The sequence below is a fragment of the Xenopus laevis genome, chromosome 9_10S, assembly GCF_017654675.1.
Source record: "Xenopus laevis strain J_2021 chromosome 9_10S, Xenopus_laevis_v10.1, whole genome shotgun sequence".
Classification (NCBI taxonomy): Eukaryota; Metazoa; Chordata; class Amphibia; order Anura; family Pipidae; genus Xenopus; species Xenopus laevis.
The window spans coordinates 111,895,505-112,011,070 of record NC_054388.1 but is presented as its reverse complement, the minus strand read 5'-3'; the positions used below and the strand labels follow the sequence as shown (position 1 = coordinate 112,011,070).

The window sequence follows — 115,566 nt, the reverse complement described above, 5'->3', positions numbered from 1 at the left end:
AAAGAGCAGCTGAAGCTCCAACAAGGATTTGCAGAAAGGGAGTAGCTTCCCAGAGGCTCTGTGTGTTGCCTCCAGTCAGGGACCTCAGTGAAGAGGGACTGTAGGGTAGAAGCTGCTTGCCTGACAACTTCCAGGAGGGAAAGGTTGTACTGCATTTGCCTGTGTACACTCTGTGTGAGCCTGCCTTTGATCTGTGTGAACTCTCAATATGCTGTTTTCCTCAACTCCTGCGTGAGTACTGAAACCTGTGGTCATTTGCCCTTTTTGGCAATAGTTAAATAAACCGTTTTCTGTTTTACTGCAAGAACCTCCTGGCGCCCATCTTTTGTTGTATGCACAGTAGCCTGGGGGATGTAGTTGCACTACACCATAGAGGGAACACTTCCACATGGCGAAGGCCCTGACCCTGTTGTGTGAAGTCGCGTGTAACCCATGCTTCTACTGCTAGCTGGACAGTTTAACTATTTGTGCGCTATGCAGCCCAAATAGGTGTTACACAGTCATGCTAATTTAGAAAAATAAAATCTTATTTTTGATTGATTTGCTTTTTTTGTATCTGTAATAATAAGAAATTAACTGCACTTGATAGTAACTAAGCCACGTGGAGGTGAAGAGGTGAATATCTTAGTATTTAAATGTTTTTTGTGTATTGGCCAGATTATTATTCAGGTTTCATAAGGCTGAAAACCAAACAGAAAGCTCAGAACCGAACAGGCCTACAAAAAACGAACTGATAAAAAACCAATGTGGTGGCAACCCTAATCCACAAACCACAAGTCGCTGTCAAGCGCTGACCAAAAATTCAGGAGTCCAGGCACAGTTATCATCAAATATCGGCTTTTATTCGCACATTAAAAGGAGTTACAGTGGGGGGTGTGCAATTCTAACGCGTTTCATGCCGCATAGCTGGGCAGTCGGCACCCAACACCAGAACAAATGCCAAGCACCCTGGTCTCGGCTCGTGCTTCACCTGTAGTGTGACCACCTTTGGCCTCGGGAGGAGCCCTCAGCTACTTGGATGCCACCAGGACTTAAATGAGAGGTACAAGGCTAGAGGTTCTGGATAGGCAGAGGGGCAGGACTGTTAGCGAGAGTCTTTGGGCAGAAGGTCGTAGTACAAGGCGTTAGGCAATAGAGTAGTCAGATCAGGCCGGGTCGGGGCAGGCAGAGAATAAACGTAGTCAGGCAGGCAAGGGTCACACCAGGAAGTCAATCAGAAGGGTTAAGCATAAGAGGTAGTCAGTATTCAGGCAAGGGTCAGGATCCAGAGGTCAGAATAGTCAAAAGCGAGGCAGGGGTCACAACAGGAATCAAAACAGGTTCAAAACAGGATAGCAAACACTCAGAAAGCTCCAGGAACAAACTCCTATAATGGGCAATGAGAATCTGCATAATGGCCCTTTAAATATTTTCAAAATCCGCGCCACTGCGCGCTGACGTCAACACGCCAGCGCGCATGTGCCAATAAATACAGGAGAGACGTGCCGTGCGCGCCCTAACAGCACGCAAGGAAGAAGAGGATGCGGCTCGTGGCAGGCGTCCCCGCCGAGGGGTGGCAGGCGTCCCTGCGGACCCCCTCCCACTACACCGCCAGGGTAGGTTATTACAGTATATCTGAAATGTTTCAATATCTCATATTGAGTTAATCAGTGACTCTTAGTAAGCTCTGCCCAGTTCAAAGACTTACTGATAGAGATTGTGACCTGTCATTACTAATTGGTGTCCCTACCCCTTGGTTCCCCCTGGGAACTGTCCCTCCTGCTCCTACAACAATTGTTATTCCACCTTGTTAGCCAGTTAAACCTTTAAAGGTTAATTATAACATAGATAATATAAAGGAGATTCTTCGCTAACTAAGAAAACAATCAAAGATTGATCCAGTTAAAGGATAAGTAAACCTTTAAAATAAGTGAATGTAAAATTGATGAGGGGGCTATTCTAAGCACTTTTGTCATTATTTATTTATTTTTTATTCCACGATATTAAGGGATGCATGTACTGTTAATATGATTGAATTTTGTTCCAACAGCACCACCTGCTGGTCAGTTTCTGACCAGTCTGACCACCAAGTAGTCAAGGTAGTTCTAGTATAGGTCAATCTAAAAACAACTGGACTTGCTGAGTAATCATTGAAGACGTTTCACTACTCATCGGAGCAGCTTCTTCAATTCAACTGACGGTGTGGGAAATTCTCAGCATATAAACTCTTCCACTAATCCAATCACAATGGTACATTGTAACTCTTCGACACCACCTGTCTGCTACATACAATGCTGTTCTAACATCTGTACCCCGGCGGATTCAGAACACTTCACACATCCATTCATACAACTCTCACAAGTAACACCTGTATCTAGGAGTTGCATGACACATTGGATAATCCTATCACAACTACACAGAATCAACACCTCTGTGAGTTTCTTCAGATGTCACCTCTTTGAAGAGTTACAATGTGCCATTGTAAATGGATTAGTGGAAGAGTTTATATGCCGAGAATTTCCCACACCAGTCAGTTGTACTGAAGAAGCTGCTCGGATGAGTAGTGAAATGTCTTCAATGATTACTCAGCAAGTCCAGTTGTTTTTAGATTTACCTATACTAGATATACCATGACCTGGATGAATGAAAATCTTCATAGTCATAGTCAAGGAAGTTGTCAGGAGAAAGAAAGAGGCTGCTCTGATGTTCTTCTGCTTCAGAAAAAAAATTAGAAACCTTTCTCACATCTTTCCTAAGCAGAAGAACATCAGAGCAGCCTCTTTCTTTCTCCTGACAACTTCTTTGACTACTTACTGGTCAGACTGGTGGGAAACTGACCAGATGGTGGTGCCGTTTTAACAAAATTAATTCATATTAACAGTACATGTATCCCTTAATATCTTGGAATAAAAAATAAATAAACAGTGAATGTCAATTACAAAAGTTCTTAGAATAGCCTCCTCATCAATTTTATATTCATTATTTTAAAGTTTTACTTCTCCTTTAAGAGAACGCAGAGGAACGAAAAAGCTTAACATAAATAAATAAATAGAGTTAATTAGAAGAAGAGCCACATAGATCCCAGTGATTAAATGATTCTGATACAATTTATAGATAATTAATATTATTTTGCAATTAATTGGTCCCAATTAAACTGGTTGGACACCATTCTTATAGCACCAATAAATATAAGGGGAGAATGAGACCGATTCAGTAATGACTGTGCTGTGCTCAGAAGGCAAAAATGAAAATATTATATTCATTCTGTGCTGTGCTCCTACTGAGCTTTGATAAGTGTCTCTTTAGCAAATGAAAGACCAACTCTTTTAAAAAATAGGATTGTGCTGAAAAAAGTTGTGTATCAGGCTGATTTATTGAAAATTTCTACATAAACCCTAACAGTCCCACCCATCAGTTCCATTTCCTGCTGCCTCCTTTCCCAGGCTGCGCAGTGGAGCCGGAGGTATTCAGTACTCTGCGCTGTAGGACAGGAACCAATCAGCAACTCGGCTGACCTAATAGAGAACTGAAGCCTGTCTTTGCTTGTGTGATTGCAGGGCTGTGATTGGCTGTAGCCATCCTACTGTGCTTCTGGGAGGGACCGTTAGGACATGCCCACCCCTCATTTAAACACAGACAAGGACCATAGGGGATTTATGGGGAGCTCCAATAAAGGGGCAATTTTTAAAGATAATATACATTTTTATCCCAAAGTGAAACCAGCATCAAATACTATCAAATACTATTTATTATTGCTTATTATTGCTTAAAAGATTGAAGAGATTTTTAGTAATATCATATTTCTCCTTTAGATTGGAGACTCCATTTTTTTTTAAAAAAAACCCTATCGAACAAAGAGAAATGGAGAAGGGCCTCCATCCTCAAAGTAAATGAATGAGGCAAGGAAAAGCCAAAATATGGAAATTTGGAGATATTGTCTAACCTCCTCCTGACTTTCTTATTAGACTGTATTCCTGAACCCCTTTCCTGAGTAGTCAAGACCCTTCCATAGACATGAAATCATTCTCAAACACACAATACTTTCTTCTTTCAGTGAGCAAAGCTACTGCTTTAATAGTAAAAAAGAAACACGGTCACCGCTACTGTTTTGGAAAGCCTCCAACATTTCCATTTGCCAAGAGTTTCGTTGTATGGATTTTCAGGTGGTTTCCTTAGGGAGTCAACCTTTTTACTTAGAATAAGACTAACTTGTATCATTAATAAAGCCTGGCAAGAGAGTACTACACCTAGTGGACAGCTATTTGAATTACCCGTTGTAATTCCTACTGATGATCTGGTAGATGAGGAGAAAAGGGAAGATGGGAAAATATGGAAGAAATGTACAGCACTTTTTAACTTCAAACCCTTTACACTCTTTGCGTCCTCTTTCAAACCAAACTCTCTACCCTTTTACTTACAGCCTGATCTAAACTTGTATTCTAAATACTCACCAATAATTATTAGGAGTTTGAGGAAGCAAATGGGAAGCTCGAGAAAGGACTAAACAAATATAGAATTGGGAAATAAAGAGAAATGTTATGTTAGAAGGTTTCACCACCAGCTTCATATATTTTTGAGAGACAAATTGAAACATGAGCGCGATACAAGAAGGAATCATAGAATAACAGCCTCTGTAGAGGACATAATCAATAAAAGCACACTGTAAAGTTTCACTATCCAGTGAAATGGAAGCATGGTGAACTGCAATTATTTCAAATGACTTGAGTTGTATCTCTATTGTAAATGACCCCCCCCAATGCATGGCCATTTTATACAGAAATGAGCCCGGACATGCCTTCTCATATTTCCTAAAAGCATGTGGACAACATCTGGCTTGCAGTCCAATAGTGGGAGGATAAAAGTCCCAGCCAGGCATGTGGCCTTGGCAGGTGTACCTTTGGCAGGTGGACTTGTGGATCTCTGATAACAAGTAAATTAGTCACCTCTGCGCTTACTGCTGTAACAGGTCAGTTGTCCATGATATGGGTGGGCAGATTTTCTAAAACTCAATATGGAGGAGAGGCCACAGAGTATTTGTATTATTTGTGGAAACAATCTTAGTCCCTCACTATTTGCTCTCTTAAATAGGGATGAAGCGAACGTCGGAAAAAAAGTTCGCGAACATATTCGCGAACTTGCGCAAAAATGCGAGCGGTTCGCGAACGGTTCGCGAACCCCATAGACTTCAATGGGAAGGCGAACTTTAACATCTAGAAAAGACATTTCTGGCCAGAAAAATGATTTTAAAGTTGTTTAAAGGGTGCAACGACCTGGACAGTGGCATGCCAGAGGGGGATCAAGGGCAAAAATGTAGCTGAAAAATCTGCCTGTGTGTGCTTGGAAGAGATAGTGTAGGGGGAGAGCTGGTAGTGATTTCAGGGACAGATGATAGTAAGCTTGCTGGCTAGTAATCTGCTTGATACTGCTCTGTATTGGAGGGACAGAAGTCTGCAGGGATTTGAGGGACATTTTAGCTTAGGTAGCTTTGCTGGCTAGTAATCTACTGTTCTCTTTAAACAACTGCCATACGTTGACCTTGTAGGCATTGTTTGCCCAGTTTTTTTGGACGCAGCCACTGAAGCACAGTTGCCATAAAAAATATGCCATATAAATGCTGAAAATAGTAATTTTTCGCCATACGTTGACCTTGTAGGCATTGTTTGCCCAGTTTTTTTGGCCGCAGCCACTGAAGCACAGAGGCCAGAAAAAATATGCCATATAAATGCTGAAAATAGTCATTTTTTTGGTCGCAGCCACTGAAGCACAGTTGCCAGAAAAATTATGCCATATAAATGCTGAAAATATAAATTTTTTTGGTTGCAGCCACTGAAGCACAGAGGCCAGAAAAATTATGCCATATAAATGCTGAAAATATAAATTTTTTGGTTGCAGCCACTGAAGCACAGAGGCCAGAAAAATTATGCCATATAAATGCAGAAAATATGCATTTTTTTGGTCGCAGCCACTGAAGCACAGTTGCCAGAAAAATTATGCCATATAAATGCTGAAAATATAAATTTTTTTGGTTGCAGCCACTGAAGCACAGAGGCCAGAAAAATTATGCCATATAAATGCTGAAAATATGCATTTTTTTGGTCGCAGCCACTGAAGCACAGTTGCCAGAAAAATTATGCCATATAAATGCTGAAAATATAAATTTTTTTGGTTGCAGCCACTGAAGCACAGAGGCCAGAAAAATTATGCCATATAAATGCTGAAAATATGCATTTTTTTGGTTGCAGCCACTGAAGCACAGAGGCCAGAAAAATTATGCCATATAAATGCAGAAAATATGCATTTTTTTGGACGCAGCCACTGAAGCACAGTTGCCAGAAAAAATATGCCATATAAATGCTGAAAATAGTCATTTTTTGCCATACGTTGACCTTGTAGACATTGTTTGCCCAGTTTTTTTGGTTGCAGCCACTGAAGCACAGAGGCCAGAAAAAATTAAACCAGTAGGGTTTGCACCCTAGTTTGTAACGGTGGCGGAGGGAGGAGGAGGACGCTAAAGGACAGCTGTGTGTGGAGTCATGAGGCTTGAAGAGAAGGACAGCTGCATAGAAGTCAGAACAAGTCTTCCGGCGTGCAGTAACCCTCCGAGATCCACCCCTCATTCATTTTAATAAAGGTCAGGTAATCTACACTTTTGTGACCTAGGCGAGTTCTCTTCTCAGTTACAATCCCTCCTGCTGCACTGAAGGTCCTTTCTGAGAGCACACTTGAGGCTGGGCAAGACAAGAGGTTCATGGCAAATTGTGACAGCTCTGGCCACAGATCAAGCCTGCGCACCCAGTAGTCCAGGGGTTCATCGCTCCTCAGAGTGTCGATATCTGCAGTTAATGCCAGGTAGTCCGCTACCTGCCGGTCGAGGCGTTCTTTGAGGGTGGATCCAGAAGGGTTGTGGCGCTGCCTTGGACAGAAAAACATTTGCATGTCTGACGTTACAGACTGGCCAAAGGGCTTTGTCCTTGCAGGTGTGCTCGTGGCAGGATTACTGGCACCTCTGCCCCTAGAATGTTGATGAGTTCCTGAAGTGACATCACCCTTAAAAGCATTGTACAACATGTTTTGCAGGCTGGTTTGTAAATGCCGCATCTTTTCGGACTTGTGGTATGTTGGTAACATTTCTGACACTTTATGCTTGTACCGAGGGTCTAGTAGCGTTGCGACCCAGTACAGGTCCTTCTCCTTAAGCCTCTTGATACGGGGGTCCTTCAACAGGCATGACAGCATGAAAGACCCCATTCTCACAAGGTTGGATGCAGAGCTATCCATCTCCGCTTCCTCATTATCAAGGACTGCATCATCCACGGTCTCCTCCCCCCAGCCACGTACAAGACCAGGGGTCCCCAAAAGGTCACCACTAGCCCCCTGGGAAGCCTGCTCCTGTTGGTCCTCCTCCTCCTCCTCCACAAAGCCACCTTCCTCCTCTGACTCCACTTCTGGCACCTCTCCCTGCGTTGCAGCAGGTGCCTGGGTTCGTTCTGGTGATTCCGACCAGAAATCGTGCGCTTCCAGCTCCTCGTCACGCTGGTCTACAGCCTCATCTGTCACTCGTCGCACGGCACGCTCCAGGAATAAAGCGAAGGGTATTAGGTCGCTGATGGTGCCTTCGGTGCGACTGACCATATTTGTCACCTCTTCAAAAGGTCGCATGAGCCTGCAGGCATCGCGCATAAGCACCCAGTAACGGGGGAAAAAAATCCCCAGCTGTGCAGATCCAGTCCTACCACCCAGTTCAAAAAGGTACTCGTTGACGGCCCTTTGTTGTTGCAGCAGACGTTCCAACATAAGGAGCGTTGAATTCCAGCGAGTCTGGCTGTCAGAAATCAAACGCCTGACTGGCATGTTGTAGCGCTGCTGAATGTCAGCAAGGCGTGCCATGGCTGTGTAGGAACGTCTGAAATGGGCCGACACCTTTCTGGACTGGGTGAGAACGTCCTGGAATCCTGGGTACTTGGAGACAAAACGTTGGACTATTAAATTTAACACATGTGCCATGCAGGGCACATGTGTTAAATTGCCTAGTCTCAACGCTGCCAACAGATTGCTTCCATTGTCACACACCACTTTTCCGATCTGCAGTTGGTGTGGGGTCAGCCACCGATCGGCCTGTGACTGCAGAGATGACAGGAGTACAGATCCGGTATGGTTTTTGCTTTCCAGGCACGTCATCCCCAAGACAGCGTGACAACGGCGTACCTGGCACGTCGAATAGCCTAGGGGGAGCTGGGGGTGCACAGGTGTGGAGGAGGAGAAGGAGGACCCAGCAGCAGAGTAAGAAGAAGAAGAAGACGAGGTAGAGAGCGATGGAGGAGTAGAGGTGGTGGCAGAACCGCGTGCAATCCGTGGCGGTGACACCAACTCCACTGTTGTTGTTGAGCTACCCATTCCCTGCTTCCCAGCCATTACCAAGTTCACCCAGTGGGCAGTGTAGGTGACATACCTGCCCTGACCATGCTTGGAGGACCATGCGTCAGTAGTCATATGGACCTTTGGCCCAACACTAAGTGACAGAGATGCGGTAACTTGGCTCTGCACATGTTGGTACAGGTGTGGTATTCCCTTTTTAGAAAAAAAATTGCGGCTGGGTACCTTCCACTGCGGTGTCCCAATTGCTACAAATTTGCGGAAGGCCTCAGAGTCCACCAGCTGGTATGGTAAAAGCTGGCGGGCTAAGAGTGCAGACAAGCCAGCTGTCAGACTCCGGGCAAGGGGGTGACAGTCAGACATTGGCTTCTTACGCTCAAACATGGCCTTCACAGAAACTTGGCTGGTGGCAGATGACTGGGAATGGGAACAGGTGGTCAAGGTGGAAGGCGGAGCGGAGGGTGGTTCAGACGGGTCAAGGAGAGCAGAGGTAGAGCAGTAAGATGCTGGACCAGAAGGAGTGTGGCTTTTAGTTTGCCTGTTGCCTTTGAGGTGTTGCTCCCAAAGTGCTTTGTGCTTGCCGCTCATGTGCCTTCGCATAGAAGTTGTACCTATGTGGCTGTTGGGCTTACCAAGGCTCAGTTTCTGACTGCACTCATTGCAAATTACAATGCTTTTGTCAGAGGCACACACATTAAAAAAATCCCACACTGCTGACTTTTTGGAAGTGTGCGATCTGGCGGTAACAGTAGAAGTTGGCGGCATTGGCGGCAATGGCGGGTGCGTTGGCCGGCTGAACACAGGTGCCGAAACATGTTGTTGCCCTACTGATCCCTGCGGGCTGTCCTCCCTGCTTCTTCTAAGTCTTATCCTCCTACTGCCTCTCTGACTCTCCGTCTCTCCATCTGAACTACCCTCCTCTTGCTCTCTTCTACTAGGCACCCACAAAACATCAATCTCCTCATCATCATTCTCCTCAGATGCATCAATTTCTTCTGACACATCACAGAAGGAAGCAGCAGCGGGGACCTCCTCCTCATCACTCATTATGTCCATCTCTATCGTGTTCTCTGCCAGAATTAAATCTGGTGTAAGGTCCTCATCTCCTTCATCTTCTTCTGGCAATAATGGTTGCGCATTACTCAGTTCAAGAAACTCATGGGAAAATAACTCCTCTGACCCCAGTGAAGAAGGGGCACCGGTGGTGGAGGAAGTGTTACGTGGGGTGGCCATAGCAGTGGAGGATGAGGAGGATGTTGTGGTAAAGTTAGAAACGGTAGAGGATGGGGTGTGCTGTGTAAGCCAGTCAACTACCTCTTCAGCATTTTGGGAGTTCAGGGTCATTGGCTTTTTAAAACTGGGCAATTTGCTAGGGCCACAGGATTGCATAGCAGCACGGCCCCTAGCACGGCCTCTGCGTGGCGGCCTGCCTTTGCCTGGCATTATTTTTAAAAAAACAACAACAACAACAAAAACTCAGTTGGTTTTTCTGGAAACGATAATACACACAGCTAGATGGCGGGTTGAAGAAAACAGTGTGCAAATAATGCCTACAAGGTCAACGTATACACTACTACAGCGGTGGATATGGATTACGTAAAATATATGAATGCTGCTTGAAAAAAAGTAACTCAAGTGGTTTTTCTAGAGACGATAATATTATCAATATTTAGACAAAATGTGAACAAGGTCACACAGCTAGATGGCGGGTTGAAGAAAACAGTGTGCAAATAATGCCTACAAGGTCAACGTATACACTACTACAGCGGTGGATACGGATTACGTAAAATATATGAATGCTGCTTGAAAAAAAGTAACTCAAGTGGTTTTTCTAGAGACGATAATATTATCAATATTTAGACAAAATGTGAACAAGCTCACACAGCTAGATGGCGGATTGGCGGGTTGAAGAAAACAGTGTGCAAATAATGCCTACAAGGTCAACGTATACACTACTACAGCGGTGGATACGGATTACGTAAAATATATGAATGCTGCTTGAAAAAAAGTAACTCAAGTGGTTTTTCTAGAGACGATAATATTATCAATATTTAGACAAAATGTGAACAAGCTCACACAGCTAGATGGCGGGTTGAAGAAAACACTGTGCAAATAATGCCTACAAGGTCAACGTATACACTACTACAGCGGTGGATACGGATTACGTAAAATATATGAATGCTGCTTGAAAAAAAGTAACTTAAGTGGTTTTTCTAGAGACGATAATATTATCAATATTTAGACAAAATGTGAACAAGCTCACACAGCTAGATGGCGGGTTGAAGAAAACAGTGTGCAAATAATGCCTACAAGGTCAACGTATACACTACTACAGCGATGGATACGGATTACGTAAAATATATTATGGCTGCTTGAAAAAAGTCACTCCGGTGTTTTTTCTGGAGACGGTAATATTATGGATATTTAGACAGAATGTGAACAAGGTCACACAGCTAGATGGCGGGTTGAAGAAAACAGTGTGCAAATAATGCCTACAAGGTCAACGTATACACTACTACAGCGGTGGATACGGATTACGTAAAATATATTATGGCTGCTTGAAAAAAGTCACTCCGGTGTTTTTTCTGGAGACGGTAATATTATGGATATTTAGACAGAATGTGAACAAGGTCACACAGCTAGATGGCGGGTTGAAGAAAACAGTGTGCAAATAATGCCTACAAGGTCAACGTATACACTACTACAGCGGTGGATACGGATTACGTAAAATATATGAATGCTGCTTGAAAAAAAGTAACTCAAGTGGTTTTTCTAGAGACGATAATATTATCAATATTTAGACAAAATGTGAACAAGCTCACACAGCTAGATGGCGGGTTGAAGAAAACACTGTGCAAATAATGCCTACAAGGTCAACGTATACACTACTACAGCGGTGGATACGGATTACGTAAAATATATTATGGCTGCTTGAAAAAAGTCACTCCGGTGTTTTTTCTGGAGACGGTAATATTATGGATATTTAGACAGAATGTGAACAAGGTCACACAGCTAGATGGCGGGTTGAAGAAAACAGTGTGCAAATAATGCCTACAGGGCAAATAATGCCTAAAAGGTCAACTTATACACTACTACAGCGGTAGTAAAATAAAAAAAAGTAAAATAAAAAAAAAATGAATATTAAAAAAAAAAATTAAAGTTGGTGCTGCTGAACTACTAGGAGCAGCAGATTAGCACACCAGTCCCACTCCCCAACACTGCTAGACTAATAGCACTGGGCTCTTATAGTAGTAGTAGTAGTAGTAGTAAAACAACAAAAAAATAAATAAAAGCAGTCCTTACAAGGACTACTGTTATTGCAGCAGTCAGCAGATGAGATCAGAAGCAGGACAGCTGCCCACTGCAGCTACATACAGAGCACTGCAGTAGAAGGTAGATTACTAGCCAGCAAAGCTACCTAAGCTTAAATGTCCCTCAAACCCCTGCAGACTTCTGTCCCTCCAATAACAGAGCAGTATCAAAACGATTACTAGCCAGCAAACTTTCAACTGTCCCTGAAATCACTAACAGGCAGCAGCTCTCTCCCTACACTATCTCTTCAGCACACACAGGCAGAGTGAAAAAACGCTGCAGGGCTTCGGTTTTTATAGGGAAGGGGAGTGGTCCAGGGGAGAGCTTCCTGATTGGCTGCCATGTACCTGCTGGTCTGGGGTGAGAGGGCAAAAAAAAGCGCCAACAATGGCGAACCCAAAATGGCGAACGTCGCGCGACGTTCGCGAACTTCCGGCGAGCGCGAACACCCGATGTTCGCGCGAACAAGTTCGCCGGCGAACAGTTCGCGACATCTCTACTCTTAAACTGAGTAATCCTTCCTTGAGCAGAAATTCCATCCCAAATTGTCTGCAGCTCTTCCCAGAGGTGCCACTTGTAGATCTTACATTAAAGTTCTCCCCACTAGAGCTTGAAGGGGGTAGCGATCTAGGCATTGTTCCACTCTAACATATTAGGGAAAATGCAAATTATGCAATTGAGGAGAATATAAAATCTACAGATCGGAAGTCTTTCCTCACATACAAAGGTTTTGGAGAGCACATGGTGTGGCACCATGATGGTGTTGCCAAGCACACAAGCAAATGCTAGATACAGGACATTGAACTCAGTTCATGGATTATGTGATTAAAATTTTAAGGATGTGAAAATTCTTGGCAAAGAAGAAAAGAGTGATAGACTGTCTATATCAGAAGTAGGGACAGAGGAACTTTGTTTTAATACATTAAGGAAAAGCAATGTCAATTAGAGTATTGTAGACATACAGATGACACTGCACATCCTCAGGCACCCCTGTTTGCTAACTGTATTACTAACTGTATTGTTCTTCTACATGGAGCAACTTCCTGAATAACGTTGTGTTTGGGGGCTGGAACACTGTTTACTTTTGTCATCCATCACAACATTGCCCACCCCCAATCACAATAACATTGGCAAAGCCTCTCCTGGTCAGAGATTGACACAGTTAGTAAATGGTGGGCTGGGGTGAAACAGTGGGGCACCTGCACTAGCTTTTGATATCTGTGTCTATCTTGAGGATTTTTGTTCCCGAAATAGAAATGATTTAAATATTTTATATGAATTATGAATGTACTGTATTTACAAAGTGATTACTGGTTTCTTAATGTATTATCAAATAAATTATCAATTAGTCAAATAAATGACCAATTAGTCAAATAAATGATCAATATTTAAAGTAATAAATCATGTTAATTAAGTATTATCATTTTAATTATTTGCTCATAATACATGCAGACAGATCATTCTTTCCCAATTAGAATCAGTAATGGACACTTGTCATGCTGGTAATGCTGGTAATGCTAACGCCATAATCCAGTTGGTAATTATAATTCATAAAAATGTGTTCTTAACTAAAAAAAAATACTTAATTTAATATTGTTTTGTGACCTTCTGGGGTGGTATTAATAATATAATGTGCATGTTGAGTTATATTTACACTTACAACCAGACTGTGGAGTGTAAAAATACATAACCTAAGTTATCTTATAACTATCCTTGTGTTTTAAGACACTGCATAATGACATTTTATAGACTTACAGTAGTCATTTCTCTGTGTTAAATTCTCTTTACCAAGCTGTCCAGACTCACGTTCTATAGACTCCAGCCACAAACAAGCAACAAGGAATGCGACCAATGAATTTAAGCTAAAATGGTGCTAAAAATATTTCAAAAATAATTTTGACTTAAAATTGCTATTAAATTTTTTTAATGTGTGTAACAAGAGAAGGGCATTAAAGAATAGGATAATAAATAGTGATGGGTGAATAAATTCATCTGGCATGAATTTGCGGTGATTTTCCACATTTCGTGTCAATTTTTTCGTGAAAACTTTAGAGTTTCTAGATTTTTCCATGAAAACGTTCAAATTGCTAAATTTTTTCCGTGAAAATGTTCGAATTGCTAGATTTTAGTGAAAACGTTGAATTGCTCGATTTTCCCGTGAAAACTTTCGAATTGCTCGATTTTATAGTGAAAACGTTTGAATTGCTCAATTTTTTTCGTGAAAATGTTAGTTTTTCTAGATTTTTTCGCGAAAACGTTTGAATTTCAGGATTTTTCCGTGAACTTTCTGATTTCACGAATTTTCTGGAATTTTTCACTGTTTCGCGAATTTTGTGGGAAATTCTTGAAACGGGAGAAATTCATCCATCTTTAGTAATAAATGATGCAATCCCTGGTCTGTACATGGTCACCACAGACATTTACAGTTGTTCTAAGCATGTCGTAAGTCAATTTCAGTAGGGTTGACCCTTAATACATCAGTGCAAACATACCACCTCCACTTTTAAACTACGATGTTAAGATTTTAGCAAAAGTGTTGGCTAGAAGACTCTAAAAGGTTATATAGGACCTCAGACCTTCTGACCAAATGTGCTTTATGCTGCACAAGAGCACTTCAATTAACCTTAGGAGACTATTTGCCAACTTAGCTACGGACCATGACAATATCGGAGACAGGGCCGTGGCGATGCTGGACATCGCCTTTGACACAGTAGTGTGGCACTTTCTATGGCAGGTGATGATAAAAATTAGTTTTGGCCCCCGTTTTCTGGCCTTTACTCAACTACTATACTCTAACCCCTCAGCCTCAGTGCTAGTCAATTGAATACCTTTTTCACATGCATTGACACAAGGAACAAGACAGGGTTGACCCTTATCCCTGTCCCTATTTGCAATTGCGAATGAGCCAATAGTAGCTATTATTTGAAGGGATTCATAGAAAGTGGTTGGAAAGTAGGTCTCATTCAGGAGAAAATACAGCTATATGCTGATGACTTCTTACTCTACCTTTCTGATTGCAATGCATCTCTGTATAAACTGGCCTCTACATTTTTGGGGACCACTCTGGTCTGAGGGTAAACCTCTCTAAATCCACCATGGGGCTGGTGAAGACAAAGTTCGAACAAAGGGTAGGCCTGCCTCTCAGCCCACAAGGGCACATTATCTTAATTAAAATTACAATACTCCCTAACATCCTTTACATACTTGCATGCAGCCATAATAATCCCCAAAACCTTCTTCCAAAAATTGAATAAGCTAATGAGTCCATTCATATGGGGAACAGGGAGGAAAAGACTATAATTAGATACCCTTAAAAAAGCCTGAGATAATGGGGGACCAGCCTTGCCAGATGTATCACCCAACTGTGGAAGAATGTAAATCCCCCAACCCACCAATTATGGATAGAGCAAATGCAGAAATATATAGATTGCATGTCCTACCTATATACCAAGAGAACTACCCCTGAAAAATTTGAGAAGGAATGGGGCTCATGGCCCTACCCCTAAGTCAAAACAGTAACCACAGCAACCCACCAATACTACACGATTACCACTGAGTAAGAGATGACAAATACACGTCTGGGTTTTAACTAAGTTTAGGTTTTTATTCTTCAGTTGTAATACTTTGTATCCATGTACAATGCTAATGCCTCTTACTGTGGTAGCAGCTATGTAAACATATCAAATACCTTTAATACTATTGTAATAACTGACATATAATGCATACTATTTAGTTATGACATTAAAAAACCAAAACAAAAAAATGTACCCACCTCTATAATTCCCTGATTGAGTAGCTGCCCTGCTGCCTGATATTATCTCTGTGTATGACATCATCACTTCTGCACTGTCATTAGGTGAGTTCCTGATTGAGCAGAAAGCAAAACCACAAGAGACGTGGCACCAAGCCCAAGAAAGATGGCCTGATATTGTGTTTGTTCCCAGATCTATTGTAGCAAAGAGATCATTTCATTTATCAAGCAGGTTATCTGTACATTTAATCCAGTTGGAATTTTAAGATATAATTTATTGGCACGTGTTCTTATTTATTGGAAGAAACATCACTGCATCCTGTGTCACTCACCAACTCTGATGCCTGAACACTAGTGATGGGCGAATTTATTCGGCAGGCACGAATTTGCGGCGAATTCCTGCCATTCACCGCGGGTGAATAAATTAGCGAAACCGCCGCGAAAATTCGCCGGTGTCCAAAAAAATGGGCGATGGCGTCCAAAAAATGGTCACAAGCGTCAAAAACGAGACGCCAGTGCCATTTTGCACATTTTTCACCATTTCACGAATTCGCCCATCACTACTGAACACAGGATCTAGTCCTAGTTCTAACCAAGAATCAGCATAAAAAACTAACCAATGCCGAGGCATGTTTTTAAGATGGACAAAATGTTTTTGTTGACCTTACACCATGCTAGGAAACACACACTTGTGCATTTTATCATGGTGCATGAATAGTGATGGGCGAATAAATTCGCCTGTCATGAATATGCGGCAAATTTCCGAATTTCGCCGCCGGTTAATACATTTGCGAATCTCCCCTGAAAATTCACCTGCGTCAAAATTTTTTGCTTCAACACTATTCAGACGCCCATTGAGTTTAACGCCAGGCACAGGCGTCAATTTCCACCATTTTTTTGCTAATTTTTCACCGTTTCGATACAAAAGAAATTCGCCCATCACTGCGCATGAACCAATTGTGGATATATATGTGCCATCAAAATCTTAGTTTAATGTCCAAACCCATCATTCTGCAATGGAAAACTCTTAAACACTTAGGGGCACATTTACTAAGGGTCGAATTTTGAAGTTAAAAAACGTCTAAATTCGACCATCAAATTTGATACTTCGATAGTCCAAGTATTTTTTCGGTCGAAAACGGGCATTTTCGATCGAAGTAAAAATCGTTCAATCGATTAAATTTTACAAAAAAATACTTTGACTACTGAAAACTTAGCCAAACACTCAGAAAGGTTATAGGAGGTCCCCCATAGGCTAAACAGGTGGCGAAGAGTCAAAGTTTTTTTAAGAGACAGTACTTTGATTTTCGAATGGTCGAATTTGTGAAGTATTTTCAATTCGAATCTAATTTTGGCCTATTCGATGGTCGAAGTCCCCAAAAATTACTAATTCGAAAATTCACTTCGACACTTAGCAACCATATTCTAATTCTTCAGGGTTGTACTATGGCTCAGTGTAGGATCTTCACTCTCCTATATACTCATCCTATATACCAAAGGTAATCAGTTATAAAATCTTAACCTCTTTTTATTGTTATGGACACGTGCCATATTATATTCATAGAGCCTCTGGAATGGAAATGTACATGAGTGTGCGGCATGAGATTATCTCTTCAACTCATGTGTCTGTTTATGATGATTAAAATATTCTTTAACAGGTAGAATATAGTTCATCATATCCTTTGTGGTTTCTCAGAATGATTAACCAGAACTTTAATGATGTCACAAGGATTTACAGAAACAGAGAGGAATGAGGGTTGAAATGACAGCTTAAAGCAAAACACAAGGTATATTTATATTCTTGCATCTCTTCACAATGAGTTTAGGTGTAAAGAACTTTAGGATAATGAAACACCAAAAGACTGAAACAGGAAAGTAACATGTCAGAGTAAGGCTGATTTAAAAATACATTAAAGGAAAACTACACCCCCGAACAATGTAGGTCTCTACATTGTCTTCTGTTGCTTAAAGGGATACTGTCATGGGGAAAAAAAAAGTTTTCAAAATGAATCAGTTAATAGAGCTGCTCCAGCAGAATTCTGCACTGAAATCCATTTCTCAAAAGAGCAAACAGATTTTTTTATATTCAATTTTGAAATCTGACATGGGGCTAGACATATTGTCAATTTCCCAGCTGCCCCCAGTCATGTGACTTGTGCTCTGATAAACTTCAATCACTCTTTACGGCTGTACTGCAAGTTGGAGTGATATCACCCCCCTCCCTTTTCCCCCCAGCAGCCAAACAACAGAAAAATGGGAAGGTAACCAGATAACAGCTCCCTTACACAAGATAACAGCTGCCAGGTAGATCTACGAACAACACTCAATAGTAAAAACCCATGTCCCACTGAGACACATTCAGTTACATTGAGAAGCAAAAACAGCAGCTTGCCAGAAAGCATTTCTCTCCTAAAGTGCAGGCACAAGTCACATGACCAGGGGCAGCTGGGAAATTGACAAAACGTCTAGCCCCATGTCAGATTTCAAAATTGAATATAAAAAAATCTGTTTGCTCTTTTGAGAAACGGATTTCAGTGCAGAATTCTGCTGGAGCAGCACTATTAACTGATGCGTTTTGAAAAAGACATGTTTTCCAATGGCAGGATCCCTTTAACTATTCATTTTGGGAGTAAAGATTTCCTTTAACAGATGGACTTTCACAGTACAAATATGGGATTTATTATTCAGAATTTGCTGGCCTGGGTTTTTTTCATAATTTGGATCACCATAACGCAAGTCTCCAAAAAATTCTTTAAACATTAAATAAACTCAATAGGAATGGTTTGCTCCCACTATGGATGCATGCATCTTAGTTAGAATCAAGTACACAGTACTGCTTTTCTATTACAGGGTGGAAAGGAAATCATTTTTAAAATTTAGATTTTATTGAAAAAGGACTTTATGGGAGATGGCCTTCATGTAATTCAAAGCTTCCTGGATAATGGGTTGCTGGATATGGGATCCCATACTTCATTTCAGAAGGAAAGCTGTGTTGCCCCTATAGATTGAAAAGAGGATGAAGAAGTGTTGAGGAGCTTTCAATACCAATGGCTCATGACTAATGTATTGCCAAGATTAGTTTGTTATGAATAAAACTAATTAGGAACTGGTTGACCCACATTCTAACAGCGCACTATATAAACTGGGAGATTTGGACTGCCAGTTGCCACTTCTGTATGAAGAAGAAGATGTTCCTATTAGCCCTTGCTCCTCTTCTGGCATTCTTGGGTAAGTAGGTCTATTCCATTTACTCATAATACAGTCTGGGGTATTATTTCAAGTGAATATGATCTCTGTTTCTTATGTGCAGCCTATTGATTCTGCCATTCTGAATGTCCATTGGCCACTATGCGACAAACCTGAAAGAGCATAAAAGGAACCATTGTTTTCATTGAGAATTCACATGCATTGAGTTAATAGTCCTGCAGTGCTGCATATGGATCTTACAAATTTTGTTTGTGTTATTGTTAATCATATATTTCCCCTAATTTTCTTTCATTAGGAATCTCTGGAATCGCTAAGGCAGCAACAGGTAATTATGAGTCCACAATTATAATAAAGAGCACTCTTGTTTGTAAGTAAAGGAAGTACAGTAGGCGGATCAGAAGAGTAGGAAGGTCAGTACAGTACAATACAGTATAGGATCCATTTTACTGAATAATATGCATGTGAATAAGAGCTTGAAGATAAAAATAAGAGCATTATTACTATAGCTATTAGCCTTAAAGCTTAAGAAGTGGAGTCTTTTCAAATAAAGGACCTTTTGTGCCATATAGCAATGTGGACCAATGCCCGTTTTGTGCTGCCTCAGAGATCACCTGACCAGAAACACTGGTCTAACTGTAACAGGAAGAGATCACCTGACCAGAAACACTGCAGCTCTAACTGTAACAGGAAGAGATCACCTGACAAGAAATACTGCAGCTCTAACTGTAACAGGAAGAGATCACCTGACCAGAAACACTGCAGCTCTAACTGTAACAGGAAGAGATCACCTGACCAGAAATACTGCAGCTCTAACTGTAACAGGAAGAAGTGTAGAAGCAAAAGACAGAACTCTGTCTGTTAATTGGCTCATGTGACCTAACATGTATGGTTTGTTTGGTATGTTTGTGTGCACCGTGAATCATTGGATCCCAGGGGGCAGCTCTTATTTTTTTTAAAATGGCGGTTTACTATTTAGGATTACCCAATGGCACATGCTACTTAAAAAGTGTATTATTATGAAAATGGTTTATTTACATGAAGCAGGGTTTTACATAAGAGCTGTTGTATGCAATATATTTTTATAGAGACCTACATTGTGCACCTGTAACCCCCATGTATTTTTTTGAGTTCACCACACTAAGGGGCATATTTAGCAAGGGTCGAATTTCAAATTGGAAAAACTTCAAAATTAAAAATAAAATAAAAAGTTATTTTTTTGGTCGAATAGGTCAGCTTTGAATCCAATAGGTTCGTATTTGGCCAAATTTGAATAGTTTGAATCAAAGTAATAGCGCATTTGATCGAATTCGATTCAAAGTTTTTCCCAAAATTTTTTTTCAAAGTCCACCAATGGACTCCAAATAGGTTCTAGGAGGTCCCCCATAGGCTAAAACAGCAATTTGGAAGGTTTTAGATGGCGAATGAATGGTCGAAGTCAAATTTTTTAAGAGACAGTACATGATAAATTTCGATATTCAAATTTTCACATTTTTTTCAAATTCGAACTGAATTTGGACTATTCCCTAGTCGAAGTAAACAAAAAATAGCTTAAAAATTCTAATTTTTTTCATTCAAAAATTCACGTTGATCTTTGATAAATCTGCCTCTTAGACTTAATGGATTGCTCTTTAAACCTAATGTGGATTACCATGCCTTGAAGCAACCAGAACATTGTGATGCAGTAGGATTGTTTATTTCAGTAATCCCACTGCACAATGTATTTTTTGCACAAAATAAAAATGCACAATGTTGTATTGCTTAAATATTGGGTTATGTAATGCTCTGTGGACAAATGTGTTACTTAGCCCTAATGTGGCTGCTTTGTTTTCCTATTTGGGTGTATTGTTATTTTTATTACACTGCTGTTAGGCTGACACAGGTCCAAACTACTTGTCACGTTGTAACTTCTATTATACAGTATTTTATTTCCGCTCTGACTAGTCTACTGTCATGCTGCATACATGCCCTGTGTGTGTGTGTGTGTGTGTATATATATATGTATATGTATGTAACATGTCTAAGGAATTGGATTGCTTACTGGTACCTTGTACCTGTGACTCTTCTTTTTGGTGGGCCCATGTATTGACTGTTAAACTATGGGTAATCTCTCTCTCACAAAATTTTTAAGACATATTAAGGGTCATTTATCAATACTGGGCAAATTGTAACCCATGGCAACCAATCAGATTGCTGCTTAAATTGTTCTACTTGCAGCTGGCTTTAAAAAGCTAATCAGTGATAGGTTGCTATAGGTAACTGCCCATAGGCAAATTTGCCCAGTGTTGATTAATGAGCCCCACTGTGTTTCTGGGTTTGGGTTTCACAGACTAATCTCTGTACTCTAGAAAGTTGTCTCACTGGAATGGAGTTTTAGGGGCACATTTACTAAGGATCGAAGCGAATTCTAAGTGAATTTTCTTTCAAATATGTTTTTATTTGCATTATAAGGGAAACAAACAGGGAAATGCTGTCAAACAAAATTACAATACAGAGTTATCACTTTTGCAGATTATTTACAAATCTTATCTGTTTACATACAAATACAGTGATAAGCATATCTTGCATAGGGTGATGGAGGGGGTAAAGGGGAACATGTGCATTGTTGGTAGCATTAGTATATGTTCACTTATAAAGTCATAACACACCGTATATTTTTATTCAGAGTACAAGCTGCTTATATTCATTTGTATCTTTAAATAGGATCCAGGTAATCCATTGAGCCGTATAGTCCCTTAACTGTTTCTCTGTGTATGCAGAGCGTTCTTCAAATTGTTGGATCTCGTCTACTTTCGCTAGCCATTCGCTGACCGTTGGAACACTTTGCGTGTTCCAGCGTCCAGGGATCAAAAGTTTGGCTGCATTAAGCAGATGAGGTAGTGCAGAGCTAATGAAGATTAGTCTATCTTCAGGGGACATATGGAATAATAAAGAAAATGAAGGGTCTTTAAGATCCCTTCCATTTGCCACGTGGGAACATACTTGAAGAATTTGTTTCCAGTACTGTTCGATTAATGGACATGTCCAAAAAATATGTAACATTGTGCCTTCCCCACCTCTGCACCTCCAGCATAAATGGGTAGCGTTAGGGAAAAGTCTATGTAGCCTAGAGGGGGTATAGTACCAATTTGTTAAAATTTTGTAGTTTAGTTCTTGGATTCTGCTGCATCTAGAACTCTTCATCAATGTGCGTACCATATCTAGAATTTCATTTTCGGATAATGTAAGGTTAAGTTCTCTATTCCATTTCTTTATAAACGGTAATTCCTCTATCTTGCCGGCCCCTATAATGTTTTTATAAATTGATGAAAGGGTATGTCTAGGGGGAGTAGAGTTACAACATAGCTTCTCAAAATTCGACAGCGACCTATTAAAAACTTTATCTCCCCCCAAAGAGTTGTAATAGTGTTTAAGTTGGCCATATTGGAGGTGCATAAGTGGGGTAAAGGCCCTTTGCTGTTCCAGTTTCTCTTTAGATATCATTTTGCCATCATCAAGTAAATGTAAAATTTGTAAATGATCTTCTACCAACCAATGCTTGAACTGGTCTTTTTCCAGTGCTGGAGGGAAAGCCGGATTATTTATAATGGGTATCAGAGGGGATGGGCGTTGGGCTACCTGTAAATTTATTGGGAGACTATCTAGGATCTCTAAAGTATTGTCCAGGAGAGGATGTTTATTAGTCAGGAGCCTCCTATCAGCTTTATTAATCCATGGGAGATGTATCAAATGTGTTGCTGTCGCTTGCTGTTCAATTTCAACCCATAGTTTATTATCTAAGTGGTGTGACCAGTCCAATATTCTATTCAAGACTGCTGCCTTATAATATTTACCTAAGTCGGGCAATGCCATACCTCCCATCTGTTTAGGTCTAGTCAAAACATTTTTGCTTATTCTAGGATGTTTGTCTAACCAGACAAATCTTGTTATGGATGCTTGAAATTTATTAATCCAATTTGCAGGATACTTTAAAGGTAATGCTTGAAATAAATATAGTAGTCTAGGAAGGATATTCATTTTAACCACATTTATACGACCGAACCAGGATAATGTGTTTAATCTCCATCTTTTCAGATCCTGTTCTATTTTTTTATATAGATTGGCACAATTCAATTCTCCCCACGTGTCGTATTGTTTTGTCAATGTAAGGCCCAGGTACGTGATATTGTTTGGGGCCCACTTATAGGGAAAGTTTTGAGATAAGCCTTGGATTGTTCTCGGTGAGAGTGATATATTGAGCGCCTGCGATTTGTTAAAATTTATCTTGAAGTTACTCACTGCACTAAATTGGGTCAGGGTATTGTTTAAATTTGGTATTGAGATGAGTGGGTTCGTAACCATAAACAGTAAATCATCCGCATAAGCGGCAGTTTTATGGTGTCTGCCTCCAACTTGAAGTCCTGTTATATCTGGGTTGTTTCGTATTGCCGTCAGAAGGGGTTCAAGGGCTAAAATGAAAAGCGTGGGTGAAAGGGGACATCCTTGACGTGTGCCATTTTTAATTTTAACTGGTTGGGAAAGAATATTATTAACTTTTACCCTTGCAGTCGGGTTATTATATAGTGCTTGTATCCACTTAAGTAGTCTAGGCCCGAAGCCAAATTGTGTTAAGGAGTCAAACATGAATCTCCAGTTGACCCGATCGAAAGCCTTCTCGGCATCTGTGGAAAGTAGAAGCAATTTTTTGGATCTCGTCTGTGCATAATAGAGTAGATTTATTATCCTGTTCATATTATCCCTGGCCTCTCGATTGGGGACAAAGCCCACTTGTTCTGGATGTATCAATTTGTCAAGTACACATTGCATACGTTTCATTATAATTTTGGCAAATAATTTGACATCATTGTTTATTAAAGAGATAGGCCTGTAATTACCTAGCTCTGTTGGGTCTTTGTTTGGTTTTAATAAGAGAGTTATTTGGGCCTCTAGTGACTGTGGTGAAAACTTTGCATCTCCTTGAAGGGCATTAAAAGAATTACATATATGTGGAGAGAGGATGTTTTGAAATTCTTTATAATAGCTCATCGGGAATCCGTCTGGGCCTGGGCTTTTCCCTGACGGTGTAGAAGAAATGGCCATTAAAACTTCTTCAGTAGAAATATTTGATTCTAACTGTTGACTTGTCTCTAAAGGTAGTTGAGGCATGGTCTTCTGTTTCAAGAAGGAGGAGGCTAAGGTGGAATAAGTACTCTCTTTGTCGTTAGGATTGGGGCTTATGTGGTCCACTTTTGTGAAAAAGGATTCGAATTCTTTTGCTATCTCCTCACTTATAAACACTGTCTTGCCTTTGGCCGTTTTTATCTTTGGTATATAATTTTTTGCCAATTTCTGCCGAAGGGCTGTCGCTAGCAGTTTACCGCATTTGTCCCCATGTTCATAGTATGTATGCTTAATCAATGTACGTATTCTATTAGTGTACAGACTTAGTTTCTCCCCTAATTCCTTCCGAGCATTTGTTAATTCTTGTGCAGTTTGTTGGGCCAAAGACTGTTTATGCTGAGTTTCTAAGAGTTTGATTTGGGATAACAGCTTCTCAATTTGTGTATTGTGTGCTTTTTTCAATCTCGTGCCTATTTCGATCAAAGAGCCTCTGATCACACATTTATGTGCTTCCCAACATATAACAGGCGAGGTCTCTTGTGTGGCGTTAGTTTTAAAATAATTCTGTAAGTTGGAGCTAATTTCTTTTATAAGTAGTGGGTCTTTTAGAAAGGATTCATTAAATCTCCATGTAGTATGTGGTTTATTTGAGTCGGGTATAGTTAACCTAATCGTGGTTGCCGCATGATCTGAGAATGTCCTAAGATGTATATGTGAGTTTTGAGCGTCTTTTAAAGCAAATTGTGAGACATAAATATAATCAATTCGGGTATAGGTATTATGCCTAGCCGAGTAGTATGTGTAATCTTTCTCATTGGCATGCTGGATTCGCCATAAATCTGCTAAAAGTAGATCATGGAGCTGTTTTTTAATTTTGAGTCGAATCGTGTGTGGTGTACTTGTCTTCCCAGATGAGCAGTCCAGATGGGGTTCCATTGGAACATTAAAGTCACCCCCTAAGACAAGTACTCCTTCCATAAAGTGTTGCAAAATTGACATGATTCTAATAAATTCTTTATCTTGATCTATATTCGGGAGATATATGTTGGCAAATGTGTACATTAGTTTTCCAATACGTCCTTTAATAAAAACAAATCTACCATTGGTGTCTCTTTTAGCATCCTCTATTGAGAGATTCACATTTTTTGAAATCAGAATTGCTACTCCCTTTGTTTTGGTTTCTTGTGGATGGCTCGCGTATATCTCTGGAAAATATTTGTTATTCCATTTGGGTTGGTGGCCTTTTTTAAAGTGAGTTTCTTGTATGAAAGCGATATGTGTTTTGTGTTTCCTCAATTCTGCTGACAAAAGTATTCTCTTCTGGGGAGAATTTAGTCCGTTAGTATTAATGGAGGTAACGTTGATGGCGTACCTCGTTTTGTTGGTGTTAGAGTCTGTCATTGCGCTACCTCACACTGTTCGCTAAGGGTAGGATAGGGGTATGAGGGAGTTAAACTGGGAGAAGGATGGAAACCAATAACCTAACAGTAAATTACAGTTTTAAATTAGGGCTAACAATAGCCCGTGGGAGGTTATACTCTGCCACCTGTTAGGGTTATAAGCCCTAAGGGTGGCCCACTCTCGAGTGTGAGTATCGTGGGGGGTGGGTGGCGGTTGCCGAGCCTCTGGTATGTGAAGGGCACCGCCCCGGGACCCGCGAAGAACTACTTATTGCAATTATCCGACCTTCAATTTACTCGATGGCATTTTCTGTATCTTTCTATCATTCATCGTACCAGTTATACACCATTATAAATTCCGCATTATAGTATAACTTCTATCATATTACATCATGTAACCATGTAGTGGTTCTAGTATGCTTTATTTACATTGGTGACCTCCCCAGCACATTCGTCCAGATTTTAACATTTCACAAAGGAGTCATTGAACTTGCTATCGATGCCAAGTTATTGAGACAGTACTATATATACTTGGGCTTAACGAGCAGTTCAAATAGTTATCTCTGCTGGCTATGCACAAGGAGGCAGAAGGGGGATGTTAAAAGAAATAAGGTAGCATAGATCTTGATATTTGGTAGATTTAGGCACATTTAAAAGCATTTGTATATATCAAAAAAGTTTCCAAACATTTAACATACAAACTAAGATTAATACACCAGTGATATTCCTAATTACTTAATGTCCAGGAATTAGGAGAAAAGTGTATTCATAGCCTTCATTATGGCTTTTGTTCAAAACTATCAGCATCTTATAAACAACAATTAGTGTAGCTCAATCCGTGCATTATAGCATTTCATGCAGGGCATTGATCTGTGGCTACTTGGAAAAAAAAAAAAAAAAAAAGGGGGGGGGTTATCAAATAGGTAACTTGCAATCACAAACTGATAGCCCGTTGAGGTCAATGGGTAAATTGCTTCTAAGATTTCGAGGGAGGTCTGGTCTTGCCTGGTATTATGACCTCTGATTATAGCTTCAGTATTATAAATCTGCAAAATCATATAAGTCAGTCCATATACTGTGATGTCGCATGCAGAATGTTTATTTTAAGTTATGTATATAGTAGCAAGAAGGGGACAAAGAATCGGGGAGATTAAGAAGGCCATCTCCCCCCGAACGTGACATGTAAGTGCCATCAGCAGAAAAATCTATGTGTTAAGCCAATTACAGAGGTTGGTTACCGTATAAAAAATGGTAAGTAATCCTGTAGTTGAGTCTCAGTTCCGGTAAAGAAGTGATAGCAGACCTCACTGTAGTCTTCACAACAAAGGTGATGCCGTTTAAAGGGAAAGATGCTAAGAAGGAATCACCATAGATATTGAATGTTGGTAATATCTGTATTCCATATATGTCCCGAAATCATATAAAGAATGATGAGTAATCCTGTAGTTGAGTCTCAGTTCCGGTAAAGAAGTGATATCAGACCTCGCTGTAGTCTTCACAATAAAGATGATGACGTTTAAAGAAAAAGATGCTGAGATGGATTCACCATAGATATTGAATGTTAATAGTACCTGTATTCCGTATATGTCCCGAAATCTGAGGAGAGAAAAAAAAAAAAAAAAAATAAGGGGGGGGGAGGAACTGAAAAAGATCTCGTAGTTATGTTGGCTCACTACTCCGTAGAGTCATAATTGGTATAATGTCTTCCTGTTTCAACCACATTTTGTGGCCTCTGTGTATGCTATCCCAGTGTACTAGGTGAATAGGTATTAACAAGGTTAAATGGGACTCAGTCTCCCTCTTTTGTTGTCCTGCGCCTCCTCTTGTCTATCTTCTGGCGGAGGCTGCTGATCCTGAGGTTGTGGACCATAGACATATCTAGCCCATTCAGTAAGATCCGACGGTGGTAGTTCCAAACTGCGGAAAAAGTTCTCCCCTTCATCTGGTTCCCTCATGATATGGTTTCTGCCGTTATGTCGAGCTATAAGGGAAAATGGGAATCCCCATTTATATGGGATATTCCTGTCTTTGAGGTGACTGGTTACTTCCTTGAGCAATCTTCTTTGGTTAACGGTCGTTGGAGCTAAATCTTGAAATAGTTCTATGTGGTCCTCTTCTATTCTGACATTTTTAATTTCCCGAGCCTTAGTAAGAATCTGGTCTTTAGTTGTGTAATTATGCAGGCAGCATAGGATATCTCTTGGTTTGCCTGTTCTTCCCCCAGCCACTCTATGAAAACGGTCTATGGGGATATCAGTGCCTTTGTCGCGGCCCAGTAGCTCGTTAAACAGCTCTATAAGTAATCGTTTAGCTTCAGGAATTTGAATGTCTTCATGTAAGCCTCTTATCCTAATATTGTGGCGCCTGCTTCTATTTTCAGCGTCCTCTAAGCCCCTGCGCAGGAGAAATATTTGCCTTGCCTGTACAGATAGGGCCGCGCTGTGCATATTGATTTTAGAGTCTGCTTCAGCCTGCTGCGCTTCTATTGTAAGAAGCCGTGTGGAAATAGCTATTAATTCAGTTTTAATAATTTCAGTTTCGCTACGCTGGGAGTTTTTAATGTCAGATAGTAGCTGTAACAAATCGTTTTTAGTAGGCAGATTGGCTAGTATATCAGTTAATCCAACATTTTCCGTAACTTGCCTGCGTGGCGAATCAGTGAGGGAAGACGCCTCATTTTCCTCCGCCATATTGGATTCCTGTTGCGCAGGTTCCTCCTGTTTCTCAAAGAAGTCGGCTATTTCTTTTGGTTTTCTGGGTGCCGACGATTTCTGAGTGGGGAGGGTAGTCGTTGTTCTTGTTAGCTTGCCCATATTGGTCGGTAAGGTCAGGTTATCAGCTGCTTCGTCGAGGTCCGGAGCGGAGAGCCCTTAATACGCGTCCAGTCAGTCCGACATCCGGCCACGCCCCCTAAGTGAATTTTCGAATTCAAAAACTTCAAACGTCGAAGTAATTTTTGTGTACTTCGACCATCGAATAGGCCAAATTCGACTTCGATTCGAATTTGAAAAACTTTGAATATTCAACCATTTGAAAATCGAAGTACTGTCTCTTTAAAACTTCGACTTCGCCACCTTAAACCTGCCGAAATTGCTGTGTTAGCCTATGGGGACCTCCTAGAACCTATAGCCAACATTTGGCTAAGTTTTTAGAAGTCAAAGTTTTTTTTATTTGAAATTGTTCGTTCGATCGATCGGTTAAATCGGTAGAACCGAAGGATTTAATTGATCGATCAAACAATTTTACTTCGAAATTCGACCCTTAGTAAATGTGCACCTTAGTGTGGGGTAGATGTTGACTATAGTGTATAATTTGATTACGACTTATAGATTTCATACAGTATATAGAGCGGTGTACAAATGACCATCATGGGCCTTATAAATCAAAACATCAAGAAAATGTATGCTTTGGAGATCAAATGAAAGTGATAGAGGGATGTACCTAATTCAGTCTACTGCGGAAGGGCAAAAGGGAGTCAGCGTCACCCCACCATAGTACAAAAACATCATCGATGTATCTCCACCATGCTAAACAATGTTTGGAGAAGTGTACATCACAGTATATGTGCAGTTCCTCAATTCTAACCATAAAGGCATTGGAATATGATGGGCCAACATTGGATCCCATTGCATTTCCACATAGCTGGAGATAAAACTGTTCCATAAAAGTGCAATAGTTCTTACTCAATATGATCTCCAATGCCTGTAAGAAAATGTGCATCTTCTGTTCAGAATAATGTGTCCTTTCATTAAGAATCTATGCACAGGCCTGTGTTGTATCTTGGTGTGGTAACAGAGTATACAAACTGGCAACATCTAGTGTAGCTATAGTTTTAGCATCCCCCAACCATACCATCAAAAGAATACAGTCACTGTAAAAATGCCCGTTATTTTTACTGTATGAAAGTACTGTTTGGGTCAAAGGACTGAGTATGCTGTCCAATACTGTTGCAAGAGGACAGAATACTGATCCCATCCAGGCCACTATGGGCCAACTAGGGGGATGTATGACATCCTTGTTCACATTTGGCAAGACATATACAGTAGAACCATTGTCACAGAATTTTTCACTTTTAGATAATTACACAATTTTAGTAAACATTTTCAGTTCTCACACCATCACAATACATACAGTCCAACCATCTTGATCCAAAAAATAATATTCAAGAAAGAATCAAAATGTAGAGACTTGTAAACCTTCCTATCTGTGTGTTGAGTTACTATTTCAACAATGAAAATGAAGTGTCCATAACTACTATTACGCTCTCTTTATCAACGGGCTTAATTATAATATCTGCATGTGTCTTATTGCCTGTAATTCAGTTTACAGCCTCTCATCTAGAACTTTAGCATTTTTTAAAAAATCTCCCTTGTAATATAACTAATTATAAATTATATAAAATGCTTATTCAAATTCAGGGAAAAAAATAATTTTACCTACACACTTTAATTGTAGCTCTCATAGATTCATTCTGGACCATGTTAGAAATGGGAAACACAGTAGATTATGGCAATCCAATCACAGTTCCCTCACAGGTCAGTCAAGTTGTTGGCCTGCAAAGTACCCAGCAGTAATGGCCTGGTTTTCACAGGTTTTTGGAAGGACAAGCAGACAAGTTTAAACCCATATTTAGAGGTGTATAATTAAATATAATTTAAACTGTAAATATTAGGGAGTCGATTAAAAAAAACACAAAAATAGGTCAATAAGAGAAATATACAGTATTGAAGATTCAAGCTATAGTAAATAGTAGAAGGTAGAAAGATGTTCTATAGCCTAATTAAATAAATATAAATAAAAATCCTCTATAATCTCATTAAATAAAGGTAGACTTTTGTTTTTTTTTAAACTGGCCATACACTTCTTTGATGAGATCACCTACTGTAGTACTTTCATTTTACGTTTTTCAGGGGACCCAAAAAAAATGGTGTGTAATCCAAGAAAATGTAAAATTAGGGAGGTGTATTATGGAAGTGGAAATGGTGAAGAATGCAGTTAAGCAGGTATGGGTCAAGCAGGCCCTCTATCCCATATACAAAACAATAAGCTGCTGATTCTGGAGCATACCCACGCATGTAGGTGTTAAGCAACAAAGAAGTCTAGAATAACTGGGCAGCCATTTTGTTGCTTTCAATAGACAATTGCCAAGGAACTGTTGAGATAGATTGTGAAATGATGTTCTCGTTTTCTTTCAGAATGTGGAATCTCCCAGGTGTCTGGGCGCATTATGGGAGGGCAGGATGCAGCACAAGGCAAGTGGCCCTGGCAAGTTAGCTTGAGAGATGTGAATGGACGGCACTTCTGTGGGGGAAGCCTTATCAGTAACAAGTGGGTTGTATCTGCAGCTCACTGCATCACTAATCCCAGGTAAATCTATGCTCATGCATCTGTTTGGATATGTTTATGGGGCAAATAGAATTGAAGATTTAGAATATCTGATCTGGCAACGATAGCTCACAGAGGACCATAATGTCCAGTGAGAGAACCTGCTCATTACAAATTTTGAACTCATTGTTTTTCTGTAGTGATATTTGGGTTTTATGGTTATGCAAAAAACTAGGTGAAAATCCTCATACTTCAAGTTTAAGTTGTACCTTGAACCTTAAATATGTTCATGTTGCTTGCGGAGCTCCTCAAAGACCTTTTAGAAGGGTCATGAATTTTGTTGGAATGAGAAGATACACCACAGTAGAAATGAAGAAGGATACATTATTCTGTCTTACTGAAACCAAGAAGCTTTGCTTTAGTTATTGCTAAGTGAATCCAATTGGGCTTCAAATCAAATCTAACTTGTGTGATTTTGTGCAATTGTTCATTCTTTCTTTCTGTAATAGCCTATAAAGGCCCTGTGGATTCTAAACTGTCAGCTAATATGCTTCTGTTATCTGTTCTGTTTCCCTCACGTCAAGGGGAGGCCAATACTTTACTGGGAGATATGCAGAAACATGAGCAGAGTCTGTGCCAGTCCAAAATTCCATTTCTATAGAAACTAAGCATCAGCAGAGTCATCTGATAATGACTCTCAAGATCCAAAGCTTTTCTACCTGTGAGTCATATTCAAAGGCTAGATATATTCTTAGGCCACTAAAGCGAAAACAAGATACTTTGGCAGTTGCCAAATAAGTGTTATGTTTGCATAATGCTTAGCTACTGTCCTTCTGATTGGATTCTGATTTCTGATTGGCTGAGATTTTGTATCTTCATGTGTTCCAACAAGATCATTTTCTGCTGTTTCTCGGATACTTCAAAACTTGTTGTGAGGTGGTGGCAGCAACATCAAGGGGGTATGGAACAACACGTTCTTATTCTGAAAGCATTTTAATGTGATACAAGAACTACATTCCTGGTGCATTTCTGACCTGATAGACTTGGAGTCCCCAACCTTTTTACCCATGAGCCTCATTCAAATGTAGAAAGAGTTGGAGAGCAACACAAACATCCTACTTTGAGGTCACTGGGAGCAAAATCCAAGGGGTTAGTGAGAAACATGTTGCTCGCTAGCCACTGGTTTGGGAACATAGATACCCCATTACACCATTGTCCCAGCCTATTATGTATATGCATTTCCACCAGTAGTGTGACAATTGCACATTAATGTTCTCCTGCTATTTATTCTTTAGTGACTTATCCTCAGTTGTGGTTTTCCTTGGCTCCTACAAGCTAAGTGAGACCAACCAGCAGGAAATCCGAGTTGCAGTGGTGAAGATGATCACACATCCCAGCTATGATAAGAATCTGGGTATCAACGACATCAGCCTCTTGGAGCTTGAAAAAGAGGTAGCCTCGACAAACTACATTAACCCTGTTTGCCTCCCTGCCCCTGCTGTTAATTTCTCAACAGGCCTGAAATGTTGGACAACAGGCTGGGGAGCCATCTTGCCTGGCGGTGAGTACCTCTGCTCATTGAGGGCTAATTTAATGAAGATCATATTTCTCCGACACTTCCAGCCTTCTTTGTATATAGTCACCAACATATCTAGTGAGCTATGCTGACCCCCCCTCCAAAACGGTTTCCCAATTCTTCTGCCACAGACTGACTAGTGGGGCCACCATACCCTTAGGTTCTCATGAAGCACTTCCTACAGGAGGGGGTGGAGGATGAAGCCACATCATTCACCTCAAGTAGCAATGATTTATATGAAACTGGTGTCAGGGCTATACTGATCATTAAATGAATAGATACTTTCTTTTGCATCTAATATCTAAGTGAACATTTCTTTCCACAGTTTCTTTGCCGAATCCCAAGACCTTGCAGGAAGTGGCACTGCCAATAATTGACATTCAGACATGTTCACAGTATTATAGCACCTCCTCCAATAAGGCAATACTCCAACCTGATCTCATGATATGTGCTGGCTATGTAAACGGGGGAAAAGACTCCTGCCAGGTTTGTCTTTATTGAAATAGGAACAAAAAATAAAAGCTAAAGATCTAAAATACCTTCCTATAATTCTCTAGGGCCATATGGGTCAAAACTGAGATTTAAAGCAGAGGTCTTCTCTCCTAATAAATAAGAATATTGAAAAAGTTTCAATTGATAAAATATTCATTCTTTTAGTAGTGTGGAACATTATTACATTGACTTATTTAGTGCTTTGTTCCACAATTATCCTCATTTGCAATTAGGAAGAGAAGGCAGTGAGGACAGTTCCTTCCTTGTTTAAAGAATTGCACAGGTCTGTGTGCTCCATGAGTGTTATATTCATGAGTGGCAGTTATGGGGAAGCATGTAGGCAATATTGTGCCCTTTAGTGCTCTTGCATTTTTCCCCTGGACTTTGTAAACTATCCATATCATTTTACGGTTAATATATTGTCTAGAGGAGTGCAACAGACTGAGATTTATGTTGCCCTGACATTCCCTGGGACTCTACTGATATTCTTATTCATAACGTCTATGATTTATTGAGGAAAGTGTTTTTTTGTTCATTGTGATGTTTCTCACAATAAGTTTTTTTTTTTTGCTTTTCAGGGTGATTCTGGTGGGCCCTTGGTTTGCAGTGAGAACAATCAATGGTTCTTAGGTGGGGTGGTGAGTTTTGGCGTAAGTTGCGGGAAGCCATACAGACCTGGCGTTTACACGCTCCTGACACCCTTTATTGGCTGGATTCAGTTAATTGTTCCCAATGTCTCTGCCAATGTGCGAAATGTGAATTTCACAGGTCCATTCATTTCCCTTTATAATACAGCAGAAACCCTCTTTATTTCCACCTTCTTCCTTCCTTGTGTGATCCTTCTGCTCATCAGCCAGTGAAGCCTTCTTCGCACATAGGGAACTGTGTTTGATTAATTTGGGCTGCATATTCATGTACATTGAAGGATATTTTGTAATGTGCTGTTGGCTTATAATCACATACCTGCAAATATTTTAATTTTGAAAATTCATACATTTAGGGCATGCTACCGTCTACCATGAGCATATCCAGAATGAACTTGACATTCCTCAAATCCTTGAAGAAAATAAATTGCATAAAATGTGTAATATGTAAATCCCCTGCTTTGTGTAAATAACCATTTTATAATAATATACTTTTTTAGTAGTATGTGCCATTGGGTAATCATAAATAGAAAATTACCATTTTAAGAATTATGATTCATGGTGCATGCAAACAAACCAAACCAACCACACATGTCCCATGAGCCAATTCAACTTGACGTTCCTCATATCCTGACATTTTTGTGGTTCTGCAAATCAAACAGTGCAACTTAAATCATTGGTTGGAATGTTTTTGTTGGTTGTACATGAAGTCCTCTGAACATTCTGCATCGATAATAAACCAATTATTATTTAATTAAGCTCATCTGTTGAACTGATCTATGGCCTAAACATAAGCCCAATACAACAGAGAGCAGGCAGTCATGTTTTTGAAACCAATTGATCATCTCATAAAGACTTCTTAGAAGGTCATTGGCTGTCTTTTTATTTTGGTTTGTAACCATTGATTGCAATCGAGGTCGGCTATTGACAGACTGTAAGGAAACACTTGATTGGGTGAACCGATTAGGAGTCAAATTTAATGCACAATGGTTCAATTTTAATATCTGACCTAAAAAATTCTTAATTCTGATATGTGGTAGTTTGGGATTTGTAGAGAGACCAACATAAGAGGTGGAGTGAGGCAGTTATGATTCATGGAACAGGTGTGTTTAGATCATTGATGTCCGTTTGAGAAGAAATCTAATAATCAAACACCTGTGACTGCCTCTCGTGATTCATGTAAATGTCTATAACAAAAGGTACTATTGGAAGGCAAGGATTGCTCAGGAATGCTGACTTACAGGTTCCCAAGCCTTATGCATTTCTATGCCAATTCATATAAATAAGAAGTGGCTGTCAGCAGACACAAGCAGTTTAAGTACATTAGTTACACCTGAGAAATATGCAACAATCATTAATAACCATCACTTTAAAGGTGTAAAAATCTACTGTTTAATTTTTAATTAAACCAACAGAGTCTCAAATGTAACCAGGTAATGGTTAAACAGAGAAATGCTCCAGGTAAAACAAGTTTGTGGAGCAATAAAAATGTCAGTAATTGTGATATCAGTGACCAGCATTGCAACTTTGTAGTGCTGGGGTCCCAGGTTTGATTCTGACCAGGGCAGCATCTGGAGTCATGGAGTCTGTATCTTCTCTCCAGTCTTCCTTGGGTTTCCTCCTGCATTCTAAAAACGTGTTGACTAAGGAGCTGGTTCCTACTGAAACTCATCCCAGGCATTATATTGCAAGCTCAACTGAGACAGGGACAGGGACTGATGACTGAAACATTTTCTGGAAAGGGCTACATCAGCACTATATGAACACTGGAAAATAAAGAAACATCAGCGTTGGGCATCTCATGGTTGAAAACTGCACCTAATGTAACAAGACTGGGATTAAAAATGTCCTTATTTTTATTGGCAAATCAGATACAAAATAAATCTTGAATCGTTTTGACTGTACTTTATTAAAATGTATATAATTATTGACATTTTGCTAAAAAAGAGAATACAAATGTCTTTTAACATACTGTATGCAGAACTGTGTGTGGGTCCTGCTGAGGCAAAGGGGGGGTTCTCTGTAGATTTTGTTTCTTTATTTTTTGACAGACTGTGGGGTGCAGGGGGGCAAAATATTGGCTTTGATGCTTGGCCTTACTATTAGCCCTTTTATTAGTAGGTGAGTGCCAAAATATTTCTGCACCTCTATCTCTATAAGACTTGTCCTTGTTCCTGGAAATCCAAATACTATATAGCCATACTTGGTGATGCAATTGAGGTCCAGCATTTACTCAATCAGAAAAATATATTGAATCCCTGATATGTAAGCAAGACTCCTTTCTGTGGAATAAAGAAGGTTGACTTTTGCATGCACAATGGGCATCAAGGAATACTAAGGATCTCGGCACATCATTTAACAAATGACAAAGAGCTAACAGGATACTGTTAGGTGCCTGAACCCACATTCATGGATAGAGGAGGGTGTCCCTCCATCACTTGTAGGAGTTCAAGGTTTCCACTTCACGCCTTAACTGCTCTACCTGCTCACATCTAAACTGGGTAACCAAAGGTGAAGGGCGAAGGCAATTCTTCTGAAGTTCCCTATAAAATACTCTAAGCCCAAGTTCTTTTTTATTGGAATAGTGATCGGCGAATTTATTCGCCACGCGCGAATTTGCAGCGAATTTCCGCATTTCGCCGCCGGGATATAAATTCACGAATTTGCCATAAAAATCGCCGGTATCAAAGCTTTATGACAGAATCAACACCTGGGGAAATTTAGACGCTGGCGACGATTAACGGACGCCCATTGACTTTAATGGGCGACAGCATTTCGCAAATTTTTCAGCACAAATTAGAGTAGCGAGTTATTATAGGGAAAGTTGTTTTTCAAGCTCTGATAAATACTGCCTGTTCCCTACACAGTCTCTATAGCACATCCCCTCACTTACAGGCATCTAATGTCAGGGTGTGCCCTGCAAAGTCAGCCCCTAAGTAAACATGGCTGGTTTTATGGCTGCAAGATGGAAACAAATCAAAGTATTTACTGGCCTGTCCAACAAAATGTATTATTTATACACCGGGCCCCCACACACAAACTTTGGACCCCCCCTTCTATCACCTCCATGGGCCCCATGCACCAGACGCAATCTCCCTGCCCCCCCAGCCGCTAGCACAAACCTGGGAGCACAAAGGTTCAGGAGGCCACGGGAAGCAGGTCTGGGCCGGCAGGGCCCACGAGGGCCGGGGGCCAATTGTATTTTTTCCCAGTTTCCCAGTCCGACCCTGGGCTGTACTGTACACGTTTACTCCTTCTATGACACATGACTGGACATCTTCTTAACACTTATCAGAGTTTTGTCTTTTACTCCCAGACTACTTCCTGTTACAGTTCGAGCTGCAGTATTTCTGGTCAGGTGATCTCCGAGGCAGCACACAGACCATCACAAAATGGGAGCTCAAGGGAAAAGATTTAAAAGGACAATAACTATTAAATATATATTCCAGTTTGGTAAGATTCTTTAATATGCCACTTATTATGTTATAAAATAAGTAATCCTTTAAAATAAGTAAATGTAAAATTGATGAGGGTGTCAGAAGAAAGAAAGAGGCTGCTCTGATGTTCTTCTGCTTAGGGAAACAATTATAAACCTCTCTCAAATCTTTCCTAAGCAGAAGAACATCAGCCTCTTTCTTTCTCCTGACAACTTCCTTGACTACTTGGTGGTCAGACTGGTGGGAAACTGACCAGCAGGTGGTGCTGTTGGAACACAATTAATTTCTATTAACAGTACATGTATCCCTTAATATCTTGGAATAAAAACAAAATAAATAATAAATATAAATTACAAAAGTGCTTAGAATATACCCCTCATCAATTTTACATTCACTTATTTTAAAGGTTTACTTTAAAGGTGGCCATAGACCAATAATATCATATGAAAAAATTTTCATACAATATTCAGTGGTTGTATGGTGGGAGACGAGGCGACTGATATCGGCAGAAGACTTGGATATCGGTCGGCTTTGAAGGCACCTGAACATCGGCCATTGTTAGTGTTAAATGGTCAGATACAGGTAGAATTCTATTGTTTCTCCCTGTATATCTAACAATTCAGCTCTACACAAGTGTATTGAAACTATCTTTTCCAGGAAAGATCATAATTGTTATGTATATGGGCACCTTTAGTGGCAGGAGTTGCACCAACAATTTCCTACAATGACCTACCCAGTCCTTCATATATCAAAACAACTTAAACCATTATATTGGATTTATGATATGATGTGCAGAAGAAGTACAGGGAGCCATTTTGAATTCATGAAAAAGACCCAGAAGGTAATTTTACATCATTCCTGGATAGATGGAGAATTAAATATATCACATTATAGCATTTAGCAGCATTTAATTTTGTAATATCTCAGTGGCGTGTAGAAAGCCTGCAAAAAGTACACGTTACTGACTAAATATGTCAATAAGACTTGTAAATCCTTAGCAAGCATGATATACTGGTTATTCCAGGCCATGTTCTGGATACTGGGAATGACTATGCACTAGTTCAGAGGAAACGTGTCACTAGACATGAAAGAGGAGGTGCTTGTATCTTTTTATGTGAAACCATAACTTTCTACAGCACAGCACCGGTTTTCTAAGTTGCCTTGTGTGAATTTAGGATGAACATTTTAGGTTATTTCAAAGTTAAGTATTGGGTGCTGAAGGCTTTGTAGAACTTTGAGTGGGAAGACGTCTCCATTCCTAGATCCACTAATGACTTTGCAATGAGTCCATAATACAGGTATGGGACCTGTTATCCAGAATGCTCAGAACCTGGATAACAGATCTTTCCGTAATTTGGATCATCATAAGGGGCATATTTATCAAGGGTCGAATTTCGAATTGAAAAAAATTCGAAACTCGAATTCAAAAATACCAACCAAAAGGAAGTCGAAGTTTTTTTTGGTCGAATAGGTCCATATTCAGCCAAATTTGAATCGTACGAATTGAAAGAATTTGATGCATTCGATCAAATTTGATTTGAAGTCCACCAATTGACTCCAAATAGGTTTTAAGAGGTCCCCCATAGGCTAAAACCGCAATTTGTCAGGTTTTAGATGGCGATTAGTCGAAGAGACAATACATGATAAATTTTGATATTAGAATTTTTGAATTTTTTTCAAATTCGAATCTAATTTGGACTATTCCCTAGTCGAAGTACACAAGAAATAGCTTGAAATTCGATTTATTCTCATTTGAAAATTCAATTCAACCTTTAATAAATCTGTCCCTACGTCTACTAGAAAATCATATAAACATTAAGAGGCCCATTTATCAAAGGTTGGATTTCAAATTCATGTGAGTTTTTTTAATAAATTCAAATATACTCAAAATTTGATTTGTAGGGGTTTTAAGAAAAAAATCTAATATCTAAAACTCAAATTCTGCCGACCCCAAAACTCAAATCAAATTCGACTAAATTCGAATCTAGTTTCGAGTAATGTCAGGAAGGCTAATAACATCTTCAAATTGGTCAATGGACCTCTCCCATTGATTTATACATGAATTCAACAGGTTTATGGTGGCAAATAGTCAAATTCAAATTATTCCCAGGGTATAGGTTTTAAAAATCTCGAAAATTCTAATTCAAATTCGAATTGAGTTTGGATAATTCACAATTCGAATTCGAGAGTTTTGACCAAAAAAAAATTTGAAAATTAAAATTTGAATTTGAATTTCCAAATCGACCCTTAACAGATCTGCCCCTAAATAAACTAAATAAAATCGGCTGGTTTTGCTTCCAATAAGGATTAATTATATCTTAGTTGGGATTAAGTTCAAGCTACTGTTTTATTATGACACAGAAAAAGGAAATCATTATTAAAAATTTGGATTTGGCTTGGATTTGGATTGGAGTCTATGGGAGGTAGTCTTTCTGTAATTTGGAGCTTTATAGATAACAGGTTTCCGGAAAATGCATCCCAGACCTGTATTGGCTTTAGCTGTCTTTATGGCTTGTCTGGAAACAAAGCTAAGCTGCAGCAGAACACAATTTTTAGAACTAGAACACAAGTGTGACACAACATGGTGGGATTTGTAGTCCAGCAACGAGCAGTGCAGCAGGGTTTAATAAAAGGAACAGAGAGTTTTGTTTCTTGGTGACATCCCAGGCTGAACAACCCCTTTAATGTTTAACAAGGGCTGAACAATTACTCCTGAAAACTGAAGTCTTCTCTTCTTTACAGATAAATGAAAACATAATCATTACTTTGTGGTCATAAAACAGCAGTTGACGTATTTCAGTTATCTTTAGACAAATGAAGACACTGGGAGAGGAGAGTCCAGCTCATTCTGGAAAGAGAGACTGAAAGGGAATCAGCTGAAACTACAAGTAAGTGTGTAAGTGTAAGTAACCCCAGACCCCTCTCCTATTCACAGTCCAGCCTCTCATTCAAATCAATGCTAGGGGAATTTGGACTCTACCAACCAGTTGGCTGAAATGACAAACTGGAGAGATGCTGAATAAAAAGCTAAATAACTAGAAAACCACACATGAAGAGATATATTTCAGTGCACAAAGGGCAGTAGTAGTTAAGGATGAGCAGCAAAGGGAACGATCCTGGAAGAAGAATTCAGCAGTGCCAGTGTTTCTAGTTTCACATTCCATTCTCTGGAAACCCAACTTCCAGGCACAGACCTCAGGAATCAGGATGAGATGTTATGGGTGAACAGTGTCCACTTTGGATCAAAGAGGAAGGTCGGGGAATCAGGAAAAGCTGCTTTGGGTTACTTGGTTTATCTCTCCACCTTTCCAGAAATGTCTTTATGGTCTTTTATCAATAAGTTTTGTGTTCACAGTTCGCAAGAGGGTCCTTCTTTATTATCTTGTACTCATTTTTATCCACCACAACAGGGTCTTCAAATCTCGCCAGCGCTTATTTGTGCCCTGGGAACCCCTGGAACTATAGCAGGGTGACTGTTACCCCAATGTTTCTATATATCTGTAACCTTGTTATGAGCTAAGGGGGCCCAGTCTGAAGGCCAGTTAGGGGAAGATTTGGGGTGAGTGATTATTTGTACCCTGGATACCCCTGGAACTATAGCAGGGTGACTGTTACCCCAATGTTTCTATATATCTGTAACCTTGTTATGAGCTAAGGGGGCCCAGTCTGAAGGTCAGTTAGGGGGGGATTTGGGGTGAGTGCTTATTTGTACCCTGGGTACCCCTGGAACTATAGCAGGGTGACTGTTACCCCAATGTTTCTATATATCTGTAACCTTGTTATGAGCTAAGGGGGCCCAGTCTGAAGGTCAGTTAGGGGGAGATTTGGGGTGAGTGTTTATTTGTACCCTGGGTACCCCTGGAACTATAGCAGGGTGACACCCCAATGTTTCTATATATCTGTAACCTTGTTATGAGCTAAGGGGGCCCAGTCTGAAGGCCAGTTAGGGGGAGATTTGGGGTGAGTGTTTATTTGTACCCTGGGTACCCCTGGAACTATAGCAGGGTGACTGAGAGTGAGCATTTAAAACCTAATTGTTGGTTTTGCCTTAACTAAGTTCTTAGCCTCTCCCAGCCATTTGAACATTTTGTGCTCTTTCTCTTAAGGTGCATTGTTGGGAAGGACTTTTAGTTTAGGGCAACTTAACCTTTTCAATTGACGCTGGAATTATTGAAGTAGAATTCCACTTCTGTAAAAAGATACGCCTAATAAATAAAAATGAATATGTTTCTTAATATAAGTTAGGGTTGAATCAAGGGTTGTCACCTGTACAGTTTTGACCCAGACAGTTCCATTTTTTCAAGTTAGGAATACAGGATTCCCTAAGATTGATGTGGTGATTGGCCAATCGCTGGTTGCCACATCATAACTCTGCCCCTGAAACATCATCAGCCCCCCCCCCCGCACAGAGTTAAGCATGGTGAAAGGTGGCAACCCTAAGATTTCAAGGCCAAAACTTTCACTAAAAGTTGGTTCACCCCTGAAAGCCATACTTTCTAAATGGATTAATATCCATTATGCACCAAAACTCCTTATGCACCAAGATCAAACAACCTAAAAATGAATGGCAGTGATCTAGTTAAAAGTTTTATACCCAAAGGACACACATTTATCCATACATAAGGTCAAGACCATTCAACCTTTACCCAATTAGATAAGAATCTTGTAGATCAGGATACTAATAAGTGTATTAATCAATGTGTTTTTATCTGCATGGCTATTTGTAGCACCTTAAACCAAAAAAAGTAAAATACCAGTTATATAGAGTAAAATGAGCCTTGGGTGGGAAATATATAAAACAAGGCTGATAAGTCCTTTCTTGCAGGAGAAATTCCAGAGTTGCAAGGAGAAGCTCATATGGATTCCAGGTAACTATTGCTTTGTGCCCAAGTGAATGTTTAAAGGAAAAGTAAACTTTTAAAATAAAGGGTGCTGTTCTAAGCACTTTTGTCCTTTACATTCATTATTTATTTATTTTTCATTCCAAGATATTAAGGGATACATGTACTGTTAATAGGAATGAATTTTGTTACAACAGCGCCACCTGCTGGTCAGTTTCCCACCAGTCTCCTGACAACTTCCTTGACTACTTGCTGGTCAGACTGGTATGAAACTGGTGGTGTTGTAACAAAATTCATTCATATTAACAGTACATGTGTCCCTTAATATCTCAGAATAGAAAATAAATAAATAATGAATGTAAATGACAAAAGTGCTTGGAATAGCCCCTCGTCAATTTTACATTCACTTATTTTAAAGGTTTATTTATCTTTTAAGGAATTAGTCTTGGTGAAGTTTCACTACCTGTGGTCAGGGAAGAGAGGATACAGGTGCAATTTCTGCTCCAAGTCAGGACTTGCTCCTCTGTCTGTTCTACAAGTTCATTTGTTCATGCCTTTCTAAAGCTTTCCATGATGCAATAAATAGGAGCCCCTACAAGGCCCTGACTGTTCTCCTTGCAGCAAGCTAAACTTGGACTTGGAAGCCTTCTGCAAACTGTATCATAGTGTTCTCAATCATCCAACCCACTAAAACATGTTTAAATTCCTATGAATGATTGCATATTAATGTTACTGATTTCTCATTCCTGTGCCAAGAAACCAACCCATCCAACTGGTACACACAGATGAATCTGGGCAACTGCAACTAAATGAATCTGCTGTACAGACCTGTTTTCTGGATGGAGAGATATCAGATTACCCTCTGTGTCTAATATGTGTGATCGGAGAGAAACGTCGGGGCAAATCCTTCCTCATGAACTACATACTCAGGGCTCTGTCCTGCCAGGTGAGAGGATCTTATAGGAAACAATAGACTGTAGGGTGAAATACACTTTGGCTATCTAGAACCAGCTGTCAGTTGTTCTTGTCAAACTGGATGGAGGTAAGAGAAGTCCATAGTGCAGTTAAATGGCATTTAGTTGCCCATTAACTTATGCTAATCTTTTCTATACTTTTGTGTTAGCACTTGCCATAAATATAGCTGGAGCTGTTTCAAAAACTCACAGAACAACAATTCCCAAATGTCGATCAACTGTCAGTGATCCTCCTGCAGCTATATAGAGAGCACTAGAGAGCCAGAAGTGGGATAGTGTTAAGGAAAAGCCCTAAATTAGCTGTCAGTTGTAACCGGATTAGACAATAGGAAAGCTCTTTTTTCCTTTGTAGTAGAGAATATATTTTATTTATATCATTTATTACTATTATTTAGTGTTTTATGCACCCAAAGGGTGATGTGTTGGAGACTGCCACAAAACAGCGACACCCTAAACTGTGTAAACAGGGTTTACACAGGGGTTTTATTGCACCAGGGTATAAAATTGTGAGAAACAGGAACAAGTGAGAGACCCACAAGTTGATCACTGAAATCCCATACAGAAAAAAGCTTGGCTAAAGATTCCCCTAGTGGCAAACCAGAGGTTACAAAACTAAGTCCTCCTTATTCAGTCCAAGGTCAAGTTCCTTCTATACAGGTAGAAGGTCAGAGTCTCATCAGTCCACACAATAAGGCACAGTCCAGCATACACATTTTCTCCAGGCAACTCCACAAATAAAGGCACAGGATTCCTTTAGGTACCTCTATAGCATAACGATACCTTTAGCTTGTTTTTATTTCCACCAATAAGGGGCAGGAGAAGCTTCACGTGTAACTTACTCAGATCCTACTGCTGCAACAACAACAACCCCTACTTCTCAAATGTAGAAAAGGGAATTTTTCCAGACCCCTGGGATTAACTAATATGTCCACTATGTAGCTTTAATCAGGGTGGGAGCTGGGTACTGTAATGTGCCTTTCACTGTCTTTTCTACACTGAAAAGGGGGGAATTATGGGAAAAAGGTGCAAGCACATTCCAATAGTCAAACCACATGCCCTTTTGTCACAATTTTTAGCATATTCATCTGGCCAGAGGGCAACTGCAATTTACAAAGAATATAGTATGTACACCAGAGACAATAAATGGCAACCTTCTTAGTGATAAAAAGAGATCTCAACTTAGAACTAGGGATGTAGCGAACTGCCGATTTGGTGTTCGCGAACGCCGTTCGCGAACACCGGCAAAAAATGCGAACGTTCGCGGACAGTTCGCGAACTTCGAACACCCGCTAAAATCGTTCGAATCGAACGATCGAAGGATTTTAATCGTTCGATCGAAGGATTTTCATTCGAATCGAACGATCGAAGCCATTCGATCGAAGGATTTTCATTCGATCGAAAGCTTACAATCGTTCGAACGAACGGAAATCGTTCAATTTTTAGCGGTTGAAGGAATTTGAATGGTCGAACGACTTGTATTCGAATCGAACGCGAACTCAAAATGCGAACGTTCCCAAACGTTCGCGAACATTCGGCGGACGCGAACGGTCGAAGTTCGCGCGAACTAGTTCGCGGGCGAACAGTTCGCTACATCCCTACTTAGAACAGGCTTCCAGTACTTTTTGGTTTGCTCTAACAAATCACAGCTAACACCACTGAACCTAGTGTTTCAAAAATATCAAAACACGTTTTTTGCATTACTGGATAAAATCATATGGGGATTTTTGCCCCAGCCCATTAGGCAAACAGGGCCAGAAGGTGTATAGGCAAAACATCATGCTCGAAGTTCAGAGTTTGTGCTGTCAATATAATAAAGACAACCCGGTCAACATCAAAGTACTACTTGTGTAGCAAAGCCCTTTACAGTTAAATTAAATCTGCAGCTCATACTCAGTAAACATTATAAACATTACAAGTCCTAGATCAGTGATCCCCAACCAGTGGCTCATGAGAAACATGTTGCTCGTCAACCCCTTAGATGTTGCTCCCAGTGTCCTTAAAGCAGGTGCTTATTCTTGAATTCCTGGCTTGGAAGCAAATTCGGGTGCATAAAAACCATGTGTACTAAAAACAGAGTCTCCCCAGGAATGTTGCTCAACATTTGAATATGGCTCACAGGTAGGGACCCCTGTCCTAGATGGATTTCAAACCTATTCTTTATTTACACTAAGTGTTGAACTGGGCCACCTACCTTGGTCCCTGTTCCCCGAACAGGAAAACAGTTACACACGAGAGGCCAGATGGGGGTTGTGGCTGGGGCAGGGGGGCCTGGGGTGTCTTTGCCGCAGGGGTGGGGAGCCCAGGGAGGGTTGTGGAGGTCCCTGAAGTAGAAGCTCCGGTGGGCCAGACCCTTTTTACAGTAGCTTGCTAGGTAATGATTGGAAATTGTGTACAAACTATGGCATGTTTGAACCTGCAGTCATAATCAATGGCTCATTGCAGTTGCATAGATAAGTTCAGCATATATTTGCTCTTTGCTGATCTTGGAATATCATTCCTCTCCCTGGCTTTGTGTATTGTCCAACCAGATTCAGGATAAAATTTGGAGGTCTCTCATCAGCACTTGAGGAATTGTTTGCTTTTGGGTGAGAAGTAGTAATTTACAAATATAATATCTCCAATTTGTCCCAGAATTTATGACCACTCAATTAAGTATTTATTTACTAGCTTCTTTAATTATTGAGTGTTGTGTGTTGCTACAATTGATTTGTTTTTTTTGGAGCTGAGTAGAGAGAGAGAGAGACAAGTTTTATTATTTTTTATATAGGAGAACGGTCATCCACTCAGTCTGGGGGAAGATGATGATCCTCTCAGTGGATTTGAGTGGAGACATGGAGACAGCAGCACAACCAAGGGGATCTGGATCTGGAGCAAGCCCTTCATTATAGAGCGTAACAAAGAAAAGGTGAGTGTGATTACCTGTATATATATATTGGTGATTTAAAATCCGGAGTGCTGGTCCCTCTTGAATGATTCCATATGTACTTTTGACCAAGCACCCACTACAAGGAAACTTTGGCGGGTACGAGTGCGGGTACTTTCTAAACAAATATATATATATACATCTCCAGAAGCACAGAAGCAATTTTCTTTATAATCTTCACTGAATTCAAATCTTTTGGTGTTTCCATTTTGTTTTCCATTTTTGATTTGGCGTTTCCATCTTTTAAATCTTGTCTCCTATTTCATCTGGTTAGACTAGGCAGAAACGTTTTTGTCAAGTTTTTAAAATTTATTTAACAAAAAAATACGTATCATGATGTAGATATTTGCAACCCAAGGCAATTTACCTTTGGTCTTTATTTTTTTATTCTTGCATTTTTTTAAGCCCTCAGGTTTTTAAGTTTTTTTTTTTAATCTGGTTGCAAGACTCCCATTAGCCTAGAGACAGGGGTTTGTACATGTCAGACTAGAAGATGAATAGGACAGGGCTTAAAAAGAAAGATAAGTAATACAAAATCAATAATAAAAAACACACAACAATATGAGAATGCCTAATTGTTTCAGAATATTTAGATCATACTAAGGGCCTGATTTATCAGTGTTTAGTAGTTAAATTAAAACTACATTAGAAACACAAGTAAGGGTTTCAATCTCAACAACTATGAGGTATATATTCAAATGTAATCAGTAAAATATATTAGAAGAATTTAGATTTTAGTGTATGCTTTGGGCACATACACTCTCCTCCATGTTTACAGAGCAAACATCTTTCTCAAACACACCCCAGACTCATATGTCCTCATTCAAAATCAAATAAGATCTTTAGGCATGGCATCTACCCTTGTTCCATGACTTGACCTTTGTTCTCAGATGGCCGTGTTTGTCCTGGATACAGAGGGATCCCTGGATATTCGAAGTCCAAGAGACATTTGCTTGAAGTTGTCTGCCTTATCCATGATCCTCAGTTCCTACCTGGTAGGTCACAACCCATGTAGCAAAAAAAATATATATATTTCAGATTTGTCTGCAATGAAATATAATTATTCCAGTTCTAAATGTTATGATATTGTTTTGTTGTTTAAATTTCCAGATTTTCAATGTGAACTCAAATTTGAAAACAACAGAAATGGACTATCTTGAGGTAATTAAAGGACTATGGAGTTAGTAGATGGAAATTAGTAGTGGAGAAAAGGGAATGAGGAGCTGACAGAGTAGACATGTGCTACATTTGTTCCACTGATGTTGTGTTGTCTGCACCAAGTGTGTCAAATGGGTCAAGAAAAACCTCCCCCTCTGCAGGAACATAAAACATAACTTGAAACATAACTTAGTTCCACACCCAGTAACAGATAGCAAGGCCTCATTGTTCTCTGTACTTGCTGCTGTGGGAAAGAAGGTGCAGGTATCACATGAATTGAATACGTTCTTGTGTTGGAAGCAGCTCATTCAACTGCTTCATATTTGCAATCTGAAATTACACTTTGCACACTGCACTTAAACTCATAAAAAAGCCCTATAGAATAATCAGAAAAATCAGCTCCCTAATCTATTGACCCTAGTCTATTGATTAACCTTTGTGCAAAGTAGAGTTCCATAAAATGATTTAAAATGAGTCATTTTAGACCAATGATCCCCAACCAGTAGCTTGTGAGCAACTTGTTACTCACCAACACCTTGGATGTTGCTCTCAGTGGCCTCAAAGCAAGAGTTTATTTTTGAATTCCAGGCTTGGAGGCAAGTTTTGGTTGGATAAAAACCAGGTGTACTGCCAAAAGACCCTCCTATATGGCAATTCACAGAGGTGCTGCCAAATAGTCAATCACAGCCCTAATAGGGCACCCCAGGAACATTTTGCATGCTTGTGTTGCTTCCCAACTCATCTTACATCTGAATGTTGCTCCCAGATAAAAAAAAGGTTGGAGACTCCTGATTTAGACCAACTCCTTAATAGCCTTATGACTATTATCTATTGGGATTACTATTAACTATTACTATTAACTATTGGGCCGGTCAATAGTTGGGGCAGATACATGGCTAGGGAGATCTGAGACCAAGGAAGAATGTTAGTTTACTTTCCTTGCTACTCTTGAAAGTCCAGCTTGATGGTTAATTAGGGGGAGATTTGGGAGATGTTTGCTGTTCTTGGGGCTCATGGGGCAGTGGCTGCTATGCTATCAGCTAAAGGGTTAAACTACAGAGAAATATCCACAAATGAAATAGCTAAACTATATGAAGTTAAGATTTTGCTCCAGTAATGCCTTGGGTTACAGGCGCCTATTCCTAGACCTTCAGCTAAAGGGACCATGGTAAAAAAAATAAGGAAAGGCTAACATATAATAATCACAGTTTATTCTTCTGCAAACAGGTCCAAGATAGCCTTATGCCAACCTTAAATTGTTCTTTGAACTGTAGACATCTTATAAATGAACTGCTGCGTGACTCATACCTACATCACTTTTATGCTTCTGTTTACAGATGTATCTAGATGTTGCTCAGTATATTGGAAGATCGTTTGATCTGCTGGCCTTACAGGTATGTGAACTATTGTGTCAGTCTGCTTCCATTACAAAAGTCCAAGGTAGGAAGCACCATTTTTGCCACCTTAAACCCACGATTTAAGCTTAAATGATACAGTTATTCCAAAAGAACGTTCTCCCAACACCCCATCAGATTCACTTGCATCTATCTCCATAGTCAATTGCCTATATGTATGTATATATTATATTATATTATGCCATGTTTTGTGTTATAGCACCTCGATATCCTGATACGTGACTGGCAGGATTTTAAGAACTGTGGAAAAGAAGACGCCCGAGCTTATATATTTCAAGAGACTGAGGTATAAGGTTATATATCAACACTGCATCATCAGTTGATGTCCAATAGTTGCAACATGCTGTGGGTGTAATAATCACATACACTGTAGCTGTGAGGGTTTAGAGATAATATTGTCAAATATTGCGAGAACTTACTGATTCATAAGAGTAGGACTGTGGCATGTCCAAGCATTTGTCCTACAACCCAGGTACCCACCAATGTGGTTGGATCTAAATGCAGAGCTGTACCTTAGGGTTGAATAATAAGTTCTGGGTTAAAACAATACACACATCAATGGGGGGGGGGGGATCAGGTTTGGAAAACAAAAGTCCAAGCAATGTGATGTGATTATTATAAATCCTCTTTAGAACGGTCCAAGTATAGACTGGAGATAAAACTCTTAGCTGTAAATAATAAAATGTTATAAAAGCAGTGACGAAAAGACCCCAACTCTGTGATATAACTCCTAAGGCACACATTTATTTATAGGGCTTAAAACATCAGGATATTCGAAAACAATAAGAATGATGAGTTTTATTGCATCTGTTGGAGAATGGCATTCATTGTTTACAGGCTGAGATAAGACCATGGAGGGAGAAAGGTTTTATTGACCAGAAGAAGAGCTACTGGGGCCAGCAAAAAAAAAATTATGATAAATTATGACTTTTTAAACTCATAATTACAACTTTTAGGGGCAGATTCACTAACTTCGAGTGAAGGATTCGAATGAAAAAAAATTCGAATTTCGAAGTATTTTTTGGGTACTTCGACCATCGAATTGGTTCGAATTCGATCGACCCCCTAGTTCGGCAGCTAAAAGCTACCGAACTCAATGTTAGCCTATGGGGAAGGTCCCCATAGGCTTGCCTGTGATTTTTTGATCGAAGGATTTTCCTTCGATCGTTGGATTAAAATCCTTCGAATCGTTCGATTCGAAGGATTTAATCGTTCGATCGAACGAAAAATCCTTCGATCGTTCGATCGCAGGATTTGCACAAAATCGTTCGACTTCGATATTCGAAGTCGAACGATTTTAGTTCACAGTCGAATATCGAGGGTTAATTAACCCTCGATATTCGACCCATAGTGAATCTGCCCCTTAATCTCATAATTATGACTTTTAAATTTATAATGTTAAAAGTCATAATTTTACATTTTTAAAGTCATAGTTATGAGATGTATTGGGTTATGTAATAAAAGGCACTAAGTTTGCCCAGGTGCAGTAACCTATAGCAAGCAATCAGCAGGTAATATTTACTGGTCACGTGTTTAAAAGCAAACATCTTATTGGTTGCTATTAGTTACTGCTCCTGGGCAAACGTAGTGCCTTATATTACATATGGGGGTAAATGTCATCATTATGAAATTAAAAAGTCAGAATTTATCAGAATTTATTTTTGTTTGCTGGCCCCAGTGCTCTTCCGTAGCTACACAATAAGTGAGCTGGAAAAGTTGATCTATATAAGGAAGAGATAACATTAGTTTGGTTTGTGAATTTACTGGAGCAGGAGACAAAATCAATCTGATCATTCTTTCATCTTCATGCCTTCAACTGCCCGACAGCCTGGCCCTTCCACTCTCCTCCAATCCATTTTGGGACCAGATGGAAAACATATAACACCCATACAAGGAAAAAGTGGAAAAAAGGAATGGATGTTCAAGGCATTAGAAGGGCACATTAAGCCATTGCCAATGATGCTCAGGTAGTGATGGATGAGAGAGGCCATCAGAATGCAGCATTGTTTGCTGACAAACTTTCTACACATTTGCTCAATAATTAATTACTATTCTGTCATTCCCTTAACTTCCACCTTACATTTTCTTGCTCTTGTTCAGAAGCTGCTAAATGGATCTTCGTACAGATTGGTGTCAGAGACCCTGAGAGGCCCATTAGCAGACTGCTCGCTCCTGCCCAACCCAGGGAGAGGTCTCCTGGTTGATAGTCAAGGGAAGTTATCAGGTAACATCCAACCCTTGAAACTGTTTTTTTTTTGTTTTTTTTCGTTCCATTAACCACAATCACAATTATCCACTATTTGTTTTAATGATTTCCTTCTTCTCTATGGCAGATATGGAAGAGGATTTCAGGAATCTTCTAACAACCTACATATTCACCCTGGTGGGAGACATTTGGTTGCACAAAAAAACCAACAGACAAAGGGAAAATGTGACGTGTGCTCAACTGGTAAAAATATTAAAGGTCTGTGACATTATATTTGTGTCTTTCAAAGCTTCTCATTGAAAAAAAAAATATTATGCATTCGAATTTTGCAAAAACACAACAGCTTGATCCACTGAGCATGTTCATTTCTTTACAGAGAGTTGTAAACGTTTTGCAGAGTGCACCATACAGCTTTGCCTCCCCATTGCAGGTAAGTATCTAAATGCCTTCCTATGCTTTAAAACCTCAGAACACAAGGCTGCAGGCTGAGTTATACAGGGAACTCTGAGTATCACTCATGTATTATAAGGGATAATGTACCCCCTACTGTAAATGATAAGAATATTAGAAGTCACTGAGGGGTTGTTCAGTGACCATATAAAGGCACAAGGCTGCAGGCTGAGTTATACAGGGAACTCTGAGTATCACTCATGTATTATAAGGGATAATGTACCCCCTACTGTAAATGATAAGGATATTAGAAGTCACTGAGGGGTTGTTCTGTGACCATATAAAGACACAAGGCTGCAGGCTGAGTTATACAGGGAACTCTGAGTATCACTCATGTATTATAAGGGATAATGTACCCCCTACTGTAAATGATAAGGATATTAGAAGTCACTGAGGGGTTGTTCTGTGACCATATAAAGGCACAAGGCTGCAGGCTGAGTTATACAGGGAACTCTGAGTATCACTCATGTATTATAAGGGATAATGTACCCCCTACTGTAAATGATAAGGATATTAGAAGTCACTGAGGGGTTGTTCTGTGACCATATAAAGGCACAAGGCTGCAGGCTGAGTTATACAGGGAACTCTGAGTATCACTCATGTATTATAAGGGATAATGTACCCCCTACTGTAAATGATAAGGATATTAGAAGTCACTGAGGGGTTGTTCTGTGACCATATAAAGGCACAAGGCTGCAGGCTGAGTTATACAGGGAACTCTAAGTATCACTCATGTATTATAAGGGATAATGTACCCCCTACTGTAAATGATAAGGGTATTAGAAGTCACTGAGGGGTTGTTCTGTGACCATATAAAGGCACAAGGCTGTAGGCTGAGTTATACAGGGAACTCTGAGTATCACTCATGTATTATAAGGGAAAATGTACCCCCTACTGTAAATGATAAGGATATTAGAAGTCACTGAGGGGTTGTTCTGTGACCATATAAAGGCACAAGGCTGCAGGCTGAGTTATACAGGGAACTCTGAGTATCACTCATGTATTATAAGGGATAATGTACCCCCTACTGTAAATGATAAGGATATTAGAAGTCACTGAGGGGTTGTTCTGTGACCATATAAAGGCACAAGGCTGCAGGCTGAGTTATACAGGGAACTCTGAGTATCACTCATGTATTATAAGGGATAATGTACCCCCTACTGTAAATGATAAGGATATTAGAAGTCACTGAGGGGTTGTTCTGTGACCATATAAAGACACAAGGCTGCAGGCTGAGTTATACAGGGAACTCTGAGTATCACTCATGTATTATAAGGGATAATGTACCCCCTACTGTAAATGATAAGGATATTAGAAGTCACTGAGGGGTTGTTCTGTGACCATATAAAGACACAAGGCTGCAGGCTGAGTTATACAGGGAACTCTGAGTATCACCCAAGTACCACTTATAAGGATATATTTTAAAATCTAAAGGGAGGCCTCTTGTGCATTGATATTTTCTATGGGAAAATGATCCTCTGATATGTTTAATGTCCTTGTACTTGAAAGTAATGTTTCTTCAGAGAAAACAACAGTTCTTTATTTGCTTTAGTAGCAACTGAGCGCCTAAACTGACAAAACTTGTTATCCACAAAAATCCCCAGATCCTCCTCAATAACAACTAATTCGCTACCATTTAATGTTTAACTTGTATTTATATTATTTCTACCAATAATAGAAAACAGTACTTGCAATGCCCAACACCAGGTCATTAAAGACACAGTAACACCAAAAAATGCAGTGTTTTACAGTAATGACAATATAATGTACTGTTACCTTGCACTGGTAAAAGCTGTGTGTTTGCTTCAGAAACTCTACTATAGTTTATATAAACAAGCGGCTGTGTGATCACGAGGGCAGCCATTCAAAGGAGAAAAAGGAGAAAAGGCACAGGATACACAGCAGATAGCAGATAAGTTCTGTAGTATACAATGGGATTCTTCAGAATCTGTATCTGTTATCTACTGTGTATCCTGTTGAATGGCACTAAGCAGCTAGTTTATATAAACTAGTTGTGTTCCTGAAGCAAAAACACCCGTTTTACCAGTGCAGGGTAACAGTACATTATATTATCATTCCTTTAACACTTTAATTTGTTGGTGTTACTGTTCCTTTAATAAACAAGTAGAAAAGCAAGGGACCTAGTACAGAGCCCTGCGGTACTCCACTAACAACACTGGTCCAATTAGAAAATGTTCCATTTACCACCACTCTTTCTAATCTATCCTTTGTTTCAATGTATAGTAGTGAAAGTTAATGTGTAAGTCAATCAGTAGTGACTAAAATAAGTGATGGTTGGAATCTTAACACCTTAACGTGATTGATAACCTTTAAAAGCAAAAGAAGTGATTAGTGGTCTTCCAAATGCAATTTTGGGTTCACTATCCTGATTGAATACTTCAGGCTGTGGTTTAGGGAATAAAAGTTTTTGGTAACTCTAGCCACCATCTATTCACACATGAAAGAATAACAGTCACAAGGGAGATCCTTTGATTGGCTTGGCTACTTTCAAATAGGCTTGCAATCCATTAAAGGATAAGTAAACCTTTAAAATAAGTGAATGTAAAATTGATGAGGGGGCTAGTCAAAGCACTTTTGTCATTTACATTTATTATTTCATTATTTTTAATTTCAAGATATTAAGGGATACATGTACTGTTAATATGAATGAATTTTATTCCAACAGCGCCACCTGCTGGTCAGTTTCCCACCAGTCTGACCACCAAGTAGTCAAGGAAGTTGTCAGGAGAAAGTTGTCATGCTTAGGAAAATAAAATAAATAATTAGAAACCTTTCTCAAATCTTTCCTAAGCAGAAGAACATCAGAGCAGCCTCTTTCTTTCTCCTGACAACTTCCTTGACTACTTGCTGGTCAGACTGGTGGGAAACTGACCAGCAGGTGGCGCTGTTGTAACAAAATTCATTCATATTAAAAGCACATGTATCCCTTAATATCTTGGAATAAAAAGAAAATAAATAATGAATGTAAATGAAAAAAGTGCTTAGAATAACACTCTCATCAATTTTACGTTCACTTATTTTAAAGGTTTACTTATCCTTTAAAGGATAGCTTAATAAATCTAATATTAAGATCTAATCATTTATCATGATTTATGACCATCAGAATTGTACTCACTAAGGCTTTTAGGACCGTCCCTCATTTTTCAGGCTGGTAAACCAGCAAATTCTGTGAACATGTTTTCAGAGAATTTCATTTTTATTTTACACAGATGTATCGTGCCTTTGAAAATCAAAAAAAAATTGAATCATTAAAGAAGAACTTCCGAACTTTTAAACAGGTGAGTTAATGTCTCTTAAATGCTTAGTTCTTGTAGTTCTTGTTTCTATTCACAGCATCTTGTTCATTTTTATGTTCTGTATTTCATGCACCTACTCCTGTGTGTAAAAACAAGGTGAGGTTCCAGGAGTATGCCCAAAAAAGCCAGGCAGATCCCACGCCCACTATGCATGTTTGCCCAATGTCAGTGTCCTTGACTTTTGATCTTTTGTATATCCATTTTTCTTATCAGAATTCATTTTCAGGTTGTTTTCACATTTTTAAATGTTTCCATGAGCCAAGTATTCGCCAAGCAGGCTGCCAGGCCCCTCAGGATCACTGCTAAAAGCCTGACTCAGTTAATTGAAGGTTAGAGGATTGTGTAGACTGGTGAATACTTGGGTCAAACTGTGTTCTTAAAGGACCAGTAACATCAAAAAACTTTTTTAAAACAAATTCTATAGTATACATTAAAAAAAAAACACCAAGTCAAATTAAACTTTTAAATCGCAAAGTCTTTGTTAAGAAATAACTTACTGAAACTCTGCTTGCGCTCCTCTTCAGAAACCAATTGGGCAATCCATTGTGTGGTGCTCGATTTCTCCTCCCTGCCTGCCTTATAGGAGATAGACAGGGACGAGAAATTGAGCGCCGCACGATGGGTTGTCGATGTGTCGCCTTTTCTGAAGAGGAGCGGCAGCGGAGTTTCGGTAAGTTATTTAATAAAGGCTTTGCGATTTTAACGTTTAATTTGTGTTGGTGTTTTTTTTTCAAGGTATACTAACAAATGTTTTTTAATGTTTTTTATGTTACTGGTCCTTTAAAGGATAAGCAAACCTTTAAAATAAGTGAATGTAAAATTGATGAGAGTGCTATTCTAAGAACTCTTGCAATATACATTCATTATTTATTTTGTTTTTATTCCAAGATATTAAGGGATACATGTACTGTTAATATGAATGGATTTTGTTCCAACAGCGCCACCTGCTGGTCAGTTTCCCACCAGTCTGACCAGCAAGTAGTCAAGGAAGTTGTCAGGAGAAAGAAAGAGGCTGCTCTGATGTTCTTCTGCTTAGGAAAATAATTAGAAACCTTTCTCACATCTTTCCTAAGCAGAAGAACATCAGAGCAGCCTCTTTCTTTCTCCTGACAACTTCCTTGACTACTTGGTGGTCAGACTGGTGGGAAACTGACCAGCAGTTGGCGCTGTTCTAACAAAATTCATTCATATTAACAGCACATGTATCCCTTAATATCTTGGAATAAAAACAAAATAAATAATGAATGTAAATGACAAAAGTGCTTAGAAAAGAACCGTCATCAATTTTACATTCACTTATTTTAAAGGTTAACTTTTCCTTTAACATTTATCATAAGTAAGGTAGCCCAGATCTAGCAGTCCAGCAATATACATGTTTTCTGTAATAATGAGGCCTCATTTTGAATGTGGTAGGTGCATTTACATTTTGGGGAACTCATGAAAGGCTTCAAGACTTTTGTATGTACAGAGAGAACAATTTGATCACTAACATCTAGGGAACTGAAAGAGTTAAGGATGGAAGAATTTTTTTGGCAGAAATATCCAGGACAGTACTACGTGACACAACATGAAGGGAACATATGACATGAGAACATACAGGATTAAAAGGAAGTTACCAGTGGGAGAGCATAGAGATATTTCTTGACAGCACAGAAAAACAAAGAACTGCTCTTATAGCCAAGCAGGGGATTCTGCCTTAAGGCCAGGGTACTAGTGACCAATGCTTCCTTGAGAACAGAAATCATTCATGTATACACAGAATTTTGTCCTCTTTCAGTGCCATGGAGTAACTTGACTTTTTATTGTTAACTACTTGCTTGTAGTACATAATAAAGATAATTCAGGAATGTTCTATGAGGTAATATGGTATATCTGTGAGTCTTTATTAGGAACAGCCATACAGTATTATTTTAATAAACTTGCCACTGAAATATTTGTATATACTTTATATATGCAACAAGAGAACAGAGATCCAGGTACATCACTGTCTCCTCACTCCACGTCTGAACTTTTCTAATAAGAATCTTATTATGATAACGACAAGGTAAGGGAACTCACTAACTAGAGTTAATTTAACATTAGAGCTTTACAATTTCAGTCAATAGAAGCAGATTCTCTAATCACGGAACAGAATGTGAGTCCAGCTCAAATGGAGACCAGCATCAGTGATAAGGCAGACGAACTCCTACAGAGATCTAGGCAATTCTTTAAAGGGGATGATGCCCAAGAAAAAGAAAGGCTTTTAAATGAACTGGAATCCTACTTACTAGAAGAGCAGCAAGAGTTTTGTGAAGCCTACTCCAAGGTACAACATTAAAATGGAGCAATGGTTAAGGGTGCAAAGTTGTGTGTGGTCTGGAACTGGTTTAAAGGTTGCCCCCCAGTGCCTAGTGAAGGGCTACAGACCTACTTAAGGTATAATGGAAAGTGATGAAATGTTGAAATAGGTGCCACTTATTTCAATTTAGTACTGGGTTCTGGGTTGCCTCAGAGGGTAGAGAAGTATTATCCTCCTCAGCAAAGGCCAGTGGGAAGCATGCCTCTGACAGATGTAGAGTGATGAGACTACCCTTGCCACTCTCCCTAAAATCCTCCCTTGCACTAGACGTGGTGTCAGTCTTCCTTCCACTAAGACTCGGAATTTTCCCCATGAGAATCAGGGGTAGTGCTCTGATCAACTTTGTCCTTTACAGGAGCTATTGGCTCAATGTCCAGACCAGCACTCACCTCCGGCTGGATAATGGGCACAGTAGCAGGGGTAGCCGCTCCTTCATCAGACACAGCCTGTGTCACTTTGGGCAGTTTTATTCCCCCTTCCGCCGCCGACTGAGTCAGTCTCTGCACCGGAACTTTACTTACAGTAGGCAAAGTGGGGTCAGGAGGTATTTGACCAGTGAATAATAACAGCTCTGGTTCCACGACCACTACAGGTGCTTGTTTCAAGCTCCAACTGCTTTACTATTTTGTCCATAACCTCAATGTCCAAAGGTAGCTGATCCAAATAAAATGGACCCATGTAACATTTGCGCTTACATGCGGCGCAGCTGCCTTCTATTTCCACACCTGCCACAGGTGGGGATCAGCAGTATCTTTCCCCGCTCTGTTAATTTCTGTGTGAAGTAGCCGGCCCACTGATACCTGAAGCCAGTATCAATTAGATGTGCCGTGGTGCTGGGTTGATCCATAGTCCCCGTTTGCCGTAGTTGCTTTCACTGGTACACCCACAACCACGCAACAAAATTGCACAGAGTCCATTTTCAGCCACGCCTAAGAACAGCAGTGCCAATGACCTTCTCAATATGGCTGCCTTTCTCTTTCTGCTTCCTGTTGTTCCATCCATCGACAGGCCTACTTCCAAAATGGCGGCCGTATGCTTTCCCCCGATTCCAAAAACTCCACCAACACAGACAGTGGCAGCAAACACAATTTCTACCCCCGTTAGCCGATCATAACCTAATCCTGCTCACAGCGCCTAATTCAAATTGTGGGTTCGAAAGATGGGTCCCATTCATTACCGATGCCTATATTCTTCCTTCACAGGGGCGTTCCTTCAGCGCATACACTTCCGGTAATGCTGACGACTGTTTAAAGACACAGTACACAAAGAAGGTTCAAGAAATTAAAAACTTTTAGTAGTATTGCAGCACATCGTTACTTACTCTCTTCTTCATACAGCTTAGTCCAATTGGTCCTTCTTTCAGGCTTTAAGTTTACCAGTACCACTCCAACACATCACTGGACTTGCAAACCCAGCCAAGGAATGTTTCTTGCACCATCTAATGGTCAAGTAGTCCATCATAAGACCTATGACTCTCACCTTTGCCCCAGCTAGGAATTTCTCTTGTGCCACTTTCCTCCTTCAGCCAGCTTGACACCCTGTCAATGCCCTCACTGCCCTTTCCAGGAAGGAATTTCTTCACCTTGTCCTGTGTTGTCCACACTGTCCCTTTTCTCACAGTTCACCCTGTCTATGGTAGAACCACAGCTACTAAGCTACTTCCTCCTTCTTGGGACACCAGCTACCCATACTAGCTACCCTTGTCTGGCTAAGGCACCTAGTGCCTGTACTTAGGAGACCTCACTTTCTACACCTGCAGGAACCTAATACCACACCCTGGGCAGAACCCCTACTTTTATACCTTCCACCACCTGTCTCTCTATTTCCCTCTAATGGTGAAGGGGAATACTACACCTAAACCCTGTCCCTTTGCTGCCAACTAATGGCAGTTTTACCAAATTACTTTAATTCACCTACATTTTCAAATTTAATTCAAAATTCCCATAAACACAAGTAATCACCATAGCATACATTACGGTTCACTCCCTTACAAGTATGATTCCAAAACCAGAGCAATGCTCCTGCTGGAAGCTTAATAGAAATGTACAGCCCAGAGCTAAATTCAGAAAAGCTGTTAAACTTGGCTTACAGATATTTACACAAACTTGTCAGTATAATGTTAACGAGCAATCAAAGATCTTTAGTTATTTACATGTGTCAGGAACAATGGGCTGACTGTTACCAGACAGGGTGGGTGCAGCAATGCAAGAAAAAATTACTTTATATACAGTATTTTTTTCATTAGTTAGCATGGCACTCACTGATATTAACTGACATCCATCAACTCTGACTTAAGGGCGATGGAGATCGATATTTTTACTTGTCCTCAGAGAACGGGCAAACCCATTTTAGAAAAGAAAAACCTATTGCGGCTCTATCCAAATGAATTCACCTATATGGCAAATATGAGCTTAATGGCCAAGAAAACTCACCCGGTGATTGAATTGACTTGGGTGCAATGCCCTAAGTCCGTCTCTTTGCGTGAGATGTAAAAAACGGTATAATCCAAATCACATATATCTCAATCAATGAAACTACTTGCACTCAACGATGATTGGTAGTGGCCCGGGTGCAGCACCCCGAACCCGTAGCTTGGGGTGAATGTCGAAGTGAATGTGTGGAAAAGCACTCACTTCTGCGACCACCAAGGAAAATTATTCCAAGGGTAAAAGCAAACGTCCTGACGCGTTTCGTATCCAAAGATACATAGTCATAGACACATGCCTACCTATGCCTATAACTACGTATCTTTGGATACAAAATGCATCAGGACGTTTGTTTTTACCCTTTTAATAAAAATGTATTTTTTACAAACTTGGTGGTCGCAGGAGTGAGTGCTTTTCCACAAACCCATTTTAGACACTTACTTTCAAAAATATTCTATAATTATAATTGTTTCTCTTCCATTCAGAGATTCTTTGATTTTAAAAATCGGAAAAGCATGCAGGACACTAAGAGAAGGTTCCTGAATTTTCTAGAGCATAAGGTAGGTGTGTCCTTCTAAGCAATGTACATGAAATATTTAACTTCTCTGCTCCATCCCATAGAGCTGCTGCCTACACCAGAGAGGAACAGGTAGGAGTCCAATTAACAGACACACATGTAGGGGATTATAATAATGAGACACTAACCATAGATGATAATTAGAATAAATAGATGGAGAAGGACAATATCATTGGTAAAGCCCAGGCATTTTACCCATCATTTGCTCTAATTTTAACATATGGCACTTCTGCCCAACCTGCCTTTTTCATTCCTACTTCCATTGACTACCGTAAACCTCTTCTGTTTATTTTAACTCTAACCACCATTGCACTACCAGTAGTTTTTAATTTCTAGTCCTGTTTCTGATTCCTGTTCCACATTAGTCACATTTTGTTGCCTCCAAAGTCACATTTTGTTGCCTCCAACAGTCCCTTCTACTCAGTAATACTGGATTTTGCAATGCTTTGTAGGAGCACTAGGAGGATATATGATGATCATTGGAGCCTCTAAAATGTACTGCTATGGCTCTGGGGGGATTGTACAGACTCTTTAGTATTTGGGTCGCTGGGCCTGTGCACTGGGTTGCTGCTGAATGCATCACATGGTCATTTGTGGGTTGTTATCATGAAACAGTGTCTTTATGTTCAATACATGTTCAATACATGTATAATCTAATTGGGTCTGGAGTTGTCACCAGTTGGTGTTCCAGAGACTCAAGCAATCACATTCATTTTAGGTACATCAATTTAGTATAACCCACTTACTGGAATTAATCTATTTCTGATTTTACTATTTTCCTCCATCACAGGAACCAGAAACTCGGCATTTCATTTTGAACAATTCAAGCCCTTCTACAATACAGAGCGAGATACTTGTGGAAGTCGATCAATTAATTGATATTTATAGAGAATCCCTTGAGGCCGTTGATGACCAACAGAAGCAACTGCTCGTCAATAAAATGGAATGTCACTGCTTGCAAGAGAAAAATGCCTTCTGGAAGGATTACTGCAAGGTAAAATTCTAAATAAACACTCAAATGGGATCTATTATTTATAAACCTGTGCAATGCTGCTGCTGCAACCTCCATAGAAATGTACAGTTTGGTGTTAAATTCAGAAAAGCTGTTTAGGTTGACATTTTCAGAGACTTGTCTCTATGTCTTCAGAAGACAATACTATAAAAACAGTGGCCACCCAGTTGGGTAAGAGAGAAAAAAAGTAATTATTTCAAAAGCCATAAGTTTCCAAATTTAAACTTTCTTCCGAAGATTTACACACATAAAATACCGGGCTCTGTTCTACTTAAAGAGGCATCGTGCTCTCTACCAAAATTTGCACCGTGCACCATTACACCATATTTTCTCCCTCACTATGTACAATCCAAACATCTCAATAAAACTTATAGCCACAGTAATCAATGCAATGAGTGCAGCGATGCAAGAAAAACATGACTTTATGTGCAGCATTTTGTCACATTGATTAGCATTGTACCCACTGATAGTATTAGTTGTCAATCAACGCTGCAAAAGGGGGGTGGAGATCAATGTTTTTAGTTGTCTTTAGAGAATGGGGCAAAGCAATTTTAGAAGCTTATTTCCAAACATTCAATAATTATAGATGTTTTTCTTCTATTCTATTATGCTTTCAAAAAATCAGAGAAGCATGGAGTATACAAAGGGAAGGTTCCTTATTTTTCTTGAGCAAAAGGTAAGTGTGCACAGAAATGTATGTCCTTCTTCTGAGCAATTTACATAAAATAAATATCTTCTCTGCTGCCTACACCAGAGATGCACATGTACTAGTTCAGACTGGGCTCCAATGGTAGGTCAAAAAGGTGACAGAGCTTTCAGGGATTGGCAGGATTTGGTTGGATGATGTATGTGTTTCTTTGTAATGGGTTGTGGAGGGGGGTGGATGATCAATTGATCAAGTAATTAACTCTGGGGCACCCTGGAATGACTGTGCATAATATCCAGTAGAATAAGGCCAAAATTAAAGAATAAAGCTCAGAAAAATTGTCACTTGGGGCAGCAGTGAGAAAATAACCACTGAGAAGGGGCAGTGGATGTGTAGTAGGGATAGATGGTGCCTATAGTAACAGTGGGATAATAGTCTCTGGAAAGAGAGTGTGACTGTGGGATAGCAGGTATAGTAGGGAGAGATGGTGTCTATAGTAACAGTGGATAATAGTCTCTGGGAAGGGAGTGTGACTGTGGGATAGTAGGTATAGTAGGGAGAGATGGTGTCTATAGTAACAGTGGGATAATAGTCTCTGGGAAGGGAGTGTGACTGTGGGATAGCAGGTATAGTAGGGAGAGATGGTGCCTATAGTAACAGTGGATAATAGTCTCTGGGAAGGGAGTGTGACTGTGGGATAGCAGGTATAGTAGGGAGAGATGGTGCCTATAGTAACAGTGGATAATAGTCTCTGGGAAGGGAGTGTGACTGTAGGATAGCAGGTATAGTAGGGAGAGATGGTGCCTATAGTAACAGTGGGATAATAGTCTCTGGGAAGGGAGTGTGACTGTGGGATAGCGGTTATAGTAGGGAGAGATGGTGCCTATAGTAACAGTGGATAATAGTCTCTGGGAAGGGAGTGTGACTGTGGGATAGCAGGTATAGTAGGGATAGATGGTGCCTATAGTAACAGTGGGATAATAGTCTCTGGGAAGGGAGTGTGACTGTGGGATAGCAGGTATAGTAGGGAGAGATGGTGCCTATAGTAACAGTGGATAATAGTCTCTGGGAAGGGAGTGTGACTGTGGGATAGCAGGTATAGTAGGGAGAGATGGTGCCTATAGTAACAGTGGGATAATAGTCTCTGGAAAGAGAGTGTGACTGTGGGATAGAAGGTATAGTAGGGAGAGATGGTGCCTATAGTAACAGTGGATACTCGTCTCTGGGAAGGGAGTGTGACTGTGGGATAGCAGGTATAGTAGGGAGAGATGGTGTCTATAGTAACAGTGGATAATAGTCTCTGGGAAGGGAGTGTGACGGTGGGATAGCAGATATAGTAGGGAGAGATGGTGTCTATAGTAACAGTGGATAATAGTCTCTGGGAAGGGAGTGTGACTGTGGGATAGCAGATATAGTAGGGAGAGATGGTGCCTATAGTAACAGTGGATAATAGTCTCTGGGAAGGGAGTGTGACGGTGGGATAGCAGGTATAGTAGGGAGAGATGGTGCCTATAGTAACAGTGGATAATAGTCTCTGGGAAGGGAGTGTGACGGTGGGATAGCTGGTATAGTAGGGAGAGATGGTTCCTATAGTAACAGTGGATAATAGTCTCTGGAAAGAGAGTGTGATTGTGGGATAGCAGGTATAGTAGGGAGAGATGTGCCTATAGTAACAGTGGGATAATAGTCTCTGGGAAAGGAGTGTGACTGTGGGATAGCAGGTATAGTAGGGAGAGATGGTACCTATAGTAACAGTGGGATAATAGTCTCTGGGATGGGAGTGTGACTGTCGGATAGCAGGTATAGTAGGGAGAGATGGTGCCTATAGTAACAATGGGATAATAGTCTCTGGGAAGGGAGTGTGACTGTGGGATAGCAGGTATAGTAGGGAGAGATGGTGCCTATAGTAACAGTGGGATAATAGTCTCTGGGAAGGGAGTGTGACTGTGGGATAGCAGGTATAGTAGGGAGAGATGGTGCCTATAGTAACAGTGGATAATAGTCTCTGGGAAGGGAGTGTGACTGTGGGATAGCAGGTATAGTAGGGAGAGATGGTGTCTATAGTAACAGTGGGATAATAGTCTCTGGGAAGGGAGTGTGACTGTGGGATAGCAGGTATAGTAGGGAGAGATGGTGCCTATAGTAACAGTGGATAATAGTCTCTGGGAAGGGAGTGTGACTGTGGGATAGCAGGTATAGTAGGGAGAGATGGTGCCTATAGTAACAGTGGATAATAGTCTCTGGGAAGGGAGTGTGGCTGTGGGATAGCAGGTATAGTAGGGAGAGATGGTGCCTATAGTAACAGTGGATAATAGTCTCTGGGAAGGGAGTGTGACTGTGGGATAGCAGGTATAGTAGGGAGAGATGGTGCCTATAGTAACAGTGGGATAATAGTCTCTGGGAAGGGAGTGTGACTGTGGGATAGCAGGTATAGTAGGGAGAGATGGTGCCTATAGTAACAGTGGATAATAGTCTCTGGGAAGGGAGTGTGACTGTGGGATAGCAGGTATAGTAGGGAGAGATGGTGCCTATAGTAACAGTGGATAATAGTCTCTGGGAAGGGAGTGTGGCTGTGGGATAGCAGGTATAGTAGGGAGAGATGGTGCCTATAGTAACAGTGGATAATAGTCTCTGGGAAGGGAGTGTGACTGTGGGATAGCAGGTATAGTAGGGAGAGATGGTGCCTATAGTAACAGTGGATAATAGTCTCCGGGAAGGGAGTGTGACTGTGGGATAGCAGGTATAGTAGGGAGAGATGGTGCCTATAGTAACAGTGGGATAATAGTCTCTGGGAAGGGAGTGTGACTGTGGGATAGCAGGTATAGTAGGGAGAGATGTGTCTATAGTAACAGTGGGATAATAGTCTCTGGGAAGGGAGTGTGACTGTGGGATAGCAGGTATAGTATGGAGAGAAATGCCTATAGTAACAGTGGGATAATAGTCTCTGGGAAGGGATATAAATAATTCAGTAGTAATTCAATTTATAAATACTTAACTCTAAACTCATTCAAAATATTAAGGGGTATGTTTACTAACATTGCAAATAAATATCTGGAGAGATTTCTGGAGATGTTGCCCATAGGAACCAATCTAACTTGTAGGTGGCTTTTTAAATCTCTCCAGTAAATGTTTATTGTAAGTCTGTATGTAATTTCAGTGCTGCAGTAGAAATATGCACATAAACCATTTGTATCTCAAAGACATTAAAATAAATATAAAACCTAATTTTTATTATGAATCATTGAGCTTTGATTCCTATTAATTAATGAATGATTTAATTAATTAGGGAATTAATTAACAGAGCTCAAAGCTCAATTATATTGGAGCTGCAAATGATTAATTAATTAATTAAAGTTTTTTCCCTTTAATATACAGTAGGTGTAATTTATTATTATTATTATTATTAACATGTATTTATATAGCGCCAACATATTGCGTAGCACTGTAAAGTAAATGTGATTATACAACTACATCACATGAATTACATACATAGAATATATGGAGTAACAAACATCACAATCAATACAGGTACAAAAAGGTGAGGAAGGCCCTATGCATAGGCATACAGTCTAAAGGGAAGGGAGTAATACACAAGGTGTGGGAGTGGGCAAGATCGAATTAAGTGGGTGAGAAATGTGGTATTGCGTTTGGTAGTTAAGCAGAGTGAGGGTAGGCTTCTCGAAAGAAGTGCGTTTTCAGAGATTTCTTGAAAGTAGAAAGGTTGGGAGAAAGTCGGACAGACCGTGGGAGAGCGTTCCAGAGGAGGGGTGCAGCCCTTGCAAAGTCTTGAATGCGAGCATGTGAGGAGGTAATGAGAGAAGAGTTGAGTAGCAGGTCAGTAGAGGAGCGTAGTAAGCGAGTGGGTGAGTATATAGAGATGAGTTTAGAGATGTAGGGTGGGGCAGAGTTATGAAGTGCTTTGAAAGTCAGTGTCATTAATTTGAATTTGATTCTGAAAGGTAACGGAAGCCAGTGCAGGGATTGACAGAATGGCGAGGCAGAGGAGGAGCGGTTGCTGAGGTGTATGAGCCTCGCAGCAGTGTTCATTATGGACTGGAGAGGTGACAGTCTCTGGAGGGGGAGGCCAATTAAAAGAGAGTTACAGTAGTCTAGACGCGATATGATGAGAGAGTGAATAAGAATTTTGGCAGCGTCTTGGGTGATAAATGATCGTATTTTGGATATGTTCCTTAGGTGGAAGTGACAAGATTTAATAAGTGACTGGATATGAGGAGTGAATGACAGGGCAGAATCTAGGATAACCCCAAGGCACCGGGCCTGGGGAGAGGGGGTGATAGTGGAATTGTTAACTATGATGGATACTTCGGGGATGCTACTGGTGTTAGTTGGAGGAAAGAGAACCATTTCAGTTTTAGAGAGGTTTAATTTAAGGTAGCGTTGTGACATCCAGGTAGAGATAGCGGACAGGCAGGAGGAGACGCGAGTTAGGAGTTCTGGGTTGAGATCAGGAGATGAGAGATAGATCTGAGTATCGTCAGCATAGAGGTGGTAGTGGAAACCATAAGAATTTATTAATTTGCCAAGGGAGGAAGTATAGAGGGAGAATAGTAATGATCCCAGGACAGAGCCTTGGGGAACTCCAACAGAAAGAGGTAGGGGAGAAGATGCTACTCCATTGTAGGAGACACTGAAGGAACGATTGGTGATGTAAGAAGAGAACCAAGACAGGGCTGTGTCACGAAGGCCAAGTGACTGGAGGGACTGGAGGAGGAGAGGGTGATCTACAGTGTCAAATGCGGCTGAGAGGTCAAGCAGTATTAGTAGTGAGAAGTGATTGTTGGCTTTAGCGGTTAAAAGGTCATTAGTCAGTCGAGTCAGGGCAGTTTCCGTGGAGTGTTGTGGCTTAAAACCAGATTGTAGGGGGTCCAGCAGGTTATTGTCAGAGAGGAATGAGGTAAGTCGGTTGTAGACTAGGCGCTCAAGTAGTTTAGAGATGAAAGGTAGCAGAGAGATAGGTCGGAGGTTGTCAAGATTGGAGGGATCAAGAGAGGGTTTTTTCAGGATGGGGGTGACAAGAGCATGTTTTAGTTGAGAAGGAAACAGTCCAGTTGAGAGGGAAAGATTAAATAGGTGAGTTAAGGCTTTGATTAGACACGGATTGGTATTGCGGAGAAGTTTTGAGGGAATTGGATCAAGCGGGCAGGTGGTAAGGTGAGAAGAGGCCAGAAGCTTTGAGACTTCCTCATCAGTGACAGGGGTGAAGGAGCACAGGAGGGACTGGGGAGTGTGGAGGGAGGGTGGTGGAAGTCTAGGGGGGTTGAGTAGTGTAATGTCCCTTCTGATAGTGTCAATTTTGTTTTTGAAGTGCTCAGCAATATCTTGAGCAGAGACAGATGTGCATGGAGGGGGTGGAGAAGGGGAAAGGAGAGTGTTAAAGGTGGAGAAAAGTTGTGCTGGTTTTTTGTACTCCATATTGACACTTCTACTGGTAGTGGGGATGGTGGTTGTTGGGGGGTATTAGAGAATTGACCCATGACATATTTGTCCTTCTAGAAAGAAGAAATTGTATCATCTCCGTTGAACATGTTGATGTTGATGCCATTTTTAATGGCGTCCCAGATAAAGAAAACTGCTGAAAAGCACCTGGATGAATTTAAATTGTCACTTGAGGACATTGATATCCAAGAGCAGGAGATTTTTGTGGATGAGCTGAAATCATACTTGAAGAATAAGGAGGAGGAGTTTTGTAGAGAGTACTCCAACATCTATACCAAAACATCAATGCAGTTGTTCGCTAGTGGAGCTCTCATAGGGTTCATAGGCAAGAGCACATTTGGAAAGGTATCACTTGTAGCAACAGCAGCTGCAGAAGCGCCAGTATTGGCAGCAGTCATTGGTGGAGCTGTGGTAATTGGCTACGTTATAGCTTGGGGAAGAACTTATACTATAACATGGAACAGTAGTAGTGCAGTAGCACTACGAGGATCAACTGTAACCACTACATAGTTATGACTAAAAGACAAGACCTCATATGTAATAAAAAGCACGAAGTTTGCCCAAGAACAGTAACCCATAGCACCAATAAGATGTTTGATTTTAAACATGTGTCCAGGAAATGCTACCTGCTGATTGGTTGCTATAGGTTACTGCCCCAGGTCAAACTTAGTGCCTTTCATTGCCAAAACCCCAAGAGGTCTAAACTCATAATTAGTGACAATTGTTTCTGAGATGCTTGAAAAATTATACATATTATACAAATTAACATAAATTGCTACTCATATGGTCTCACAAGTCCAAATGGCAAAAACTCAAAAAATTTGTGGGGGAGAAAACTGTCAATCAGAGGATAAGTAAGCCCTGCGGAACTATACTTGGATATGAATGCCAAATGATAGAGAAATCCGAATACTAGAAAACATAAGTATGCTCGCCTAAGCTATAGCCTAAGTTTTCTTTTTTTTTTTCTTTTTTTTCCCCTTCTTTTCTCTTTTTTCCTTTTTAACTCTTTTTTTCTTTTTTTTAAAAATTGGTTGGTTATGGATATAAGATTTCATTTTGTAATTTGTAAAATGCAATAAAAATAATTAAATATAAAAAGCGAAAACTAATTTTTCTGCATTTATTAAACCCCAAGGGTGTTAAAAGTCCGAAAAAAAAGTACTACAAATCAGACCTGCCGAGTAAATGTAGAAGTCAATGCGCTTGGTTTTGTTAAATAATCCAAAACTTTCTTGTTTTTTGGGCAATAATCCAAAGAAATCAGAGTTTTCAGGCATCAAATCCGAAAAAATTTGTACAATTCTAATTTTTTTCATGAATTTTTTGTGTTTTCCCTCGCGCAGTAATTTTCAGAAAATGTATTGCCTAATAAGGGGTAAAAATCAGTGCGGATTTGGTCTGAGTATTTTTCTAAAAATTATGAGAAAGTTTTGGATTCTGATAAATAACCCCCAAAGTGTTTCCTGCTCCACCTGACTGTAAAAATGGCATCTCAATGTTCCATTAAAATTCTATGTGCAGTATATTGTTCAATAACCCAGCGGCACTACAGTTAGTTTAAAGGAGAAACAAACCCATGACATAAAAAACCCCTACCCCCCTACCCTATGGAGACCCCTCCTCCCCCCCAGGCTAGGTGGTACCTCAGGCAAATGCCCCTAACTTTTTACTTACCCCTCAGTGCAGATTCTGTCCCCTGCAGTTCATGGCAGCCATCTTCTTTTCTTCATTAAATTTTTTTGGAAATTTTCGTGATTTTCGGCACATGCGCAGTTGTTTGGGACCAGAAAATTACTCCAACTGCGCATGTGCCAAAAACTAAGGTCTGCTTCCGAAATGTAACCAAGAAAAGAAGATGGCTGCCGGGAATTGCGGGGACAGAATCTGCACCGAGGGGTAAGTAAAAAGTTAGGGGCATTTGCCTAGGGTAGAGGGGTAGGGGTTTTTATGTTATGGGTTTGTTTCTCTTTTAAGCGTTCCTGAGTTCCTCAATAAGCCTCATAAGCTCTAACCAGGTTCTATGCAAGATCTGAGCAGTTTTACTTGGCCTTACCTTATTACACTACCTTATTACACTTATAATTACAAAAATACTAAAATCAGCATCCGTACTTCATAATCTCAGTGCCAGTAGATAAACCATGTGACTGGTGCTGGCCTGTAGGCTCTGCTTTTAGACCTTCTAAACTCAATGCAGATGGCTCTTAGTCAAAGAGGAGTGGCCTAATTATTTTTTAGGCATTTTAAGAGTGTCAATGAAATTGAGGTTCACATTGCACAGGGTCTCCAGAGATGTTCACCAAACTCCTCATGTTACTAATGTTGGACTGTCAATGTGCTTCTCTTGGTCAGTCTTGTCTTGTCTGCTGTAGGCGTCTAATGGGCAAGACAGATATCTGGTTAAAACAGAAGAGCACCCTAATATTGATGAACCCTTGAAAAGTAGGTGGCGGGAGGAAAGGAATGAATATGGACAGCTTCAGTATGTAAGATCGCTATTGCAAAGCATTGTGTTATATAAGTCGTATAATGTCCCGTTGCAACAAAATATAAATCAATCCATATAATTAGATCAGAAATCAATGATATAATTGTCCATATCTAATGATTCTGCTATTAGGGTGACATTCTCTATCTCGATTTTAGAGGAAGACGTGACCCAATATATAATTTCACATAGAACTGCCTAAAAAAATTGTTCATTATAAAATTTCCTCAATTAAAATGAGCATCAGTTCCAAGCTCTGAATATGTCCAATAAACAAGGTCACCTCTATAGCAAAGCCACCTTCTTAGTGTGATGCTCATTGTATTGTATTCTACAGTATTTCGGGTTTGGCCTATTGGTATAAATCAATCTAATCCTTCAACAAAGCCTTAAATACAAAGACCATGGAGCACTATAACCATTATAAACCAGGGCCTGGTGTTTACCTTCTTTTTTCTATTTTGCTTTAGCATTAAATAATCTGATAATCTTAATAGAATAATGTCATTTTTAACTGTTCTAATGAAATCTAGAGGTGTTGGGATTTAGTCTTTCCTTTACTGGAAGAGGATAACACCAGCCATGGTCTTGGTCTATAGAAAGTTGGGAGAGGGATGGCATTCTGTATCCATTGTTTGAGTCCTGTTGGGCCTGAGAGTTTCCTATTGGCTAGCATTGTCAGAAAGGTTCCCTTGGTCATTGAAGGGAGGGGTCAAATTTAGACACTTTGGACTACATTTGCTGGGTGGGGCATAGAGGTGCTGAAGGAGGAGGAGGTCACAGTAGGAGCAGAAGATCTGAATGTTGGTAGGACAGGTGTGAGGGCTACTTCCTGTTATAGCTCACATCAAGAGTAAGAGTTAGGACTAGGGTATCTAGTATAACCCTAGGGGGGTTATTTACTAAACTCTGAATGCAAAAATCAGGAAAAATTTGTGATTTTATTTTATAAAATCGGACTTTTAAAAAAATCATGAATTTTTCGGGAATTTATTAAACCCTGAGTTTTTGAGTCCAAATCTGAAAATCAGGTCTCCTGGACCTGTCGAGGTTGCATATAAGTCAATGGGAGAAGTCCCAATTTTTTGATGTGCGCTGGGTTTCGTGCAATACCCCAATGTATTCGGGTGGAAATTCTAAAAAAATTGTGAAAATCGGATGAAGAAAAATCTGAAAAAATCATGAAAATCAGATTTTTTGCCGCTAAGAAAATTTTCGGGAAAATAGAATAATAAATAAGTGTAAAAACCTGAGCAGATTTGATCTGAGTTTTCTGTAGCAGAAAATACTGAGATAAATTCAGACTTTGATAAATAACCATGCAATGAAAAATAGTCACTGACTGCGTTGATATTAATAGCAAATCGGCTTTATTATTTCACACAAAGTGAGGATAAAACAGTGGGTGTGCAAAGCTCCAAAACTTTTATCCTCACACTGTGTGAAATAATAAAGCCGATTTGCTATTAATATCAATGCCTCCTTACTCAGATCGTCAGCGCTGACAGTGAGTATTTTTAATTGCATTGTTCAATGTTTGGGTGAAGTAGCCGAAATCTCGCGACGGCTGCGGCCAGCCAGGAGACGCTGAGCAGCCGGGGAGAGCTCCACCATTGCTGCCTCTCTAATACATGCTTTGATAAATAATCCCCTAGGTGTTGTATATCAGGGACTCATGGATGGAGGGATGGCTGATGGATATGGAAATAGATATAGAAATCCTAAGGTAGAGAACCAAACTGTGAGGGCCTTGTAGTTTGGGTTTGGACAACTGTTGAGTGCGTATTGCCAATGACTGTATCTACAACCCTGCTAATGTCCATTGTATCAGTAGAAATATGCTAATAAATGAATTGGTGTACTTTCTGTAAAATCAGTAGAAATCTTGTAATCATTAGGGATGTAGCGAACGTCGGAAAAAAAGTTTGCGAACATATTCGCGAACTTGCGCAAAAATGCGAGCGGTTCGCGAACGGTTCGCGAACCCCATAGACTTCAATGGGAAGGCGAACTTTAACATCTAAAAAAGACATTTCTGGCCAGAAAAATGATTTTAAAGTTGTTTAAAGGGTGCAACGACCTGGACAGTGGCATGCCAGAGGGGGATCAAGGGCAAAAATGTATCTGAAAAATCTGCCTGTGTGTGCTTGGAAGAGATAGTGTAGGGGGAGAGCTGTTAGTGATTTCAGGGACAGATGATAGTAAGTTTGCTGGCTAGTAATCTGCTTGATACTGCTCTGTATTGGAGGGACAGAAGTCTGCAGGGATTTGAGGGACATTTTAGCTTAGGTAGCGATGGATACGGATTACGTAAAATATATTATGGCTGCTTGAAAAAAGTCACTCCGGTGTTTTTTCTGGAGACGGTAATATTATGGATATTTAGACAGAATGTGAACAAGGTCACACAGCTAGATGGCAGTTGGTTGAATAACACACTGGGCAAAAAAAACTGGGTAGTAAAATAAAAAAAAGTAAAATAAAAAAAAAATGAATATTAAAAAAAAAAAAATTAAAGTTGGTGCTGCTGAACTACTAGGAGCAGCAGATTAGCACACCAGTCCCACTCCCCAACACTGCTAGACTAATAGCACTGGGCTCTTATAGTAGTAGTAGTAGTAGTAGTAAAACAACAAAAAAATAAATAAAAGCAGTCCTTACAAGGACTACTGTTATTGCAGCAGTCAGCAGATGAGATCAGAAGCAGGACAGCTGCCCACTGCAGCTACATACAGAGCACTGCAGTAGAAGGTAGATTACTAGCCAGCAAAGCTACCTAAGCTTAAATGTCCCTCAAACCCCTGCAGACTTCTGTCCCTCCAATAACAGAGCAGTATCAAAACGATTACTAGCCAGCAAACTTTCAACTGTCCCTGAAATCACTAACAGGCAGCAGCTCTCTCCCTACACTATCTCTTCAGCACACACAGGCAGAGTGAAAAAACGCTGCAGGGCTTCGGTTTTTATAGGGAAGGGGAGTGGTCCAGGGGAGAGCTTCCTGATTGGCTGCCATGTACCTGCTGGTCTGGGGTGAGAGGGCAAAAAAAAGCGCCAACAATGGCGAACCCAAAATGGCGAACGTCGCGCGACGTTCGCGAACTTCCGGCGAGCGCGAACACCCGATGTTCGCGCGAACAAGTTCGCCGGCGAACAGTTCGCGACATCTCTAGTAATCATCAGTTGACATAATGTGTTGAAAGAATCTGATGTGAGGTTCTGACCAAAGCTGTTAATTGTGTATTTAACAACTGCTGGTGGCCAGTTTATTTTAGATCTACAATTCCTCCCAACATCTGAAAAATGGAAAGAAGGAGAAAAAGATCTTCCATGCATAGTGTGGCAACATGTTTTTGACCACGCTCGTTTTATGGCCACACCCACGACAACATTTGGCAGGTTATAAAAGTTTAAATACATTTCTGGGAGTTTTGGGGCCATGTTTTATATGTTATAAAATGTTTTGCTAATGAAGTTAAATTTCCCTTTAAGCTGTCAGTCACAGTCCTCCCAAGAGACTCGTTTACCTTAAATTGTTGCAATTGTATCTTTCCTTAGCTTTTATGAATAACTACCACCAAGTAGTCAAGGAAGTTGTCAGGAGAAAGAAAGAGGCTGATCTGATGTTCTTCTGCTTAGGAATAAAACTAGAAACCTTTCTCAAATCTTTCCTAAGCAGAAGAACATCAGAGCAGCCTCTTTCTTTCTCCTGACAACTTCCTTGACTACTTGGTGGTCAGACTGGTGGGAAACTGACCAGCAGGTGGTGCTGTTGTAACACAATTCATTCATATTAACAGTACATGTATCCCTTAATATCTTGGAATAAATAATAAATAAATTTGAATGTAAATGACAAAAGTGCTTAGAATCGCCCCCTCATCAATTTTACATTCACTTATTTTAAAGGTTTAATTATCCTTTTTATAAAAATTCCTTAGTGAATTAAAACATTGTTCATCATTTCCCTTTATAATCACATGTGCTATTATATAGATTATGTACAGTATGGTGTAAGTTCATTCCAGATTTATTTTGCATTAGACAAATCTTAATATAAAGTATATTTACATATGGACACATGGGGTTATGTAATAAAAAACACTAAGTTTGCCCAGGACCAGTATCTAATAGCAACCAATCAGCAGGTAGCCTTACTGGTCAGTTCTTAGTGATTGTTATAGGGTTACTGCTCCTTGGCAAACTTAGGGCCTTTAATTAAATTTAGGAGTAAGTTATGGAGTTATAAGCAAAAATACCTCCAATTAGCAAGATACTACTACTACTATGGACCCTTGGGAATAGATCACTGACACAATCTATCGCTCACAAAAGGAGGGTGAGGCAAATGCTTAGGAACCTATTTATTTTTCTGTATAAATGGAATCTGGATGAAAAATTGGTGTAAAAAGCTAAGTAAAATAAACTGCTAATTGATCAAGGTTTGTACCATTCCGAACACTGACTATGATACTGATTTTTTACACCATTTCAGACCTTGCATAGACCCTTATGGTGGGGAAATTCAAGCAGCAAGCAAGTTCCAGTGGAAGTCACTCTAAAAAAAAACCCTGCATAACCAGCACAGCATTTTCATGCAGTATCTTACAGTTATGCCAGATTTGTTTTTTTACATAGCACAATAAATCTGCCCCATAGTGTACAGAAGACAGATAGGGGCACAGATTGGGCTGGTTGCCCAATTATTCCTCCAGGCAAAGGCTCGGAAGCTACAAAACAAGTAGAGGCTGAGTTCCACTCACTGGGACTGATTACTCATGGACCTCTTTTAACAAACAATTGAGATATGTGTAACCCTAATTTGGTTACTGTCTCTTTCAATCACAATTAACCCTTGGCAATCCAGGGGCCCTGAGTCCCTTCTGCATATGAAAAGTACTGGGAACTGGGATTTACAGCAGTGCCTTCACCTAGGGAACACTGAGGAGCACACCTCAGGTAATTTCCACTAGGACAAATTTAACACACAGTTTGCAAATGAAACAGATATAAACTTTATATAAACAGTAAAGAAAGAACTTGGGCAATCTAATACACAATGCACTCCTGCACTGGGGACACGTGGGACTTACCTATCTCACTATTAGGTACCTTACTGTTTCTCCAACACAGTACTTTTTATTATCAAAGTACCAATCCTCTGGAAGGGGTTAATAACCACACAGTTCAGTTCAATTGCAATGTCCCTTCCCCAGAGCTCTTATACAGCAGATAGCGCTACCTTTTCCAAAAGTACCTCTCCCTTTGGAACTTAGCAGCCGCTCCCACGTAGCAGGTAAATGCACAAGACCTGTCCTCAAACCGGGGGCCCCACATTTGTATCTTTGCCAGTATCCTCCCTTGGGTGGCTCTCTCCCTGGTTTGCTCTCAGAGGCAGTCACACTGGAGATTACGGGCAGCTCAGCAGCAGGATCAATCACACCAGTGGCACCTTTCTCCTTCTGAGTCTCTAGCAGCTTGGCAGGGAACAGAATGGGCTCTCTCTGTACTTCTAGAGATGCAACAGCTTGGACAGTCTCACAAGACTTAGTTCTGGCTGTATCTTAAACCATAAAACTCCTGTTGATCTCTGTTGGAGACCCTGTACAAAAGGCCCCAGAGTCAGGCACTCCCTCTCTCCCAAGGATGCACTGGGGCGCCCAGCCAATCGTATGGCTCTCCAGCCTGTAACTGGGCTGGATGATGTCACAGACAGAAAAACAGGGGAAGGATTTCTCTGGTCCCCTACATATGCAACACTTGTGAGTAGTCATTTATATTTTGTACTAATTTTATAATAAAATAGAATTTCGTATGTATTTGGCTAAATGTGGTCTTGATCAATACTAGATTTTTTTAGGAAACTGATTCTTTTGAACATCTTGGCATCTCAGACCCTTCACCTTCTACTTAAGATTATGAAGTTGGTTCAACCCAGCAGAGCAAACATACTCAGAGGGTGGCAGTAAAAATTAGCAATATAAGTGCATTTGTAAGAATCATGGAAGCCAATAAGGGCTGGGCTAGGGTTGCCACCTGTCGGTATTTTGAAGGACTGCCCAGATCAAAACTTCCTGCCCGGTTTTCCAAATAAGGAAAACTGGGCAGGATTCCCTTGATTGACATGGCAATCCCAATTGGCCAGCCCCCTGACATCTCACCAACTCCCATCTGGTCTCAGCCGTACGGAAAGGTGGAAACCCTAGGCTGGGCTGAACCAACTGGGTGCCCCAGGCAACCCGGTCAGCTAACTCCACCCCTGAGCCATACGACATATGAGAGGGGAAGCAGGAGAGGGGATGATAGGGAATGTGGAAGGGCCAGGGTTGTTGAATGTGGAAGGGCAGGGGAGGGAGGGTGGAAGATGAGAGCGGCACAGGGGTGTGCAACCAGACTACGGGCAGGCATAAAACCCTTGCCCAGTGCCCCTACATTATTACACCCTAGGCAGGTGCCACTTCTGCCTACCCCTAGTTTCAGCCCTGAAGCAAACAACCAACACACATAAGAAGTTCTAGAAAACTCCAAACCAGATTTGACAACCTTAAATGAAATTGTATGCGGGTGTAGTGAATACTCAAGTGAGCTCTTATTTACGTTGGCCGCACATGTGTAACGGGCCCGAAGGCACAGTAATAGTGTAGACCAAAGAGGAGACCAGACCAGGTTCGAGGTACAAAAGGGTTTATCCAAAGAATCGTCAAAATACAGGCAAAAGGTCAGACCAGGCAGAAGACAAGCAAAATCGAAGAACAGGCAGGAATCGGTACACAGGAATCAAAATAGATAATAACACCCAGGAACACCGTAGCAGGAACCTATAGTTGGGCAAGGACTGGAAGGGGAAGTGAGTTTAAGTAGTCCCTGGGTTGGCGCCAAATTTTGACGCGCTTGCGTCAGACGCAGACGCCAGCGTCCCCACGCTGACGTTTTGACGCCGGCGCCCGATTTTGACGCCGGCGTCCATTCCGTCGCCGACGACCAATCCTGGACTGGGAAGGAGATGAGGTCATAGACCTGTGCCCGGCAGGAGCCATGTGGTGAGGCAGGCGGTCGCCATCTTGGACGCCATCTTGAAGACTTGGAGTAGATTCCATTACAGTACCCCCCTCCTTAGGGGGGGCCTCAGGACCACCGAGTCTAGGGGAAAGAGGGAATAATTTATGGAATCTACGAACCAAGATGGGCGCATGGACATCTGAGCTCCTGACCCAGGAGCACTCTTCGGGACCGAACCCCTTCCACTCGACGAGATATTGAAGAGTGCCCCTGGAAAAACGAGAGTCCAAAATCCTCTTCACTTCGAATTCCTGGTGATTGTCAACCAGGACTGGAGCTGGGGGAGAAGAAGAAGAAGAAAGAGACACAGCAGGCTTAAGGAGAGAGACATGGAAGACATTCGGGATCCGCATCTCTGGGGGGAGTTGAAGACGAACCGCCACTGGATTGATGATTTCAATGACAGGATAGGGACCGATGAATCTGGGACCAAGCTTTGGGGTAGGAATCTTCAGGCGGATGTTACGGGTGGAAAGCCAGACCTTATCACCAGGAGCATAGGGTGGAGCAGGAATCCTCTTCTTGTCGGCAAACCTCTTTTGGATCAGAGAGCTCTTCAGTAGATTAGAGGCAACAGCAGCCCAAATCGCCATCATGTGGGCAGCCTGGTCGTTGGCGGCAGGAACATTGGTGAGGAGAAGATCCTGGGGAAACGCCAATGGATTCTGACCATAGACACAGAAGAAAGGGGACTGATGTGATGAAGAATGCAAGGCGTTGTTATGGGCGAACTCAGCCCAGGGAAGGAGATCCGACCAATCGTCTTGGCACAGGGAAACATGGCAGCGAAGAAATTGTTCCAATGCCTGGTTCACTCTCTCAGCAGCTCCATTGGATTGCGGGTGATAGGCAGAAGAAAATTGTAAAGAAATGTTGAGAGCTTTGCATAAGGATCTCCAAAACCTAGAGACGAATTGTGAGCCACGGTCAGAGACGATCTCGGCAGGAAACCCATGGAGACGAAAAATATGATGGATGAAAAGCTTGGAAAGTTCAGGAGCAGAGGGAAGTTTGTGGAGGGGAATGAAATGAGCCATCTTGCTAAACCTGTCAACGACAACCCAGATGACAGTGTGACCGGAGGAGACAGGCAGTTCCACAATAAAATCCATGGCAAGATGAGTCCAAGGACGAGATGGAATAGGTAATGGAAGAAGGAGTCCTTTAGGGGGAGAATGTCCAGACTTGGAAATGGCACAGATGGTACAAGAAGAAACAAAGTCTTTGACGTCTTTCTTCATGGATGGCCACCACACCAGGCGAGAAAGGAGTTCGGTAGTCTTCTCTACTCCGGGATGACCAGCCTGTTTAGAACTGTGAGCCTGGGATAGAATAGACTGGCGACAATCAGGAGGAACAAAGGCAACCCCTAGAGGAATATTGTCCGGAGCAGAAGCCTGAGCGGAAAGGATTTGCGAGGCCAAGGAGGGAAATAGGGCAGCTACGATCTTGGAGGAAGGCACAATGGGTTCAGGATCTTCGGAACAGGGAACTTCAGGGATAAAACTTCTAGACAAAGCATCAGCCTTTCTATTTCTAGAGCCAGGACGAAAGGTGATGACGAAGTTAAAACGGGAGAAGAATAGTGACCATCTGGCTTGTCGAGGATTCAAACGTTTGAGGGACTGGATAAATTCGAGGTTCTTATGGTCTGTAAAGATGGTCACGGGAATGGAGGATCCTTCCAGTAAATGTCTCCACTCCTCCAGGGCGAGTTTCACTGCCAATAACTCACGATTCCCCACATCGTAGTTCTGCTCGGAGGAGGAAAACTTCTTAGAGAAGAATGCACAGGGATGCAATTTCCCGTCCAAGGATGATCTCTGTGACAAGACAGCTCCAGCTCCCACATCTGAGGCGTCGACTTCGAGGAAGAAGGGAAGAAGAAGATCAGGGTGTCTGAGAATAGGTGCAGAAGAAAAGGCAGTTTTCAGGGATTCAAAGGCTTCCAGGGCTGGAGGAGGCCAGTGCTGTGGCTTACCCCCTTTGCGGATGAGGGCCAGGATAGGAGAGATCTTGGAAGAGAAACCTTTAATAAATTGTCTGTAATAGTTGGCAAAGCCAATAAATCTCTGGATAGCCTTGACACTTGTGGGGAGGGGCCAATCAAGAATTGCTGAAACCTTGGCTGGATCCATCTTGAAACCCTGCTGGGAGATGATGTACCCAAGAAAAGGGATGGAGGACACTTCAAACAAACACTTTTCCAATTTAGCGAAGAGATTATTCTTTCTTAGACGAAGAAGAACTTCCTTCACTTGGGAGCGATGCTCGTGGATATTTTTGGAAAAGACAAGAATGTCATCCAGGTAGACAACAACACTTTGCCCCAACAGGTCTCTGAATATATCATTCACGAACTCTTGGAAGACCGCGGGGGCGTTACATAGTCCAAATGGCATGACTAGATATTCATAATGCCCATCTCGGGTATTGAAGGCAGTCTTCCATTCGTCCCCTTCACGAACTCTAATGAGGTTATAGGCACCCCGAAGATCCAGCTTGGTGAAGATCTTGGCCCTCTTAACTGATCGAAGAGTTCGGAGATTAGGGTGAGAGGGTAACGGTTTTTAATGGTGATTTTGTTTAACCCCCTATAGTCGATGCATGGTCGCAGACCTCCGTCCTTCTTTTCGACAAAGAAAAATCCAGCACCAGCAGGGGAGGAAGAAGGGCGGATGAAGCCTCTTTGGAGATTTTCCTGAATGTAGGTCTTCATGGCAGCCGTCTCAGAGGGGGAAAGAGGATAGGTGTGACCCCGGGGAGGCATGGAACCAGGAAGAAGTTCGACTGGACAGTCATAGGGTCGATGAGGAGGAAGAATCTCTGCAGAGCCCTTATTGAAGACATCAGCAAAATCTTGATAGATGGAAGGAAGGGTCAACTTGGGAGAAATAGAAGAAACCTTGATAAGGGGCACAGCAGGCAAACAGTTCTGTTGGCAATAGGGGCTCCAGCGGGAGACTTGAGCGGAGGTCCAGTCAATGACTGGATTATGGGTACACAACCAGGGGAGCCCCAAAACAAGTGGAGTTGAAGGGCAGTCGATGATTAGAAAGGCCAATCTCTCCAGATGCATGGTGCCCACTCTAAGAGAAAGTTCGACGGTGGTTTGAGAAATAATGGCCGAAGACAGAGGGCGGTCATCAATAGCCAAGACTCGCAGAGGAGAAGCCAAGGGTTGTAGAGGAACCGCATAGCGAGTAGCAAAAACTCTGTCCAAGAAATTTCCAGCAGCACCAGAGTCCAGGAAAGCTTGCACTGGGATCTTCTGGGAACCGAATTGGATCTGTGCCGGAAGAAGGAAGCGTTGAATAGAGGGTTGGGGAGAATGACAAACACCACCCAGATAGGTCTCCCCAAACCTACCTAGGTGCTGGCGTTTCCCGGCTTCACAGGACACTCATGGGCGAAGTGTGATTTGCCCCCACAATACAGGCATAGGCCGGCAGCCCTTCTCCGTAGCTTCTCCTGTTCGGAAAGACGAGCCCGTCCGATCTGCATAGGTTCCTCAGTAGATGGAGCAGAGGAAGCAGAAGCCGCAGGAGTAGGAGAGGGGGAAGCAGAAGCCGGATTGAAGAGTAGGGGTCTCTGAAAGCGAGGAGCCAGGGTGGATTGGAACCGGGGATACTTCTTCGAACGCTCTCTGTCGAGCTCGAGTTGAAATTCCCTCTGTCGGGTGTCAACCTTTATGGCCAACGCCACCAGATCCTCCCACCGAGAAGGAATTTCCCGGGAGACCAAATCGTTTTTGATCCGCATGGCTAGGCCGTTGTAAAAGGCGGCATGGTACCCATCATTGTTCCAGGTGGTCTCCGCCACTAGGGTGCGGAACTCAATAGCGTACTCCGGAACAGAGCGAGTGCCTTGCTGGATCTGGAACAGGCGAGCAGAGGATGCCGTAGCTCGGCCAGGGGCATCAAAGACAACCCGAAGTTCACGGATGAAGGCACTGGCATCGTCAATCAAATGATCCTTGACGCCGGCGCCCGATTTTGACGCCGGCGTCCATTCCGTCGCCGACGACCAATCCTGGACTGGGAAGGAGATGAGGTCATAGACCTGTGCCCGGCAGGAGCCATGTGGTGAGGCAGGCGGTCGCCATCTTGGACGCCATCTTGAAGACTTGGAGTAGATTCCATTACAACATGTTCCTTATGTTCCAAACTGGTGTAGCTGAGCAAAATGCCAAAGCACATCACAATTGGAGGGTGGTCCATGATGTCATTTCGATAAGTAAAAATGAGTAGTGATGGGCGGATTTGCACCGTTTAGATTCGCCGGAAAATTTGCGAATTTCCCATGAAATTCGCAAAACGGTGAAAAACGGAAAAAAAAAATTTTTGACGCCGGCGAATTTTTTCTGGCAAATTTTCGCGGGCGTTTTGCGAAATTTATAAATTCGCCCATCACTTAAAATGAGATTCGTAAAAATTGCACTTGATTCCTTATGAGTTCATGAGTGTCCATATTCTTCCACTGAAGTGGAGACAGTTGCCAATAAACCTGATGTAAACAATCATCTTATTTAATCATGAGCCCGTTGTATGGACAGTTTTAATGGAATCTGCACTGATTTGACTAACCCCCAAAATAATCCATGAACCTCTAAGCTACCAGTCCATGCCCCAGGCCAGCTACTCTAAAGGTTATATAACATGGCTAAAATTACATAAAGAGCCAATAACACTTTTGTAGAAACTAGAAGTTGGGGCAGCATATAACAGTGTAAATATTCAGACATTTTCATACGTTAGATGACTGTCAATTCTTACTTCATTCAATATAAATTAATCATCACCGCATGGAAAAGCTTCTTTCCAGAACAAAAGCTCAGAGACCTTGGGAAATCACTGTGTGGGTCACTACTACCCTGATTTTTTTTTTCATGCTCTCCTGTTTGCTGGGGCTCTGGCCCTGTTTTTATGTAAACATTCCACAATGTATTAGGAATAAAATTAGAAACCTTTCTCAAATCTTTCCTTAGCAGAAGAACATCAGAGCAGCCTCTTTCTTTCTCCTGACAACTTCCTTGACTACTTGCTGGTCAGACTGGTGGGAAACTGACCAGCAGGTGGCGCTGTTGTAACAACATTCATTCATATTAACAGCACATGTATCCCTTTATACAAAATAATTAAATAATAAATGAAAATGACAAAAGTGCTTAGAAAAGCCCCCTCAAAAATTTTACATTCACTTATTTTAAAGGTTTACTTATCCTTTAAGCCATGCAATTGTATGTTCATATAAGGTTTCTTAGTTTTTCTTTCTTTTCTTCAAGACCTTGGGCCTTGGGTTTGCAGTGAAAACAATCACTGGTTTTATAGGTGGAGTGGTGAGTTTGCAGATATTCGCAGGAAACTGTTTAGGCCTGGGGTTTACCCACGCCTGACACCCTTTATTGGCTTTATTCCCAATGTGCAAAATGTAACTTTTAAAGGTCCAGTCTGTCCTTCTTCCTTGTGTGCTCCTTCTGCTCATCAGCCAGTGAAGCCTCCCTTGGACTCAGAGAGCTGTGTTAGAACCTATTGATTTATTTGTGTACTTTGGGGATGATGGGTTACCAGGCACATTCTCTGGGGGAAGTGACATCACAAGCAAAGTTAGTGCCGTCACTCATACCAGAAGTGATTTCACATGCAGATGTATACATGACATCACTTCTGCAAGCTGGGGGCATCAGACCTAAATACAGCATTTATTTTAATGCAGCTGAACCCCACAAATGAATGGGCAGATTGATGGATCAATCCATGGCCAGATTGGTCAGAACACTACAACCCCTTTTTTCTGGACTAATTAGTAACTTCATACAGGCTTCTTAATGGGTCATTAGTCTAAAATTTTAAATGCTGTAAAGACTGATCTGTCATTTATTTTGGGGCCTTACACACACACACATAAGCATACATCATGGCTGAATATTGACCATACTGTAAAAAAAAGACTACTGGCAGTTGTAGACTGTTGTCACTTTAAAGATCCACTAGTTGTGAGATGTGTAGAGCGACCACTATAAGAAGGGACAGGGACTTGTTTAGACACTTGTTCTTCAATGATCTCGTGCCAACTGACTGCGCCGCCCGTCTTAGGCAGTTTATTGCCAATTTGCATAATTCACAAGGTTGGTGCAGTTTGATAAGTCACCCTGATAAGAGTGCAGATATCTGAAATAACCCATGTGATGTTAGTGAAACATATTGACATTTCATCAATGCTCTGTTGCATCAACTTAATTACCTCTGCCTTGCCGGGGCTACTATGTGTCAATTAAAATTATTAAGGTTTGAATTGTAGATTCAAATTTTCAACATTTTTTTGGGGTTAAAACTCACAAATTCGAATTTTAAGTCACCAACTCGAATTTGAATTCGAATATGACATTTATCGCACTTCAACCCTGAAAACAGTTCTAATTCGAATATTTACCACCTAAAACCTGCTAAATTCATGTAGTCAATGGTAGAGGTCCGTTGAACCTCACATTTGACGAAAACGATTCCTTTTTCGGGTCGTTTGTATTCAATCGAATATTAGACGTTCAAGTTTTTTTCATTCATAACCCCCCAGTCAAGTTGTGAATACATTCAAATTTATAAGAGTTAAAAAAAAGAATCACATGACTTCAAAATTCGACTTTTGATAAATCTGCCCCTTATAGTGAACAAGGTATCTCTAGAAGCTGCAGTTGTTTATGGATCCAACAGGGGTGCCAGTGTAAGAGCATTAGGGTTATGAAACAGGGAACCACACCAAAGGGCAGATTTATCGAATTAAAAATTCAAATTTCAAATTCAAATTTTTGAGCTTAGGTGAGTTATACCTGGTGACTGCAAAGCCCAACTAATTCTCCTGGTTTTGGCACAGAACTGCCCTTGCTCACTAAAACTCACTGGGGCTAATTTATAAACAGTGGACAAATTTGCACCTGGGCAGTAACCCATGACAACCAATCAGATGATTGCTTTCAGCGCTCAACCTGCAGCTGGCTTTAAAAAGTTACTGCCCAGGTGCAATTTTGTTAACTGTTTATAAATGAGCCCCATTGTCTCTATAATCTATACCAGCCAGGCAGGGGGTGGGTTTGTGATATAAGATGGTGGGACCATGGCATCACAGTGGCAGACAGAGTCTAAGGAGACCGAGCCACATCATCTCAATCTCAGGTAAAATAAACTCACTTAGGAACCAGTGTTTCTTTATTTAATCAGTTTTTATTTGCCGAAACATAAAGCAGTCTCACGGGAGGACATTGGATGAAGAAATTACTCACAAATAACTTCTCTGTCCTCAGACAGGATAATAATTAAAATAACAATCGTTTATAGTGCTCACTTGAATGTGCTCCAATGGAAATCAATCAGGCAGGTGGAGCAGACAGCTCTTTGACCGACTTCCTATTCAATTGAGAAGGCAGGATCTATACACTAAAGTGGGAGGAGCTCACACTAGATCAGGAGGCAGCAGTTTTCAGCTTCTATCTTAGAAAATACATCAGATTCAGTGTAAGGAGAGAGGTATGTCATTTGGGGGCTGTTAAGCACTTTTAAAATTTACATTCATTATTTATTTATTTATTTGTTATACCAAGATATAAGGGATACATGTGCTGTTAATATGAATGAATTTTGTTACAACAGCGCCACCTGCTGGTCAGTTTCCCACCAGTCTGACCACCAAGTAGTCAAGGAAGTTGTCAGGAGAAAGAAAGAGGTTGCTCTGATGTTCTTCTGCTTAGAAAAACAATTAGAAACCTTTCTCACATCTTTCCTAAGCAGAAGAACATCAGAGCAGCCTCTTTCTTTCTCATGACAATGTCCTTGACTACTTGCTGGTCAGACTGTGATTGGAACAAAATTCATTCATATTAACAGTACATGTATCCTTTGATATCTTGGAATAAAAAATAAATAAATAATGAATGTAAATGACAAAAGTGCTTAGAATAGCCCCTCATCAATTTTACATTCACTTATTTTAAATGTTTACTTATCCTTTACAGTGGACTGCATAGGAGCTGGTCTTCCTGTAAATTAAAAGATTTCTGGATATGAGATCTTCTATAGAGACTTGTGTGGGCAGAATGGCCTTGAATCTATGGGTCAGGTGGGTTCAGATCAATAAACACACAAACAGTCCCCACCCCTGCCGGCATTATGCCTTAATTGCACAAATTTTGACACAACTACAATTGCGGGATTTGCCCCTTATTGGCGCATATACATTGAAACTGTGGGGGAACCTGTTTTTTACTCATGATTGTAGTGTTCAATGCTGAGCCTTTAGTGTTCCTGCATTCATTATCCCTAATACTGTGTGCTCTTATTTGCATACATGCGCCTCAACGTTAAAATGGTACTGCCTATAACAACAACTCCAATGACTCCTGGCAGCATCACTCCACCAAATTTTATTGCTGCAGCAACTGTTTTGTTTTTAATAATCTCCTTGAACGCAAATAAACCATATGCTCCAACTGGTGCAACGCGCTTAATCCACTCGATTGTACTTCTGTAGTCACTGGAGTACTGTTTACAAAACTCATTCTCCATTTCCATCAAATGTGATATGAGCTCCTCCTTAATAATTGTCTGATCTTCACTATCGATGCCCTCAAGTGAATTTATAAAGTCAAGCAAGTGTATATTGATAGGTTCCTTGATCTTGGACTGCATTACAGATGGTGTATTCATCAAGTTCCATAGAGATGATGAAGACTCTTCTTTCTAGGATTGCAAAGGCATGATTAACCATGGTCATTAAGTTGTCCTATCCCATCAGCCCCACTACCAACACAAGTGTAAAGATGGAGCACATTTTATTTTGATACCATGAATGTTCCTCTCCACCTCCTTCATTTCACACAAAGGGGCACCTCTATTTCAACTAAAAGAAACTGACACATTTATACAAGTGACAGTTTGTTAAAGTCCGCTCCTCAATGTCAAGAATAAATATTCTTGAAATTGTTCTCACATTGCGTGTTACAATAAAGCCACATTATTATTAATACTAGTGACTCCAGTGTGGATATGAAGGTCAGCGCTCACTGCGAGTAACTGTTGTTGCATTTGTCTCCTGACCAATGTATAGAAGTTCTTCCTAACAATATAGTATGTACTGTATGCAATACATAAGGAGGATTTGTGTGTACATATGATGAACAAACTGATAGAGGGTGCAGTGAATCTGGAACAAGCTACACGAAAATGAGGTACTGAGATGGATCAGAGAAGAGAATTACTGTAGATATGTTTCTCGGAAGTATAAGGTATATGTTACTTACTATTTGGTCTAGAAGTTTCTTGATTTTTTTCTTGGAATCTTCCATCCTTTTCCAAGCATCAAATATCTGAATAGAATAAAAATGATTTATATTTAAATTGCTTATAGTTATATTTTCTTGCATGACTACACCAATACCTTTGGCTAAGGTAAAGGTGCAGCACAGAGCATACGGAACAGAGAACTCATTCACAAGATTACAAGACTTCCATTGGGCACTCTGTCCATAGAGGCTCATTTTTACACCAACAAAGTTGAGCACAATTACGGAACATACCCTGCTTTTATTAAGCCTATAACAATGTGAAAGCAACTTGAACACTCTTTACAAACATTGGGTATCCATGTATTCCTGACACAGAGAACTGAGGTTTAAGAATAGCCAGTACACCTTACAAAAATGAGTTTAAGTATAAGTAAACCTTTAAAATAAGTGAATGTAAAACAGATGAGAGTGTCATTCTAAGCACTTTTTTCATTTACATTCATTATTTATTTTCTTTTTATTCTAAGATATTAAGGGATACATGTACTGTTAATTCTGTTCCAACAGCGCCACCTACTGGTCAGTTTCCCACCAGTCTGACCAGCAAGTAGTCAAGGAAGTTGTCAGGAGAAAGAAAGAGGCTGATGTTCTTCTGCTTAGGAAATATTTGAGAAAGGTTTATAATTATTTATTTTATTTTCCTAAGCATGACAACTTTCTCCTGACAACTTCCTTGACTACTTGGTGGTCAGACTGGTGGGAAACTGACCAGCAGGTGGCGCTGTTGTAACAAAATCCATTCATATTAACAGTACATGTATCCCTTAATATCTTGAAATAAAAAATAATTAAATAATAAATGTAAATGACAAAAGTGCTTAGAATAGCCCCCTCATCAATTTTACATTCACTTATTTTAAAGGTTTACTTATCCTTTAACAGATTGGGACTTTTCAACTATCAGATAAGCTTTTCCCTGTAAAAACCTAATAATATAACTGTATATAGGTATTTTTTAGTGCAATGCATCCTAGAGGGGATATGGAGTCCCTGGGGCAGCAACCACATTGGGCCTTGAGCACCCCAGTCAAACCCTGGGTGCTCTAGCAGATTTGATTATTAAACCTGCCAAACCCTTGAACTGACCACTATCCATAGAAAAGGAATAACAGTTGGAATCTTAGTGTCACATATTAACATAGTAAGTTAGGTTGAAATCAGACACACATCGATCAAGTTCACCTTTTATGTCTATATATAACCTGCCTAACTGCCAGTTGATCCAGAGGAAGGCAAAAAAAACCTCTCCAATTTGCCTCAGAGGGGGAAATATTCCTTCCTGACTCCAAAATGGCAATGGGACCAGTCCCTGGATCAACTTGTACTATGAGTTATCTTCCATAACCCTGTATTCCGTCACTTCACTATACACAAGCCAAAAATCGTAGTAGACCTTGTTTAATTCCAATCTTGTATTCTACTGTTAATTTTTTTGTACAGACCACAAAAACTCCTGGTAAAAGCCTGGAAATAAAATATATTCTGTAGAGTAAGCATGTAATGCATATAGGTGCCAAACAGATGTTTGTGAAACATATAAAACCCAGAACTAAAACCAAGATCCTGGTTACAGTTCACATTTCCGCCTATAACAGCCCCCTTTTATTTCGGGAGGAGCCGGTGGATGCTGCCAGGTCTTAAAGTTAGAGGACCAAGGGGAGAGTTCTGGGCAGGAAAGGGAACTGAATGTGAACTGGAAGAATGGGGAACAGGAAGGGTAGTCGAGGGACAAGCCAAGGTCTTTACCAACCTAGGAGTGCAGTACAGAATCAGTATTCAAGGTCACAGGCCGAGGTCAAAACCAGAAAACGCAGTACCAAGTCAGGATCCGGAAGAATAGTCAATACAGATGAAGGTCAAACTTATAGGAATGCACCAGGAACTATGAGAATAGACTTATTTGAGCAGTATGTAATTGGCCGAGACCCCTTTAAATATTAGAATTTTGCTCCAAGTGTGATGACGTCAGACACGGCTCGCCAAATAGTCACAGAGGCACGAGCGGTGCGAACCCGGAAGCGTCAGAAAGAAGAGGGGGAGGCGGCTGATAATAACAGTGTAATAGGTATTATTACACTGCTATAATCAGCTTTAATATGGTTATACCCCGAGGGTACCTGCAGGAGCATTACACAGATTTCCTCTGGTGCACCAACAAGGTTTTTGACTTAATACTCTACCTTCCTGTACATTTTACAGAATTTTTCTATCTCTTGCGAAAGATCTGATTCCATTTCACTGAGAAGCAGAAGCTCCCGTTCCTCATCAATGCCTTCAAGGGATTCTTTATAATTATTCAGCAATTTGTTAACTTCATTGCGCAACTTATTCTGTATTCTTATTGGGTGACGACCCTTCTTGATGAGAGAGAACTTTTCATATTCCTAGGACAGAGAAATAATAGTGTCAATTTAGTCAGTGGCTTCAGCAAAAACGTATGAAAAACATAACTTCATTTGATCCAGTTGTGTTCATTTCACATATAAGTAAAACCTTTGGAAAGAGGTGGTTAGGAAATTTTAACCTTTGTATATAGAGAATCCCCAGGCCAGCCCTCATCTTGTGCTTTTATACAGGTATTGGACCCACTATCCAGAATACTTTTGACCTGGGGTTTAATGGATCTTTCTTTAATTTGGATCCTAATACCTCAAATCTACTAGAAAATCATGTAAACATTAAATAAACTGTAACAACTTTACCAGGTGGTCTAGCGGGAGGGGGTCTGCAGGGACGCCTGCAGCCCCCTCGGCGGGGACGCCCGCCACGTTGCTCCTCTGGGCCGCAAATGGGGAATGGTTAGGTCGCGCGCGGTGCGTCTCTTCCTGCTTTATGTGCGCATGCGCGCTGGCGTGTGACGTCAGCGCGCAGTGGCGCGAAATTTAAAAGTATTAAAGGCACAGTTTGGATTTTTCACATTGCCCGTGATAGGATTTTGTTCCTGGTGCTTCTGAGCTTTGTGCTATATTCTGAACCTGTTTGATTCCTGTTTTTGACCCCTGCCTGGCTATTTGACTATTCTGACTTCTGGATTCTGACCTTTGCCTGATTACCGACTACCTCCTCTGATTAACATTCTGATTGACTTCCTGGTTTGACCCTTGCCTGCCTGATAACGTTTATTCTCTGCCTGCCTCGACCCGGCCTGATCCGACTACTCTTTTGCATAACGCCTTGTACTACGATCTTCTGTCCAAAGACTTTGCTTTACTGTCGTGCCCCTCTGCTTATCCAGAACTCTCATCTTGCACCTCTCATTTAAGTCCAGGTGGCATCCAAGTAAGCCGAGGGCTCCTCCCGAGGCCCAAAGGTTGTCACACTACTGGTGAAGCACGAGCCGAGACCAGGGTGCCTGGTGTTTTGTTCTGGTGTTGGGTGCCGACCGTGACATAAACCTAATTGGCTGATTTTGCTTTCAATAAGGATTAATTATATCTTAGTTGGGATCAAGTACAAGCTACTGTTTTATTATTAAAGAGAAAAAGGAAATCATTTTTAAAAAATTGGTTTATGTGGATAAAATGGTCTATGGGCCTTTCCGTAATTTGGAGCTTCTGGATAATGGATCCCATACCTGTACCATGTATTTTCCCAGTTAATACATTACAGAAGATCTGAATGTCATTTAGTAATAGCATGGGTAAAAACATCAACTGCAGTGCCAATTCCAATTTAGAAGATTAAAGGGATACTGTCATGGGAAAAAAAAGTTAATAGTGCTCCTCCAGCAGAATTCTGCACTGAAATCCATTTCTCAAAAGAGCAAACAGATTTTTTTATATTCAATTTTGAAATCTGACATGGGGTTAGACATTTTGTCAATTTCCCAGCTGCCCCAAGTCATGTGACTGGTGCCTGCACTTTAGGAGAGAAATGCTTTCTGGCAGGCTGCTGTTTTTCCTTCTCAATGTAACTGAATGTGTCTCAGTGGGATCTGGATTTTACTATTGAGTGTTGTTCTTAGATCTACCAGGCAGCTGTTATCTTGTGTTAGGGAGCTGTTATCTGGTTACCTTCCCATTGTTCTTTTGTTTGGCTGCTGGGGGGGAAAAGGGTGGGTGGTGATATCAGTCCAACTTGCAGTACAGCAGTAAAGAGTGATTGAAGTTTATCAGAGCACAAGTCACATGACTGAGGGCAGCTGGGAAATTGACAAAATGTCTAGCCCCATGTCAGATTTCAAAATTAAATATAAAAAACATCTGTTTGCTCTTTTGAGAAATGGATTTCAGTGCAGAACTCTGCTGGAGCAGCACTATTAACTGATTCATTTTGAAAACATTTTTCCCATGACAGTATCCCTTTAATGAGGAAGAGGTCTGTTTATGGATTTTGCAGGATCACCATTGTGCTGATTTAAGGAAACTGAGAAGTGGGCCCTACCAAAGGACTACCTGACCAGATTAAAGATAACTCAAAGAGAGGACATCCATGCTGAATAAAGATGATTGAAGGTTTCACCATAAAACACCCATAGACTCCATTGAGTAAAAAAATTGTTTTGCATCAAAAAAACTTTCGCCCATACACATTGAGGTATTTGGCTCTTTCACAAATTTTCGGCAAAGCAAAATGGATCAGATTAAACCATCATTACTGCTGAGTTTCATTTGAGCATTTTAAAATGGAACCCCTTAATAGTTTCTCTTGCTGCTGGTAAAAAGCAGAGGACCACTACTGCTTGAATTAAAGTATTTTTGGCATAATGTAAGCAGGAGTCTCTAAATCACCCGTTGACGGATTACTCAAAACACAGTCCTTTTGAGAGGACAGGGAGCTGGAAACTAAAGTGCAGTATAACCTGGCAAATTCGAATAAGTATAAACATAGACAAATTAGTATACCGAGGGCTGAGAACATATCTAATATCTAAAATGTGTTCTCTCCTCACTTACCTTTATTGTTATTTTTGTCTGCAACTGATGTTTAGTAGCCTCCATCCTCTTTTGATTTTTAAATCCATAAAACTTCTATAGGAAATAAATATAAGGATTATAGAAAGAATGATCTTGGACCCTAGGTATAACTCTCTCTCTTACTGAACACTATTCAGACTTTTATGTTTTCAAGGGCACATGGACCATGCACAATATGACACCCCACTAGTCCACCTGTTTTATCTTTGTACCTGGGTGTAGTCTTTACAGAACTTTTGCTGCTGTTTTAATAAATAAGATTCCAGTTTGTGTTTAAGCCTTTTCTTTCCTTGGATATCATGACCTTGAAGTGATTGTTTAAAGTCACAAATACATTTTTTTGCCATATCTTTAACGATGACCTCCATTCTTGCCGGACTCAAACTTTTTTCCATGATCAGAGATTCTACTTCTTTTGACTGTAATTTAAAAAAAAAAACCAAAAACTATATATATATATATATATATATATATATATATATATATATATATATATATATATATATATATATATATATATATATATATATATATATATATCACCTAAAGATTATGGAAACCTCCTAAAATGAGTTCTCTACTCACTTACTTTTAGGGTTATTTGAGTCAGAAACTTCTCCTTAATATTCCTCATCCTCTTGTGATTCTGAAATCCATAGAAACTCTGAGGGGAATGAAAAATAAATACCAAGGTCATATTATAAGCAAAGGCTGCTGAACGATAAATTGTCTGGGGGCTTCCAGAAGAATAAATGATTGGCAATTTCACTTAATTACAAAACTATAGAGGCTAACTGACAATCCTGCATGCAACAGTTGAGGAACATGGTCAAAAAGAATTTGTTGGTGATTGGGGTGAGGGCTAGTGCTTGGCATTGTTCAGCTCTCATTTTCATCATGACATGGCCTTGCTACTGGGGGGATACAGCTACACCCTGGAAATGTGACCTATAGGGGCTTCCAGAAGAATAAATGATTAGTCTTTTCACCTTTTCACAAAAACTGTACTCTACAGAGGTCAACTCACAATGCCACATGCAGCAGTTAAGGGTCATGGTGGACAGAAATTGTCTGATACCACAGGAGAGCAATTACAAAATCCTCTCTCACTGGTACAGAGTATCCAGTAAATTGGAAAACATTTACTCAATGGTCCCAAGCTCCTGCTGAGGATGCAACCAACCAAATGGAAATCTATCATACATCTTCTGGCACAGCATTATTCTATGCCCTCGCTGGCTCAAAGTCCAACAATGCCTACACAAATTCACTGACATGGAAATTCAGCTACTTTCTTCCAGTTAAATACTGTACCTTTGAGTAGTCTTTACAGAAATGTTGCTGTTGTTTTAACAAAAAATATTGCAGTTCATTTACAAGCCTCTCCTTTTCTTGGGCATCAACCCCTTGAAATGATTCTTTAAAGTCACGCAGGAATTTGGTTGCCATATACTTGATACTGGATTCCATTTGAAATGGATTCACATTCCATCTACTCCTCAGAAAATCTGCTTCGTTTGACTGAAATTTTAAAACACTGATGTCAAATTAACTTTAGTTAATGAATTCACTACCATTTACAGTTAGTCGCCAGGCTCGAATTTGCGGCGAATTTGCACGATTCACCGCTAGTGAATAAATTTGCGAAACGCCCGCAAAAATTTGCGGCAAAAATGGGCGCCGGCGTCAAAAACGCTGGCGCAGTTTCGCAAATTTTTGGCCGTTTAGCAAATTTCGCACGAAATTCGCTAATTTTTCGGCGAAGCGAAACGGCGCAAATTCGCCCATCACTATTTACAGTATCAAAAGAAACACTGTTAGCTGATTAATATGTAGTACGTATGGCGTATATGTCAATATAAAGGTTCTTGCAAAAAGACAGTAACAAATACTCACAGTTATAACATATTACCTTAGAAAAGGCTGTCATATAGAAACATTTAAATAGGATTATAATCAGACAACTCCATAACTGGAATGAATCAATAAAGACTTCACATGCCATAAGAAAGATATACAAAGCATGGGTTTATAGTTTAATGCAGGGGCACAGCCAAAATATGAGGATTAAATGGAAAAAGTGAACACTACAATAAACTGGGAGTGGATACTGGGGAATAAAAAAAACCCATGGGTATAACCATAAATCCAATTTCAACAATAAAAATACTTTACATATACTAAGATATACCAATAGCAGGAGCATGAAATACAGTATGTAGTACAGGTATGAGATCTGTTATCCAGAAACCCATTGACAGAAAGCTCCGAATTACGAAAAGGCTCTCCCATAAACTCCATTTTAGACAAATAATCTTAATTTTTAAAAATGATTTCCTTTTTCTGTGTAATAATAAAACAGTCGCTTGTACTTGATCCCAACTAAGATATAATTAATCCTTATTGGAAGCAAAACCAGCCTATTGGGTTTATTTCATGTTTATATGATTTTCTAATAGACTTAAGGTATGAAGATCCAAATTATGGAAAGATCTGTTATTCGGAAAGCCCCAGGTCCTGAGCATTCTGGATAAAAGGTCCCATACCTGAACAGGGAAAATGAATAAGATACTAAGAAAAGAAACCAAAAAAAAAACTCACCATTCTGTTTATATACTTTTGGAATTGATTTTTCGTTTTTTCCATGTTCTTGTGATTTTCAAAGGTAAAAAACATCTGAGCAAATTAAAAATGAGAATATGGACCCGTTTTTGTGTATGTCATGTGGTAGAAGAATGAGATAAAATATAAAAAAACAGTTTACATTTACAAAGTATCAGTAATTCTGGTACATGATTGAAGTAGGTGGTACATTATCCTTTATAATACATACATATAACACAAATATAACACATACATATATGGACACATATACTCCAGTCTTGTGCCTTTATATGGTCACAACCCCTCAGTGACTTCTAATATCCTTATCATTTACAGTAGGGGGTACATTATCCCTTATAATACATGAGTGATACTCAGAGTTCCCTGTATAACTCAGCCTGCAGCCTTGTGCCTTTATATGGTCACAGAACAACCCCTCAGTGACTTCTAATATCCTTATCATTTACAGTAGGGGGTACATTATCCCTTATAATACATGAGTGATACTCAGAGTTCCCTGTATAACTCAGCCTGCAGCCTTGTGCCTTTATATGGTCACAGAACAACCCCTCAGTGACTTCTAATATCCTTATCATTTACAGTAGGGGGTACATTATGCCTTATAATACATGAGTGATACTCAGAGTTCCCTTTATAACTCAGCCTGCAGCCTTGTGTCTTTATATGGTCACAGAACAACCCCTCAGTGACTTCTAATATCCTTATCATTTACAGTAGGGGGTACATTATCCCTTATAATACATGAGTGATACTCAGAGTTCCCTGTATAACTCAGCCTGCAGCCTTGTGCCTTTATATGGTCACAGAACAACCCCTCAGTGATTTCTAATATCCTTATCATTTACAGTAGGGGGTACATTATCCCTTATAATACATGAGTGATACTCAGAGTTCTCTGTATAACTCAGCCTGCAGCCTTGTGCCTTTATATGGTCACAGAACAACCCCTCAGTGACTTCTAATATCCTTATCATTTACAGTAGGGGGTACATTATCCCTTATAATACATGAGTGATACTCAGAGTTCCCTGTATAACTCAGCCTGCAGCCTTGTGTCTTTATATGGTCACAGAACAACCACTCAGTGACTTCTAATATCCTTATAATTTACAGTAGGGGGTGCATTATCCCTTATAATACATGAGTGATACTCAGAGTTCCCTGTATAACTCAGCCTGCAGCCTTGTGCCTTTATATGGTCACAGAACAACCCCTCAGTGACTTCTAATATCCTTATCATTTACAGTAGGGGGTACATTATCCCTTATAATACATGAGTGATACTCAGAGTTCCCTGTATAACTCAGCCTGCAGCCTTGTGCCTTTATATGGTCACAGAACAACCCCTCAGTGACTTCTAATATCCTTATCATTTACAGTAGGGGGTACATTATCCCTTATAATACATGAGTGATACTCAGAGTTCCCTGTATAACTCAGCCTGCAGCCTTGTGCCTTTATATGGTCACAGAACAACCCCTCAGTGACTTCTAATATCATTTTAATTGACAAGAGCCATAACTATCCTGTAAATTATTTCTTTCTAAACAGTTAGTATCTGTACCATGAGTTATTGAAAGGTGTGTATTATAACAAATAATGTAGCTCCTGTTATAAAATACAAGAATATTAGATATCACCTTGGAATTCCACGGCCTTTGACTTCATGCTTTTATTTGGTGTTGGAACTCCTTAGTGACTAATAATATTCTTTTATTTTAAATAGGGGGTACTATATATCATTTGCATTCATGATTGCTTCTATGACCTACTGTATACTGTTTTCACCCTGAGCTTATAAAACAGCTAAATTTCGATCTTTACCTGTAATGGGGAGGCAAAGTGGTGCTGTGTACTCTGCAAAATGTTCACACCTCTCTGTAAAAATATATAAAGTTGACACCACAGTTTAGAGGACAACACTGGCATGCAGGAAAACACATCATTATACATTTAAACTAAAAAAGAATTAAAATGTGCCTTTCTCTGAATTAAGTTGTTGAGTGTGTTTGCATCAGAGTGTTGGGCCTGATGTCACATGTTTAATTAAATGTAATTTAACTTCTAAGAAGAATATTTCATTCAACTATAGGGTATGTAGGTGGAATAGAACTTGCAGCTTTCAACAGTTGTTTCCGAATTGTTCCCATGTGTACACAGACATAGGGAAAGACCCTTTAAACTCATGTGTCACATACATGCCCCTACCCCTATATTTTTTTATAGTGGATAAACCCACTAATTCCCTGGACATTATTAACCTGTAGTCCCTTTTCACTGTGAGGCCAAGCTATAGCAGATACAAAGTGATCAATCCGGAGGACAGTTGTCACCATTTATTACAATTACTTCTCTGTTTGAGAGGCATTGAAGAGTGCAAAACTAACAGACCTTTAATATACTTGCCAGCTGAGCACATGTCACCTTTTCCTCTTGTCTGTTGGTTTTTCTGTAGAGCCAAAGGTTTCCCACCAGGGTGAATATGTAGGTTGTTAGAAGGTTCCTAAAATCCACTTTCATATCTGCCACAGAGATGAGGGAAAGTAACAAAACAGAGAAAGAAAAATGTGTTTGTGGTTAATGGAGAGAGCGGAAACTAAAGTGTTGTGTGTTACCTGATAACTTCCCTTGACTATCAACCAGCAGACCTCTCCCTGGGTGGGGCAGGAGCGAGCAGTCTGCTAATGGGCCTCTCAGGGTCTCTGACACCGATTTGAACTGAGGTTCCTTTTGCAGCTTCTATTGAACAAAAAATGTAAGGTAGGGGTTATGGGAGAGACAGAATAATGATTCATTACTCAGCAAATCCCAGCAATATTGGCACAGTCCTACTGTATCTACTTCCTTCCTATTTCACTTCATCTACTTAAATCCCTTGAAACCACGTCTACAGCAGTGACCCCCAACCAGTGGCTTGTGAGCAAAATGTTTCTCACAAAACCCTTGAATATTGCTCCCAGTGGACTAAAAGCAGGTGCTTATTTTGGAACTCCAGGCAAGTTTTGGTTGCATAAAAACCAGGTATTCTGCCAAACAGAGTCTCCTGTAGGCTACCAGTCCATATAGGGGCTCTCAATAGCCAATCACAGCCCTTATTTGGCACCCCAGGAACTTTTTGTGCCTGTGTTGCTCCCCAATTCTTTGTACATTAGAATCTTGCTCAAGCATAAATAAAGGTTGGGGACCCCTGCTCTATAGTATCAGTCTTCTGTTTTATCTATGACTTCCTATCTATGCCATCTTTTCATCATTCCTTTATTTTTTCAAATTTTTTACCATACTTGCCTCTGTACCAACTCAATAATCCTGACCTTTATATGGATAGCCTTCTCAGATCCCCAAAATCCAAATTCAACTTGTATGACATTTACAAATCTGTGTTTGACTCATGGCTGTGCCCAGCAGCAGTCACAGAATCAATCGGAACCAGATCATCAGAATCAGTACCTGGTTTATTCATGTCAACCCACCAAAACCTAATATTGCCATTTCGCTACTGTCTCTGTGGCAGTTGCACAAAGTTGTGACCACTAGTGATGGGCGAATTTATTCGGCAGGCGCGAATTTGCGGCGAATTTGCGCGTTTCACCGCCAGCGAATAATTTTTTTTCGAAAAAACGGGCGCCGGCGTCGGAAAAACAGGCGCCGGCATCAAAAACGAGTTGCCGGCGTCGTTTCGCGTATTTTTCGCCGTTTTGTGAATTTCGCGCGAAATTCGCAAATTTTACGGCGAAGCGAAATTGCCCAAATTCGCCCATCACTAGTGACCACATCTTCTCTAGATCAATGAATATAATACACACTGTAATTGGATAGTGGATTATGCAGTGCTCATATACAGTAGATCCATATACCTCAGTCTCATGAATAAGATATTCCCAAGCATCTTTGTTTCCACATCTCTTAAAATCATGCCAGTCACGTATAAGGATATTGAGGTGCTATAATATCAAACAAGGCATAATATTGTGATAAAACATACAGACAATGGCATAGCAGTGCTGTCCAATTTACATGGTACAGAGGGCCGGAATTTTTCTAATCTACATGGTGGAGGGCCGATAATGGAAGCCAATGTTAGCCACTCCCTGTTTTTAGACTACACCCACTTTAAACCACACCCATGTTACCGCAAGTCCATATCCACATTAATAGCAAACCAAAAAACCAAATGGTTGGTGCTCACTGCAGGGATCAGGGCCGGAACTAAGGGTAGGCAGAGTAGGTGGCTGTCAAGGACGCCATCATTGGTGCACTTTTAATGTTTTTTTTTTTTTTCTTCAAGCGTTTATTTAATAATTTGTTTCAGTAATCATGGTCACTCAGTTGGGTGGAATCCCCCTCCATCACCTTCTCCCTCTTGCCGGCAAGTAATAGCTCCTTCTGTGCGGTGCAACGTGCGTATATGTGTCAATGACGTCACTGATTGGGCGGTTGGGTGACAGAGAGAGGCAGAGAGTTGGGGGGCTGCTTGGTGTGCCTCTCGCTGCTCTCAGACTTGCACAGTTACACTGAACTCAAGACTTTCTTTCTATTACTGTAAAGTGTGAAGCTTCCTGCTGGCACAGCCACGTACAGATTTGGGGGCCATATATTTGCTGTTGCTGCTGGGCGCTGGCACAGGTACATAAATACTTGGGGGCAATATAATGTGATCAGATTTATTTTTGGCTGCTGCTGACACAGGTAAAGATTGGGGGCAATATGATGGCTGCCAGAGGGCTGTATGATGGAGGGCTGCTGAGCTTGCTGGTACAGGTATGGGGGGCAGTATAATGGATGGCTACTGGCACAGGTACAGGGGGGCTGTATTATGGATGGCTGCTGGGCTTTCTGGTACAGGGGGCAGTAATATAAATGAAAATGTTTTGTACATTTTCTTGCTTTCTTTATTTAAAAACCATCATGATAAGGAGGTAAATGGTAATGCAGGACAGGCGGGCACTGATTGAAGCTCTTGTCTAGGGAGCCAAACTACCTTGGCCCGGCACCGGCAGGGATGTCACTCATATGTGAACAAAGTTAAGTCATATTAAGACATACCCTTAAATCCATATGCCTCCTCCTCCCCTGTGTATAATACAGTACCCCATCATATGCCAGTTGGACAGCCCTAGCATAAGGAATTTTGGCTTTTTTTGTCATAGAAGATTTCCTCATGGAATGATGGGCTTCATTTGAACAAAGATGCCGCTCGCTACATTAGCTCACTTACCTGTAAGGACTGCAGATCAAATGATTTTCCAACATTTTCAGCAACATCTAGATACATCTGTGAATAGAAACTACATGGTAACTGTCTGCGAAGGTTCTCATTGATCCAGATCATGGTATATGGTATATGGTATATCTATAGTAGTTGCCAAATGTGCTTGGTCAACCTCCCCCAAACCACACATAGACTTGGATGTTCAACATTTGGTCAGAGCCTTCAAGTCACAGTTTAAAATAGTTGTAGATATGAGAACAATGCTGTATCAGTCCTTCAGTCATAGTTATAATATTTTGTACAGCAAATAAGTGTCCCATCCTCCAGCCATACTACAGTACCTGACCCTCCTGGCTGCTCCAGCATGGCTTTCAATTGCATTATGGGAAGTAAGCTGGCATCCTCCACAAATCTCACCCTATATAAAATCTGGGCTGACTCCTCTTGGGCCAGTACCTAAGTTTTGGAAAAATCTGGTTGCTAACAATAATTCTGGCCATTTTACTAATTACTGTCTATGTAGACATGTGCAGGCTACCCTTGTGTGTTAAAAAAAGCCTTTTATAAGAAATGGTTGATGCCAGCTGGCATGGCACCCATAAAAGTATGTTTGCATGGACAACCAGTTTTATGAAGTCATATGCACAGATTTCTCCCAACAATAAAAGCTGCCATTAAATTAGTGCACACGTTAACGATTTTCCCACTGAGCTACAAATCTATCTTCAGTCATGAAGGATGGAGGAGGTTTTACTAACCACACCTGAGACATAGAACACATCATTTCAGTGGTGCACATCTACTGTGTCTGTATCTACAGGGAACTATTGGCTTAACTTATACACATTCTAGTTTTTATTCTCTTTGGCCATCTTTAGGTTATATGCCAACGCAACCATTGCCATTTTGCCTCAACAGATCTGGAGGCCTAAAATTACCTCAAGATAGTCCAAATCTGTGGTCTTCAAATTTGAGTTCACATTGAAGATCTGAAAATTTAAACAGCAAAACAATAGTAAACAAATGAATGTAGATCTGTAATAAATACATACCATTAATCATCCAAATGATATATTCAGATATTTTGTACTTTAACACCTAATACTTTCCTGCTATAAAGTGTAGATCTGGAGGTTGTGACCTACCAGGTAGGAGCTGAGGATCATGGATAATGCAGACAGCTTAAGGCAAATGTCTCTTGAACTCTGAATATCCAGGGAGCCCTCTGTGTCCAACACAAACACGGCCATCTGAGAACAAAGCACACAGCAACCAATCAGATGTTTGCTATCAAACAGGTGATCCGTAAATGCAGCCTCTTAATTGGTTGGTATGGGTTACTAGACCGGCATCAAACATAGTCACATTGTATAACATTACACTTACGGACTGGATTCCAATGTCTACTTCATACTAAAATGTTATTAAAAGGTGAACATATTTTTAAATAAAATATTCAAAAAAAAAATCATACTCCACTTTACTCTCACCTTTTCTCCATTGTTCTCTAGAATGAAGGGCTTGCTCCAGATCCAAATACCTTTTGTTGTACTCTCTATTCCATCTCTCCACTCAAACCCACTAAGGGGGTCATCATCTGCCCCCAGACTGAGTGGCTGGGCCTGCTCCTAAACAAACAAAGATGAATTTGTTTTTTTAAGAAGTGTTGCAACTCACCTGTCATGATTCCCAATCAATTAAAGGCAACAAAAACCTACAACAAATTTAGTTTTTTTTTAATGAAAATAGATATTGGTAGTATATCGTCTTAAATGCCCATGTGGACACACATCCAGGCAGGTGAAATTAAGAATAATAAAACACAAAAGATCTGTATCCTCTTATCATCTGGAAAATAAAAATACTTTCTGGGTATTTACAAATAAAGTACTCCTACTACTCCTGTATGAAGCAAAATAAATTCACATGTTAAAGAAACCCTGAACTCCAAATATCTACTATGTGATTAAAGAGTTGGTTCACCTTCAGGTTTGCAACTAGTTTTTGAATTATTTGTCTTCCTCTTAAGACTCTTTCCAGCTTTTAAATTGGGCTGCCAAAAATCTATTGCTCTGAGAGGTTCTTCTTTTTTTTTTTTTTATAAAAAAAAAAGTTCAGAAGCCATTTGCAAGACCATTTGCAAAATGTCAACATTTACGAACATCATACTAAAAGTTAATTTACCTGTAAAAACCCCTTTAACATATCGTGTTCCCATTTTTTAGCCACAAGAAATCTATCTGAGCCATCACTGTAAAAAAGAAATACCCCACCCTTCTATATGTGTTTCATGTATGTAAAATATTAAAATGATAAACTGTTTGGAGTCGGTTGTATCAGTAGTATTTCAATCTATGCAGAAGGTAATTGGTCCTCTGTTTGTGAAGATTAATGAAGTACTAGAACCTTGCTGAAACTTGTGTTTACTGTATATAATTAATGGTAATAATATTAATAATCACTTCCTTTGTTGAAAAGTCTTTTTCCATCAAAGTATTGTACCATCCACACAGTAGAGGTATATTAAAAAAAAGTCACCTCAACTTCCCACTGTAGGAAATGCACATCTTCTGGGATATCTCTAAAGAGCAATACATCTTTGAAACCGTAGATCACTTTGGTTGTAATTTTTTTGTTATTGTACTAGCACCTTTGAAGCCAAATAATGGAATCAAGGTGTTCATGGATAACATTTCCAACCAAGATAAATCTTAAATGCCATAGTCAGTAGATACTGCTCAGCAGGTTCAACACTTTAAGGGCTAGTCCACACGAGAAGATTCGCCCGCGACAAGTCGCCGCGGGTAGAAAATCAAGAGTAGCGGCGACAAAGCGCATGGAAAAACAGGCATGTAAAATACGAAGCGATTTGGCTCACGCGCGACTATGTTTCCCATGGTGCATCTCAGTACTTCCGCCCAAACTGTATTATGGGTAGAGGACGGAAGTACCAACAGTACAGTGTTGTTGTTGCCGGCGTGTTTACTTCGGCGTGTTTTCGCAGCGTCTTTTGAGAATGGAAGCAGATTTGGCTGCTGTTTTTTTTTTGGTTTACTTATATTTCTATTTGCTAGAGAAAGATAAACAGGAAAGGGCTGCTGCTAGAAAATATTGGGTTCATCCCTTAACTGATCAGCGGCTAAGGAATGGACAATTTCATGTTTTATATGGTGAACTTCGCAACTATCCTGATAAATTCTTCAAGTATTTCAGAATGTCAATTGCAAGTTTTGATGAACTTCTCAGCATTGTAAAACCAGGACTGTGTCGTGCCCAAAGTTTGATGAGGGTTCCAATCTCACCAGAGGAGCGGCTGTGTGTGACACTAAGGTTGGTATGCTTTTTTTTTTGCTGCTTCTTTGTGATATATATGGTTTTAGGTGACTGGTATGGGCAATTTGGTGTGTGTATATGTATATATATGCTGGATATACTGTATACATATATAGAGATAGATAGATAGATAGATAGATAGGTAGATAGAGAAAGGTATATGTGTCTTTTAGCAATAATACAGGTCCTCCCTATCATAATATATTTTTTTTTTATCAGAGAAGTAATGCTTATCTTTTCTTTTTCTTTCAGGTTTTTAGCGACTGGACAGTCATTTGCTTCTTTGTACTTTCAATTCCTAATTGGTCGAAGCACTATAAGCAACATTGTAAGAGAAACATGTCAGATTATTTGGACTGAGCTGCAAAGAATTGTCCTGCCGCCCCCAAATGAAAATGCTTGGCGTACCATTGCTGAAGATTTTTACAAACACACCAATTTTCCTAATTGCTTGGGGGCCTTGGATGGAAAGCACATCAGAGTTACAATGCCATTCAAAAGTGGATCAAAGTACTTTAATTACAAAAAATACTTTTCAGTTGTCCTTCTGGCTAGTGTTGATGCCAATTATTGCTTCACTATCATTGATGTGGGATCCTATGGAAGCACTGGTGATGCCAGTGCTTTCCGTCATTCGGCATTGGGACGCAGATTATCAGAAGGGTCACTTGGTATACCTCTTCCTAGACCATTGCCTGGGACCACGGCACCTTCCTTGCCTTATGTTTTTGTGGGAGATGAAGCCTTTGGTCTCACAGAAAATATAATGCGGCCTTACCCAGGGTCACAGAGGGCAATAGAGAAACGTGTTTTTAATTACCGTTTATCAAGAGCACGACGTATGGTAGAGTGTGCTTTCGGCATTCTCTCAAACAAATGGCGTGTGTTCCATACAAGTATACAATTGGAACCCCAGTTTGTGGACATTATAATAAAAGCATGTTGTGTCCTACACAATTTTGTTCGCCTTAGGGATGGCTATCACTTTCAAGACACCCTGACTGATGATATCCCAGATATTGATTGGGCCCCTGTTAGAGGTCCAACAGGAGGGATGAGAGTTCGGGATCAGTTTGCAAATTATTTCATGTCTCCTAATGGAGCTATACCATGGCAGCTGAACCGAATTTAGTCTGCATACAGTTGCATACAGTTGCATAGATACATATAATTAAAATACTCATTGTCTACATTGTATTAATAAAAAACTTTATTTCACAATCTATGGTGTACTCAGTTGTCTTTTCTGAAATGTTACTAAAATGACAATTTACTTTGCTACTGTAAGAGCCCAGTGCCTTAGTTGCACCTGTTAGCTGTTCTGAGCTATCTTCCAAAAGCCAATTAAGTTAGTTCCAAAGTATGTTATTTGCACCTGTTAGCTGTTCTGAGCTCTCTGGCAGAATTAAGAATTAAGTTAGAAACTGTTTGGTTGTTCTGGCAGTGCAGATAAAAGAGGGACTTTCCAGCACAAAAGAGGGATGTGATAGAGGGTTGAGTGCTTAAAAGAGGGACTATCCCTCAGAACTGTCTAAAAACAACACGCAGACGTCAAAGAATATAGAAAATACGCCACGAAAATACGCCACGAAAATACGCCACGACAATACGACCGTATACGACGGTATGCGTCATGCGTCATGCGTCATACGTTACGTCGTGCGTTACGTCGTGCGTTTTAGAGCCTGCGTCATTGTTTTTTTGCAAAGTCGCAATAATGGTGGGTCTGAACTCCCTTACTGATGGGCAGACTTGGGAAATTGCTAGCTTTCTGCAGGCGGAAAGCTATGACAATTTGCCTGTGTGGATGCCCAACAAAAGGGCACATAAGCAGAGCCTGCTGCGCAGGCTCCGGCGCAGGTTGAGGCATCGCCATGGGGTCAATCTGGACCGCCGCACATTGCAGCGACTGTGGTCAGATTTAAAGCGGAGGGACCCAGATTATGTTATGCAAGTGCAGCTGCACCATCTCAGTGAGTATTTACTATTTCTAAACTAACCTTAACAATACATATATTAAATATATCCATTAATTGATTACATAATTTTCTATCAGGGGGACATCCACAGGCCAGAGCTGATGTTGAGCAGGAGGCAGAGCTTTCTGATATGGAGGAGGGGGGACATCCACAGGCCAGAGCTGCTGATGAGCAGGAGGCAGATTTCCTGGAGGCTGAGCAGTCTGATGTGGAGGCTGCAGAGGAGTCCGTGGAAGCAGAGCTGCCAGTGGAGGTAGCAGAACAGGAGGCACGTGCATCAGATGAAGGTAGCTGCAAGATGACATCACACCCCCCACATAAAAAAATGTTATGATATACTTCAACATGAGTTTATTATAATAATTCTATATATTTTTTTTTTTCATAGAAGACGATGAAAACTGGGACCATGCACGGCTGGTGGCAGAAGTGCGGCAGCTTAAAAATCGTGTGCTGGACCTGGAAAACCAGCTTATGTAATTTTTTTTTTTTTGTAAATAGTTTTTTTTAGTAAAAAGCTTTCCACCTTATGGATATCTGTCTGTCATTTTTATAAAAATATATGGATAGAAGGAAGAATTGAGCTTAACAAGTTCACCATTTATTTAGAAAACAATGGGAAAAAAGTGCAAAAACATAACAAAAAAAGACAAAGTGCAATCTGTTTGAATAAACAGTATACATTAATAAACATAATAAACTGCATAACAGTTAATGGTATACCAAACCAGTAATTCTATTAAAGGTCGGTAAATGAATTTTGGGAATCCCATGCTTGGGAAGTCGAAGGGTATGGAAAAGGGTAAGGATAAGGGTTTGGGGTACTACTTTGAGGCATACTGAATGATTGTGGGGGTTGATGAAATGGTTGCGGTGGGTGCATAAGAGGCCTGTTTGGTACGTTATTGCCTTGGGGTAAATATTTATATAGCAACTGCAAAAAGTCCATTCTCAGCATTTGCCTATGCCCCTCAGGAACCATCATAATGGTTGGAATTAAACCAGTATAAAAGGCAAATTCTTGAGAATCCTCAAAGGCATAGGCCCTCTTAGCAGAAGATTCTTGGGAAGCCTCTCTGGAAGATGAGACCGAATCACATAACTTGGACAGCATATTTTGTACATCACCATATGAAATGTTTGATTTTTTTCTTTTTGCTGCCCGAGTGATGTCAGATTGAGATGATTGTGAAGGTGGGGTGATAGTGCTGCTTAAAGTGCCAGGTGGAGTGCGAGTACATCTGGAAGTGCCAGGTGAGGTGACAGTGGTACTGGAAGTGCTAGGTCTTGTAGGAGTACCAGTTGGTGTAACAGTTCTGTTATTGTTTGCAGGATCCACTGTTTCTTGAACCTCATCATCCAGATTGCTAGAAGTTCTAATGGAAAAAAAAAAATTTGTTACAACGAGGCATTGTTTCCTTAAATGCATACATTTTGTATACTCTGGCATTCCTCTGCATTGTAGTGTTACATACATATACAGTAATACATATATATACCAGGGTAGGTAAAATTCAAATGGAGTTCACTGAGTCCACCTGAAGTTCATATAATCAAAGGCTACAATGTTATCCCAATAACAATTATTTATCTTCTTTCTATATAGGCCCAGTCCAAGATTAGTATGATGCATACCTCCCAACTCTTTTACAGCTCAACCTGCAGTCCCTCATTTGTACTGGAAAGTCCCTCTTTTCTCTGCACTGAACAGCCTAAAAAAATGGTTTCTAACTTAACTTCTAACTTAATTTTGCCAGAGAGCTCAGAACAGCTAACAGGTGCAAATAACATACTTTGTAACAATTTTGCGATAAGAAATAAGAAAATAAGTAATTATAACAGTTTTGATAAGGAGACATACTTTCAAACTTTTCATAAGCTACCAAAAATGATGATGTAGCATTGATCAACCCCCCCCCAAAATTAAGGAGGATTATTGACCCCCCAAAAATAAGGAGGATTATTGACTTACTGTCTCTTAGCAAAAGCAGGTAGTAAAAATGTTAAATGATCTGCATAGATGTACTTCTTCCGTTTGGAAGGCGATGCACCACTCCGTGTTTCTGTCTTCTGGGCAGCCACTTCCCTACGAAAGCAATCACGAACATGCTTCCAGCGCATTTGCATTTCTTTGACTGGGACAAAGAAAAAATAAATATTAGTACTAAACAAAAAGAAAAAGCCATACTAATGATTACCACATACCACATACCTATATATAAAAAAAAAAAACACATCCACAGGCTGTATGCATACCCCCTACATAAGCTTATAACAGTATAAGGTTCGGTCGGTATAACAATTTTAAAAAAAAGAAAGTGGCAGACATACCCTAAACTTTATATCAACTAAAAATTGTGGCCATCACTTACCTCGCAAATTTTTTTCAACATCCGAAAGAGCTTCCCAGCCTTCAAACAGTTCAACCGCCACCTCATCCCACAATTGTCTCCGAGCAATTTTGTTGTGATATAACGGTTGCTCTGTCAAATAGAGAGCAGGTCGGTTTTCCACCAATTGAATCAGCCTGTCTGTATCAACATACAGCTTTGTCAAAGACATTTTTCCAAAATGTGTTAGCGCAGGAGAAAAGTCGCACCGCGATGTCCCTCGACCAAACAAAGTTTGAAATTCGCGGTTATGTGTTGACGCCGTGATTTATACGTTCACGCCTACGTCTTGTCGCCGTGACATCTACGGCCGTGACATCTACGGCCGTGACATCTACGGTCGTGTCCTCGCATACGCAATTACGTATGCGTCATGTCGTAGTAATGTATCGCCGCTGTTCGTAGCCTCGTCTATTTGCTACACGCGTTTTTGTATGCTTTCCTATGCATTTGCTTTTTTCGTTGTGGCCGCGTCGTGTCGCTTCGAAAAGGGTCTCCATGCGTTTTCAGGCTACTGGCGCTTTTTAGTAGCCTGGTGTGGCAGGTATCTTGCGTTTCTCTGTCTTGCCTATTGCAAGACAAGACGAGCGTTTTGTCGCCGCTACTCTTGATTTTCTAACCGCGGCGACTTGTCGCGGGCGAATCTCCCCGTGTGGAATAGCCCTAAGACTTTGCCCGAGAACACAAAAGTAGGATTTAATGTTTCTGTCCTACCAAGCAACGTCTTTGGATCAGGCTGTCACAGTTTGTACTATGTTTGCTTGTCATTCTCTAAACTTTATCTGGAAACCAGTTGCAAAATTCACAAATAAAAGTAAAGGAATGCAAACTCAACATTAGATGAAGAGCAAAAACATGCAGCGCTTGCACATGCAAAGCGTTCTCTGCCTTTGTGTCAATGTATTAAATAAATACACATGCAAAGTTCAATTTGGAGCCCTGTGTACTTGTGACATAACTAGATGTTACTGGGCCCTACAGCAAATTCAAGTTTGGGCCCCAAAAAATGACCAGTTCACCCAGATATGCTGAAGTTTCCCATTAAATGGGGCCTGCAGGGTCTGGGTCCTCAGTAGAAATGCCCCATGGCAGCCTAGCTAAAATGCACATTTGACAACGGGCAGTGTGTTTGGTCACTGAAAAGTGTAGAACAAAGCCTCCTTTGAGTTGTTCTATATAAGAGAACATAAAACGACCATACCTCATTTGAGTGCATGAGGGCTTGAGTGTTTTTTTAATGAATCTTTTCCTTAGCTGGGAAGAGGATGGAGGGTTGAGGTCATGCTAGCAATTAGAAGTGGTAGGTCAGAGTCAGAATGAGAGCAAAGTGATCAACATATGTTTTTATGCATCTACTACTTAATAGATTCTCAGCCCAATTGGTCAGGCCATTTTTACAGACAATACAATATATATTAATGAACTAGTTTGTGAGCCATTTAACCACAGTTCCAAGTATATATATTTAGTTCAAGAAGGACACTTAAATAAAAGGGAAAAATTAAAGGCACATCTGTAACAGATTGAAGACCCCTACAACAAATGCCATGATTTAAAAACTGGGAAATTTACAGTCTATGGGGATTATTATTTAGTAAAATTAAAAATTTATATTTTTTAACAAATCTCAAAAAAAAAAAAAAAAAGATTTATTAACTGTAAAAACCATGAAAAACTAAAGAAGTCAATGGGAGCTGCACTGATTCTATTGGACCATTTTTAATTAATACTGCCTAAAAGGTTTTTGGATTTATTTTTTGCTAGCAATTGCCTACTTTTTATATTCAGATTTTTTAATAAATGTCATGGCATTCGTGATTTTAGAGAAACAGGGGGAAATGTAATAAAAACTTTTATTGTATTGTGAACCTTACTTGCATATTGCAAAACTTTAACACCTGCTCGGGAGTTTCGTTATATATTTTGTCTCAAAAAAAAAAAATGGTTTGCAAATGAGAAATTTTATTACATACACTGCGAATGTTCGTAAAAGCAATTTGGACGCAAACTTTGCAAGGAAGTTGTTGAGTTCTTTAATCATCGAAAAATGGAGCAAAAATGCTTATGTTCGCAAAGGTGTTTATGAACATGTTTTGCGCTAATGAAACATATTACATTCACCAGTAGCGATCCTAGAGGGGGGCGGGCCCTGGTGCGGGCCCTGGCGCAGCCGGGCCCCGCCCCCTCATACGGCTGCATTTTCAGTGGCAAACGGACTTCCGGGGGGCCCTGAGGGGGTGAGGGCCCTGGCCCTCTCGCACACTTGCTCCCCCGGTAGTTCCGCCACTGACATTCACCCATATAAACAATAAATTGAGACTGTTGATAAATGGGCAGATTTTAGTGGTTTTAGAGGTACAACTAAACTCACAAGCTCTAAAACCACAATTGTCATTGAATTTATTAAAAGTTCTGATTAAAAAACTAAAAAAAAAATTGAACGATCTAAAAAAAAAAATAGGAATACCTCAAAAACCTCTCAATATTACAGTTTTCCAGACATATCGTAGCAAACAAAAATCCAAAAACCTCTAAAATTCTAATTGGTTTAAAAAAGGTCTAATAGGATCAGCTCATTTTCTGCTGACTGCTAGACCAACTCGATAACTTGGTGAAGTTTGCCATGAAACACTTTTGTGTTTTTTTTTCTCTTAATAAATCTCGAACTTTTAGAGCTTTTTAGAAATATAGGAAACCCACAAAATTTTCATGATTCGGGGAAAATATTGCATTTTCAGTTGTTAGTAAATAGGCCCCTCTTAGTGAGTTGGAAAATAAGTGAAAGAGACACAATGTAATTTTTTTATAGTTTAAGTTTTAACTTAGTTACTGTATGTAGTATCTCTCCAACAATTACAATGCCTTATTCTTACCTGGCAGGACAGAGCCCTGAGTATATAGTTCATGAGAAAGGATTTGCCCCGACGTTTCTCTCCGATCACACATATTAGGCACACAGGGTAGTCTGATATCTCTCCATCCAGAAAACAGGTCTGTACAGCAGATTCATTTAGTTGCAGTTGCCCAGATTCATCTGTGTGTACTAGTTGGATGGCACGGGCTGGTTTCTTGGAAGAGGAATGAGAAAACAAACAATAATATTCAGTAACTATCTGCCCTTAATTGTTTAGTGGTAATGTTGTGGGATAGAGGACATAGTGATAAACTTTGCTGAAGGCCAGTCCATCTTGTTCCAAGTTTAATGGACGTGTAGGGGATCTTTCAGATAGGAGATCGTTTTCATTTGGGAAGACTGATGTATGAAATTAATGGCCGCATTAATCAATCTGTCCTATATCACAGAGCACAAAACAGATGGAAATTGCTCCTAAAAAAGGAATTTGCTTTATGCCAAAAATTTGTTCCCAAAAAGATTTTCTCTATGCCACTCTAATGGGGAACTATTTACTTAACATTTAGTGAATGCAAAATATGGCGGCATTTGCAATGTTGTTGGATTTCTGTTATGGGGGGGGAGGGGTGAATAAAGAATTATGGATAAAGGAGACTAAGCATTGCTCCAAATTCACAATTTATCTGAACTGCCTTCAAAACCCAAAAATTACATCATGGAGTAACTTTAGAATCGGAGGGGAAAATAAACTCAGAGAATAGACATACGACACAGCCCAAACTTTAGGAGATTGTGTCTGCACCCAGTTTGTACTCACTGCGGGAAGGGTCATTATAGTAAAGCTGCTAACTTTCTCATTCATCTGGAAATGTGGCAATAGTTCAGTACTTACCATGTGTCTATGGTAGTTACTCCATACAGGTCTGTGATGGAATCTGGGCCTGCAAGAAGGAACTTATTAGAGTTGGTTTTATAAGAGGCTCTTTTATGGACAGTTCAGTGTGCAAGAAGGAGTAAGAAAGGGTCTCCTTACACCATAAATACTAAGAGCTTAGTGCTGCAGATTTGCATCCCTTGAAAAATCTCCATTGTGAGAGACTCCTGGTTTAAATTTGGCTTCAATGTGACAGGGTAGCTCAGGTTTTGATTAATTGGTGAAACCTATAAATACCCTATAAATTAGTTTATAATTATAAATTATAAATACCCAATAAATGTATTAAAATGTGTCATTGTCTCCTACAGCCAATGACACAGTTGGCAGTACACTGAGCTACTGTACATTATAGATCTCTCTCTCTCTCTAGATGACTAGAAGGGGTCCTTCCAGAATACCCTTTCTAATCATTCTGGGCAGATTTATTAAGGGTCGAATAGTAAATTCAAATTTGAATTAGAATTTTCAAAAAAAAAATTGGTGTCAAAATTTACACATTCAAATTTTAATCCCCCAATTTCGAAGTGTAAATTCCAATGTGAGATTTATCACACCTAATCATTAGGGATGTAGCGAACGTCGGAAAAAAAGTTCGCGAACATATTCGCAAACTTGCGCAAAAATGCGAGCGGTTCGCGAACCCCATAGACTTCAATGGGAAGGCGAACTTTAACATCTAAAAAAGACATTTCTGGCCAGAAAAATGATTTTAAAGTTGTTTAAAGGGTGCAACGACCTGGACAGTGGCATGCCAGAGGGGGATCAAGGGCAAAAATGTATCTGAAAAATCTGCCTGTGTGTGCTTGGAAGAGATAGTGTAGGGGGAGAGCTGTTAGTGATTTCAGGGACAGATGATAGTAAGCTTGCTGGCTAGTAATCTGCTTGATACTGCTCTGTATTGGAGGGACAGAAGTCTGCAGGGATTTGAGGGACATTTTAGCTTAGGTAGCTTTGCTGGCTAGTAATCTACTGTTCTCTTTAAACAACTGCCATACGTTGACCTTGTAGGCATTGTTTGCCCAGTTTTTTTGGACGCAGCCACTGAAGCACAGTTGCCAGAAAAAATATGCCATATAAATGCTGAAAATAGTAATTTTTCGCCATATATTAGTAATAGTAATAGTAATTTTTCGTATATTATGGCTGCTTGAAAAAAGTCACTCCGGTGTTTTTTCTGGAGACGGTAATATTATGGATATTTAGACAGAATGTGAACAAGGTCACACAGCTAGATGGCAGTTGGTTGAATAACACACTGGGCAAAAAATGCCTACAGGGCAAATAATGCCTAAAAGGTCAACTTATACACTACTACAGCGATGGATACGGATTACGTAAAATATATTATGGCTGCTTGAAAAAAGTCACTCCGGTGTTTTTTCTGGAGACGGTAATATTATGGATATTTAGACAGAATGTGAACAAGGTCACACAGCTAGATGGCAGTTGGTTGAATAACACACTGGGCAAAAAATGCCTACAGGGCAAATAATGCCTAAAAGGTCAACTTATACACTACTACAGCGGTAGTAAAATAAAAAAAAGTAAAATAAAAAAAAAATGAATATTAAAAAAAAAAAATTAAAGTTGGTGCTGCTGAACTACTAGGAGCAGCAGATTAGCACACCAGTCCCACTCCCCAACACTGCTAGACTAATAGCACTGGGCTCTTATAGTAGTAGTAGTAGTAGTAGTAGTAAAACAACAAAAAAATAAATAAAAGCAGTCCTTACAAGGACTACTGTTATTGCAGCAGTCAGCAGATGAGATCAGAAGCAGGACAGCTGCCCACTGCAGCTACATACAGAGCACTGCAGTAGAAGGTAGATTACTAGCCAGCAAAGCTACCTAAGCTTAAATGTCCCTCAAACCCCTGCAGACTTCTGTCCCTCCAATAACAGAGCAGTATCAAAACGATTACTAGCCAGCAAACTTTCAACTGTCCCTGAAATCACTAACAGGCAGCAGCTCTCTCCCTACACTATCTCTTCAGCACACACAGGCAGAGTGAAAAAACGCTGCAGGGCTTCGGTTTTTATAGGGAAGGGGAGTGGTCCAGGGGAGAGCTTCCTGATTGGCTGCCATGTACCTGCTGGTCTGGGGTGAGAGGGCAAAAAAAAGCGCCAACAATGGCGAACCCAAAATGGCGAACGTCACGCGACGTTCGCGAACTTCCGGCGAGCGCGAACACCCGATGTTCGCGCGAACAAGTTCGCCGGCGAACAGTTCGCGCCATCTCTAGCTTTAAGTAAGAAATTCTAATACATTTTACGTTGATGTAATAATTGGGGCATTTGTGACATGGGATCCCAAAAATGACCAATGAGAATGTTGATTGTATTTTTTTTTTTTTTTTTAATACAGAGGGGTAGAAATTAGTGATAAGCAAATCTGTGCAGTTTGTCTTCGCCAGAAAATTTGCGAATTTACTGTGAAATTGGCGAAACATTTGCAAAACGCATTAAAGTTAATCAGATGGTTGCACTAATTTTGATGTGCATCAATTTTTTTTGACACGGCAAATTTTTCACCAGCGAATTGTCGCTGCAGTTTCACTGCAATTTCACTTGCAGCAAAATGCCGAAATTTACTGCAAATTCGTGTCTGGCAAATTTATTCACTCATTACTAGTGAAAATGATTAAAGATGTATTACTATGGAATATCAGAGACTCTCTACACTTATGTGTGAGCCCTCGCTATGAGCGGAGGCACGGTGTTGCTGAACTATAATCTGTAGTATTTCACAAGAATGGACACCAGTGGTTCTAAACTTAACCATAGACTTTATGTAATAAACAATAAGGAGTTTATCAGAATAAAGCAGGAACACACAACATTTGTGGATAGACATATACTCACAGCATATACAGCAGCTTCTACAGAGACAATCCCAACTTTCATGTATCACAAGTGGAAACCTAAGAATATTTCTGTAATCCCTGGTTCTACACATTTGGTAAATAAAAGTACTGGGAAAGGCTTTTATCTCCACTGCTTCCTTAATTCCAACTCTCACACAAAGTTGAATCAGGAATCAGTCTTCCCTTTTGGGCATGTACTTACAAACAGTCAATGTTCAATTGCATGTCATAATTGTTTTGTGTTCCGCAGTTAATTCATTACTCCATACATGAAGTGGAGATAAAAGAGAAAATAATAATAGTATCATTCCGTTTAATAAACGCCAATTGCCTACTCACAAACAGTTCAGCACCAATAGCATATCACATTCCAAGGAAAAAGTTCGGACTCCTCAAAAGGATCTGCTGTTTGGAGATATGGTGGTGTTCATCAAATGGTTGATTGCTACTCCCTGAACACCACCATATGTCCAAACAGCAGATCCTTCTGAGGAGTCCGGACTTTTTCCTTGGAATGTGATGAAAATATTTTGGCAAAACGGGACAAATTCGCCCATCGCTGCTCATCACTAGTGACTACTACTAGATCCAATTTTTTGCACTTGTGTCTAAAATCATAAGGTCCCTCATCCAAATTTCATCCAAATTCTGCATTTTATTCCTACCCAGAAATTCCATTTCTTACTTGCCATTCTAGCAATATCTCAACCCATTTATCACTAAACATGTGTTGGTCACAGTGCTTAGAAAATGCAGTAGTTATAGGTGTCTCCATGTGTTATCACATCGGTCATTTCTATAACTGAGTCTATAGACTGGTAATATTGTCAGAGAAACAATAAAGTATATGCAAAAAAAGGAAAGGTATGTAAGTTGATTTATCTATTTATTTGGGCTAAGGCCAACTGAGATATGGGGCTGATCGAAACAAAGATAGTTGCAAAGTCACAAGTGCAGTTGTCCATAGCAACCAACCAGAGGGGTCATTTAAGACTGATGTACAAAAAGCAATTCTGAGTGCAACCGCCATGTTTTTATTTAACCCTCAATGCAGTGTTTTTCCCAGAATTACAGTGTCATTGCAGGTGCAAGGGGTGTACATTTAAAGGTTTTATCTATAGTATTAAGTAAAATCCACTGGACTTTGTGTATTTTCTTTTTTGTTGAAGACACCTTGCTAGTCATCTCACTGGCTTTCTCAATTTAGAATGACCTGTACCAAATATTTGTGGTTATATAACCTGGAATCTTTCTGGTAATACCAGCTTGGGGTCAGAGACCTCATGGAGGTAAGGTGTTTACACACCAGAAATCATGCCATTCCCACAATGAGGTTGCAATTTTGGGGAAAATGCTGTATTGCAGGAAATAATACATGGAGAATTGGTTTAGATTGTGGGGATCGATTGTGTCGTTTTGGGTGTTGGGAAGTAAAACAAAATGTATGCACACATCAAAGAGAAACCATCCAATCTGAGCCATAAGTAGGGCTAGGCAGAAGAAGACATAGCTAAGGAGGTATGATGGGGGCGGGGCACTAGGCATGCACCTCTTTTGTCTGCCTACCCCTAGTTCAGGCCCTGCATGATGGACGGTTTTCTTCCATCACCCCTGCTCGGTACTCCACCTCCTGACACTAGCTACATTATAGCAGTAATTATAGGTATGCTATGGGGTAGAAGGAGGAGATGCCTAGGTGTCACCCCACTCTGCCCCTCACCAACTTAACACTGATCAACGCAGTCAGAGCTGTGTTTGTGGAGGTAGCCATGGTTCTCTTTGATTTGAGATGGAGTTCTGAGATTTGCAGCAATTTGTACACAGCAGAACCCAATGTGTAAAGTCCATAAAAATGGCTTGTTGACACCTTCTGCACTTTGTGTTCAGCTTGGCAAATAATCCCTTAAATGTAAAAAAGTTACCTTCCAATTGTAATCAGAAGCTTCTAAAGACACTTGAGGGAGGTCTATGTCTTATCTAGACATTTCTGTTAGATGGGGTGAAAAAGTTATTTTCTTGCAAAAGTTTAATTTGAGGTAGGGTAAAGAAATTAAGGAGGAGTATAGGAGAGGAGAGAGACATTTGACAGATAAACACTTGAATTAACTTATTGAAGTTCTCATAGTCATAGAAATAAAGCCCATTTACACACATGGACACATTCTGGACTAGTGATGCCTGAAGTGGTATCCTACTAGCGGATAGTAATATCAGGATTATTGTACATCTCTCTCAAAGCAAGAGCATCCTCCTTACTAAAATTCAAAGCCAACTTTCATAAATCTTGCTCTATCAACTTCTGAAATATATCCGTTGAAGAACAATATGAATTCATAGGATTTTTATGTTTCTTTTTATATTTATGTGCATTGTGTATGTACATACTGTACATAACATATAATATATTGTATGATGTTAATTATCCTTTAATTGGTTTATTAGTAGCTAGTATTGGCAGGAGCCAGTAGATGGCACTGACAGCTACTGTATGTTTATATATTTGTGCAATATCATGTTATGCCTGTAAACAAGGGCAGAAACACCCGTAATACATCAGGCATTGTATACTGCATGTTTTAACTCAATAAAGAAAAAAACAATATTCCATTGTTATCTTCCCTGCATGTGTTACGTCTTGAAACACCAAGGAGTAGTGATGGGTGAATTTATTCGCCAGGCGCGAATTTGCGGCGAATATTCGTGATTCGTGAAACAGCCTTGAAAATTTGCTGGCGAAAATTTGCCGGCGTCAAAAAAATGGACGCCGGTGCATTTTCGAAAAAAATGGACGCCGGCGTCAAAATTGAGACTCCGGTGCCGTTTCGCGAATTTTTCGGCAAAGCAAAACTGCGCAAATTCACCCATTACTACCAACGAGAACACTGAGAACTGCACCCCATTGGCTGTATGTGGACCCTGCTAGTTGGACTATGATCATGTACTGTATAACAGCCTTTTCTAGGATTTCTCATTGTCCACCTTTCTACCTGTAGAACTTGGTATTTATGTTTTTTGTTAATTCTTGAGATAAATAAGGCAAATGGAAATTGAAGCTGCTCCATGTTTAGTCCTTGCAATGTAGTTAATTTAACTTCCAGAGCACAGATAATCCCCCTACAGAATGAACTCCTGGCAACAACAAAGTCACCACATATGGTCAAGGAAGGGAATTGTATACTGGTAATTAACTACCTCACAAGGAACAAACATGGAGCAGATTCAGTTTCTCTGTTTGCCCTGTTCATT

The 115,566-nt window shown here is 40.3% G+C and overlaps 3 protein-coding genes across 3 annotated transcripts; 2 read left to right on the top strand and 1 right to left on the bottom strand.

Annotated features, from left to right (window-relative positions):
- Positions 1 to 18,307: 18,307 nt before the first annotated feature.
- prss8l.3.S (serine protease 8-like gene 3 [provisional] S homeolog) lies at positions 18,308 to 34,350 on the top strand. Its single transcript, XM_041578870.1, has 6 exons — positions 18,308 to 18,643; positions 18,918 to 18,947; positions 30,315 to 30,486; positions 31,740 to 32,005; positions 32,346 to 32,506; positions 33,091 to 34,350. Exons 1-6 carry the CDS (start codon positions 18,592 to 18,594, stop codon positions 33,370 to 33,372), a joined length of 963 nt encoding a protein of 320 aa, XP_041434804.1. The 5' UTR covers positions 18,308 to 18,591; the 3' UTR covers positions 33,373 to 34,350.
- A 7,100-nt stretch (positions 34,351 to 41,450) lies between these two features.
- On the top strand, positions 41,451 to 79,879 carry LOC108702353 (RING finger protein 112). The gene is made up of 17 exons (XM_041578125.1): positions 41,451 to 41,461; positions 42,191 to 42,380; positions 45,176 to 45,313; positions 46,222 to 46,326; positions 46,442 to 46,492; positions 47,827 to 47,883; positions 48,104 to 48,190; positions 50,005 to 50,128; positions 50,238 to 50,368; positions 50,487 to 50,540; positions 53,791 to 53,859; positions 55,976 to 56,182; positions 59,127 to 59,201; positions 60,009 to 60,212; positions 66,391 to 66,678; positions 68,709 to 68,822; positions 79,766 to 79,879. The coding sequence occupies exons 1-17, from the start codon at positions 41,451 to 41,453 to the stop codon at positions 79,877 to 79,879; spliced, it is 2,019 nt and encodes a 672-aa protein (XP_041434059.1).
- Positions 79,880 to 84,189: 4,310 nt separating this feature from the next.
- On the bottom strand, positions 84,190 to 114,091 carry LOC108702352 (RING finger protein 112). Its single transcript, XM_018237823.1, has 16 exons — positions 114,041 to 114,091; positions 108,540 to 108,734; positions 99,455 to 99,592; positions 99,110 to 99,214; positions 98,903 to 98,953; positions 97,971 to 98,027; positions 96,610 to 96,696; positions 95,371 to 95,494; positions 95,147 to 95,277; positions 94,580 to 94,633; positions 92,732 to 92,806; positions 91,445 to 91,651; positions 90,720 to 90,794; positions 87,395 to 87,598; positions 85,170 to 85,235; positions 84,190 to 84,609 (listed from the first exon to the last, which is right to left on the bottom strand). Exons 1-16 carry the CDS (start codon positions 114,089 to 114,091, stop codon positions 84,190 to 84,192), a joined length of 2,040 nt encoding a protein of 679 aa, XP_018093312.1.
- Positions 114,092 to 115,566: the final 1,475 nt, after the last annotated feature.

Bases quoted from the DNA above. Each gene is read 5' to 3' on its own strand.
- prss8l.3.S (XM_041578870.1), top strand. From the start codon at position 18,592: ATGAAGAAGAAGATGTTCCTATTAGCCCTTGCTCCTCTTCTGGCATTC. The intron at 18,948-30,314 runs GTAATTATGAGT...GTTTTCTTTCAG, and splicing joins AATCGCTAAGGCAGCAACAG to AATGTGGAATCTCCCAGGTG. The intron at 30,487-31,739 runs GTAAATCTATGC...TTTATTCTTTAG, and splicing joins CACTGCATCACTAATCCCAG to TGACTTATCCTCAGTTGTGG.
- LOC108702353 (XM_041578125.1), top strand. The intron at 42,381-45,175 runs GTGAGAGGATCT...TTTTTTATATAG, and splicing joins TCAGGGCTCTGTCCTGCCAG to GAGAACGGTCATCCACTCAG. The intron at 50,369-50,486 runs GTCTGTGACATT...ATTTCTTTACAG, and splicing joins AACTGGTAAAAATATTAAAG to AGAGTTGTAAACGTTTTGCA.
- LOC108702352 (XM_018237823.1), bottom strand. From the start codon at position 114,091: ATGGCTACCTCCACAAACACAGCTCTGACTGCGTTGATCAGTGTTAAG. The intron at 92,807-94,579 runs GTAAAGATCGAA...TAATTTGCTCAG, and splicing joins ACTTTGCCTCCCCATTACAG to ATGTTTTTTACCTTTGAAAA. The intron at 85,236-87,394 runs GTAGAGTATTAA...TATTCTATTCAG, and splicing joins TCTGTAAAATGTACAGGAAG to ATATTTGATGCTTGGAAAAG.